Consider the following 144,179-nt stretch of genomic DNA (forward strand, 5'->3'; position numbering starts at 1 on the left):
GCCCAATATAGAAACTCAAATTTACTTAGAACATTATGAAACATTTTGAGTTTGCCTTGGAGTTCAATTGCATGAACTGCATATGTACCATGTCACCATGTCTGGGGTGAGGCTGTCTAAACTAAACACAGGGGTGGTTCTCATCATATTTTTTTGAGGGTTTGGCTATCAAACAACCTAATTATATGTGTGTGTTTCTTTTAGACTGTGGAAATAGAGCTACAGAGACAGAGGGAACCCAGTGTTATACTTTAACTAGTGTGTAAAGAAGACTCTTATGCAATCAGTTATCTGGGACGTTCTCCCTTGGAGAGTCTTGTTGCTCAGCAAGCCACTGTTGGGATGAAGCTTTATGGCCTTGGAGTCCTGGTAGCCATCCTTCTCTGTGAGCAGCATGGCCTGGCCTTTCAGAGGTAACACCGGGTCCTAGACGAGACTGGCTCCTCCTTGCTTGTTTATATCTCACAGATCAGAAGCGGTGTCCTGGGCTGGAGAGCAAAGGGTATTTGTGTGAAGGCCAGGGCTTTCAGAGACTTAACATGATTTCGGATGATAGGGTATCACTAGTTTTTTTTTTTCTCATTTTTTGCTCTCATTTTTTTTACCAGTATGATAAGTCTATTCAGTGGCTATGAAGATTAAATAAATAAATGAGATCTGGATGGATTGAGGGTATCTTCACATATCTAATGATTTATATTCTTCCTGTCTTAACAAATAGATACATCAACTAAAAAGATGTGTTATTGACTTTCATCTTGTCCATAGAGCACAGGAGAGAAAGGAGGGTAGAGATAGGAAACAGATCTGGATTGAGCACAGGCATGGAGCATAGAAGTTGAGTTAAGATGGACACACAGAGGATCTTAACTATTTCCTCATTTGCTTAGTAGACTGGTTTCCTGAGGACATTTGGCTATAAACTGCTTGGAACACAAATAAATGCATGTTAGAGCATACATAATACATGCAGTAACAGTTGGAGCATACATGTTGTCTTATAATTGACCAGTTAATTCTAAGCTTTAAAATTCATATGTATTTTTGGAATTGTCTTACTTTTTCTTCATTTTGCTTCTAGAGCCCTTTTCTAGTAGTCTTTGAGATAGATCCTTGTCTCCCGTTACTGCATCACAGTGAGAAAGGACACTTGAACATAGTACAGGTGGGGAGCAGTCCACCCATAGAACCCTTTTCTGCGTCATAAAGCCCATAGACTAATGCATCATTGGGGTAATAGTGCATGTCTGAAGCTGTGTTTATAGTAGCCGGTTGATTCTGTTTTGTGCAGGGTGACTGTCAAGTACCAAGCAGCGAATTTCACTGTGAAGGAACAGTTACTAATGAACTGATATAAGGATCAGAATTGCCAGAACAGTTAGTTGGTGGCTCACATGTCTATATTTTATTAATCCTTAAATAAGCATACTTTTAAGATCTTTGTTGGTTCTAATATTCCATACCTTGGTGATTGTCTGTTGTTCAAAGAAAGGCGGGTTGAAGGAGCAAATCGGATAACACATCTCCAAGTTGCTTATTGTGGAGGTAACATCATTGACTATGAGGGAAGAGGGAGGAAATCCATTGTTACTTAGGAGCTTCTTTGACTCATATACCAGGCAGTTTAGCCAAATAAGACTACAGGGAAAATGTTTAGCACCTGCACGTACCTGGGGACCCACATGTGAGAGAGGAAAAGGAACAGCCACACGGGAGACGGAAGAGTTTCTGAGTTCTGAACTCTAATCCTTGCCCTAGAAATAACATGAGCTTCCTCCCCACAAAGTTCTGAGCTCTGTTATTTTTTCAGGAATAACCTATCACTACATCTGAAAGAGGAATCTAATTTCACCCAGAGAGGCAGCCTTTGATCAGTCCTTATTTCTGGGGGTTAGAATTTAGACCTTTCTGGAAAGCAGCAACTAGCCGGAATTTCCCCGAAGCCATTCTTTGTTACTGTTTTCTTGCCGTGATCATTTTCCTAATAACGTTTGTGTTGGAGCAATCTCCTCGGGGTTGATTTGTAGGCAGATTTTGATAACTCTCGTCAGTGAAATGCCTTGGAACCGTGACAACAAAACAGCTTTCTTAAAGGCATAACTACCATATGCCGAAGAGGAAGACAGCTGAGGTCCACATTTCCATATTCAGTTGATTTTATGAGGCCAGATACTAGAAATAGTAGAAAATAAAACACTAGCAAGAATCCTGTAAAGGAAATCATTAATTGTATTGCACGATGATTATCTAGCTGCAGCCAGTCAGCCCAGGCCACTGGAAAAAGAGAAATGAGAAGCATGGATGGACAAGAAGAGAAGGGTTTAGAGAGGGAGGTGTGGAGGGCATCGTAGACCACAGCACGTATGCTTTTTGTTGTTCATTTCTATCTGGGTACCCGATCCCAGTTACTCTTTCAGTTTAGTCCCACTGAGGCATCATTTTCATCTCAAGATACAGAACACCAGTGGCTTTTAAACACGGCAAAAACATACAACAACCTCAGATCCTGGGACTATTTATGCATCTATTTATCTATCCATCTCCCCATCTATCATTTCCCTACCATCTACCTCTATCAGCTATCAGTCACTCTATCTATGTATCCCTAATCTCTCTATCATTTATCTTTATCAGCTATCTATCCATCCATCCATTTATCTGTCATCTCTCTATTAACTATCTCCATGCTACCAATGTGTCTATGTACCTAGGTATTTTTCGCTTGTCTATTAACAATCTCCATCTGCTATCAATGTGTCTATCCACCTATGTACCTTGGTATCTATCGCCTGTTTATTTATCCTCTGTGCTTATACTTTTTATCCTATTTTTAGTGTAATTTATTTTCCCAACTATTTCCTGTACAAAAGCTGTAATTACCACTATAGAGACTCAACGAAAGTACACATTTCTTCTTCATCTTTCATTACCCCTGGAAATTCTTCATAGTAGGATTGTTTTTCCTCACTGAGGTACAGGTCAGAAAAATCTCATGGCTTTTTAGCCCACTCTGAAGTAACAGACAGACCTTGAGTTATATTAAAATACAAAGTGTCTCCATCCAAAACTTAGACTACCATCTCCAATGAAGGCACGGTTCAAATTTTTCAGTCTTTCTTTTTAAAAAACAAAACAAAAAGACTTCAGGTTCATTCAATCAATCTGTTAACTGGAGTGAAGAGAGCACCTAGCAAATCCCCCAGCTCTGGAAACGTGTTCAGAGGACCCCATCCTGTTAGGTATAGAAAATGGACACGCAGGAACGGAAGAGCAATGGTTCATTGACCCTCTGCGTGCTATTTCAGTTGGTCTAACCAGGAAGCAGCCTGTGACCGGCACAACCTCAGTTGCTGTTTGAAGCTGGCTCAGCCTCAGCTGCTGAAAACGCAGAACCAAAACCAAACAAGAAAACTCCTACAACTATTCATAGAATAATATGTGTTAAGATAACTATACTCTTATACTCTGTTTCTGAAAGTATAATAAGAGACAAAGAGAGAGGCTTTACAGCCCTGGGGTCCATGGTGCCTTCTTTAGTCAAGGAAGAATTTAATGTTTTTGTTTGTTTTTTTTTTCCTAGTTAAATAAAATGATAAGCTTTCTTTATTATTTTTATTTTTTAATAGTCTTTTTGTTTGTTGGTCTGCATGCTCAGCCAATTTGCATTCTTTTCGTCAGCTCTCTCATAAGACTCCATGAGCCTTCTTTGTGATTTCTCTCACATAGTAGAATTGTATCTGTTTCTGGCCCAATTCCCCAGGAAGTAGACTCTGAGATGGAGACTGACACGCAGGCAGGTTCCTGGGAAGAGATGTCATCCAGGTCTGTGGAGGAATGAGGGTTTGGGGGTGAGGCAGGTGTTAACTGCAATGCTGTCACCACAGATGGTGCTGCTAAGATCGGCCACGCCCACTCCTCCCTGTCCCCTGCTACACTGGTACATTTTTAAATCTCCCCATCAGGGCTGGTGAGAAGGAAGTTTCAGATCCTTCCCCTGGTACACACATTATAGTAACCTTTACCTTAAGAGAAAGGAACTGTGTGAGGGCTATATCAGCTCCCAATGGGATCATTGGAATTATGCATTTGGGTACTGGTCTAGATTTCTGGTTCCAGCACACCCAGTTTGATTTGAACTTAGTCTGGGACCCTGGATGCCCGGAATGGGATGTCGGCGCAGACCCTACGGCCAACAGTCCTCAGGATGTTTGCGCATCTACTTTGTGCAGTGTTCAGAGTAGCTTGAGTTAACCTCTGCAGACCTCTTGCAGAAAAGAATCGGGATCCTTTTAGACAAGTGGTTCTAAACCTTCCTAATGTCGTGACCCTTTAATACAGGTCCTCATGTTGTGAATACCGCCACCACAAAATTATTTCATTGCTACTTCATAACTGCAATTTTGTTACTGCTATGAATCGTAATGTAAAGATCTAACATGTGACCCTAAGGGAGTCACGACCAACAGGTTGAGAACTGCTGCTTTTAGACACGTCTTAGAGTGCCGGCGCTCTTTTGGGAGTATCTGAATCCTTCTTCTGACAAGAAAGTCTAGGTGTAAGTACGGATTTCAGCCTGGAACCTGGACAATGGACTGTGACTTTTGATTGCGGTAGCTTGTCTTCAGTCTTTCTCATTGCTCATCTCTGACTTATTTTGATTGTAGAGATTGAGAAATAATTTCATTGGCTGTCAGTCAGTCCTGGTCCTGGGAATGTTGTGTTCTCTTCACTCCAGAGTTCACGGAAGGTCATGTCTTTCTGGCGACTGCCCAGCTTTACTGCTCATCAGAGCAATTGTGCCTAGCTCGCTCCTGGTATGCGAGCCGTGTCACTGGGAACCAACAGTAGAGGGGTCATCAACTCTGTTGCTGTGGGGTTGCTCCACTCTGTGGCAGAATATTCAGCTCTGGCTCTCTGAATCTACTCCACTTCCTTGCCTGGCTTCCAGGACAGTTGCAAGGGTTAAAGTCACAGATTAACCCGACAGAGCAAATGCTGGGCATGACAGAGAGGGAAATTGACCGTTCCCTGAAGGGCTCTTGGCCAAGCTAATGGATTTGATATTCTAGGCAGGTCCTTGGAGAGGGTCCTCACGGCTGCTAGGATGGTGTTAGGCCCTTGGAGAAAATAATGGCTTTCACTAACTAAATTAAAAAAGAGCAGAATTAAAGCAGTCAAGGAAGGGTTTAATATTTTGATTTGTTTTTTTTCTGATTAAATAAAATAATATTTCTTTTTATTTTTTTTAAAAAGAAGTTTTAAAAAAATACTGAAATTATGCCACCAGGAGAAAAATCTCCTTAGCGTGCCAGTAGCCATTCTTTCAGGCATTTCTTATTCACTTATCTCTCTCTCTCTCTCTCTCTCTCTTTCTCTCTCTCTGTATAATTCTACATTGGTTTTGGATAACGTAATTATTTTTTAAACTTTTAAAACCTACTTTTCTTCCTTCCTTTCTTCTTTTCTTTCTTTGTTGTTGTTGTTTGTTTTGTTTTGCTTTTGAGACAGGGTCTCTCTAAGTAGTGCTAAGTGGCCGGGAACTCAAAGGGATAAGCCTCCCTCTGCCTCTTTTTTTTTTTTTTTTTTTTTTTTTTTTTTTTTTTTTTTTTTTTTGGTTTTTCGAAACAGGGTTTCTCTGTGGTTTTTTGGAGCCTGTCCTGGAACTAGCTCTTGTAGACCAGGCTGGTCTCGAACTCACAGAGATCCGCCTGCCTCTGCCTCCCGAGTGCTGGGATTAAAGGCGTGCGCCACCACCGCCCGGCATTCCCTCTGCCTCTTAAGTGCTGGGATTAAAAGCTTGGGCCATCACACCCAGATGGACCTTTCTTCTTAAAACAACTGTAATTAGCTAGACATAGTGGTCAATACCTTAAATCCTAGCATTTGGGAGGCAGAGGCAGGCAGATCTTTGTGAGTTTGAGGTTAGTCTGGTCTGCATAGTGAGTTCCATAACAGCTAAAGCTACAATGTGAGACAAACAAAAACAAATAAATAAGATTTGATGGCTGCAATGAAAAACAAATCATATTCACCCTCTCTTCTTCTCAGATAGCCATCCAAACTAGAGTTCAAAATATGTTCCTTGCTTATTCATAACTTTCTCCTGCTTTTAATACCTAGTAGTTTTCATATCCTTTTCTAAATTATTTTTTCAAAAATAGGAACCATATTTCAGTTTGCAATATCTTGTTTTACCACATCATAACATATCATAAAAATCATCCCCCAAGTTAACTGTTATAAATCAAAGTCATTCTTTACTACTGGAAAATGCCCCAGGATATCTGCAAACATGTTCCTAATCATTGACACTTTGAATAATGATTCAGTACATAGCTTTAAACATATGCCATTAAGCAGCGGTTTGAATAGATTATGCTAAACTTCTACCAGGGATTGATATCAAATTCCCCAGACTATTGTTCCATGAGCCACCTTTTCCTCTTCTCAGTGATGTCCAGAATCATTTCATCAGTTCTCCAAACAAAAGCATCCTCCATCCCATTGTCAATCATATTTCTCTCTTTACTCCTAGTTACTATGAGATGAAGACCCAATTTACCAGTCTGCTTTCAAAATCTTCTCTATGGAAGGTCTTCCTGAGATTTTTCTAGCCTCAATGCCTTTTACCTGAGGAATTTTTATGTGACCCTGCGTCTGTAGGTCTATAAAATAGGTATACAAAGTAAGAATCTATCAAAAAATGACACATCAAGAAATTCATTTTAAAACAATTCTTCAGTATATTTAGAATCTTATTCTTTGATAAAGACGATAAACTGCAAACCAATGAGATGGAGGTGTTTGATTACTTTCACACGGAGGAGTAAATGCTGCTGGAACATTTGATACTATGGGATACTGATCGTTTTCAACTTTCTCTACCTTAATCAGTATTTAAATTTTATGCAGTCAATGCTGAGAATGCTGCTTCACATAAATAATTCCTATAAAATGGGAAGAGTATGTTAGAATCATTTCAGAAATTGTCGGGAATTCTGTCCTAACCGCAAGCCAAAATTCATTTAATGACTTTTTGTGAAAGTCAAGTTCATGCACTCGGAAACCTTTTTCTGTTGCCAACGATTTCAGAACTCTGCGCTCAGTTACACATTCTCAGATTCAATGGTCTAAGAGGTAGGGATGCAGGAGAAGAATAAAATAATGTCTTAAACTTGTTTCTGTTTAGTTACCATTCTTCTCCTTCCCTGAACACCCATGTATTAAACTTGGAAGAATGAGTAGGTTGCCATTTCCCCAGCAGAGACCCATGATCTCCTGTGTTCAGCCTCAGACAGCCTGTCCTAGTCCGTTATCCCTTCTGTCTTAGTTAGGGTTATTATAGATGTGATGAAACACCACGACTAAAAATAATCAACAGAGGAAAAGGTTTATTTGGCTTATATGTCCCAAATCACAGTTCAATGAGGGAAGCCGAGGCAGGACCTCAAACTGGGATGAAACCTGATGCAGAGGCTCTGGAGGGGTGCTGCTTACTGCCTTGCTTCTCCTGGCTTGCTCAGCTTGCTTTCTTACAGAACCCAGGACAGCCAGCCCAGCGTAACTCCGACCCACAATGGGTTAAGCCCTCCCCCATCAATCACTAATTAAGAAAACACCTGATGTGCATGGCTACACCCCCATCTTAGGGAGGCATTTTCTCAATTGAGTGTCTCTCCTCTCAGATGGCTATAGATTGTTTCAAGGTGACATAAAACTCTCCAGCACAGCTTCTGTGGAGCCTCTGCTGATAATATCCCCTCCCCAAAGCTATAATCATCTCCTCTGTACTTAACACAGTTACTAGTACAGTTCGTTAATAAAATCTTTAATTCAATGCATTTTTAAGGAGTTGAAGAATGGTTCAGAGTTTAAGAACACCTGCTGCTCTTGCAGAGGACTAGAGTTCGGTTCTCAGTACCCATAGCAGGCAGCTCACAGCCCCCTCCAACTCCAGCTAAAGGGACTCCAGGGCACTCTTCTGGCCTCTGTAGGTCAACTTTCATACACATGTATGTGTGTGTATGCACACAAACTGGCATGTTTGTGCACACAACCCGTGCAAACACTCACACAGAGAAAGACACAGAAAATAAATCTTAAAAAATGAGTACCGATAGGAAATTTGCAAAGGAAATGCAGTGGAGTTCTTGCCACCCCTGATCCTCCTGGTGCCATCATCTTACATCATCCCTCCATATTTGTCAAAACCAAGAAGCTAGCTCTGGTTGGCCGTTGTTCACTAAACTCCAGGGTTTTAAGAAACAATTATGAGTTTTTCTGTCAACATCTTCCTTTGTGCTCCAGGCTCCAGTTCAGGTTACTGCACTGCCTTTCGTCACATTGCTGATGCCCAGTGTCTTCAGCATCATTGCTTCATCCATTTTGCCCAGGTTTTGAGTTACTTCATGCAGAGGGTTTGTCTGATGCTTATTTCTCCATCGCAACTGGAAGCAAAATCTAAGTTTTTTTAAAGTTATTTCATCATTGTTAGTGTTATTTTGAGACAATGTTTTTGCTGTTACCTCAGACTGGCCTTGAACTCGTACAGACCAGGCTTGCTGAGAACTTGCAATCCTACTGTCTCAAACTCCTGAACGCGAGATTGCTGACTTGTACCACCACACCCAACTCTAGAGATTAATTTTAAATAAAGCAAGAAGGAAAATATTTTTCTGATTTAAAAAAGCATGTATTTTTATATTTTAGTGATAATATTTGTCCAAATATAAAAGAAAACACCTCTCTTCTGGAAAATGCCCTGACATAGATTTATTTTAATTTAAACACCACAGTTCCTACAATGTTACCTAGAGGATACTGTGAATCTGATAACCCTAATCTAGGTAACATAGTCTTCCATACGTACCTACAACTCTCCAACCCCTGGCTTTCTTTTTCTCTTTGTATAATTGTCTCCCACAGCAAAATTGGATGGTGAGCTGCAGAAATAAATCTGCTAAGAAATTTTCTCTCTCTGAGAAAATGGTTTGCAAACATAAAGTAATTTGATACTGAGTCACACTAGCGCGCCCCTCAGACTGGACCAGCATCACTGGGAGCTCTGCAGTCCTAGCAAGTGTTACACTGCACAAAGAAGCACAGAGTGTTTTCACACAAAACGAACATGAGAAAACAGGTTCCAGGGCATAAGTACTGAAACCAATCCACTTGCCAGATAAAGGAAGTAAAACAGAAAACCCACATGCTCAACCCATAAGAACACATCAAAGCCCACAACCAGCTGTGAAGACAAAAGGCACCGAAGATAAGGATTCTAATGGTGACACCTTAAGAACTGTAAACCACTGTTCATCTCCACTCCTACTCAGGGTTTTAGAGAGCACCAGGCAACAGGGCAATGTAGGAGACCCTTCCTCCACCAAAGGCTCCGTGAGCAGTCACATGAAAGCCGCGTGGCAGTGTGTGCTCTTCTGTGTTTGCACTGTTTGCAGAGAGAAAAGTCTCCGGATAACTACATTAAAATGACCACATGAGTTCTCTTTCTAGTCACTGTGACAGAACACAAGGACAGAGGCAGTCTGGGGAGGAAGAGTTTACGGTCATTCCCAATTCCGGACTGCTGTCGGTCGTGGTGGGGAGGTCAAGGCAATAGAGTGTGAACCAGCTAGTCACATCCACCGTGAAGAGCAGAGAGAGTGGAGGCAAAGCCGCACTTGGTGCTTTCTCCTCTCTGGACAGGGGATGCTGGTGCTCGCGGTGGACTGGGTCTTCCAATGACAATTAATGTCATCAAAACAACCCCTCCACATGCCAGCTTGACTACACAATTCCACTGAGACTCTGTTCCGAGGTGATTTCCGATTGTGTGAAGCTGACAGACACTTAAACACCACACAAAGAGAGGAGTAAGAAACTCGACATCCCCAAATCAGCCTTATTTGTATATCTTGGCAACAAATATTCAATTACGGTTTATAGAAGAAAAGTAATGCTATTAGAACAAGCATGGTTTTAAAATATGCAGTAGATTAATGGATAAAACCTTATAAAAAGTTTTATTTTCTAGACATGCTTTTTAAAAAGTTTATTTACTTTTATGTGCATTGGTGCTTTGCCATGGGTGTTGGGTCCCCCGGCACTGGAGTTAGAGACAGTTGTGAGCTGCGATGTGGGTGCTGGGAATTGAACCCTGGTCCCCTGGAAGAACAGCTAGGGCTCTTAATCACTGAGTCATCTCTCCAGCCCAGATAAAACATTTTTTAAAAAGACATGATGGAAGGCCAGACTGGGAAATCTGTGGCTCTTGAACTCAGTGAGCACATCCGTCCTCCCCAAATTATGAACCTATAAAATTCGATTCAATAAACTCACAGGTGTTGATTTTTAAATTTTATAACAGAAAGCAGATCACCCCGAGAGGCTTTTCAAGAAGCAGAGGGTTAGGGAGGCAGAGGCAGCTGAGCTCATTTTGTGAGATACTGAGAATTAGTTTGAAGGGTGGAGAAGATAGTTCAAGCGGTAACCTGCATTTGATCCCGTGAACCAATGTGAAAAGCCTGACGTGGTGCTGTGGGCTTTTAGCCTCACCACTGGGGAGCAAAGACTGACAAAGAGCTAAGCCCCATTAAAGCTCAGCAGCCCAGAAAGAGAAGCACTATGTTGGTGCTGAGCCCCCCAGATTATACTACAACAGCTAATAAATCCTGAAATAGCCTTGCCTGATACATTAAATCCTCAATTAGTAATCCATTTGTCTGTTGTGACAACAGCAGAATACTTTCAGCTAAGGGCTTATACAACAGAAACATCTCATTGTGCTAGGAGCAGGAAGGAGAGCAGACTTCCCCAGAAGCAATGTCTTTCCCCTCTGTGGACACGGGGTGGGAGGGAATGAGTGGCGTCACTCCCAGGCTTCTGTTAAAGGGACACTAATCCTATTCAAGAGGACTCTGATTTTGACCTCTACTTCCCGAATTCCTCATTTCTTAATTCCAACACCTTGGGGATTCGGAATGCAACACATAGATTCGAGAGGGACACTAGCCTCCACACCATGGCGTTTCCCATGTCACCTATCAATAGGAAGCACAGGCTCTCCATGGTACGTTCTATCCTGGGGCGTCTAAGCGGTTTGTTATACAACTTGATGTCTTGGCATTCTTGGCTCCAGCCTCGGGAGGAGAGATTTTGCACACCCCGTGCATCCCCACAGGCTGAAACCCAGGACTGCAGCATAGCCATGTGAAACCCTGGGGATGCAATTTTTCTGCAGCCCAGGAAGAAGACATGGTTTGAGACACATTTTCTCTGTCAACTGGTATGGAAACTTAACCCATATCAATGCTGACAATAGACATCTATGGAAGGCACTGGGGACTCTTAAATGATAAAATGATGTCTGTTACGGCGTCAAAAACCAGGCACAAACACTAAAACGCTGCAAAGTAGAAATGTGTTTTACGGCCAGGCCAAAGTAGAAGATCAAAATGGCCCTGACTGAAAAGCAAGGGAGCCCTTTCATAGTCAAGCTCAAACCTGAGGTACACAGGAAATGACGACAAAAGTCTGTGGTTAGTAATGTAGTTAGTTAGCCAGTTTTTGAAACATACCATGAAGCATTTTATGGTCAGCCAACTCTTGAAACATGCCGTGAAACAATAGAAGCAATTTATTATGTGTAAATCACAAGATTATAGAGGAAGAATAAGTTAAACAAATTGACCATCAACTTGGGACATGACTAAAGAAAAAGAACCATAGGGAACAATATAGAAATAAATCAGATTCTAACATCATGCTTAACTAGAAAAAGGAGGAAAAATGGAGTCGTTGGCCCTTAACAATGTGAAGAGGAAAAGGAAACGAGAGAGAGAGAGAGAGAGAGAGAGAGAGAGAGAGAGAGAAGAATTCCTTCGCTACACTTCCTACTAATAACTCCCAGTGGCTTAAAAGATGCAACAGAAAAGACAAACAAATGGGTTTGGGGACTGGACAGGTGGTTTAAGGGAACTGGTTCCTCTTCCAGAGAACCTGGATTCAGTTACCAGCACCCGTGTGTCAGCTCACAATTGCCTGTGACTCCAGTTCTCAGGATCTGACACTCTCTTCAGGCCTCTATGGTCACCGCACACAGATGTAGGCAAGACACCCATGGAGGTAAAATAAAAATCAAGAAGAAAGACAAAAGAGATAGATGTGACTGTTATTGTGTCCCAAGGTTTGGAGAGAGCCTTACACATGGAAACCTGTAAGAAATGATGGACAGAAATCTATCTGCAGGAGAAGCCAGGCGTGTAGCTCAGCAGCAGAACACTTGCCTGACGTGCACGAGTCCCTGGGTTCAACCCCAATACTAGAAAGAACAAAAGAAAATTAAGTGGGGGGCACAAATTGAAAACCGATAGAAGACGTTTGCCTGTGAGTATCTGATAAGGATGCCTACCCAGAAAGGAAGTAAATGATGCTAGTCAATTTGCACAAAGATACAAAGGAATGAACAGGGAAAAAAATGAGCAAATGACCTGGATAAAAATAACACAGGCCGGGCGGTGGTGGCGCACGCCTTTAATCCCAGCACTCGGGAGGCAGAGGCAGGCGGATCTCTGTGAGTTCGAGACCAGCCTGGTCTACAAGAGCTAGTTCCAGGACAGGCTCCAAAACCACAGAGAAACCCTGTCTCGAAAAAAAAAAAACCAAAAATAAAAAATAACACATAAGTAAATATTGGAATGCTAAGTAATTGGAACATAAAAATAATTGGTAGACCGGAAATTCAAAGTGAAGTCAGAAAATTGAGATGTAGGATCTCTGTGCCATGCTGACTGAAGAAGTTAAAGGTAGATGTCGTCAAGGGTTGACGGGAGGAAGCCAAAGGAAATCGTTCCCACTGGAAATAGAGATGAATGAAAACAGCAAAGGACTGATTTGACATGACCCTGTAAGGTGAGGATGAAGCGTGAACCAGCAAGCCCACTCGCAAGGAAAATCTTGTAGCATGGGAACTATCGCAATAAGCTCGAGCAAATGACAGTAAGGAGAACAACATTCAGGCGAGTGCTTATAATAAGCCCTGTAAAATCCATCAAAATCTGGGGTACGTGCAAGGCAGGCACTCTGAGCTACACCCCCCACTCTTATTTTTTGTAAAATAAAAGCCAAACAAATCTAAACAATTCCTCAAGAACCCACCAGACCATAATGCAGAGCTATGAGTCAGAAACACTATCATAAAGAAAAACAGGAGGTGAAAAATGAAGGTGAAAAGTGAAGGCATTGGATAGCTATGGGATGCGGGAATGTGAGCGAGGAAGAGAAGCATGCAGGGACCTCCAAGGATGTCAGCCAAGTCTCCCTGTATCTTCCTCTTCCTGTGTGTGGGTGCGGATGGAGTTGTGGTGGTGCTTGAGACAGGGTCTCACTCTGTAACTCAGACTGGCTTGGCACTCGCTCTGTAGCCCAGGCTGGTCTCAACACCGTTTCCCTTCAGCCTTGAGAGTGCTTTATATTAACCACCTTGAGAGGGGGATTATAATGTGGATATTACGGGCTCCTCTGTGCCTGGCTTCCTTCACTTAATGTAATTTCTGTTATCATATACGACGGGATCTCATTCTTTTAGAAATTGTGTTTTTTTTTAGGTTTTTTATTTATGTGTATTAACATTTTGCCTGTATGTATGTATGTGTACAATGTGGATAACTGTGATTAAGGAGGTCAGAATGGGCATTTTATCTTTCAGAATTGGAGCTGGTTGTGAGACCTGAGGGTGTTGGGAACTGAACTTGGTCTTCTGCAAGAGCAAAGGTGCTCTTAACCACTGTTCCATCTCTCCAGCCCTTGGATTTCCTTTTTAAAAACTTTTATTTTATGTGTATGACTGTTTTGCCTATCCTGTATGCATGTGTGCCTTCTTCCTGCCTGGTGTCTGAAGAGGTCAGAAGATGTCAGATCCCTTGGAATTAGAGTGTCAAGGTTTTGGGCTGTCCCATGTGTGTGCTGTGAATTGAACCCAGGTCCTCAGCAAGAGCAACAAATGCTCTTAACCGCTGAGCCATCTCTCCAGCCTCAAGGATCTAATTCATTTTAATGATTGGATATTACACCATTGTGTGTGTTTGTGTGTATTTATCGTATTTTCTTTGTCCAGTGATGGACACTCAGACTGACTCCACAGTTGTGAGGAATATTGCAACAAAAATAAGAATGCACACGTCTCTCTGACACGCTAATTTAATTTCTGTATGCCCGGCAGCAGGATTGTCAGAGCCTATTCTAGCTCTAGCTTTAACTTCCTGAGCAAACTCTGTGCTACTTTCCATAACGGCTCCACTAATTCACACGCCCAGTGACAGCAACCTAGAGTTCCGCCTTCCCATGTGCAAAAATAAAAGCAAATTTATTTGTCATCTCTTTCTCTCACGCAAGTGCTTGAGTAGAAGGGAGAGGAGAGAGGCCGGTGCCCTCCGAACCCGAGAGCTGTGGCTTTGTGGTTGTTTGGGAGTACAGAGTGTGAGAGAGGCTGGTGACCTCCCTCCATCCTAATACTCTTCAACCGTTTCTGTCTTAGAAGGACCTAGAAGCTCCTTCAGTAAAATGTGCCATTTTCACGTTGTTATTTAATCCTGTTTTCCTCCGCAGCGGCCAGGTTTTATCTGCTCTTCCCAGAACCTCCAGGCAAGTTCAAGTTCTTCAGAATCTTACAGCAACCTATGAGGTAATGTCCTCTAGCTTACATTTCTGTTTTGTCTGGGTGCAATGTAAATTGTGTTCCCCCCTCCAGTCCCTCTGTACGTATCTAGCCAAAACCACAAGACCTTTTATTTCCAGAGCCAAACCTTTATCTGTGTGCTTAGCTTTTCAGCCACTTTGAGGGTATTTCGTCAAAGCTGTAAGCACTTTAGCACAAAGCTGTTACGGTATCAGAAGTTTGACAGTGTTTTCCTCAGAGAGCACTGGTTCTTAGCCAAGGAGGAGGCACACAAGCCACAGGCGAACTTTTATTAAACTGCCCGTGCTAGGCCCAAATCCACAAAGTCCCTGCAAAAGCAAACATGGAGGGTGGGTCCCGTATGTAAAAAAAACAAAGAACTTTTATTTTAATCAAGTTTGCACACTCGGTCTCTCTGCATGCCCAACGTGTTGGAACAACCGGAGAGCTCTGAGATCAGTTAGAATTGGGTTTTTATGGTAGTAAAGGTGGGGGTGAGGGGTTTCTGACATTTGTCTAGGGATGTCCTGGTGAGCGTGTTCTGGCAGGTGGTCCTATCTACAGCGGTTGGGATGCCAGGCATTTCCTTAATCTCAGTTTGTGGTTCTTCCTGCAGCCAGGTATTGCTTCAGGGTAAACTCCTGAGACTCAGGCCTCTATTTAAACTTATTGATGGCTGAGTTCTACTCTGGCAGGTGATAATGGTTGGAAGTAAAGAACTTCCTTTGGGTGACCTGCCCATACTTAGCTTATCATGGCTGGTTCCCACATTTGTGTTTTAAGCGACAGAGGTCAGAGCAGTTTGGAGGTGCAAACGGTAAAGGAGTACTTTCTGGAAGTGGGGAGGTGCCTTCACTGGGGTGGGGTGGAGTGGGGGATGATTCTACAGGAGGGAGGTTCATAGTGGCGGTACTCAGACTGCAAAGCAGTTCCCAAGTCAGGAAGAGGTAGCTGTGTGGACTTTGCTTTCACAAAATCCTTAGATACAAGAATCCTCTGGGAGGATCGGCTCTGCATGAACACACTCACCCGCTCACCGTGTGCAGGTGGCATGAGGTGTGTCACGTGGGTGGCCACTAGGAGTCCCCCGTGCCTCTGGCAGACGCAGAACAGAACTGGGTGAGATGTGTTCATAACCCTTTCACAAGATAAAAATGAGATATCTCCAGAGAAAGGGTCAGAAAACAATCTCTGTTTTCTGTTCATTGATCCGCTAATTTCATTGTTCAGTTAGCTTACAAAAAAACTGAGTTTCACTGTGATATTTTCCACACATACGTCACAATACTGTGTTCTCACTGAAACCTCAGAATCTTATTGCTTATTCTGACACTGGGTATATGATTTTCAACAAATGATCCTTAATTGGCTCATCTTTACAAAGAAACTAATAACATCTACTTGGTTGCTACCAAAGTGGTATTCTAGTGACTGAAGGAAATGAGTCTGATGACACTTTGGAGAAGTGCTGTAAAAAGGAGAAAAATGTAAATATTCAGAGGTATTAGATGAAAGAAAGATACACTAGTGTGATAATAATATCAAAGACTTGGAATCTCTGCTAAGCAAAATCAATGTGTAATCAAACTCCCTTCCTAGAGAGAATTTCATTTTTCTTTTAAGCACCTGAAATATACAACCACCTCCACAGCAGGGTTCTAAATGTATTCATCTTCTCATCAAATATTAAGCATCCGGGGTGTTCCGGGGCCTATTTGGCAAGGAGAAGGACAGTGGATAAAAAGGGCTTCCTGGTAGATGAGTGTCTATATTACTGTGTGTGGGGTGGAGGCCGTGGCTGGGCGGCGTCCTCGTCACAGCCCTTTTAGACACCTGGCTCTTGTGGGTCTCGCTACAGGTGCAAATGACGTATACGACTCAGCTTTCAATTTCCCAATCTCCTCCTGGAAACTGTAGGTCGTTCTCTGGCAGCCAGTGACAGCTGAATTCATCGAAAAGAAAAAGGACGTCCATTTTTTTGTGAATGCATCTGACGTCAACAGCGTTAAAGCCCATTTGAATGTGAGCAGGATTCCATTTAGGTGGGTATCCTAGGCTACGTCCATCCAGTCCACTCAACAGCTACAATAAACACCTACTGTGTGCTTAGCCAAGAAATGGCATAATTGCTTTGTGGGAAAATCGAGCGCGTTGAAAATGGAGGCATGGCGGTCTCTGAGAGACTGGGGATAAGACTTAAGGCCCAACTCAGCGACAAGTCATCTGACCTCTTAGCACTTCGGTCCTTTATCTGAATTGAGACTCAGTGGTCTTCAGAGTCTCTCATTCACCCTCTTTCTGTGATTACTCTATTCCTAGACCTAATGGGCAAACCCCATTCACTGTGGGTACTAGTTATCTGTGTCCTTGTTTTAGTAAAAAATCTGACACAAGAAACCTGGGGGGAAAAGGAAGGTGTACTAGTCAGGGTTCTAGTGGGGCAGAACTGATAGAATGAATATACATATATACATACAAACACACACGTACATACATACAAACACACACGTACATACAAACACACACGTACATACAAACACACACATACATACAAACAAATACGTACATACAAACACACACATACATACAAACACACACGTACATACAAACACACACATACATACAAACACACACGTACATACAAACACACACACATACATACAAGCACACACATACATACAAACACACACGTACATACAAACACACACATACATACAAGCACACACACATACATACAAACACACACGTACATACAAACACACACGTACATACAAACACACACGTACATACAAACATACACGTACATACAAACACACACGTACATACAAACATACACACATACATACATAATGGTGGGCAGACTTGAAAGAATTTTATTTACTTTTATGTGCATAGGTGTTTTTCTTGAGTGCATACCTGTGCACCATCTGTGACCCTGGTGTAGCTCCCTCACCTTGTTCCTTTGTCCTCATAGAAGTGTGCAATGTAGATACTTTCCCAGTAGAGATGGGAAAGCGTTTAAAGATTATTTTATTTTACGGGTATGGGTATGGGTATTTTGCCTGCATGCAGTGCCTGCAGAGGCTAGAAGAGGGCACCCAAGCCCATGGACTGGAGTTAGAGATGACTGTGAGCTGCCATGTGGGTGCTGGGAACTGAAATTCAGTCCTGGGCACAAACTTGTCCCCAAACCATCTCTGGTGGAGGCTGTTCGTTCTTTAGTGGAGGCTCGCTCTTCCCAGGTGTGTCACGTTGACAGTCAAGGTCAGACATCACAGTTCTCTTAGGAAACACACTGAAGAATCACAGTCAAGATATACAGATTTAGACAGAGGAGGTAAGATTGGGGCAGTCCTGAAGCTGTACCTCACGGCCTCTCCCCAGTGTTCACAGGGATCTGTTAAAGAGATTCGTGGAAGCCGGGCGGTGGTGGCACACGCCTTTAATCCCAGCACTCGGGAGGCAGAGGCAGGTGGATCTCTGTGAGTTCGAGTCCAGCCTGGTCTACAAGAGCTAGTTCCAGGACAGGAACCAAAAGCTACGGAGAAACCCTGTCTCGAAAAATCAAAAAAAAAAAAAAAAAAGAGAGAGAGATTCGTGGAGTCGTCCCATCTCCATCCAGGGCTGTGTTGTGCTCATGAGACCCGCTGGCAACTCTTCCAAGCTCACACACATGGTGGGCCACGTGGGAAGGCCAGCATTGTGCTTGCAAATTGCTCATCTTCTCTTTCATCCTCAGCGTCCTGATGAAAGATGTGGAGGATCTAATCCGGCAGCAGATTTCCAACGACACAGTCAGCCCCCGGGCCTCCTCATCTTACTACGAACAGTATCACTCGCTGGGTGAGGTAAGTCACCGCACCGCTCCTCATGCCGTTTCAACCACGAGGAACTATCGAATAATCATAACCAACGGAGGATGGTACTTTGTTTTTTCTTTTTTTTTTTTTTTTAATCATGCTTAGGAACCAAAAAGCTACGGAGAAACCCTGTCTCGAAAATCCAAAAAAAAAAAAAAAAAAAGAAAGAAAAAGAAAAGAAAGAAATCATGCTTAGGTTGATTAAATGGTGGCAATTCATCCTTTGTTGATGTCTCCCCCTGGGAAGGTTTCCCCCATATTTGATAAACTGGTCCTACAACAGCATCTGTGTCTAGAGGCTAAGAGTCTCTCTCACTTCTAGGGCTAACACTGAAGAAAACATTGAATTCTAAGAAAATAAAGAACAGGACCGCTACACTGGAACTGCCACAAACATTGCAATTGCTCGAGTCTCTTTGGGCCAGTACCCGAAATTTATTCTTAATGAATAATCACCAGATTACCTCACAGAATTAGAGTGATACGTTCACTTACATCGAATAGGCTACAAATGAATAGATTTTATCCTTCTGAGTAGAAACTTTTAAACCAGCATGTCTTTGACTGGGTGCCTAAAAAAAAAAAAAAAAATGTCAGGATCCACATCTAAGACGCAGGCAATTTCGTATTTCATCTTTGAAATCATCTGCTTCTCCAGGTGCTTAATCCAGAACTCAATCTGCTTCCAGATCCTATGTGCCCGGCTGATGGATGCAAAGGTTACAGTTTTACATATTATTTCTCTTTAGATCTTACACCTATCTGCTCTACTTAGGCCACTCCCCTCGAACGTCTCTCGCCAACAATATGCGAGAACCGTGTTGCAGAGAGGTAGGAGTGGCCCGAAAAGTAGAGGTTGGATGTGACAATGGGACACCACTGACTCAGCTAGTCTGGCTGGCCAGCAACCTCCCCGACATTTTCCCCCTTCCCCAGTGTTAGGGTTACACGTGCATGCTGTGGTGCCCACATTTTACACAGGTGCTGGGGAACTGAACCAGGTCCTCAAACTTGCTCAGCAACCACCATAGCAACAGCGATCTCCCCAGCCCTGAATTTCTTTTTTTAAGCCTCATAATGCTAGCTCCAGGATGCCTGGTAGGAGGACCCCATGCACACAGACAGAGTCTCAATGTGATAAGCCTCTAAAAGGAACTCTGGAATGGGACCTGGTGGCTCAAAACCACAATCTCAGTACTCAGAAGGCTGAGGTGGGGAGATCATAAGTTTGAGGCCAGCCTGGCTTACATGGTGAGATCCTGCCACAAAAGACAAAACAACAAAAAGCCCAAGGCATATAATTCAGTGGTAGAGTTCTTGTCTATCGTGTGCAAGGCCCTGCATTTGATCACCTGCACTAGGAAATGAATGAACAGTAATGTTTGGGCTGCAGAGATGGCTCAGCAGTTACGAGCACTGGCTGCTCTTCCGTGGAACCTGGCTTCAATTCCAGCCCCCACATAGTGGCTCACAACTGTCTGTAACTCCAGTTTCAGAGGATCCATTGCCCTCTTCTGGCCTCCACCAGCCCCCAAGCGGTGCACAGACATATATTCATAGACATAATATCAAATTAGATAAAAACCAATAATTTCCAAGGCCACATTTTGGAGATTAACTCCTTGTCCTATGCTTCTTAGAACTGTTTCACTTTCCCCCTAATACTTAGAACTCAGCCAAACTCTGGTTTATTTCTTTTCAGCAGAGCAAACACTCCTTCCCGAGTGTTTTCAGTTCTTCAGTTCTCCTATCTGCAGAGAGTGGAGTGGAATCTCCTGTCCATAAGGAAGCTGCCTACTTCCTGTGATCAGGGGTGTCCTGTGAGCTTGTCCTGTGACTAACCTGTGGTTTCTGTTTTCATAGATCTATTCCTGGATAGACGTTATAACTGAACGGTATCCTGACATGCTCCAGAAAATCTACATTGGCTCATCATATGAAAAGCACCCACTTTATGTTTTAAAGGTACGTGAGGAGAGTCACTTGGAGTGTGAGATTGACTATGCAATGGTGTTTGTTATAGCTTAGTTCTACGTAGCATGAATAATAAAAATCCAGAGGCAGATATTGGGGTTCAACCTGATGATCAGAAAATCAAAGCAGCCAGCTGCTGGCTCTTACGTCTACCTCAGACTGAAAATGGTGAAACTGCCTCCACGAATCCTCATATTGAGACCGAGAGTGAGCTCTGTCTCCTCCCATCTTATATTCCTCTCTAGCGCTGGGATTAAAGGCGTGTACCACCACTGCCTGGCCTCTATGGCTAACTAGTGTGGCTGCTTCGCACTGATCTTCAGACAAGCTTTATATATTAAAACACAAATAATACACCACTATAGTTCTACTTTCCTTTGAGTTCTGGAAATATTTTTATTTCAAGTGTATCTTAACTTTAATATCCAGCTGCTTAGGAATAAGTTACTCCCCTTTTTGAGTAATGAGTTTGAGTGAAAAACCTCTCTAGACTCAAACTCACCTTTGTTCATGTTACATTAGACAACTAGATAAGCCACTTTCTGGGGGGGTCCAGTGGCCACATTCATAAAATGATGCGGGTAGTCTGGGCTACTCCTCAAGTTCTATCTAAATCACCACCTCCTCAGATTGGTGGGAGAGACTGTGTATCTTGAGTTGTTCTTGGACAAACAGTAGCCTAGCTTTTGAAAACCCGAAGTAGAGTTGAGCCACCATCCAGGTGAACCCAGAGAGCAGGGCAATGCTGCAGTGACGGCCTCAGTCACCACCCGTGTGGCTATGTGCTTCCAGTTGCAAAATCTTGTGGAAGAGCATTTGATTTTTAAAAGATAGTTGCAAACATAATTTCAGGATATGTAAATAAGGGTGAAGGGTTATAAAAAAATTAGCGAATATTTAGAGTAACCAAAACAAGAAGAAAAGAGGGTTAAATATTGCCATTTATACCATTCTAGGAGGGCTTCTTCCCAACCCTGTGCTCAACAATATCCGTATATAGGAGAGAGTAATATGGGCCCGGGTGAAGTCTCTTCTTTGAAAGAACTATGCCTAGGGAAGATCAGTGAGTGTGAATGCTAGAAAAATCACAGGCATCGTGAACATGATAAAATTTGATGGTCACACCTTCCATTCTGTAGTTCTGATTGGTCCAACCTTCTATTCTGTAGTTTTGATTGGTCACAACTTCCATTCTGTAGTTCTGATTGGTCACACCTTCCATTCTGTAGTTCTGATTGGTCACACCTTCCATTCTGTAGTTCTGATTGGTTACACCTTCCATTCTGTAGTTCTGATTGGTCACACCTTCCATTCTGTAGTTCTGATTAATCACACCTTCCATTCTGTAGTTCTGATTTCACCCACACTCTTGCAGCTCTCTACAGAGATGTAATTAATAGAAAAAAACATTTGCTTTAGTGGCACAGAATTGGCACATCCTCACTTGTAATAGAAGATGTTTGTAGCTGCTCAAAGACAACTTTGAATCAAAATATCTCAGGTTCAACCTGTCCTTCCCAAGAACTTTCCAGGACAGACTCAAGGCAGAGATGAGGCATATGGCTTCCTTTAGTGATTCAGTTAGTTAATAGGTTAATTCCATGGGAACCATCATGGCATTCCTACCCATGACACTTCCTTGTTTTTGCCATGGCATGCCCACCAATGACACTTTCTTGTTTATCATGGCATGCCCACCCTTGACACTTTATTGTTTTGTGTGCATCTTGCAACTGGATTCTGGAAGCTGAATGCATACATGGGGAAAATCATCCATCCTGGTTGGTTGCATCAAGTTTTACTCTTACTTAACTGAGGATGTACACACAATAACAGTTTCTGCAGACCCACAATGCTGTCAGTGTTGAGCCAACAGGCAATTTATCCCTAAAACTACATATACATAAATATGAATGAATGAATGAGTGAATGGCCAAGTGAGGCAACTAACCTGGACAAGTGAGGACTTTGACACTAACTAGGTGGGATTATCCAAATCTGTTTGATTAGATGGTTTGACTATTAGTAGCCATTTTTTCTTTCCCTTATTTAAATATTGCTAGCTGCACATTAGGCAAGGCAACTTAGGTAGGGTTTCTATTGCTGTGATAAAACACCAGGACCAAAAAGCAAGGTAGGGAGGAAAGAGTTTATTTGGCTTACACTTCCATATTGCCGTTAATCTTCAAAGGAAGTGCGGACAGGGATTCAAACAGGACAGGAACCTGGAGGCAGGAGCTGATGGCCATGGAGAGGTGCTACTTACTGGCTTGTTCCCTATGCCTTGCTCAACCTGTTTATAGAGACCAGAACCACCAACCCAGGGATGCCACCACCCACAATGGCCTGGGACCTCCCCCATCAATCACTAATTAAGAAAATGCTTTGCATCTAGTCTTATAGAGACATTTTCTCAGTTGAGGTTCTCTACTTTCAGATAACTTTAGTGTGTGTGTCAAGTTGACATAAGACTAGCCAGCACAGAAGCCTTCCCAGGATGGTGTAAATGACCAAAATTCACTCACTTTTCTTCTTGTTTTTGTTATTCTACATATTTGTTAGAATTTATAATTTTTCTTTTACTCCATATTCTGAATTTATTTTTGTATCTAATTTTAAATAATCAAATTTATGGGAAGCTGTAGAGTTGGCTCAGTGATAAAGAGCACTCTGCCCCCTCAGAGGACCCAGATTCGATTCCCAGCACCTACACAGTGCCTCACAGTTGTCTGTAGCCCCAGTCCCAGGGGATTCAGCATCTCTTTTGGCCTCTGAGGGTACTAGGCACACATGTGGTACAGACATACATGCGGGGAAAACCCATATACATAAAATAGAAATAAGGAGCAACATTTTAGATTAAATTATGATTGATTTTGGAAAAGTTCTTGAGAATTCTTTTTCACTGATAATCTCATGCATGTATATCACATGTTATGGCATTAAAAAACATCCATCCATCCCTCCCTCTCATTCAATTCCTCCTCTGTTTCTCTCCCTTTCCCTCCCAGTTTCATGTGTTCTCTCTCTGTTCCTCCCTCCTACTCCTTCCTTCTCTCTCTCTCTCTCTCTCTCTCTCTCTCTCCTCTCTCTCTCTCCCCCCTCTCTCTCTCTCCCCTCTCTCTGTCACTTAGTGCTGCCTATAGGTACATGTCTATAGGACCATATGCTGGACCATGGTAGACTTTCAGGGGCCTCATCCCTGGGTGAAACTTACTCTCCCTCCTTCAAAACCATCAGTTGCCTCCATCCCTGCAGGGATTTTGACTGGCTTGATCTTGAGAATCTGTCTAAAGAGGTCAAAGGTTGTCACTTTGTGAAAACTGATTCTTTTTGCTCCACAGAGTTGACACCATGTACTAGCTTTCTACCCTGTACGTCAGATCAAAATCCCTGTCCCCAATCTAATGGGACCAGTTTTATGAATCAACTGGTGATACATTCATCCTTTGGGGGGGGTGAAGTGAAGAAATAGTATTCCATAAAAAGTGTACCCCATGGAGAAATTTTGAGGGAGTTCATGTTCCCTAAGTCTCTATTCTTCCTGGGACAACTGCCCACCAGCAAATGGCACTGACCTCTCAGGAGTAAAGACATACTTAAAACAACATTTTTTTTTCTTCTCTTTCTGTCTGCACGTCTAGGTAGTGCAGGGGCGGGAATACCGGCTTCAGTTTCATTCCCAGGTCGCACACACATCAGACCTAAATAACTGCCCCTTCCATCTCACTAGCTTTTGAATTTGCTCTGAGAAGTTTTTAAGTAACACAGAGAACAGTGTACATGCAGTAAGGCCATTGGAAGGATGGAGGGAAAAAAAACCAAAATGGGGATATATTGGTTGTGTTCTATCTTTCTTATTTATTTGTTTATTTATTTATGTGTGTGCGCGCAGGTTTCAGGAAGGATGCCAAGAGCAAAAAATGCCATATGGATTGACTGTGGAATCCATGCGAGAGAGTGGATCTCACCTGCTTTCTGCCTGTGGTTCATAGGCTATGTAAGTACTCCCCATAGACCAGTGTTCCAACTGTATTGTGACTAAGCTGCATTTTCCCAATTCACATCCTGGAATTCTTAGTTCATGCAAAGAGACATATACTAGAAAATTCAAAATGCCTATTTTTTGGATAACACTATTTCACAATGACTGTACCACAAAATATATCAGTCAGAACCTTAAGACATCACTGTTTAAATCTCTCTTAACAAAGGGAATGCATCAGATGTAAAGCTATTTCTGCCTGTAGTAGGTCCTAACAAATGCGACACTCTTAACCACTGCCACCTTCTTTACAACCCCTCTTCTCCAAGAAATCTGAGTTTGTTAGGAGTCTCAGGGGAGACTGCTCCTGGGGAGATGTGAATCAGTGTCTACTCAACCCAGAATTAGAAGCAAACCCAGACCAATGTAAGGATACCGCTCAGGAACCAGTGGGTTTAATGGGGTTACTAACAGCGCTGTGGGTAAAGGGTTGCTTCCAGAAGCAGGGATGCATCAAAGCAGCTGTCATCACTGAAAGCCCGCCCAGCACAACTGATAACCACGAACGCTGGAACCCTCGTGCGCACTGCACAACTTTCAGGCAGTTCTCTCTCTCTCTCTCTCTCTCTCTCTCTCTCTCTCTCTCTCACACACACACACACACACACACACACACACATGCATGTGCACGCATATATCTGTAAATACAACCTGTTGAATTTTCATTCAGTGTTACTCAGATATGTATATATGTTTAGGAATGACCACTTGGAGCTGGATAACTTATCCAGGTCCTCATAAGACTGCCTTTTCCTTTCTCTGAAGCCATTAAAAGCGGGTAGCTTTGTGTGTGTGTGCATGTGTGTGTGTGCATATGTGTGGGCATTCACATGTGTGCAGGTGCCCATGGAAGTCAGAAACCTCAGATCCTCTGGGGGCTAGAGTTTCAGTAGCTGTGAGCCTCCTGATGTGTGTGGGTGCCGGCATCAGATGCTGGTATATGATCTGAGGTGCTGAGCCATCCCTTTAAAAGCCATCCTTTTAAAGTAGGATTTAAAAGAAACTTGTAAAAGTTAATAATGAGAAAAACCCGTTTCTTATCAAGATCTTTTGACTTGTGTTTAAGACATCAAACAATTCGAAACTAATACCCAAACCAAGAATATATCAATGTTGCTGCAGCATGACAATTTTAGACCAAAGCTTTCTAGGTGAGGTGATCTAACCAGGTAGGGAACATTCTCTGAAGTTCTCCTGCCTGTCTGTGTTTTTCATCATTTTGGAGTGAACTCTGTGGATGTCCTTGGACCATGCTGTACCTCTAAGCTGGGTGTGAGCCTACAGAAGGAGTGAGGGCCTGATGATGAGGGTCAGCACCTCAGAGCAAGAACCCACAGAGACTGCCAGTGATGTTAAAGCATGTGACAAAACATGAGGGAAAGAAACTGGAGATGAATTCTATGACCAGGAATAAGGACTATTAGATAATTGTCCAATTAAGTTTGGGTCTAAAACAGTGCTTCTCAATCTTCATAATGATTCAACCCTTTAATACTGTTTCTCATGTTGTGGTGACCCCAACCACAAAATTATTTTCATTGCTACTTCATAGCTATAATTTTGCTACTGTTATGAGTCATAATGTAAATACTGTGTTTTCTGATGGTCTTAGGCAACCCTTGTAAAAGGGTTGTTCAATCCCCCAAAGTGGATGAGACCCATGGGTTGAGAATCACTGGTTTAAAACAAGATTAGAAGTTCTGGTTACTAGGGATTTTTGAAAAGGAGCTGAACTATATTAGGGTTTGGTTTTGTTTTTTAATCTTTGTTGTAAGCTTCCTGGCTTTAAAGGGCATCCTTCCTTGGTGTTTGAAGGAGAATTTAGAAATAGGTGGTTCTTTTTTTCTGCTATCGTTAAATAGGCAGGTCTCTGATGACCCATATGGTGCCAGAGTACCTTAAGTTCAGTCACTTAAGGAATTGGTATTCACAACGGATACTTGGAGATTTGTGATCACCATACAGACCTGTTACGGGAGGGCAGATGAAGGCAGGCAGCAGAGTAACTCTGTGAACAAGGATACTGTGTCCAGGGGAATGTGTGAGCGAGGCTGGGAGGTATCACCTGCAATTCACAAGCACAGGGAAGAAAAAGAGCAGAAAAGCAAAGGGAAGGGGTGTGAAGAGAAGATCCTCAAAATCTGCTGTATGTCAACAGAAGCACAGCTGTAGTTAAATAGACACTATTAAATCCCAATGAACAGTTTCAAGTCCTTTGAAAACAATAAAAGAGTGGGGGACTTAAGACACAAAAATTACCAAGTGTTAGAGTGGTCAATTTGTGTTACAGTCAATTGTTGTGTTTGTTCACAGTTTCATTAGTCTTTGAAAATGAATTTACCTAGGATATAATTTTTTTTGGTTTTTTTGAGAGAGGGTTTCTCTGTGTAATTGCCCTAACTGTCCTGGGACTAGCTCTTGTAGACCACGCTGGCCTCAAACTCACCGAGATCCACTCGCTTCTGCCTCCTGAGTGCTGAGATTAAACGCATGAGCCACATAATTTTTTAAGAAGAGAAAGAAACCGTTACTCTTCTTGCAAAATAAATCTACACATCAAAAGCTATCAAACCACTTCTTAGGAAGAGAGGAAAACTCTTTTAAAACTGCGGCCAGGCTTAGAAGGACCTGAAATGAGACACTAAACACACCTGGTTTAACATGCAGGTAACCCAGTTCTACGGGAAGGAAAAGCTGTATACCAGTATTCTGAGGCACGTGGATTTCTACATTATGCCAGTGATGAACGTGGACGGCTATGACTACACATGGAAAACGGTGGGTGAAGGCAAAGGAAGCAAAATAGAGCTGTTAGGGGCCTACAGAGAAGCAGCGTGAATTATTCATGGGATCCTACACCTTGGTGATATGAAAAAAAGAATTCAACTATGGGAAATGTCAACCATCCATAAAAACAGATGTAATTGTATACCAACTGTACACTAACCCCCTAGACCTCCGTCTACAGCCTCAGTGATGGTGGCCGACTTTCTGTTGCCACGAAATGCCTGGGAGTAAAAGCTTAGAAGGAAGAAAAGTTGATTTTGATTCAGAGCTTCAGAAACTTCAGTCAATGAGGCTTGTAACAGGAAGTCATGGCAGGGAGCACATGGCGAGACAAAACTGCTCCTGTGATGATGACTGGGAAGCCAACAGAGAGACTGGGGGAAGTCAATGTCCTCTGCAAGGGCACACCCTGCAGTGAGCTCAGTCTCTCCTGCTAGTATCTACTTCCAGTCCCTCTTAATAATGCTGAAACCTGGCAGCCAAGCCTGTGAGACATGGGCTTCTGGGAATGTTACAGATCCCAACCACCCCACAGCTCAAGGCCCATGGTGTTTCAGGTATCCTGCCTTGTAGTTTACTCATACTATTTTAAAGAAAATCCAAGACATTGTATCATTATTTTATTAATAAACACTTCATTGTGCATCTCAAAAAGAAAGAAACTCCTAAAGAACAAAAACTCATTGTTGCAGTGGTGACTCGTGTCTGTAATCCCAGCAGTTGAGAAGCTGAGGCAGGAGGATCGCTGGGAGTCTGAAGTCAGCTTCAACCAAATCATGTTCCATAGGCTAGCTTGGGTTGCATTGTAAGACCCTATCTCAACCAACCAAGCAACCAACCAGCCAACACATCCCAACCTGAAAAGGCATGGTGCAGAGAGAGCAGAGAGATCACTAACATACACAGTTCATAGTTTTGAGCTGAGATATAGGCTATTTTGCTTTTCTTTGAAGAAGTTCAAGATAAGCTTGCACATGAATTAATTTAAAGGAAGCAGGGCTAAATAAGGCCAGTGAGCAGCTTAGTGGAAACAAATGAGTTTTCATACCTGTATAGGTCAAAAATCCGTGAGATAGCATCATTTTTATTTGGCTCAAGCTAATAATTTGAATGATGAGTGTGACTAGGACCTGGATGGAGACGGGGCTGTGTGAGAGGACAGCGGCAGAGACAGGAAGGTCCAGCTTGATAACCTGTCCCCATCTGGTTCCTTTAGAACCGAATGTGGAGAAAGAACCGTTCTGTCCACAAGAACAACCAATGTGTGGGCACAGACCTGAACAGGAACTTCGCTTCCAAACACTGGTGTGGTAAGCGTTGTTTCATGGTGAGAGATGCCCATGAATTAATTCACAGTGATTGCAGGGAGGTGTGTCTGTATGACAGACACCGGAAGTGAATGCAGTGTTGTGACTGTTGACCGGAGCCAGCAAACCTTGCTTTAACGGCTCCCTCCCGCTGCTGGCCCCTCCTAAATAAGGAGATTGGACTAGTTGGTTTTTTATTTATTCTTGCATAATCTTACACATATAGGCAATGTGTCTTGATTATATCCACCTTCAACACCCCTTCTCACTCTCCCCGAACTGCCCTTCCCCTTCTTTTCTTTCTCCCCCTCTTAATTTACTGAGTCCAATTAGTACAGCCTACATGAGGATAGGGAACCTACCAATGACCACACCCTCAAAGGAAAATGGCAACCTTCTCCCAGCAACTATCAACTGCAAATGTCCCCTCAGCAAGAGCCTGGTGACCTCTGGCCATATGCATGCTGGAATTTTTTGCTGGTTTGATCTTGAACAAGTGTGTCCAGCTAACCACACACTAACATGTAGCTAACATGTCTACAAGACCGTGTTTCAGAGCTCTCCTTAGCATCCTCTGGCTCTTACATTCTTTCTCCTGCCTCTCCTGCATCTTCTTTCCTGTTCCTTGCAGGGATTGATATAGATGGTCCACTTAAGGCTGAGGACTCAACAAGAACAGGTTTTTAAAAGTCTCTTCTAGTTTAAATTTTAAAAATACTTCTAAATTCTTCTAAATTAAAAAAGTACCATCTCAGACTAACAAGGAAGTTATCAGATACCTTGCTTTAACATGTCATGTTCCTCATCAGGACATCAAAGTCTAGGGCAGGGGACACCCTCTCATTTTCAACTGTATAGGTAAATGCTTGTTTTTGTAGCGTTTTAAAACATTTTCTTTTGTGTCAACTGTTACCTTTCTTAAGAAATTAATCTTTTCACGAGTAACATAAAATGCTAAGAAATGATAAAAATATAAAAAAAAATAAGACAGTCCCAGTGGGAATTTGTCATCCTTTGTTTTGAATGAACTGAGATGCTCAGTGAACATGGACTTGGATCATGGAAACAGTCTGCTCTCGGGGAGGCAGATGTAAGATCACCCTTTCTTTCCACTGCACCTAACATTATAGTTTATAATGTGACAGTTAAGAATGGCTGTGGGCCAGGAATAATGGGGTACCCCTGTAATTCCACCACTCCTGGGACGAGGCAGGCAGAAGACAGGGTTCAAGGTTAGACTGGGCCACACAGCATGACCCTGTGGGGAACTACAAACAAGCCCCTAAATTATACAGTGAGCTTCAATCCTCTGCCACATTGAAAATATTGACACATGGCTTGGTAAAATATGGCTCTCTGAGGCTCCACTCCTGTGAATTAGAGGCGTAAGGAGAAATTAGGGATTTCTAGAGGAACACAACTGATAGAATGGGGGAAAAGTGTGTGTGTGTGTGTGTGTGTGTAATAATATGTATATTTATGTATATATGTATATGCCCATATGTATACACTCCACTTCAAAGAATTGTGTAGAAAAATCCCTCACAGGTGTACCCAGCCCCCTGCCTGGGTTTTAGTTAATTCTAGATGTAGTCAAGTTGACAACCAAGAATAGCCATCAGAGCAGACTACCATACAAAGGGACACATATTATGACCTTGTAAATGAATTAATAAAGCTTACTCTGGTACCAAATATCATGGTCACAGTATAAGTCAAACCAATGTGTCTAACTGAAAAACAGATCTAAAAACTTATTTCCACCATCTCACTCTGGTTGAGGGTTCTTCTTCTTCTTCTTCTTTTTTTTTTAATGAATCATGCTGATTTTTAAGCTGTTCCGATCAGAAAAATTCATCTATGGTGACTAAGGAAATTGGTTTATTTTTCATCGTTTAATCAAAAGTTTGGAAACAAATAACAGCTGAGACCTTCCTGGTTGTGCTTCCAGAATCCAAGATGGCTGCTCCCAGGCAGTAAGGGAGACCCACCTAGGATGGTCTTAGCAAGCTGCTGTAAATACTTGACTTCAAAAGAAACACAGATGACATTTACTGGACATCAGAAATGCGTTCTTTTTAGAGCCTGCCCTTGTCCATTTCTCCGCACTTGCTGCACTAGAGATTTAAGGTGAAGCACAAAGCACAGAACGCACAACTTCTAATAAGGTCTCATTAACCATTTTGCTGCAGAGGAAGGAGCCTCAAGCTTCTCCTGCTCGGAAACCTACTGCGGACTTCATCCCGAGTCGGAGCCGGAGGTGAAGGCGGTAGCTGACTTCCTGAGAAGGAATATCAACCACATCAAAGCTTACATCAGCATGCACTCTTACTCCCAACAAATACTGTTTCCCTACTCCTATAACAGAAGCAGAAGCAGGGACCATGAGGAGCTGGTAAGCAGTACTCTTTTATTATAAGCATTTTAGAGACAAAACAATATTCTGTCCAAGAATCACAAAGGTAGGAAAACTTTGTTTCCATTAGGGAATAATCGGCAGGTGTGTTCCTCTACTAACTGCCAGGAGTCAGCTTGGGTCGTTAAGAGAATTCTAGGAATTGCCATTAAGATGAGGACAGGCACTTCATTCCCAGGGAATGGCCTCCCTGTGCCAGATAATCTATGGAGAGGCCAGGAGGGAGCTTTCCACTCGCCTTATGTGGTGGTCACTAATTTCCTAGGACAGCTTGCCTTTGGTTAACTCCTAGCCCCTCACTCTTTTGGGTGCGAGCAGTGAGAACTAATTGTGTACTGCCCTTTTCAACTCCCAGTGGTTGGTGCTGTTCAAAACATACCAGTGTCTACACTGAGACACTGTTTGGAATGTAGTGGACAATACGAGCCATTCAGTGAAGACCCACCTGGTCTACTGTCTTCTTCCAACGTTTTGGTTTTGATCCTGGATGCTCTGTAGAGATAGACAGTAAAGGATGCAGGACTCTCAAGGGGTTATACCCAGACTTAGGCATGCCCTTGTCCCAGGTACTTTCCAGACAGTGGAGGTGCCCTGGCATGGGCAAAAGCTGATCCGTGTTCAGTAGATCATGCTTATTGCTCTTTGTTCCCTGGCTCTCTTAACAGATAAAGAGCACTGGGTAGGCTATGTCTATCTCCCTGGGTAGGCTATGTCTATCTTCCTGGGTAGGCTATGTCTATCTCCCTGGGTAGGCTATGTCTTTCTCCCTGAGTAGGCTATGTCTATCTCCCTGGATAGGCTATGTCTATCGACCTGGGTAGGTAGTATTTATGACAAACACTTTTTTTTTTGCATTTTTTAAAAGTAGCTTGTTTGAAAGAAAAGCTTACTTGATATTTATGGTTTTTTTATTCTCAAAGGAAACATTTTAAAGAAATGTTCATCATTTATTTTTCTTAGTTTATTTATTAGCAGTGTGCATAGAGAAATAAAAGGATATTTACCATGCTTAAGATGTAGAATGGGTCTGTTTGCCTGACTTGGTTGCTATTGGCACAACTCCTTATTAAGGGCAGAACTCTGTATTCTGTCAACATTCAAAGAAGCATTAGGTAGGCCCTGCAATTAAGGATCATTTCGTATGATTAGAGAACTGGTGCATAGCGTCACAGACAGCTGCTCTCGTAGATGACACATCCTCATTACTACGAGCACGACAATGACAGAAGTCACTGCTGCCTGAAATGCCAAGACAGTGAGAGGGTACAATGAGCCCCATTCTTGATGGATGTATGTTCACTACGGGTTAAGAAGCAAGAATAAGAATGATATCAAGGGGCAGATGCCATTGCAACCAGGCACTGAGAGATTTCTATGGGCAAGGGAAGACCTCCTGTGCAGAGGAGATGGTGCTCCCCATGGAACATCCTCAGGGGACTACGGGAGTGGGGGCACAGTGAGTAGATGAAGTTAGCTTGTGAAGGTGTTTAAATGGCAGTCTACAATTTATTATGTAGATAACGAAGTACCACTGGATAGTTTTCATTTTATTTTATGTGTATGGGTATTTTGCCTGCATGTATGTCTGTGCACTAGATGCATGCAGTGCTTGAAGAGGCCAGAAAATGGCACTGAAGCCTCTAGGGCTGGAGTTGCAGTTGTGAGCTGCCTGTGGGTGCTGGGAACTGAACCTAGGTCTTCTGTAAGAAAACCAGTTGCTTTAAACTGCCAACCCATCTCTTTAGCCCCCCTAATTTATTTTTATCTTTTTCTTACATTTATTCATTTAGTGTATGTGTGTGCTTGTGGGTGTGCCCACACACATAAAAGTATACATGCCACAGCACATGTGTGGAGTTCAGAGGACAACTTGCAGGGGTTGGTTCTCTTCTTTTACTATCTGGGTCTAGAGATTAAACTCGGGTTGTCAGGCTTGGTGGCAACAGCCTTTTCTCACTCATAGAGCCATCCCATTGGCTCCTACAACCACTGTTTTGCATAAAAAAACTGGCATAACGAAACAGCCATGGATATTCCTCCGGGTCCTCAAGCAACTGATAGTATCATGATGCTAGCTCCAGTTTTAGAAAAGTGTTACGTGAGAACTTTCAGAAACCATTTCTAGGGGTTGGGATCACATATAGTGGCGCCTGCTTCATATCAGGGGCATAGCCCTTCATTTGACAAATACACAACCATTTGTGAAAGGCAAATTATGCATGCACTTTAGAGAAGCGAAATTTAAAGTCTGGTGAAAATTTTAACTAGGAATGGGATAGCTCCCAGTATTATAAATATCTAGTTCATTTAACATAATAAATTAATTCCTGAAAAGCTATGTCAGGTTTTTAAAATGTAAATTAAAGAAAACATTTGATGTATTGGCAGAGGTTTTTTCCCCCCTTTAAATCACTCAGTTGTGATTGCCATAGAGGGAAAAGCATTTTTTAAGTTAATGTATTCTTTTTAATTTAATTTTTGGATAAATCCTCTGTGTCTCTGTCTCTCCCTCTCCCACACACACACACTTGGATTCAATTAGTGTGATTATGATTATGTTTGTTTAGAAAGTTCAATCCCTTCTGTTTCAAAGCTGCAGATTGATCACCATCTCTATCCTATTGCTTCTAGTCTCTAGTAGCCAGCGAAGCAGCTCACGCCATTGAAAGTATTAATAGAAACACCAGGTATACGTACGGCAGTGGCTCAGAAAGTCTATGTAAGTATTCCTCCTCTCTCCTCTCACCCCTTCTTTCCTTCCTTCTCCTCCTGTTCCTCCTATTCCATGTCTGCATTCTATTTGCTGTGTTGGGGATGACGCCCATGGCCTTAGGTACCCTGGACAGCCACATCGGTGTTGAGGGTCATCCTCAGTGTGGCATTTCTTCTAGAGAGCTCAGACCAGGAAGCACAGCCGAGACATCAATTCAGTTTTCTTGTGTAGGTTTAGACAACAAAAGAAGCCAAGTGGTACTTAAGATGTGAAACTTATCACAATAGAGTGGGGGTTACGGAACTAGTAATCAAACCAATTACTACACGAAGAAGAAAAGTCCATACAGGGCCAGAGGAACGTGTAAGAGCCAACAGCTATTGTGAGATATATAACTCCAGAAGATGCCATTTACTGTGCACGCTTTTTAGTGACAGCCTGTTTCTGACTCACAGAGAGAGCCTGATTGTGGCAAACTCAACAAGTGTTTTTGACCCATTTCTGTTGTAAGATATTTATTGAGAAACTCCTGCATAGGTGATCAATAATTGGTTCTGTTTTTCTGAAACTGAGGGATAGATGGGTATCATGTGACATAATTCCTGGGGAGATGGGAACAAATGTCTGCTCATTCCCGATAGGGGATCTAACAACAAACCAAAGGAGAGATAACACCTTTGTCCGGTCTGGTGAGCCAAACAGTTTGGGAGTGCTTACAGAAATATGGGTGAGGGGTTACTTACAGGAGCATCAATGACTCAAAGGCAACAAAATCACCAGAACCCACCCCAGCATGGGTGATGGCTTAGGGAAACAGGAATCCTAGAGCACGCTGCTGGAACATTGTATCTAGGAGAAGATTGATACACAAAAGGATAGATTAAGAGTATAAAACAAACATGTAAACCAATGTCATCAAACTATAACTCAGTGACCAAGCCTAGGTCACTACACGTTTTCATAGCCTTTGAACTAAGAATGTTTTTTCCATTTTTTTTAAATGTTTGAAAAACCATGAAAATAGTTAAATTTTGACACATCAAAATTATATGAAATTCAGATTTATTTCCATGAATAGTTCTATTGGAACACAGCAGGGCTCATTAATTTGCATATTATCTATGGCAGCTTTCATGACAGCCAAGATAATTGCAACAGAGACCAGATGGCTCACAAAACATAAACTATTTCCTATCCTTTTTCAGAAAAAAAGTCTTGCCAACTCCTGATGCAAACAAATGGTAAAATAGCATACAATTTCCCTTAGTGATTTCAAGAAAATAAAATGGACTTTAGATTTGAGGATTATTGCAGCTGAGAGAAGCTGCTTGGCTAATGTGGCCTGGCAAGGCAGTCCTTGGGGAATTATTAAGTAGCTGTTAATACACAGATGATAGTGTAATGTGTTGTATAAAGGCATGGTAAAGCTTTGGAGGCAGTAGAGTGAAAGCTCATGGTCTTACTTAATAAGTATGTTTGACACAAGGCTATAACAACAGTGGCATCCAAATTCTTTTCAATACCCCTTTAAGTATCAAAATTTTTGTTAGCAGGAAGTCCAAGCTCTCTTCTTTGTCTTCAATCATCCCTGGGGCTGTCTATCAGATTGGGCCACATACTTCTGTCCTTCGGTGTCATTGGCCCATTGGATGCCTTTGTTGACCTAGACCATCTTCAACACTCATTCACCCGAGATGCATCTCCCTTCCCTCCCTCCTTCTCTCCCTCCCTCCCTCCCTCCCTCCCTCTCCTCTCCTCTCCTCTCATCTCCCTCTCCCTCCCTCCCTCCCTCCCTCTCCCCCTGCCCTCTTTGTGCAAGCACAGGATAAACCTGGAACCATAAATGATAGGCATTTGTTGATAGTAATTATCAGAATACTTATGGATGGCTGAATGCATCCACTGTTTATGGATATTTAAAAATATTAGAAAGTGTGCATAAACCATCTATAATACCAGCAGTCAGGAGATGAAGCAGGAGGACCAAGAGTTCTGAGACATTCTGGGTTATATTGAGAGTTTGAGGTCAGCCTGGGCTACATGAGATTCTGTCTCAAAAAAAAAGTGTAAGTAATGCTTCAGTTCACAAACCTTACAAGCAATCCTAGCACATGCAGAAAGAGACACATTATATAATTGCTTAATTGGAAAACTTTAGGAAATCAACCAAAGGTATTAGTAGCATAGTTGTAAAGCAGTTGATGAGGCACTAAATATATGCAGATATACATTTCATATACGTAGAAGTAACCAGGCAGGAAAGAAAAGTAAGGCATGGTGGCACACCGCTGTGATCGCTACACTTTGGAGTGCTAAGTCTGGAAGATCACTAGCTTGAGCTAAACTTGAGCTATAGAGTGAGTTGTAGTCCAGCCTGGGCTAGGTAGTCAGATCTGTCGCAAAAACTCACCCCCCCCCACACACAGAGTAGATCCGACTGCCTGCTACAGCGTGCATGAATATATATGTGTGCAAGCATACGCATACATACATATGGGTTGTTAAATACATGGATGTGTATACATAAACACAATAAATCTGTGGCACTTACAAAAATCTAAAACTTTCACTGAAAGATAAATAACAGGAGAATTCTTTATGTTTTGGGCAACAGGAAAATATTATTAAAATTTTCCTAAATTGATTTGTATTGGTGCAATTCCATGCACACTCAAATGATTTTGAAGGAAGTCTAAAAGCTTTCCGATGTGGAAGGAATATTGAAATTTTCCGAAATTGATGTGTGTATTTAGTACAATTTCATGAGTACTGACATGACTGTGAAGTTCATTTGGAAGGATACATTTGAGAGATGAATTTGTAAAATGCTGAAAGTAAAAAGCCAATAAGGAACAATTTGCCCCACTGATGTACTGAAGCGTGTTATAAGCACAGGATATTAGTATAGTGTGGAACTGAGCCTGGAAGAGACAGATCATTAAAAGGAAATAATGGGCACAGAAAGATATTCAAGTCTATCAGGAGACATTCAAGTCCTAAAGGAGACATTCAAGTCAGTTGAATCGTTTAATTATTAGCCCTAGAAACACTGCCAAATAACTAAGAAGAAAAACTGAATTACGCCAGGTGGTAGTGGTACAACTTTAATCCTAGCACTCAAGAAGCAGAGGCAGGTGGATGGATCTCTATGAGTTTGAGGCCAGCCTGGTCTAAAAAGAGAGTTCCAGGAGAGCCAAAGCTGTTACACAGAGGAAACCCTATCTTGAAAAAAAATCACAAAGCAAAACAGAACAAACAAACAAGAACCCATCAACCAAACAAACAGAAAACTAAATGGAATTATTAATATATCTTTCACTGAAATAAACGTCAAATCGATCAGATATTAAAGTACAAAAGACCCGCCATAAGCTAAAAACTTGAGTAAGAAAAACTTTACAAGTTGCACGGATCTAATAACATTAACACTGTTCTTATAAACAATATGTGTAAGCAAGGAAATTGATAGAAAACTGTAAGATGAACAATAAATTTATAAAGCATGCAATTCACTGATAAAAGAAATCTAAATCAAAGACAATAGTTTTTTTTTCTCAGAAAATTGTCAAGATGCACGGTTCTCACCAATGGTGCAGGAGCCGGCAGTGAGGGTACTCACACGCTGTTAGGAGGAATAGGTTTTGAATAATGCTTGGTAACCAGTGTGGTAACTGTTAAAAGGCACACAACCTTAGACAAGTAGTTCTACCTCTAGAAAATATTCTGAACTAATAAACATTGATTTATCAACAACGGTGCTCACTCTAAAGAAACTAAGTTATTTACCAACAAAATTATTTAAAACAATCACATGTAGCTTTTCAATGCAATTCTATAAAACCAGTAAAAATGATGTAGATGCAAACTCAGTAATGATACATTTGGAAACGTTGCAACAATTACCTCTAGAAATTTTACAAAATAGCAGGCAGGCATCATGTGACTTTATATAATAAAAATTAAGACAGAAAATTCATGCTCTGTAAAATGCACTAAACTGTTTTTTAAAAATTTATTTAACTTTATTTTATGTGCATTGGTACAAAGGTGTCAGAGCCCCTGGAGCTGGAGTTACAGACAGTTGTGAGCTGTCATGTGGATGCTGGGAATTGAACCTGAGTCCTCTGGAAGAGCGGCCAGAGCTTTTAACCTCTAAGAAGTCTCTCCAGCCCCTGCACTAAACTGTTATTGGCACTTACTGATCCTTGGTCAGATTTATGTGGAGTTCTGGGGCAACATTTGTTTTCTTTCTTATGTTTTCTTTTCAATGTCCACAACTTTCAGATAAGAAATTTAGGTAGCTTAATCAGAAGAAAGCAAAGTTATTTTCAGTTCTACAAAAAGAAATTGTTGTTAATTGAGTTGAAACAAATAAAATTAAAAAATATTCTCTTTTGTCTTCTTTTAGACCTAGCTCCTGGAGGTTCTGATGATTGGATCTATGATTTGGGCATCAAATACTCATTTACTATTGAACTTCGAGATAAAGGCAGATATGGATTCTTGCTGCCTGAGAGATACATCAAACCCACTTGTGCAGAAGCTCTGGCAGCAGTCTCCAAAATAGCTTGGCATGTCATCAGGAACGTTTAATGTCCTTGCCTCTGCTCTGCGTGGTTTTATTTTATATCAAATTATTGAACTAGCTTCTCAGTTTAAACAGGTTCCTTTGTTTTGTCAAAGAATAAAAATACATAGCACTTTGATCTTAAGGATGACAATGGTTCATGTGTATTTTAATCTTCTTATTGTAAGGGGCTAGGAATTGATTCCCAACTCCCTCACCCCCTGATTTACAATGACCAGCTATTTTAAGCAGTTTTAAGACTTATTATTGTGTGTGTGTGTGTGTGTGTGCGTGTGTGTGCCCTTGAGCAAGTTTAAGCACCTAGTTCGCGCTGGACCCCAGAGAAAGCGCTGTGTCCACTGTTGTTGAAGTTACAGAAGGTTATTAGCAGCCATATGGGTACTGGAAACCAAACGCAGTCTCTGTAAGAGCAGCAACGGCTCTTAACGGTTGAAGCCATTTTCTCCAGCCCCTCTTAAGCAAATTGAATACTAATTTTATGCAGATCATTGGATCCAAGCAGCAAAAGCAAAGGCACTCTGAAGCATCTTAAAGATTTCCACTTCAGAATTTCAATCAATCTCTGCTCGTGTTCTTGAAAACACAATCCCTGTCCAGCTTTGGCTCCAGCGACAGGCCCAGGAGGGGTGGGGGCGGATGTCAAATTCTGCAGCTCCGAAGCACGCCAGGCTGCGGTTACTGCCAGTAACAAAGTGGCACTCACGCACTGGAAGACCGTTAGATCGAGAACCTCTGCAATTAATTGGGAATCTCAGCTCTCCCTAGCTAGCTCTCAGTTTCCTTCTCCAGATCTCAGTACACAGGCGGCGCCAACACGCCTCACTACCATGGAGACGCCAGGGGGCGTGGTCCGGGAGGGGCGGGACTTACTCGCTGACGACTAATCTGAAGGCCGGAAGTCGCCTGGCCTGTGGCGAAACGGGGCGAACTAGCGACTTCCGGTGGCGTTTAGATGCCGCCTGTCTAGCGGCCTGGCCTAGTTGCGGCCACTGCTCGTTGCCCTGCTGCGGCCTCTGTGCGTCTCCTCCAGCGTCCCGAGCTCTCTGGAAGCCTGGCGAGGATCCGGGCGGGCCCTGCTGCTTCCTGTTCCCGGCGTCCGTCAGCCTGCGGAGGACCGGTTCCTGGGAGCCGCGCATGCACCTCCTCCTCGTCGTCCTCCCGGGGCCGGGCGCGGGGACAGTCGGCTCCCCAGCTCCTCGGAGCGGAGGCGGCGGGAACGCCTGAGAACTGCGCCTGCTAAGGGTGCTCGGAGAGGAGGTAGGCGCCCTGGGAACTGATGGGGAGGTGGGAGGGTGGCGCTGTGCCCTCCGTCCTCTCTGGGCTTATGCTGCTCGCTCTTCTGAACTCGGCTTGAGCATCCCACTCTGCCCTCTGCAGTAGCTCCAGGACATAGACGTGTCTGTTGCTGTGGTTGTGGTTCTGGAGTCTGTCAGGGGACAGGCGGACTGGGATACCCTGGCGCGGGGCTCTCATTTGAATGTGGTCAAAGTGCAGCGGTGCGGTCTTGGATTTAGAGTTACCTTCTTCCCGTCTTCTACACCTGTCGGAGAGGGGAGAGCCTAACTGTTGATTGTTTTTGGTCTTGCTTACTTCCAGGCTGTAATAAATACCATTGGGAGTGTAGGAGCGCTGCTTTTATCTTTCCACTCGCTAGTCACTTTTGACAACTGGTTACCAGAAGCGGTGGGGAAGGGGCGGGGGTAGAATGAAAAGAAAATGTATATCTGACAGTACCATTTTCTAAGTAGGTTAGCATTTATGTGGTTGGAAAAGTATTCGGAGTTGAGAAGACTTCGATGATATTGGTAGGATCTTGTTTGTACAGGGCAGTATCTTAAGTTAATCAGTTTTATTACGAGTCTTCAGATAGTTTGAACTTTGACAATTATTGACAGGTGGAATCTCTTCTGGTTTGGAACTTTAAGTCTGACATTTAAGGTTTTAAAAGTCTGTGATATTGGGCGGTGGTGGCGCATGCCTTTTAGTCCCAGCTTTCGAGAGGCAGAGACAGGCAGATCTCTGTAAGTTCGAGGCCAGCCTGGTGTACATAGCGAGTTCCGGGACAACCAGCGCTACACAGAGAAGCTCTGTCTTGAAAAAGAAAAGAAAACAACAAACAACAGCTACAAGAAAACCAAAACAACAACAACAACAACAAAAGCCACCCAAAAACTCTTTATAAAAGTTGCTTAGTTAAGTCCAAATGACTATGTGGTTCTGCCTTCGTGTTCAGTTTTGCTATGTAATTTTGACATACTAACTCCAGTATCCAAGCAACAGTACTTTGCAACACAATATATAGGTTTCCAAAAACTTGCAGCTTCGTAATGGCTTGATTGTATCAGATGAAAGTTTCAACTGTGGACTTAACAAGGTGCTACAGGCGTGGAGCAGTTTCTGTGGAAACGGTTGTGCACTGAAACCTGAGTTTCAGTGTGAGCCTCGGGTAGGATGCAGTTGCACAAAACACACAGTGGACATCCACCCATGGCAGGTGGCTCTGATACCCAATGTGCAGACACTCAAATCCCTTCTAGAAAGTTATGTAATCTTTGAACATGTCCCCATCTCGTGTGCTTTCAATCATCTCTATATTTCTAATACATAATATGTAAATATTATATAAGTAGTTTTATACTGGATTGTTGAGGAATAATGTAAATAGTTTGTACACTTTTGTGTAGTTTTTTTCCCCTGAATATTTTCCATCCAGAGATACGGGTTTTTTATTTGTGTTCTGTTTATTGGTGATTCAGAGTGAACATTAACTGCTTATTTTGATATATACACACTCTGTCCACAACCATACTGCCCTGAGTGCACATGGTCTCAAGCTAAGCAGGGTCAGGCCTTGTTAATGCTTGAATTGGAGATGTACACACAGACCTCAGTTTATTGTCTATAATATAAATTTAAAATACTAAAGTGCAGTGTAATATATATCAGTACATTTTATTCAGTTATTACTGTTACTTAAGTATGAATTTTGAATTTAAGCTTAGGTCACATTCTCGAGATATTTAACTTTTCAAAATTTGAATCCAAAATATACCTAGTCTCAAACATTTAGGATAAGGGGATTCTCAGTTAGCATATGTTTTACTACAGATTTTAGCAGTCCTTGGAAGTGATTATTCAAGAAGAGCCACCTCTGTAGTGCTTCTTCAGGGAACAGTTCTCATCTTTGAGATAATTTTCTGTCTTAATAGGCTTAGCATTAGTGCCCCAGAATTTGATTTTTTTTTAATTGAAAGGAGTTATGAAATCTTCAAATATTTATTAAATTCTAAAGGAGAATAGATACAGGCAAATAACTGCATAGTTGTTTGGCTTTGGTAATGCTTTTATTTGAGAAAGCCATGATGAAATAGGTGATGACAGCTTAAACCAAAGAATAATCTGAATACCAAATAAAGGAGCATCTTCAGACAAGAGTCAGTTTACCAAGAAGTTATTGGTTTGTAGTCTCAGTGGTTGGGAAGACATTGGCATCTGCAAGTCTAATATTCCTCCTCCACTTTGAAGCACTCACATCTATCTCATTAATGGCTTTTGTCCGTCAATCAAATCTACACTCTACTCTTTTGTGGGATTCATCTTTCTTTGAACCCAGCATTTAGGATTGAAGTTTTTGATTTTTCACATCAGTTGATTACATGGTTTAATATATGAAAGTAAATGTTTTTTCTAGTGTGTTGCTGATTATGTATTTATTTTTATGACACATGAGCTTTTAAGTTGTATTATTTTCTGTGCAAACAGGTGTTTATTCATGCAGACTCATAGCTGTGGCTGCTAATGTTGAGGACAGCGTTGTATTGCAGACGGCTAGTAGGAGTTTTATGGTGGGCAGTGTATTAATCAACTGTGTTACTGTAATGAGATTTCTGAGACGGGCTACTTAGGAAAAAAAGAAAGCCAATTTGACTTACCACTTTAGAGATTTATGTCCAGGGTTGCATATATTGCTTTGGGCCTCTTGGGTGAGTGGCACAAACCGAGAAGTGGAGTTGGAAGGAGAGATGAACAGACAGGTTCCATAGTTCACTTGAATTGCATCGCTTTGCCTCATGGTGCAAGGATTTCCTTTTAAAAGGTCCACAGGCCCCTGCTACTACTGCCCTGAGGACCAAGCCTTTCCTGACAGTCTTTTGTTGGGGGTAGGGGGGATGGGGGACACTCATCCAAACCTTAGCGAATGATCAGAGGTGGACCACTATAGTAGCATATGCCAGTAATTCCAGAACCTGAGAAGCTGAAGCAGGAAGATTTATTCCAGATGGATGTCTTTAATTCTTATTTTTTACCTTTTGTGCCTCATGTTTTAGTCCTCTCTATAATCTAGATCTGTTACCAAAATACAGTGTAATTCTAGGACAAAATCGGGCACTGTAGGATTCTGAGAAAAAGAAGAATACATCTTTTACTTTGTTGTATTTCCCCTTCATTTGGAAGACTAAGTAGTTGTTAGGGATAAAACTTACTGGGAAATTATCTTATAGGTGATTTTTTTAAAAAATTGTTTATTTTTGTTTTGTGTATTTGAGTGTTTTGTCCAGATGTATGTATATGCACTACCTGTGTGCCTGGTGCCTTAGGAGGCCAGGAGAGGGTGTTGGATTCCCTGGAACTGGAGTTATGGATGGTTGTGAGCTACCAGGGGTGCGCTGGGAATTTGGACCATAGACCTCTGCAAGAGCAACATGTTCTTTTAACTGACGAGCCCCTACAGGTGAATCTTGAGTGCTTCATGCTCTCTGTAAAAGCAATCAATTCTATTTGTATGGTGAACAGCATTTTACTGGTAAGAGTAAAAGACTGGGGTGTGGCTTATAAGTTGGGGTCTGTAGTTTTTACTTCATTCGGTGTGATGTTCCAGTGGGATGTGGACATCTAGTGTGAAGAGCAGCTGTGAAGCCGTGCATTCCAGCAGTAGACTGGGGGAAGAGCACTGATGGTCTAAATGCGGGGGGGGGGGGGGCAGCATGGAGAGAAGTGGTGGGACAGGGAGTCCTGGGCTCCTTTAGGAAACCAAGAAAGGAAATGGCAGATGATATAGTAATAAGTAGTGTGTTAATCAGAGTTCTCTAGAGCAGTGGTTCTCAGCCTTCCTAAATGTAATAACCCTTTACTACAGTTCTTCATGTTGTGGTGACCCCAACCATAAAATTACTTTATTGCTATTTCATAACTATAATTTGCTACTATTATGAATCACAATGTAATTATCTGGTATGCGACCCCATGGGGGTTGTGACCCACAGCTTGTGAACCTCTGGTCTAGAGGAACAACTGATAGAAAAAAATATATTATATGTACAGGTGATACACACACACACACACACATATGATTTATTAGAGTGGTTCACAGGCTGTCGTCCAGCTTGTCCAACAATGGCTCTGTCCCAGTAGAAAGTCCAAGAATCTAATGGTTATTCAGAGCACAGGGCCGGTGTTTCAGCTGGTCTTCAGTGTACATGGGAATCCTGAAGAAGTGGTTCTGTTACCAGAGAAGCCAGAGTGAGAGCAGACACTTTCTGTAGCTACCACAGATGGTGTGGTCCAGATTGAAGGTGGACCTTCCTGCCTCACAACATCTGGATTTAGGATGGTCTTCAAACTTCTTATAATTCAATCAAGAAAATTCCTTCACAGCTGGACCCAGCCCCTTGGGTTTTAGTTAATTCCAGATGTAGTCAAGTTGATAACCAAGAATAACAATCACAAATAGCTTCTTGCATTGGTGGAATGTTGTTTTTGGTATGAAGGGGTGTCAGAAGTAGAGTTACATTAGGGTAGACATGCTGGGGACAGAGCTAAGCTATGCTCACTGATAAAGATGGTAGAGGGAAATGTAAAGGTCAGAAGTGAGCTTTCTGGAGGTGTTGTAGGGTGAGACTATCTACTTAGGAGGAAAAAGATCTGCATCCTTTAGGTTCTGAATAGTGGAATAGCCTGTAGCAAGTTCATCAGGGAACTTAGAGTCGGTTCAGTTTTATTCAGTGGTTGAGGATCATGTTGTGCATTCATGTATTGATTGATAATAATATAATGGTACTTTAAGATGCATTTTTGCCTTCAGACTTTTTTCTGCTCCATGCCTCCCCTGCCCCCAGGTTTTCTCTGTGTAGCTCTGGCTGTTTTAGAACTCACTCTATAGACCAGGCTGGGCTCAGATACACCTACTCTGTCTCCCAAGTGCTAGGGTTAAAGGTGTGAGCCACCACACATGGCTGACATACATTTGCTTCTGTTGCCTTCTACATAGATAGAAATTTTATATTTCTAGGTGTTTTCTCAGTCAATCAAAGCTCTTGTTTTCTCGGTCTTTTCCACACCACTTCTCTAAGTTTTCTGTTCTTTTATGTTCCTTCCCAAAATCAACCGGGTATATGATATGGCTTTGCAGCATCTTCCCTACACATTTATGTTTGGGCTGAGAATGAGTCCAAGAAAAATTAAAGATACACATTATGTTGATGCTAATGCATTGGCTAATTTGTTCTTTTTGTTGGAGAATGACTGATATAACTGATTTTGCTCACCTATGTGGCACACTACACTATACATCTTATTATTTCAGAGTTATTTCCCAACTTGTGTTGTATTAAAAGAATGGTTACATTTTATGATAAAGAGTTAGTACTATAAACTTAATTAACTACCAATTAAATAATTCTACCTTGATGTATCGTTTTATGGGGTTTTTTTTTATTTGCCATCTTTTCTCACCTATCAAACTTTGTTGTTACTTTTTGAATCTATCAGACTGTGACCTGAATGACCTTCCTAAATGGAATGTTTTGATAATCACTATTTTTTTTTTTTGGCCTTGACCTCACAGCAATGCTCCTGCCTTAGCTTTCTGGGTGCTAGAATTACATGTGTGCTGAGGTGATTTCATGTCCAGCAATATATCTTTATTTGAAACCACATTAAAGAGCACCTGTAATCTTTATAAAACTAGTTCTGTTGCTGGGAATGTAGGGAAGCCCTGTGTTTAATCCCCAGCATACAAACTAGGCATGGAATTACATTCTTAAAATTGCAAAACTGGGGATAGAGGCAGGAGGATCATAAGTTAAAAGATTATCCTCTGCTGTATGTTGAATTTGAGGCTAACCTAGGCTACAGGAAATCTCACAAATACATACACACACATACATACACGACTAGTTGTATACACTTTTTTTCTTTTTTCTTTTTTTTTTTTGCTGCCATGGCTCTTTCTGATAACTTGACAATTAAGATTTCTGCCCATGCTTAGGTGATATAAAGTGTTGTGAAGTTTAGCTCTTTTGGTTTTGCTCATGAGACAGTTTCTTTTTTTAGTAGATCAGTATGAGTTGTTTCCTGATCTGGAATTTGTTTCCTAGCATGTGCTGTCATCTGAATTTTTACTTTCTATCAAGTGATTGGTTTAGTTTTCTGAGTATAGATTTTTAAATGCTTTGTTTAGCTTTTTATATACTTTTGCAATTTTTGTGTCTTATTGCTAATGACAACCCATTTCTTACTTTTAGCACCTTTGACTTTCTTGGCATTGTGTGTTGGATTATAGAAACGCCTTGGAGAATTTTGGTTTTGGTATTACTGAAAAATTAACCTTCTTGATCAAATTGCCTTTCCATGAACTCTGCAGAATACTTAAATGGCACCCACTTGTCATCCATACTATTGTTTGTTTGTTTTACTTTTGATTTTCTTCCAGACATGGTCATGCTGTAAGCTGGTGATCCTCCTGCCTCAGCTTCCTGAGGATGGGTATTACTGCAGCACCACACCCAGACATTTCCATACTCATTTGAAGCAGTACTTCTGTAGCCGTTTACACAGTATAAAGAGCTGTTTGTACTTTCAGTTAAGATTTTGCCTGGTTTTAGTTCCCATGTTCTTTGACTTACGTATCTTTTTTAGTTAGCTGGTTGTTAGGCTAGCAATCTTCCCCTAAAGGATAGAGCTACCAGATTTTACAAAGGTTTTTATAAGTAGCACATAAGGTAACAATTGTAGTTGGATGTCCAGGACAGAGGGGTCCAGGTCCAGCCCACAGATTCCAGACTTAGAAAGCATGCGTCAGCAGGCAGCGTGCTTACTGGTGTCCTCTTCTGCATCCTCTGTTCATGCTCCAAGAAGACACTTGTGATTCTAGAGTGTTACCCATAGCACTGTCTAGTTTTAAGTTTTAGGCTCATGTGTAAAATGTGTAAAAGATTTTACTGTTTTAACTCTCTCTTTTTTGGTTAAAGTAGTTCAAAATGTCAAAAATTAGGAGGAAGGTCACAGTGGAAAACACCAAGACCATATCTGAGAGTACATCCAGAAGACCTAGTGTATTTGAGAGACTTGGACCCAGCACTGGCAGCACAACAGAGGTGAGTTGTTACACTGTGGACACACGGAGCTTATTGGAAGGGATTAGGAATGTCACTCAGTGGCAGAGCCCTTACTTAGTCTATACAAAGAGACCTCACCCTCGATCCTGTGTACTGGGGGAACATTTAAAATACTATTATTGAAGTTCTGATTCCTTTTATAAAGGAAAATGAGTTGTTTTGTGATGGGATTAGTTTAGCAAATTTTACTTTAGAAAAGAAATGAAAGGGGTTAAGGTTTGTAAATTTCTCATTGTGATAAAATGTTTTTGTTTTATATATACAATGAATTTTGATATGAAAGAGAGGCTAAGGTTTGTCAACTTCTCATTGTGATATAATGTTTTTGTTTGTCTTACAAATACAGTGAACTTTGATCCTATCCATGCCCCATTCCAGTAACACCCTACCCCCCCCCCCCCACACACACACACACCTTCTTGTGGTTTATCATTTCTTTATTATTGAGCAGCACGTGCTTAGCTGGCATTTGAGTCACTCTGATTTGATGTTTCCTTCAGACACTCACACAGAAATACCTGTTTCCTAGACACAGTGCCGGAACTGGCTGAAGACTGGCAGCTGCCTCTATGGAAATACTTGTAGGTTCATACATGGCCCTTCACCTCGTGGGAAAGGTTACAGCAGCAATTACAGAAGGTAAACTGAGAATTCACACATTTTCTATAGTATTAACAAGCAAATTTTGCAATTTAGTTTAAAAATCTGAAATTGAACCATACATTTAGTCAGATTTTCTGTCTTGGGGTAGTCTTAACAGTTGGATTGACAAGATCTTTTAAGATTAATAAAGCATTAGCTTTAAAGTGTATATATTTGCATGCCTTTCAAATAGTGCACACCTGTGAGGAGACTGAGGCTGGGGATGAACAACTCCTAAAATGCCCCTGCCTCCTACTGCCCCAATTTTGTATTAAATCTCTGCTTAAGCAGAACTTGGAGGTGTGAGAATTTACTTTTCTTAAAGTTAAAACTCTTCCTTCATAAGGCAGTGAAGTTTAAATAAGGTTTAATTGTAATTTTCTCAAGGCCTTTTAAATTTGAATCTTCTACAAGCTTTGTTGTAAAATCTACTTGCCACACCTCTTAGGATACTGTGTTAATATACATATGTTTAGGGGCTGGAGGGATAGGTCAGTGGTTAAGGGCCCTGACTGCTCTTCTGGAAGACCTGGGTTATTTCCCATCTTCCTTCCGCATGGTGACTCACAACCATCTGTGGCTCCGGTCTCAGGGGATCCAATATCCTTTCTGGCCTCAGACACCCAGTATGCACATGATGCATAGTGATCCACGCAGGCACCACACGCGTGCACATAAAGCAAACAAAATAATTTTCAGAGTGTTTATATATGGATAAACATTTTCTATGCAGAACATATTTGACTAAACCGAATTTGCATAGTGAAGATCTTTTTAGTATTCCTTTTGTCCCCTTATGATTTTGTAGTATCTTTAAAGGTAACAGATACAATGTTTCTTACAGAAATAATTTAGTCAGTAAACAGAATTTACCTAGTCCTGAAATTATATGTGCTGATTGCTAAGCCTACAGCATTAGTAGGACAACTGAAACTTAGTCACTGGGGATTTTTTTTTGAGTTTGTGTGTGTGTGTTCATGTGAGTATACCACATTTGAATGTGAAGGTCAGAGGACAGCTTTTGGGAGTGTTCTCTCTTTCAGGCCTGAGTGACAATCACTTGTACCCACTGAGCCATTTTGATGGGTGCTGGCTTTCATTTTTAAGGCGGATGAAATATTTTCCTAGTTAGTAGTCTATCCAACTACATACATATATGGATGGGAATGCTATTACCTTTTGTTATCCTTTATCTACAACATGACTGCTCTGTTTATGTGGTGAACAGGGAGTAACTTAAGCGGCCTTTTGCGTATTCATTTTCTTCAGTTCCTTGTTTCTTACTCATATTCTCAGTACTTACCACCCCATGGAAGCCAACCTGCATTTTGATTGGCACTGGGAGAAAACTTCTGAATATTGTTCATATTTTTATATCTTATTATTTAAGCTGAAACATTTTTTAGAAATTTTGGCACCAGATACTTAAAATTGCATCAGTATTAATTTATATTATTCTTTTAAAACATCATATAAATACAGAATTTTGTTGTTTTGTTTGTGTCAAAGGTCACCGGAAAGACCTACAGGTGACCTCAGGGAAAGAATGAAGAATAAGCGTCAGGATGTGGACACTGAGACCCAGAAACGGAGCACAGAGGAATCATCCTCACCTGTTAGGGTAGGTGTAGCATTTACAAACCCCCTTAAATTTCAGTAATTTATTCTGTAATTTCCATTTTAAATATTAAGTGGTATGCTCAATCTGTGGTAAATCTGTTATTAGACATTGCAGTGTCCTGTGTGAATAAATGGAAATTTGTTTTGTTTTGTTTTTTCAAGACAGGATTTCTCTGCGTAGCTCTCGCTGTTGTGGAACTTGCTCTGTAAACCAGGCTGGCCTCTGAATAGAAGTAATTTATGGGGCAGGGATAACTGTCCATTCTTCTGTGTATTTAAAATGAAAAGGATGGAGCAGCAGAGTTTGTGCGCTCCTGGAACTCATGAGTACCTAAATGTAGTCCACAGTTTCAGAGTAGAAGGATATTTGCAGTGTGTGCTGCCCTGTGGTTGGTTTTCATCCCTCTGTGAGGAAACCCCTCATCTTCTAGCAGTCACTCCGCGGACCCTGAGCTGAGGCCGTCATGGAAGCCCTCCTTGTTTTGTGACTTGTTCACCCTGGCACTTTATATTATGTGTCATCTTTTGCGACTAATACAGTACTAATACTGTATTAGTATTTCACATTTTTTCATTCACTTAGCATTGATCAATATTTGGGCTCTTTCTACTCCTGCCCCATAATGTGAATGAGAACACTGATGTACAGGTTTTTGGTCAGCATATGAGTTAGTTTTCCTTGGTGTAATCCCGGGGGACAGAATTGCCGAATACAAGACCTATTAGTTACTTTCCTGTAACAGAAACAGCTTCGGAAGGGTTTCTTTTGGCTCAGCATTTGAGGGTGCAGGGTGCACTGTGGCAGCGGAGCATGGAGGCAGGAGCATCCACAGCCAGCAAGCAGAGGGCAGTGAGCGCTCTGCTTAGCCCCCTTTCTTGTCATCCAGTTCAGGATCCTAGTCCGCAGGCTGGAACTCCCCATTTCACCAAACCGGAGTCACATCTCCAGGTGATTCTAGGCCCTGTCACATGGCGAGTCAGTATTAGCACCCAGTGCGACGGCCACTCTCACTTCTAGCAGCTGCTAACACAGTGCTTTCGGCCTTCATGGTGCTGTGGTCCTTTAGTACAGCTCTTCGTGCTGTGCTGACCCCGACCATAAAATGACTTTTGTTGCTACTTCGTAGCTGTGATTTTGCTACTGTTATGAGTTGTGATATCAATATCTGATCAACCCACACACTGAGAACTGCTCTGCTCTACTGTCATTTAGAGGTCGCATCGTTTTTACTTCTAGACAGTAGGATATGAAAGTTCCCATTTCCCCATATTTTTTTCCAGCTCCGAATCTAATTTGGTTTTACTTTGTGACTTCCTAATAGCTAAGGATGCCAAGCAAAGGGTACATGCTCACTGACTGTTGATGCATATCTGCAGATACTTTGCCTAGTTTTTAAAATTGAGCTATCTTTATTGAGTTGTAAGAGTTCTTTATATTTTGAGTACAGGTAAAATATATTTTTTGGAGATTTCAAGTTTTCATTTTTTTAATAATGTGAAATAATTGTATATTTAAATATCATCAAATTTCTAGGATGAATTATTTTGCTTTACCAGTGTTTAATGTAAATTTGGGTAATTTTTTTAAAGTTAAAAACAGCAAAAAATAAGATGACTTCTAAATTTTTTTCCATTCCTTTTTTTTATTCTGAAATAAGTTAAAATTTAAGAAAACATCGGAATGAGCATATAATTCCTATATTTGCTTTCATTTTTAAGATGCCTAAAACAAATTTTCTACCATTCTGTGCATTGTCCGTTACTTTCTTTTTCGAAATTGGGTCAGTATCTTATCATATCACCTGCACTGTGCATAACACAAGGTTCCTGGGCTCAGGTGATAATTTTGCCTCAGCCTCTCCTGTAGCTGGTACTACATAGGCTGTCAGCCTCAGACACAGCTGTCATTAGTGCGTGTGTGTGTGCATATGCGCATGTACGTGCATATGTGTGTATGTGTGTGCACATGTACATCTGATTCCTGAAAACTGAAGTCAGCTCTTAAGAGTTCATACTACATGCATTGAAGATAAACTCTAATTAGTGTAAGAGACAGGTACAAGGATTTACAGTGTGAATACAGTACCTCTAGGTATTGATAACTAAATTCTGCTGTTTTCTCGTCTATAAATTATGAGCTGACTTTGTTGTTATGTTATGATGAAGGGGTAGGATTGGCCATTTATGCTGACTTTTAATAATATAATGGTTAAAATGGGTTTTTTTGGATGTGAGCATTAATTTAGGTTGTTAACACATCTAAACATATATATGTATATGTTCTAAAGACTTACATGTTTAGATCACATTAGTAGATAGCAAAGTTGGCTATTAAGAAACTTAAAGTCTGGAGCTGGCGAGGTGGCTCAGCAATTAAGATCACTGGCTACTCTCCTCAAGGACCTGAGTATAATCCCCAGCTCCCACATGATGCTCACTACTATTTATAACTCCAGTCTCAAGAGATTGGATGCCCTCCTCTGGCCAGTGAGAGCCCCAGGCACTTACATGAAACGAGCAAACCTTAAAGAAAAACAAGTGAAGCTCGATTCTTGCTTTCACCTCTGATGTGTTCAGCAGCGTGTGATGCTGCTCTTCATATAGTGGCTTCCTGTCGGAGATCAGGTTGATTTCTAAGGAAGGACTGCATTGTACGGATAACACAGGCAGAGCTGATTGAGCATATGAGTTTTCAGGGATTAGCAGATAACTCCTTCTTTGTCAGTGATACTTACTCTAGGATGTCTAAATTTTAAGGGTGCTGGATTACCCTTGATTTTGTGGGGAGGCAACTTCATAAACGAATTATAATTCCATAGTATATGATAGGATGTCAGAGATGCAAGCAGAGTGCACAGTGGACAAAGTAATCAACTCCCTGCAGAACCAGAGAACACAGCACACGGAAGGATAGGTTTGTGGGTGAGAAGACAAAGCGGGGGGGGGGGGGGGTGATCCAGTTAGCTGTGGAGAGTTTTAGAGGACTGCCAGTGAGCTTGAGGAGCTGTGGTCTGTGTGCTGTGTCGTGCTCTAGCATCGGAGCGTAAGGTGAGGGCTGAGTAGGTACTGGTCAGTTCACTTAAATAGAAGTGGTTCTCATGCACAGACTCAGTGGGAAACCTTGGTGGCCTTGTCTCAATTGAAATGTGCTGAGTTTCAGATACTTGGTATGAAAGTAAATAAATCCCAGTTTCTACTGGGTTACATATTGAAATGATAGAATTAAATGCACTGAGTTAAATGAAATATATTAACATTTTAATTTTACCTGTTTTATTCTTCTTTCTGATGTGGCAGTGAAGAACTGTAAGATCGCTGGTGCTCTTGCATGTGTCTGTTAGATAGGGCAGTCTTCTTTATCTGACCTGAATGCAGTTAAATCTACAGAACCTTTCAAATACACTAATTAAATTGTATTCTCTTCTCTAACAGAGGTTTGTTATTTTACAGAATTTGAACATAGCAAATAAGTTTTCATTGAGAGCAGAATTGGCTCCGAATAGTCAGTAAGAATAGTCAAGGGTTTGTTAATGATAAAAACATAAGTGCGTCCTGGGAGCTGTCCCTAAAGAGAAGCTATGCAGCCACATTTCAGAGTAGGTTAAATAATCTATCATAATAACAAAGTGTTAGAATTTAGACACCCTCTCAGAGTGTTCCCTTTGTTTATGTAGACTCTGTCCTCAGGACAGATGGACAAGAGCAATGTTCATTTCAAGATGGTTGGCCAACATCTATTGCTTTCACACATTGATTTGTTTTTTTTTTGTTTTTGTTTTTTTTTGTTTTGTTTTTTTGTTTTAAAATAAATACAAGAGTTGTCATTTGAGCCTTGTTTTGGTTTTTATTTTGTGGGGTTTCTTGGTTGCTTTTGTTTTGAGACAGGGTCTGATACTGCAAATCAAAGTGGCCTCAAACTTACTCCTGCTTTAACCTCAATTCCCCAAATGCCACCATGCCCAGCTTCAGTGTTAAATTTAAATGTTAATTAATTCAGCTACTTTAATCTGTCATTTGTATAGCCATTTCTAGTTCCAGTTCTTTCCATTCTCCAAAATTGTCAGTTGCTTTAATTTTCTGCTCTCCACCTGATGGTTAATATCTTGAGATAGAGAATCTGTTTTAGACTTGTTATTTTTCATGCGTTAATTTAATTTGGTTATTATTAAAATTACTTTTACAGATTTAACTGTGTAGGTAGAGCTCAAGATGATTGGCCAACATCTAGTCTATTCTAGGTGTATTATTTTGACATCACACACATACTACACTAGATCTTGTCCTACTCTTAGTTGCCACGTTCTGACCTATTATGAACCAAAACTATGTTTCTAGTATGGAATGCATGTGTCCGGGAGGGCTTTCTTCAAGAAGGCACTCTTCACTACTAGTTTTGTATTACAGTCCCTCCTTAACTGTCTTCCTCCCCCCTCCTCCCCCAGCCGTGTACTTCGTCTTTGTATTTCTGAGTAGCTGGGGTTGGAATGACCCTGGCTCAAGAAGGGGATGGCTCCATAGCTGCTGCAGTAAGGGGGACTCTTGCAGTGGAAAGTTTTAAGGTAGAAGGTTAACAGTTACTGACTGTATCCAGAGTAAGCCTTGTGATCTTATTTTAAATCTGTATTATTATGGTGCCTTTTTCCATTTGCCACAAGTTATGGTAAAGACCAAGTGGGGAAGTACAAGCAAGAAGTCTTTAGAAAGAGTGAAACAATGTACTTGCAAAACAGAAAGAGTAGAAAGGAACTAAGCTAACAGTAGGAAGCTGATTGCTGTGGGGGTAAGTTGGTCAAATGTTTACTGAAAATGATACACTATAGAAGAGGAGGCTAAGAGCAAGAGTGTAAACATTTCTACTTGGAAGAAATTTCATAGCAAACAGTACAGGGATAGTTATGACATTATTTTCATCATACATAAAAACCCCACATGGTTGCACAGTGCTGAGCATTTGCTGTACTAGTGAATCCTGTCCAGATTCAGAAAGGACAAGAATGGACATCTTGTCTTCTTGACATATGAACTTGAGCAAAGGACTGAAACAGTGTGGATTGGAATCATTTGAAGGCTTGTCTAGTCACATGTCTGTGTTGATAGTAGTCATTTGGAAGCCTCAGTTCTTCTCCATGTGGACCTATTGATGGGGATAACTTGGGCTCCCTCTCACCTGAAGGCTGGATACCAGGTGTTAATCAATCTCTCTCTCTCTCTCTCTCTCTCTCTCTCTCTCTCTCTCTCTCTCTCTCTCTCTCTGACACACACACACCCTGCATATCAAGGAAGCAAGGAAGAGTAAGTGTGCATATGGCTTGCTTCCTGTTACTATAAAATGGTATCAGAAACCAAAATCTGGGTGGTGTTAAGATGTCTCAGCCAAGAGGCTACAGAAATATGTGTCCTTGCTGATGTCTTCAACTTCTAAGTTCAGGTCATGTGTTCTACACCTTAGCTTGTGAGTCTTTATATTGGACACAGAAGTCATTTTTAAAAGCTAACTTTGTTGAGATACAACTTGTAAACATATTGTACTCATTCTAAATATATAGTCTGAATTTTGACACATGTATATATTACTCTTAACAGGGTGTTACACTACAATCAAGATGCAAAAATATTTCTGTCAGCTCAAAATGTCTCCATTCCCCATCCTAAACTCAGTCTTGAAGTGTTCAAATCTGTCATTTGATTGGAATCCTGTAGTATATATCTCCTTGTCTCAATTCTTTCAGTGTTATTAATTAATACTTTCAAAATTCAACCACATTGTTGTGTTCATACTTTGTTTCTCTTCTTGCTTAGTAGTCTGTGAATCAGCAGAGTTTGTTCGTGTAACAGTTGATGGGCATTGGGGTTTCTAGGTTTCAGTTATTTAAGAATGAGGGTCTAAGTCGGGTCTAAGTCTTCACATAGGCATGCTTTCTTCGACCTAGTTGTAGAGTTGCTGGGCCATCTGCACAGTGTAGCTTCATAGAACCTGCTGAACAGCTTTTCAGAGTGGTTGTTCTATTTTCCATCTCCCAAGAAGTAGGCAAGTTTATTTTTCTGTTCTTGCCACCATATGGCATTGTGGATTTTTTTTTTCTCATTTTAGCTCTGCAGGCAGGCATGTAGTGCTTATATTTGTTGAGGGTTAATGATGTTGTACAACTTTTAATTTTGTTGAAGGGCTATTTGTTTCTTACCCCCCCCCCCCCACACACACACCCACACCCTTGTTGGTTATCTTGCGATGTTTTGGCACCTCCCTCCTCAGTAGTCTAAAGTAATGTGTCCAGCACTTTGCATACATGTGCTTGGAGGCTTACCACTGTTAGATCACTCCTGGTTTATAAGGCCTTTCACTAAATGTGATCAGGAAGCATGGTTGTATTTTCTCTTAGACAAGTTCTAATCATTCAGATTTAGGATTTTAGGGCTTTTACAATTGTATTGGTTTCTTGTGCAAAAAATTCTAGTCTCTCTTTACATTATCACACATTTTATATTATATTTAGACGATATAGAGTTTGCATGTAAAATGTCTCGTACAGGCTCATGTGTTTGAAAACTTGGTCTTCAGTTGGGGCATCTTTGGATTGTATGGTGTTTATCCATTTGACATTTTAGCTCGTTTTAACATTTATCAAGTTCATTCCAGAACCAGGCAATTGAATTACAGAAACAAACAACAAATAAAAATCCTTTTACAACGTTTTAATTATGTTTATGATGGGGGAGGGGGCAGCGCAGGGGACACATGCGCCCGAGGCCTGTTCTTGTGTATGCCAGGCTATCTTTTTGTTTGTTTTTTGGTTTTGTTTTTGTTTTTTGTTTTTTCGAGACAAGGTTTCTCTGTAGCTTTGAAACCTGTCCTGGAACTAGCTCTTGTAGACCAGGTTGGCCTCGAACTCACGGATATCCATCCGCCTGCCTCTGCCTCCCGAGTGCTGGTACTAAAGTCGTGTGCCACCACCGCCCGGCTAGGCCAGGCTGTCTTGAGCTCTTGCTCAATCTGCCTCTTATGCAGGCTGCAATTATGAGCATGCGTCTCTACTCTTGGATGTGTTTGCTATGATTTTGCATTGTACCTGTATCCGGCAAGTTGGACATGCCTCGGATAGGAAGCTGGGCAGTAGAGCTTCACGGGAGGAAGTGGGTCTCTGAGGATGGACCTAGTGGGTTCTAGCCCATCCCTGTTTCCTGTCTGGTCTCTGCTTCTGGTCTTTGGTCGGGTCTCTGTTCCTTCCTTGCCATGGTGAGCTGTACCCTCGAACTGTGAGCCAGAATAAACTTCTTCAGTGTTCAGTTTTTTTTTCTAGTCTTTGACATAGAAAGAGAGAGTAACTAATGTATGGGGTTATTGAGAAGTTAAATTTCTTTGTAGTTCTTAGGATATACCTTATTTTGGGATATATCTTGTTTGGGGTATATCTGTTAAATCAAGTCGATAGGGATTTAGCTAGTTACTGTATTTAAACCACCAAATTAATATGTGCATGAATTAATCTTTGTCATTCTAAATTTAAGTGTTGGGATTTATTTTTAATTTTGTAAATATACAAAATGTGATTTCAAAACGCTTTACATTTAAAAAGTTTGACTTCCACATTTTGATTGCTCTGCCTTTTTCTTCATAGACCACATTTATTTTTTGGTTCTGCTTTTATCTGTATATATGTGCACTTATATATTTACATACATTAAATGCATTTGTTGATAGATATATGCACATAAATTTGTGTGTAATTTTTTCATACGTAAAATATGACCTTCTATTTCACATGACTTTTTAAACGTTTCTCTTACAGGTGATGATCATTCCATAGCAATATATTGAGAGATTTCTTAGGCTTTTTCCTAGTTACATGGTGTTTCATTGTTTGACTAGACCGTGTCTTCTGTGCATGGGGATTTAGGTTATTTCAGTGTTGCTCCTGCTGTCCAGCTGTGGTGAATGACTGTGTACTTGTTATAATTTTTAGCATGTCTTAGAGCGGGGTCGACAAGACTAGGCAGACTCATGTTGTTGCTGTGTGTCGGGGGGGGGGCTATTTGTTTTCCTTTTCTCCTTTGCTGTATTGCCATAATGGCTTCTCCAGCAAGATAGGGGACTGATGTGTGTTGGTTTAGTTTTAGTCTATATTTCTCTTGTGAAGTTTAGTCATCCTTCTGTATCTTAAATGTTTGGAACAAAACTTTAAATATGTTTTATCTGAAATGCTGGAAACCAGAAGTGTTTCAAATTTTAGATCTCTTCACTCCCCCCCCGCCCCGATTTTAGGATATTTGCATATATATAATGAGTTATCTTGGGAGAGGCAACCCTATCTCAATATGAGATTTATTTGTATTTCATGTAATATGTACATGAAGCTTGAAGGTGATTTTGCTGGGTTTTGTATACCTGTGTTTTTAATGGAACCTTTGCGTGAGGACAGCTGTAGGTTTCCACATGACCTGTGCTAGTGCTCCCAGTTCAGATCTGGGGCAGTTCAGATTTTGAAGTTTAGAATTAGGGATGCCAGCCCGCAATGGCATTTCTTTTTTATGATATCAAGTATAATAATTTTCATTTCTCTTTTCAAAACTTAATGTTTTTTAGAGCAGTTTAGGTTCACAGCAAAACTGAATGGGACGTACAGAGACTACCTGTGTGCTTTGTCTCACTTCAGATGTGTGGCCTTTACTGTCAGTATCCCACCAGAGTGGCTACTGTGTTTCTGTGAACTGTCATCATTGATGTCTGTAGTATATTTAACCATTTTCCTGATGGACGTGTATTGATTGTCTCCCAGTTTTAGCAAATATAAATAGTCCTCTGCAGACTGATTTGTGTGTGTGTGTGTGTGTGTGTGTGTGTGTGTACAAGCAGCTTTGGTTAAATACTAGGGAATGTTGATGCCGGATTGTGTAGAAAGAGAATTAAAGGAAAAGAGAGAGAGGAAGGTGATAGTAGCAGAAGAAACTGGTTTAGCCCAGCCTGACAATACAGGCTTTTAACACCAACTTCTTGGGGATGCTAAGGCAGGAGGATGGCAAGTTCAGGCAAGTGCCTGACTAGGTAATTTAGTGAGACCCTGTTTAAGAAAACCAAAGAAAAGACTAGGCGTGGGTATCTCTGGCATAGCACTTGCCTGGCCTAGCCTGCCTGCTACTACAGATTCAGTCCTCAATAAAACACAGAGAGAGAGAAAGAACAGAGAGTGGGGATGGGTGGGGAGAAAATAGACACCTCGCCTGCTGCTACCAAACAGTTCCCAGATTTTCATCATGCATGCCCACTGATAGTGAACAAATCCTGCTGCCCAGAGCTTACCGGCGTCTAGTGGTATCCTTATATGGAATTTTGTCTTCTCAGAAATGTGTGCCTAACATGAACTTTTTTATTCACTGCAGTTTTCATTTGCCATGAACAAGTCACTTGCCATGTTGAACATCTTTGCATGTACTGTCTGTCATCTGGATGTCTTCATTTTGCTGAAACACTCTTCTTTTGATCAGGTTTTTATGTTGTTGAGTTCTAAGTGTTCTTTGTGTTTAGGTAATGTACTTTGTATGTTTGCAGATGAAAGAGTTTTCAAACTCTTTCCTCGTTTTTAATTGTTTTCTCATTCTTTTGACAGTAAATTTCCTAGTGTGAAACTTTTCTATTTTAATGAAGGCCACTTAATGAATTATTTCTTTGATGGATTGTATACATACATGGTCATTAAAATCACTTACTTGAGATTATTTAGATATTTTCCCGCAGATTTGCCCTTTATATTTATGTCTGTGATCCATTGGAGTTAAGTTTTGTGAGAACGGTACAGTCTGTGTCCAGCATCACTGGACACCTAGCTGTTGTGCACCACCCAGTGCAAGACGCCTTTTTTTCATGAGTATTCTTTGCTTCCCGGCACACATCACTTGATCTGTCTGTGAGGGTCTTTCTCAGTGTTCTGTGGTGGTCTCTACTGATGTAGTCTGCTGTTAGTTTGTCTGATACCATAATATTTTGATGACTGTAGCTTCCTTTATAGTAACTATTGAGATCTGCTGCTTCAACTCTCCAGATTTGATCTTCTCTTTTCATACCTTTGTTTATTTCTTATAACATCAATTTAAACTTTAGCATCGATGTATCAGTGCAAACTTTAGCATCAGTTTGTCTGACTAATAGCAACCTGCTGGGGTTTTGATGGTAACTGTATTCGATCTGAGGTCAGTTCTATTGAAATAGTGTCACGTGTCATAATAAGCATTAATTGTTAATTTGACACACCGAAAAGAGGGAAGTAGCCTCAGTTGAAGAATTGTTTCCTTCAAATTGGCTTATGGGTATATCTGTGGGGCGTTTTCTTAGTTGCTAATTTATGTAAGGTGGCCCTGCCCATTGTGAGCAGTGCTGTCTCTAGGGAGGTGGGCTGGGCAGTATAAAAAAGATAGCTGGGCTGGAGAGATGGCTCAGTGGTTAAGGACATTGGTTGCTCTTACAGAGACCTGGATTCAATTCCCAGCACCCACATGGTAGCTCAGGTAGCTCACAACTGTCCATAACTCCAGTTCTGGGTTCTAGGAGATCCAGCACCCTCACACAGAATATATACAGGCAAAACACCAGTGTACATTGAAAAAATAAATACTCTTTTAAAAGGTTTGAGAGAGAGAGAGAGAGAGAGAGAGAGAGAGAGGGAGAGAGAGAGAGAGAGAGAGAGAGAGAGAGAGAGAGATTTAAAAAATACCTGGCAGTGGTGGGCACACCTTTAATTCCAGCACTCTGAGAGGCAGAAGCAGGTGGATCACTGTGAGTCTGAGGCCAGCCTGGTCTACAGAGTGAGTTCCAGGACAGGCTCTAAAGCTACACAGAGAAACCCTGTCTCGAAAAACCAAAAAAAGGGAAGGTAGCTGAGCAAGCCAGGGGAAGTAAGCCTCCATGCTCTCTGCTTTAGTTCCTGTCTTGGGCTTTTGCCTTGGCTTCCCTCTATGGAATAATCCCTTTCCTTCTTCAATTTGATTTTGGTCAGTGTTTTGTCATAGCAGAAAGCTAACTAGAACAGCATATTATTATAGAAAAGATTGGTAGATTAATGAAAGTGTAAGAATCATGAAATAAAAATCTGTGATAAACGTGAGATGCATTTGGCTCTTGGTCCGATAGAAAAGTATTGAAGGGATTTAGTAGTGATGTCCAAACATTTAAAGAGTCAGCTTGTAGAAGAAGTACTAGATCTGTTTTGCATAATTTCAAAGATTAGAATTAGTTCTAATCAATAGAATCTAGAGAGATAAAGATTAAGAAAGAATAATTGGAGCCCTCTAGAAATGGGCGTAGGGGAATATACAGTAGAGAGCTGTCACTGGAAACCTTGGGAGCTAGTTATTTTTCCCTGTTAAATTTTCTAATAACTTATATAGTGTTATTAAACATTTTCTTCTGTAAGGTTGGAATTGGATTATATATTCCTTTCAAAAATATAACATTTTATTTGGCTACCAACACACTTATAATGTATTTTTTCAATGGTTAGTCTCAATACTTTTTATTTCAGATTCTTGTAATGTCTCCTTACTATGTAAGATAAGACTTGTAATGAGCATAATCTGCTCCACAAGTAAACATTTAAGAAAAGTGAATATACCTGAAAGTAATTTAAAACCCCTCGAGCATTGGATCTCTGAAATGGAAGAAACCTTAAGCACTTTCCCAAGTTAGGCACAGACTTACTAGTTATCACAGCTTGGTCTTCATTAAAATAGCCCAGTTGTAAATCTTAACTCAGTTCATGAATTCTTAGGTTCTACTATAAAAGTATTAATGTGTTTGATCATAGACTGCATTGCTACTTATTATGCTTTGAAATACTATTTGAGAATAATGTTATTTAATGATGTTATGAGAACTTAATATAATATGTTTGATCATGTTTATCCCCATCCTTCAACTCCTCTCAGACCCACCAAACTTTGTGTGTTCTTGTTCTCAACACTCCACCCCACCCCCGCTTCTGTTTAAACCCATCGGGCTTGTGTTGGGTGTGGGGCTTGCCCCGGAGTGTTACTGGTTCATCAGGGTTACACCATTAGAGAAAATGGGCTTGCTCTCCCCCAGCAGCAACCAAATAAGTTTCTTAGCGAGGAGTAGGCTTCATGCTCACCTTCCCTACTCCACTCTGAGATTTTGTCTGGCTTGGGTTTGCGTAAGTCTTGTGCATGTGAGTTCATATGTGCACTGTCCTGTTGTGTCCAGAACACACTGTCTCATTGAAGCCATCCGCCACCTCTTACAGTCTTTTACTACTCCTGCTGCTGAGAAAGTTCCTGACCCTTGAGGGAAGAGGTGTGATATAGGGAAGAGCACTTTGGAGTCTCTTGTTTTCTGCACTTAAACCAATTCTGGGTCTCTGTTAGTTGGCATATACTGCAAGAAGAAGCTTCTCTGCCGGGGGTTTAGAAAGGTACAGATCTGTGGGTATAGCAATAAGTCATTAGAAGTCTTTTTTCTGCTGTATCCATTTAAGCAGAATAATAGCAGATCCTCTCCTAGGCCCGGCCTATCTAGCTCCAGGTTCTTGGCCTCATTGAGTGCCAGGCGTAGGTTCCGTCACATGGAGTGGGCATTAAGTCCAATCAGAAAAGTGCTTGCTTACTCCCATAGCATTTTTGTCAGTATTGCGCAAGTAGGTCTATCTTACTAGACAGGCCATTACTGTGGCCCCCTGGGTTCACAGCTGGGTAAGACTGATGATGACTTTTCTCCTCTAGTAGTGCGCACAGTATCTGCCAGCACTGTGAAAACTAGCCATTAGGGAGGAAACTTTCAGTTTAGTACCAGCTAGATTTCTTCATGTTCTGTGGGTGTGTGATGTCTTTAGCAAAAGAAACTTATCAGGTTCTGATCAGGGTAACCAATAACAATGGCAATAGCTTTTACATTTTTAAATATTATTATATCTAATAATATAGAATTATTAAGAATACTAATACAATATATTATAATATAATAACAAAATAATATTACTATTCTGAATAATCTATTCTGAAGTATTTGGCCTAAAATATTGTGGTCGCTTAATAGTATTCCAATATGAATACTAACTTTAGAATATATAATAAAGTATAAGAAGGTTATGCTTCTAACTAGTATGTTCAAGATTCAAAGAAGCTATCAAGCTACTCTACTGAGGAAATTCAGGAAACTGAAAGAAGACCATGCTACATATGTGATAAAGGAATGATATGCCTAGCGAGTTAGAGGCTGCTGAGTAGAGAGAATGGAGGAATGGGTTCCTGTTGTCCTGTCACTGTTAGTCCTGCTGTGATGCAGCAGCAGACCTAGAGCAGTTTGGGAGGCCAGGGTTTATTTGGCTTTCATATCCCAAGTCACGGTCCATTAAGGGAAGCCAAGGCAGGGGCAGATGCAGAGACCACGGAGAAAGTTCTGCTTGGTGGTATCCTTGTCACTGCTTGCTCAGCCTGCTTCCTTATAGAACACAGGACAGCCAGCCCAGGGGTGGCCCCAACCACAATAGGCTGGGCCCTCCTCCATCAATCAGTAGTTAAGAGAATGCCCTGTAGGCCTACCTAGAACTGAATCTTAAGGAGTTGTTCTCTAATTGAGGCTCCCTTCTCCCAGAGAATTATAGCTTGTGTCAAGTTTACATAAAGTTAACCAACACCAGCACACTGGTATATGAGCTAAAGCCTCATGTGTTGGCAAGATAATTTCCTGTATTACGGTTTTAAGTGGGATGGTTACTGTATATTAGAAAAAGATATAATCTTCTAATTTGAAATTCTACTACATGTTGAAGCCTGAGTACAGACTGTATATCATATAATAGAAGTTCTATGTGATCTCTGGACAGAGTTGAGTTGCACTGAAAAACATGGGCAACTTAAGATTAGACAGTCCTAAACCTATAAATATGAACTATTGTATAACTGGTGAAATGTAGTCATTATTGTATTTCTGGTTCATAATGTGATCCAAATAGCATGCTGCATACAGGTTTACAGATCATCTTGTGTGGTTTGCTGTGCCAGCGCTGCTGCTCTGTAACCCTTGTTATATCTACGTGAGAGCTGGGTTTTGTATGGTTCCTTAGAAAGCCGGTTGTTGTATGCAGGATTGCCATCCAGAAGCTGTCTTAGACATGGGGCAGTTCTTCCCTGGTGCTGCACAGCCTGTGCTTTCTGGTGCAGCCAGTCATCCGCCTCTTCTTTTCACTGTCCTGCAAACACCGTTTCTTTATTTCTTGGTCTTTTGTAAGTTTTCCATGGCAGACTTCATTCTTTTTTTTTTTTTTTGCCGCTGGTACTACATTCTATTTTTAATGGAAGTCATGTATTAACATCCATGGGATGAAATTAATAATTTTTTACTCAGTCATGTTTCCATTTGACAGCTTTGTGTAGACTTCATTCTTATACAGGCTTTTGTCAGCCTGTGATACCTAGCAAGCGATTTTGGAATTAATGTTTAGAAATTGTACCTAAATGTTAAAGTTTAGAAGGAGTCTCGAAAGAACACTTTAAAGAAAAATTAATTTGTGTTTCAGGCAACCAAGTTTTATGACTGGAAGTATTCAGAAATTTAAACACTTAATCTGACAATCATAGTTAGTGTTTAGATTATTCCATAAAAGTGGTAAGTGCCCTGTGAGGAGCTTCAATTATTTCTTGCTACTTAATAAAATCTGGTTTGGGATCTTAAAGAACAGGGTATTCAGTCTAATTACTGAATTACTTTATAAATTGAATTATCACTGTTTTCCAATTTGGAGTGTAAGCCACTAAGCTTGGGATATCTAAACCCTAATATTTTCTAGTATTTTAGCTACAGTATTAAGGTTTAGTGCGTTAATTGTGTTAAATATCATTTGCTTTAACTAAAATAGTTTTTAAAAATTTTTAAAAAGGTTTTATAAAATTACTAAAATGAATTTTAATGCATCCTTTGATTATAGGCAAGTAGCTGTTATTTAGGGCATACGTTTTAGATGGTTATTTTAAGAGTCTGCTCAATGGGTCAGCCTTTTTAAAGTTGGATTTTATATGTGGTCACTTAGCTAATCTTTCCATTGTACTTTATCTGTTTGAAACTTTTTTACTGAGTGGATTTTCACATAGAAGCTTAATATGGAGTAGAACGTCAGAGTATTAGGGTTTCTTTGCACTTTTAAAAATGTCTGAGCTACTTCTTACATTTATCATATTGCTCTTCTTTAGTAAAATATTTTCTTCATATGGCTGCACTAGAATTTGCAGGTAATGAATGACTTACAAATCCTCCTCCCCCAGAAGCAAGGCTGAGTGAGATGGAAGTGCTGTGTACTCAACAATGGCCTCACACTGTCTTAACCATCTGGTAACCTGAGTTTGTGTATGTGTCCTTTGTAGAAAGAATCTTCAAGAGGGAGACACAGAGACAAGGAAGACATAAAAATTGTTAAGGAGAGAACTCCAGAAAGCGAAGAAGAACATGTGGAATGGGAGACTAACAGAGATGGTGAGTTCGGAAGTTTTTGCTTGGCTCAGAATCTGACTGTTCACTGGCCTGCTGTGGGTTTTGAGATACCTTTCAACTGTGATCCTCACATTGCTTCAGAATCATCCTATTGATGAGAACTGCATTGTCAGGCAGAAACAGATAGATAGTAGCAGTTCAGGTACAGCAAAGGAGGTTTGCACTATCTGTTTCAACTTGCTCTTTCTTTCTCCCCCACTCAGAACTTTATTGTGTCCTTTGGGATTTTCTTCCATTTGTAAACCTTAAAATTCCACAATACTAAGTTTTAAAAATTTAATCTAAATTTTTTACATAAAATAAATGAGACTATTAAAATTAATTTCAAGAAATTGTTGGCTTTAGTTTTCAGAAGAAAGTGAAGTTACATAATAATTGAATACTGATATTTATGAAAATTAGAAAAACCATCTTTGACTCATTGTCTTGCCAAGTAAACACCATAAAAGTCGGTCTTCTCCACATCTTTGATGTTCTGGTGAGTGAGCACTCTTAACCAAGGAATCAACATTTGTTGAATACATTGTAATACGACTTATATCTTCACCTGAGAGTGTTGGCTTTAAGAACCTATACCTTTTTAGTGTAAGCTGAAGACAGACCAATGCTAGACACTACAGTGTGTAGACTGTTGCCTGTAGCTGCAGGTAAGCTTGCATCAGAGCACAGCCCCTGCCTGTTTGGTCACATACTGCTTTTGAGCTACAGTGTCCTGTGACAGGGACCAAGAACTTACAAGACTAAAGCACTTGTGACTATTATTTCAGATGCTGTCTGAGGATGCCACTAGACTAAGATGGGAAAGCACTCTAGTCACTTTCCATGACTGGAAAATCAGTACTTATTGAGGAAACCACCAGTGCTGTCTATGAAAAAGTTGTTTCTACGAACATATAGAAATTTTGCTTATGATTAATTCATTGAAATTTTATAATACCTCTTCTATAAAATAACAGGAAAGGTATAATACCCTGTTGTGGTTAATGAATTATGTAATATATTGAAGGATTTGATACTCTTTCATTCTGTGTAAGATATCTTTCTATTTCTATATAAAGTCAATATCTTCCATTGCATTTGAAAGCCAATTTCTTCCTTTCTCATCAACTTAGTATATTTATTCTATGCTCTCTTCTATACCTTTGGTTTTCTTATGTGTACATGGGTGTGAGGGAGTATGGAGGGGGCTGTTGAATGAGAATGACCCATAGGCTCATATATTTAAATGCTTGGTCCCCAGCTGGTGGAACTATTTGGAAAGGATTAAGAGGTGTGGCCTTGTTGGAGGAGGTGTGTCCCTTGGGGTGGGCCTTGAGATTTCAAAAGCCAAAGCCATTCTCAATTAGCTTTCTCTACCTCCAACTTGTGGATAAGGATGTAAGCTCTCAGCTACTGCTCCAGCGCCATGCCTACCTGCTGCCATGTTCCCTCTCCTATGATGGTATGATGGTTGTGGTTTTTCCTTCTTGCTTCCTAATTCTTCCCTTATTTGTTCATCATGTAGAACAACCTAAAAAAAATATCATCGCAGGAGAAGAAAAATACATGAAATGAAAGTACTTTGGTAATCTTGGAAGCAGATTCATTATCCTAAAATAAACTATAAAATCTCAAAGCCACAGAAGACTTGAATGTGTAAAAATTAAAAATGGTTTTATAACTAAATAAAGAAATTAAAAGTAGATGTTATACCGAAGAAAATACTTGACGACATATGTAAGCATTAATGAAGATAATGCTTCATATTACATATAATGAACTGTCATAGATACTAAAGAAGATAGTCCCATTTTAAAAAACTCATGAAATTTTAAATGGATAATGCCTAAGAACTAGAAATGGCTAATAAGTTTCCAGCTTTGCTGCAGGGAAAGACTTATAAAAACAAAGACAGAATTGTCTACCCATCAGTTTCCCAGAAATAAAAATACTGTTTTTAAAAGTGGTAATTTCCATTGGCAAAGTTGTGTGTGAGTTCAATTTTGCCGCAGTAAAAACAGAAACTGTATGTTGATTCTAGCAAACCTAGTTTGAGAAACTTCATAGAAAAATCCTTGCACTCCTAAATCAAGGCAGTTACTATAGCAGCCCTGTGTATAGCAGCAAGACATTGGCATCCCTTCAATGGAAGAATGGATGAAGAAAGTATGGAATACATACATATTAGAGTATTACTCAGCAGTAAAAAACAAGGACTTCTTGAATTTTGCATACAAATGGATGGAAATAGAAAACACTATCCTGAGTGAGGTAAGCCAGACCCAAAAAGAGGAACATGGGATGTACTCACTCATATTTGGTTTCTAGCCATAAATAAAGGACATTGAGCTTATAATTTGCGATCCTAGAGAAGCTAAATAAGAAGGTGAATCCAAAGACAAACATATAGGCATCCTCCTGAATATTAACCTTCATCAGGTGATGAAAGGAGACAGAGACAGAGACCCACATTGGAGCACCAGACAGAAATCTCAAGGTCCAAATCAGGAGCAGAAGGAGAGGGAGCACGAGCAAGGAACTCAGGACCGCGTGAGGGGTGCACCCACACACTGAGACAATGGGGATGTTCTATCGGGAATTCACCAAGGCCAGCTGGCCTGGGTCTGAAAAAGCATGGGATAAAACCGGACTTGCTGAACAGAGCGGACAATGAGGACTACTGAGAACTCAAGAACAATGGCAATGGGTTTTTGATCCTACTGCACGTACTGGCTTTGTGGGAGCCTAGGCAGTTTGGATGCTCACCTTACTAGACCTGGATGGAGGTGGGTGGTCCTTGGACTTCCCACAGGTCAGGGAACCCAGATTGCTCTTCGAGCTGATGAGGGAGAGGGACTTGATCGGGGGAGGGGGAGGGAAATGGGAGGCAGTGGCGGGGAGGAGGCAGAAATCTTTAATAAATAAATAAATTTATATAAAAAAAAGACATTGGTATCCCTCAGGAGGAGACTGACTGCGTAAGCCATGGTATATTAGCTTATCAAATTCTTGCCAGATACTAAAGTAAAGATAATTGAGGTGTGTGTGTGTGAGAGTGATATGGAGGGACCTTGTTTATGTGACAATGTTTGTAGTTTTGTGGGTGGGTGGAGGGGTGGTTATTCTTTTCTTGTTTTGATACAGGATCTCTTTTAGTGGTTCACCCTAGCCTCAGATGCATTCTTCTGCTTCATCCTTCCCAGTGCTGGAATGACAGATGTGAGCCAGTATGCCTTGCAGTTCCGTTGCTGTACTGAGAATTTTATGTATGCAGCACTAATCTGCCATTTAGTGTTGACACTATGAGGATGACCATTGGGGTCTAAAGGGAATTTTCTGTTTATTTCTGTACTCAGATTTGTTTAAGACTTTAAGTGAAAGTGTGTCAGAAAAGCAAGGAAATCTCAAATATTTAGTCTTTAATCCTTTTTGTAGTTCTTAAGACCTATTTTTAGATAATAGAAACAATTTTGATATTAAAGAGTGTGAATATTCTTAAGACTTTTACACCCAAAAAAAGACTTGTACCCATATTAGTAAATCATTTTATAGGCTAGATGTACTAACTTCCATTCTACCACTATACCCTTACTGTGCCTCACCAAACAATGCTTTAATGAAAATGCTCTGCAAAACATTTAGAAGATTTATTTATATGTCATTTACATCTTTTTGTGTGAATTACTTTGTCCATGTACTCAATCATCTTTTCCATTAATTAATAAGAATCTATTTAAATAACGTCAACCTTTCTTTGTTGTGTTGGCATCTTTTTGTTCCATATTTCTGCTGTGTTAAATATACTATTGTCACCATATATAATATTTTCCCAATGACTTAGAGTCATACTCTATACGTTACTGGTGAATCAGTCACTCAGGCCGTGGACATAGAGTTAGCAGCCCCACAGCAGGCAAGGATGCAGAGTGGTGTCGCAATGCATTTGAACTATGCGCAGCAATTAAATCTATTTTCTTGTGTTTAAAGTAATTAAGTGAACGGTGTTTAGTGATTTTATTTTTTAATTTCTCATTTTATTTACCTTTGGGTGGCAATTGTTGTAAAGTGCTAAGGGTGTACAGGAAGCACATTGGCTTGTGACCAAGCCATGTATGGTCAAGGATTAGTCTGGAAGTCAATGGATCCCTTCCTCCAGGTTTCTTGGGTGAGGGGTTGAGTGCCACTAACTACTGAGAACAACTGTAATTGCAATAGAAGATCTTTTTAACCTACACCCCCTTCCCTTTACTCTTTAAAAACAAAAGACAAACAAGCAAAAACAGTCCTTATCCTTTGCATCAGAAAAGACTGGGCATGAAAGGTGACACTAGATCCATTGAATGAATGGTTGGATCTGATATAAAAAGATAATCTAGGTCAATTGAAACAAAAATGCTAGAACTCCTTAAATTAGCAACAGGGACCGGGCCAGGCATGGAGACGCACACCTTTTACCCTAGCACTTCGGAGGCAGAGACAGGCAGATCTCTGAAATTCAGCCTGGTCTACAGAGTGAGTCCAGGACAACCAGGGCTCTTACACAGAGAAACCCTGTTTCAAAGAACAAAGAAACAAAATTAGCACACATTAGTGTTAAATTAGTTACCTTTCCTTTTAGACACAAATCAGTCCTCTCTCTCCCAATCAAAAGGGCAGAATTAGAGAACTAAAGTCCCAAACTCCTGGCCTAACCTCCCCTTAGTAAAGAGGCTGAAGCAGGGACACAGGTCCTCTTATCCTGTGTGAAGAATTGAAGGCCTTGGCGCCCTCAGTGCATAGTTTAGTACTTGAATTGTGATTTCTGTTTTGCTTTCATCCAGTTTTTTCTGTGCTGGGGCTCAGAGCCATGGCCATAAGCAGATAAATACTCCATCACTGCTACATCCCAGCTTGAATTCTAGCTGTTAAAAATCTCTTGTAATAAAAACCCACACATCTGATAGCCATAAGACACTTTCAGAAAATATAGAAACTGTAATATTAGATTTTCAGAAGGAATTTCTTCATAGAAATATTATTTTAATGAAAGAATACACTTTTAAAAGTTCTATAAAAATTTGCTGAAAAGTCTAATTCTCTACACATAATTATAATAGTGTCTAACAAATAGTGGAATTTGTATTTTAAAGATTCTGACAATGGAGATATTAATTATGATTATGTGCATGAGTTGTCATTGGAAATGAAGCGTCAGAAAATACAGAGAGAATTAATGAAATTGGAACAAGAAAACATGGATAAAAGAGAAGAAATTATCATTCAAAAGGAGGTATGTATATTGAAGTGAATGTATTACTAACATAGCTGTGGATATTGAGCACAGAAGTCAACTCCAAGCTGTAGCTTAATTCATACTAACACAGTGATAAACTATTCAGCTCCCCACGTATCAGCGCCACCATAAAAGATTAATTATTCAATCTTTGCATGATGTTTTAAGTGGAAAATGTTTTTGCTGTTGAACCAAACGGACACTCCATTGCCTGTACCCATCAGCCTGATACAAAATGAGTTCTACACACATCAGGCCCCTGATGTTTCTAGATTGTCCTGTTTACTTTTCTCATGTGTGGAAATAGAATTTATTTGGAAGTAATTTCTGATTTTCCTGAGGAAATTTTTCAAAATTTTAACTTTAAAGTACTTTTTTGATATCTGTATTTGCTAGAACTGCTTAGGTAACACATAAGTTCAAAGCATGGGTTCTGGAGTTGGTCTCATGTCAGTGGATGGGACTGCTCTGGTTTTTATCTTTCCCCCACAACTATTTTTACTTATTTATTTATTTATGTTCCGTGAGTTTCTGAATTGCCTTAATAACTAATTTTACAGGTTTCCCCAGAAGTGGTTAGATCGAAATTGTCTCCATCGCCTTCTCTGAGAAAATCCAGTAAATCGCCAAAGCGAAAGTCAAGCCCCAAGGCATCTTCAGCTGGCAAGAAAGAGCGGAAGGCTGCTGTGGTGGCTTCTCCACTGTTGGACCAGCAGAGGTCAGTAGGTGATTTCAGTGTCAGAGAGCAGGATGTTTCTAGTGTTGCGAACAGAACTGCTTACTCGGTTATAGAGAGTGACTCTGCCGTGCTAGTCTAGCCCTTTCTTAGGGACATAAAGACAAGGAAACAAATACCCACATCACATACACACACTGGAGCTTTCCAACTCTGAGATAGTGTGTGTGGTATGGATATGTTTTTATACTTTAAACAATATCTATCACTTTTCAAAGTAAGTACTATTTTTTAATTGTTTTTATTGAGCTATATATTTTTCTTTGCTCCCCCCTTCCTCTCCCCTCCCTTCCTACCCTTTCCCATCGTCCCCATGGTCCCAATTTACTCAGGAGAATTGTCTAAGTGCTATTTTTATATATCGAATTGGAACACAAATACATCCTGCAACTTTCTTTGTTCAAGTTGCTTTTTTTTAACATATTTTAGCTTTTAGTATTTACTACATATTTGTCTTTCTGTTGTCCCGTGTCTTTGTTTACAGTTTGTAAGCATTGTATGTACAGGGAGTGTTCTGCTTATTTCTCTGTTTACATGTCACGAGAGGAGCATGCACTCAGCAGTATGTTCATAGATTAGATATACTGTGTATGTGATAAAGCAGTCAGCTAAAGAAATCAAAATAGGAATAATGAATATAACTACATTAAGAACTAAGAACAAGACAGGAGACAATTCCTCTATTATGTAAGTTTGAATTAAGGTACATATACTACTTTTTATTTTTTTTTTAACTAAAAACATGCCTTAATACTATTTGGCAAATCTTGTTTAGCTGACCCAACAGTGAAGCTCATGTTATCTCCTGCTTTCAGACCGTAACTCGGGCTTCAGTTCCTTTATCTGTCTGCCTACGTAAGATGGTGCCTACCTCTGAACAAGGCAGACAGATTTTCACTCAAATACCTCAGACCAATTTAGATACTGTAAGAGAAATCTTAAAAGAACAATTCCAGTTAAATTTTATGCTGTTGAAAAGCTCTTTTTCTCACCTCAAAGTGAAACTCAAACTTCTTAAGAATGACATTTATGCTTTGACCTTTTCTATCTTGTCAATATTTTTATTTCATTCTGCCCTGTCTGCTTAGTTCCTAAAACTCAGTCCTGTAGGCTTTAATTTAAATTCCAAATTTTCTGTTAGGTTTCCTCATTTTTTCTTACTCTACATAGTTTCTTTCCCCATCAGAATTGGTGTAGATTCCTGTTTATCCTGATTGCTGTTTCCATCATATTTCAGCTTTGGCCTGTGCGTTTTACAACCTTTATTAAATTTAAACCTCTTGAAAATTGGCTCTTGGTGGTTCATTGTTCTCTCTCTGCACAGCTCCTCATTTACTGAGAACGTTTGCTTTGTAACAAGCACTCTTAGGAGCCTCTCTTTGTTCCTGGGATTGAGCCCTGTGAGGGGTCTGAAAGAGGGCGACCTGTAGATTGATGTGAGCCATGCTGACTTGCTCTTCTTCCTCTCAGTTCATCCGTTTGTCCAATAGATTATATCGCCCAAGCTGCCTTTATTTTCTTACCTTTCTGTTTATGCATTCCTTGAAGCTTATTCTCCTCATAGAAATTTTAATAACTATTTAGATATAAAGGATTGATTTTTATCCTGTTTTTCATATAATCTTTTACTATTAGCTCATCCTTTGATTTATTGATTTGAATTTTATCACATTTGTTTAAGTGCTATATTTCCTATATTCCAGTATGTTGCTGTTCTTAAGATGTACCTTTAAAATATAGAGCAGAAGGTACTGTAAAACAGTACATTATAAAAATACAGGTAAAACACTAAATTAAGTATAGCTTTTTGTGTTTTTAATTGAGACAGTCTTATGTAGCTCAGGCTTATCTTTGAAGCTTCCTTGAACTGGTATTATCTATCCTCCCAAGTGCTGGGATCACATGGATGTGTACCAACATACCCCGCACAATTATAATGTTTAATTTTAATATTTATTCTTACTGTGTATAGGAGAGTGAGCATGCTCACACCGCCGCATGCAAAGCATATGGTGGTTAGAGGACAGCTTTCGACTTCTGGTGGTCATTTGTCTCCTGGGATCAAACTCAGGTCTACCGGCTTATGCAGCAAGGACTTTTACCTGCTGAGTTACCTTGTCAGCTTTTGTGCAGTATTACATTGCCTTTGGTCTGTCGTGTGTGTATGTGTGTGTGTGTGTTTCTAACAATTAATGGAGGGCCTTGGATTGCTACATAATTAATCATTGTATCACTGAGCTACATCTGTAATCTGCAGGTAGCTTACTTTAATTTCATTGTCGAGTCATACTATAAACTGTTGGAAGACATACTAAACTCAAGGACGGGACTCTCTGTTAAAACTGAGTAGGATATTTCAACCAATGCTAGTAAATCAACTGAATGACAGACTCATTGATCTTTTTAGGTTAGCTTAATAGATAGATGTAATTACTGGCAAATTAAGTCATACTTTTCTCTGAAAGCTGGTGCTTTCTTTGATGCTCATTCTAAGATGCAGTATGATAGTATCTGGAGATACACATTACAGTGTGATTTTTTTTTTTTTATGGTTTGATATTCTGTTTAATACTCATACGTGCATATGTGTTTCCATCAAAATCACCCCTCATTCCAGTTACTTCCATGCTCCCCTGACCCCCACCTTCCTCTCCCAACTTCATTGTTCTTTTTTTTTTTTTTTATAATTTTTTTATTAAGAAAAGAAAAAAAACATAAACAAAAAACAAGTTTCCACCTCCTCCCAGCCTCCCATCTCCCTCCCCCTCCTCCCACCCTTCTCCCCCTCCTCCCACCCTTCTACCCCTCCCCCCACTCCTCTCCCCCTCCCTCTCCAGTCCACAGAGCAGTCCAGGTTCCCTGCCCTGTGGCAAGTCCTAGGTCCTCCCCCCTCCGTCCATATCTAGGAGGGTGAACATCCAAACTGGCTAGGCTTCCACAAAGCCAGCACATTAAGTAGGATCAAAACCCCGTGCCATTGTCCTTGGCGTCTCATCAGCCCTCATTGTTCGCCATGTTCAGAGAGTCTGGCTTTATCCCATGCTTTTTCAGTCACAGTCCAGCTGGCCTTGGTGAGCTCCCAGTAGATCAGCTCCACTGTCTCAGTGGGTGGGTGCACGCCTCGTGGTCCCGACTTCTTTGCTCATGTTCTCCCTCCTTCTGCTCCTCATTGGGACCTTGGGAGCTCAGTCCAGTGCTCCAGTGTGGGTCTCTGTCTCTGTCTCCATCCATCACCAGATGAAGGTTCTATGATGATATGCAAGATATTCGTCAGTATTGCTCTCGGATAGGGTCATTTCAGGTTCCCAATCCTCAGCTACCCAAGGAACTAACTGGGAACCTCATGTTGGGCACTTGGGAGCCCCTCTAGGGTAAATCTCTTGCTCACCCTAAAGTGGTTCCCTTAACTAAGAATTGTGGTTCCGTGCTCCCCTATCCACCTTTCCTTTATCCCAATTCTCCTGTTTCCCCAAGTCCCCCCTCCTTCCCTTCTACCTTTTCTCTCCCCATCTCCCCTTACCCCCATCCCACCCCACCCCCAAGATCCTAATTTTCTCCCCGGCAATTGGGTCTACTTCCCTTAGCCAAGAGGATAACTATATGTTTTTCCTTGGGTTCACCTTCTTACTTAGCTTCTTTAGGTTCACCTATTGTAGACTCCGTGGCCCTAATTTATGGCTAGAAACCAATTATGAGCGAGTACATCCCATGTTCATCTTTTTGGGTCTGGGACACCTCACTCAGGATAGTGTTTTCTATTTCCATCCATTTGCCTGCAAAATTCGAGAAGTCATTGTTTTTTACCGCAGCGTAGTACTCTAGCGTGTATATATTCCATACTTTCTTCATCCATTCTTCCATTGAAGGGCATCTAGGTTGTTTCCAGGTTCTGGCTATTACAAATAATACTGCTATGAACATAGTTGAACAAATGCTTTTGTCATATGATAGAGCATCTCTTGGGTATATTCCCAGGAGTGGTATTGCTGGGTCCAGGGGTAAGTTGATCCCGAATTTCCTGAGAAACCGAAACACTGACTTCCACAGTGGTTGCACAAGATGGCATTCCCACCAGCAATGGATGAGGGTACCCGTTCCTCCACAGCCTCTCCAGCAAAGGTTATCCTTGGTGTTTTTGACTTTAGCCATTCTGACAGGTGTAAGATGATATCTCAAAGTTGTTTTGATTTGCATTTCCCTGATTGCTAAGGAAGTTGAGCACGACTTTAAGTGTCTTTTGGCCATTTGAACTTCCTCTGCTGAGAATTCTCTGTTCAGTTCAGTGCCCCATTTTTTAATTGGGTTAATTAGCATTTTAAAGTCTAGTTTCTTGAGTTCTCTATATATTTTGGAGATCAGACCTTTGTCTGTTGTGGGGTTGGTGAAGATCTTCTCCCAATCAGTAGGTTGCCTTTGTGTCTTATTGACTATGTCCTTTGCTTTACAGAAGCTTCTCAGTTTAAGTAGGTCCCATTTATTCAATGTTGCCCTTAATGTCTGTGCTTCTGGGGTTATACATAGGAAGCGATCTCCTGTGCCCAGCTCCTGTAGGGTACTTCCCACTTTCTCTTCTATCAGGTTCAGTGTGTTCGGGCTGATATTGAGGTCTTTAATCCATTTGGACTTGAGTTTTGTGCACGGTGATAGATAAGGGTCTATTTTCATTCTTCTACAAGATGACATCCAGTTGTGCCAGCACCATTTGTTGAAGATGCTTTCTTTCTTCCATTTTATACTTTTCGCTCCTTTATCGAAAATCAGGTGTTCATAGGTTTGTGGGATAAAATTCGGGTCTTCTATACGATTCCATTGGTCGACTTCTCTGTTTTTATGCCAGTACCACACTGTTTTCATTACTGTAGCTCTGTAATAGAGTTTGAAGTCAGGGATGGTAATGCCTCCAGAAGATCCTTTATTGTATAGGATTGTTTTGGCTATCCTGGGTTTTTTGTTTTTCCATATAAAGTTGATTATTGTCCTCTCCAGATCTGTGAAGAATTTTGATGGGATCTTGATGGGGATTGCATTGAATCTATAAATAGCCTTTGGTAGAATTGCCATTTTTACTATGTTGATCCTCCCAATCCAAGAGCAAGGGAGGTCCATCCATTTTTTGGTATCCTCTTCAATTTCTTTCTTCAATGCCTTAAAGTTCTTGTCAAATAGATCTTTCACTTCCTTGGTTAGATGTACCCCAAGATATTTTATGCTGTTTTTGGCTATTGTGAATGGTGAAGCTTCTCTGATTTCCCTCTCTGCTTCCATATCCTTTGTGTATAAGAGGGCGACTGATTTTTTGGAGTTGATCTTGTATCCTGCCACATTACTAAAGCTGTTTATCAGCTGTAGGAGTTCTTTGGTGGAGTTTTTGGGGTCGCTTATGTACACTATCATATCATCTGCAAATAACGAAAGTTTAACTTCTTCCTTTCCAATTCGAATCCCCTTGATTCCATTATGTTGTCTTATTGCTATTGCTAGAACTTCAAGCACTATATTGAAGAGGTATGGGGAGAGTGGACAGCCTTGTCGTGTTCCTGAGTTAAGTGGGATGGCTTTGAGTTTCTCTCCGTTTAATTTGATGTTAGCTGTCGGCTTGCTGTATATAGCTTTTATTATATTTAGGTATGACCCTTGTATCCCTAATCTCTCCAAGACTTTTAACATAAATGGATGTTGAATTTTGTCAAATGCTTTTTCAGCATCTAATGAAATGATCATATGGTTTTTTTCTTTCAGTTTATTTATATGCTGGATTACATTGATAGATTTTCGTATGTTGAACCAGCCCTGCATCTCAGGAATGAAGCCTACTTGATCATAATGGATAATTTTTCGGATGTGTTCTTGGATTCGATTTGCCAGTATTTTGTTGAGGATTTTTGCGTCGATATTCATGAGTGAGATTGGCCTGTAGTTCTCTTTCCTGGTTGAGTCTTTGAGTGGTTTTGGTATCAGAGTAATTGTGGCTTCATAAAAGGAGTTTGGTAATGACCCTTCTGTTTCTATCTTGTGGAATACATTAAGGAGTATAGGTATTAGATCTTCTTGGAAGATCTGGTAGAATTCCGCATTGAAACCATCTGGTCCTGGGCTTTTTTTGGTAGGGAGGTTTTTGATAACCTCTTCTAATTCTTCACGACTAACAGGTCTATTTAGATTGTTCACCAGGTCCTGATTTAACTTTGGTATATGATATTTATCTAAAAAAGTATCCATTTCCTTTACATTTTCCAATTTTGTGGCATATAGGCTTTTGTAGTAAGATCTAATGATTCTCTGAATTTCCTCTGTGTCTGTGGTTATGTCCCCCTTTTCATTTCTGATCTTATTAATTTGCAAATTCTCTCTCTGCCGTTTGATTAGCTTGGATAGTGGTTTGTCAATCTTGTTGATTTTCTCCAGGAACCAGCTTTTTGTTTCATTGATTTTTTGTATTGTTTTCTGTGTTTCTATTTTGTTGATTTCAGCCCTCATTTTGATTATTTCCAGTCTTCTACTCCTCCTAGGTGAGTCTGCTTCTTTTTTTTCTAGAGCTTTCAGGTGGGCTGTTAAGTCTCCAATGTGAGCTTTCTCTGTTTTCTTTAAGTGGGCACTTAGTGCTATGAACTTTCCTCTTAGGACTGCTTTCATAGTGTCCCATAAGTTTGAGTATGTTGTTTCTTTATTTTCATTGAATTCCAGGAAGACTTTAATTTCTTTCTTTATTTCTTCCTTAATCCAGCTATGGTTCAATAGTTGACTGTTCAGTTTCCATGACTTTGTATGCTTTCTGGGGGTAGCATTATTGTTGAATTCTAACTTTAATCCATGGTGATCTGATAAGACACAGGTGGTTACTAATATTTTTTTGTAACTGTGGATGTTTGCTTTGTTACCGACTATGTGGTCGATTTTCGAGAAGGTTCCATGAGCTGCAGAGAAGAAGGTATATTCTTTCCTATTTGGATGGAATGTTCTATAGATGTCTGTTAAGTCCATTTGATTCATTACCTCCACTAATTCTCTTATTTCTCTGTTAGTTTCCTGTCTGATTGACCTGTCCATTGGTGAGAGAGGAGTGTTGAAGTCTCCTACTATTAGTGTGTGCGGTTTGATGGCTGCCTTGAATTTTAGCAATGTTTCTTTTATGTACGTGGGTGCTTTTATATTAGGGGCATAGATGTTCAGGATTGAGACTTCATCCTGATGAACTGTTCCTGTTATGAGTATAAAATGCCCCTCTCCATCTCTTCTGATTGATTTAAGTTTAAAGTCAACTTTGTTAGAGATTAGTATGGCCACACCTGCCTGTTTCTTAGGACCATTTGCTTGATAGGCCTTTTCCCAGCCCTTTACTCTGAGTAGGTGCCTGTCTTTGTGGTTGAGGTGTGTTTCTTGTAAACAGCAGAATGTTGGATCCTGTTTTCTTATCCAATCTCTTAGCCTGTGCCTTTTTATAGGTGAGTTGAGTCCATTGACATTAAGTGATATTAATGACCAGTGGTTGTTAACTCCGGTCATTTTTTTTTTTAGTCGTAGAGTTTGTGAGTTTCCCTTCTTTGTTTTGTGTTGGTGAAGGGTCTCTAGATGTCTGAGGTATTGTGGTCATTGTTGGACTCCTTGGTTAGTGATTTTCCTTCAATTACTTTCTGTAAGGCTGGATTTGTGGCTGCGTATTGTTTAAATTTGTTTTTATCCTGGAAAATTTTATTTTCTCCATTTATAGTGAATGAAAGCTTGGCTGGGTATAGTAATCTGGGCTTGCACCCATGGACTCTCAGTTTCTGCAGTACATCTAACCAGGACCTTCTGGCTTTCATGGTTTCCATGGAGAAGTCAGGTGTAAGTCTGATAGGTTTACCTTTATAAGTAATTTGGCCTTTTTCCTTTGCAGCTCTTAATATTCTTTCCTTATTTTGTATGCTTTGTGTTTTGATAATTATATGGCGAGGGGATGTTTTTTTTTGATCCAGCCTATTCGGTGTTCTGTATGCTTCTTGCACCTTCATAGGAAAATCTTTCCTTAGGTTGGGAAAGTTTTCTTCTATAATTTTATTAAATATATTTTCTGGACCATTGAGCTGCCCTTCTTCTCCTTCTTCTACTCCTATTATTCTTAGGTTTGGTCTTTTTATTGTGTCCCATATTTCCTGAATGTTTTGTGATGAGAGTTTGTTGGACTTGCTGTTTTCTTTGATCAGTGTGTTTATTTTCTCTATGGTATCTTCAGAATCCGAGAGTCTTTCTTCTATCTCTTGTATTCTGCTGGTTATGCTTGTTTCTGTAGTCTCTATTCGTTTACCTAGATTTTCCATGTCCAGACGGCCCTCTGTTTGTGTTTTCTTCTTTGCCTCCATTTCAGTTTTCAGGTCTTGAACTGTTTCCATTATCTGTTTGATTGTTTTTCCTTGGTTTTCTAGGGTATCATTCACTGATTTATTCAATTCTTCAAACTTTCTGTTATATTTCTCATCCATTTCTATAAGGGCGTTTTTTACATGCTGTTTAAGGGTGTCAATCACTTTCATGAAGTCAATCTTTTCTCCTTCCTCTTGATTAAGGGGTTCTTGTCCTCCCGTTGTGAGGTCGCTTGTTTCTGGTAGCTTCATGTTGCTTTTCAGCTTGTTGGGCGAATTCTTGCCTTGACGTCGGCCCATCTCTTCTTCCAAATGCTCCCTATGGATCTTCTTTTACCGGATTAGGTCTCCTTGCCTACCAAACGCTGTCTCTCCCCAATGTTGGCTCTCCCAATGCTGGGTCTCCCCAATGCTGGGTCTCCTGGCGCCGAAAGATCAGGCCTCCGTGCTGGTTGGGCAGCTCGCAGACAAAGCGCCTACCCCGCTTGGTGCAGGCAGGCCACCGAAACAAAGGAACTGCTGCCCCCCGGGAGCCCCGGCTACTCGGACTCAGCGCCCAGATAGGCTGGGCTGGGCGATGCCACGCGCCAAAAGAGGGCAGTGGGGGCGAAGTGGGGAGGGCTCTGGACGGAAGCTGGGTGGGCCAGGAAGAAAGAGGCAGCACCCGGGGAGTAGAGGCCCTGCAGAGAGCCCAAGCAGGACAGGGGGCCAAGAAACCCCCGAGCTCCCCGTCCCAGGCTGGCGCCGTGGGCCAGAAACTCACCCCAATGCTGGGTCTCCTGGCGCTGAAAGATCAGGCCTCCGTGCTGGTTGGGCAGCTTGCAGACAAAGCGCCTACCCCGCTCTTGCAGGCAGGCCACAGAAACAAAGGAACTGCTGCCCGCCCGGGAGCCCCGGCTACTCGGACTCAGCGCCCAGATAGGCTGGGCTGGGCGATGCCACGCGCCAAAAGAGGGCAGTGGGGGCGAAGTGGGGAGGGCTCTGGACGGAAGCTGGGTGGGCCAGGAAGAAAGAGGCAGCACCCGGGGAGTAGAGGCCCTGCAGAGAGCCCAAGCAGGACAGGGGGCCAAGAAACCCCCGAGCTCCCCGTCCCAGGCTGGCGCCGTGGGCCAGAAACTCACCCCAATGCTGGGTCTCCTGGCGCCGAAAGATCAGGCCTCCGTGCTGGTTGGGCAGCCCGCAGACAAAGCGCCTACCCCGCTTGGTGCAGGCAGGCCACAGAAACAAAGGAACTGCTGCCCGCCCGGGAGCCCCGGGTACTCGGACCCAGCGCCCAGATAGGCTGCGCTGGGCGATGCTACGCGCCAAAAGAGGGCAGTGGGGGCGAAGTGGGGAGGGGCCTGGACGGAAGCTGGGTGGGCCAGGAAGAAAGAGGCAGCAGAGAGCCCAAGCAGGACAGGGGGCCAAGAAACCCCCGAGCTCCCCGTCCCAGGCTGGCGCCGTGGGCCAGAAACTCACCCCAATGCTGGGTCTCCTGGCGCCGAAAGATCAGGCCTCCGTGCTGGTTGGGCAGCCCGCAGACAAAGCGCCTACCCCGCTTGGTGCAGGCAGGCCACAGAAACAAAGGAACTGCTGCCCGCCCGGGAGCCCCGGGTACTCGGACCCAGCGCCCAGATACAGTGTGATTTTTGAATCAAATGCATTCTCTGTTTTGACCATTTGCTTTTTTAACTTGGGTGAAGTTTTCTGTCTAGATACTTTTATAAAGAAAAATATGAACTCTGTTTAAAATTGCTCAGAATAGTTACAAAGTGATATAAAGATGATAAAGGTAGACAGTGGACTCCATGCCCTGAGTAGGAAGTATAGTGTATTATGTTGCGAAAAGAATACCCAGCAGACTTTAAAATGGTAAAAAATCTTGCTGAGCTCAGTTCCTTATTTGGAAAGCAATGCAGTATAATAGAATTTTGCTTTCCACCCCTGTGTTTTTAAAGGTGATATGAAGAAATTCCAATTTTATTACTTTTTAAGTTTGAGAATTTCATACATGTGTTTACTGTGTTTGTGCCATTTCTTCTTGTCCCCTCTCTAACTTCTCCTATGTCCTTCCACCCTCTCTCAAACTCTTCTATAGTTATTTTATACACACCCACACCCACACGCATGCACATTGGTGTTGCCCTTATTAAGTTCTTTAAGGCGTTTCTGGTTATGGTAGCAACTGAATCCTAAGATGTTGGTGTTAACACAGCAGCAGTTTCTCAGGCATGTGGATTCAAACCGGGTGTTTCTGGACTGGAGAAGATGGTCAGTCACTGAAGTGCTGACCTGCAAGCATGGAGCCTGAGCGTACTCTCCAGAGCCCACATAGATAGATGGGCATAGTGGTGTGCGTTTGTAGTTCCTGTCTGTGGAGACAGAGTAGGAAGGAAGCTGGCCAGCCAGTCCAGCCGCATCAATGAGCTACAGGCGAATGAGGGACCCTGCCTCAACGGAGGTGGGCAACCTCGCAGGGTGACATGTAAGCTTGAGCTCTAGCCTCCACACATGTAGGAAACGTGTACCCATGGACCATGTTGAAATTTTCTTGACCTTTCAAAGAAATTAAGAGAATAGAATGAATATATAAGGGAAATAAATGGATGTTGTATTTATTTAGCTCTGTGGCATACAGTAGCCTGGCATATGGAAATCCTTGAAGAGTCATTTCAGAGAACTGTACTGTAGAGAGTTTAGTGCTGGGCCAGGAGGAAGACCAGTGAACATGCAGCTTGTCTCTATTATGTATGTGGAGTAATGTGGAAATACACTTTTATGAAGGATTCCACCATATATTCATCTCTAAAATCTTAGAATGAATGACAAATATTGTCTGGTTTCTCTTTAAAGAGGGCAAAAGTTTAGAAATAGAGGCATATATTATGATGTTGTGCATAAAAGGTTTCTATAATCTCATGAAGTATTGAGGTTTGCAGCTATCACTGTTGTTGGTAGAAGACAACGATACAGGGATTTGGTCATCAGATTTTAAGAATCTCTTACTGATAAAACTGGCTGTTCCTGTCTACATTAATAATAGAGGGATATGGACCAAGAGAGCTTAATTTTCTGAAGAGTAACCATGAGTCAAGTGCTTTTATGCTTTTAATCTTTTTAACATCTTACCAGCAGTTCTGAGGACTGTGCTGTCCATTATAATAATATATTCAGTGAACCTTGGGACTGCAGAAAACTCAAGGTCATGTGAAATGAGCTCCACTGAAACCTACTCTAAGTGTGAAGTCAAGGGGCTCCTTAAAATCCTAAGAAAACGTTGGACCACTGAGCAGATGGTGCATTCAGAATTGTCCACACAGAAACAGGAATAAATTTAGACAGTTAGATTCATAAATTTAGCACATTCATGAGAATATTGCATTGCTGGGTTTAGTTTATTTTGTTGTTGTTGTTTTGAAATTGAAAAAAGTCTGTGTAAAGACATTTTTGGGAGGAAAGATTTTCATGTACATTGAAATGATTAAATATGGAATTAGTAGAATGGTTGTGACTTAAAAATACCCAACTTGAAGACAAAGTTGAGATTCTGGAAGAAGCAACTGGATGTTGTTTGCTGTAGTCGCACCTGTTGCTTTTCTGCAACACAGGTGTTGTGGCCAAGAAACCATTGCCAAGTGAAGTGTTTATCCTTCATGTTTTCTTCAAGAATTTTAAATTTGGGGTTGTATGTTTCGGTCTTTGATACAGTTTGAATTAATTTTTGTATGTGATCCAAGATAAAATTTTAGCTTCATTTTTTTGGTACATGGCTAACTAGTTTTAAATGACTAGATATTAAAAGGAAGAGACAGAGAGGTATTGAAGTGTGTTAAAGGTCTTTATAATGTTATGTTGGTATGGTATTTTTCCTTTTGTATTTCTTGCTTTGTGGTTATAACTGACCTAGAATTCTGTGAAGCATGGGGTGGCCTTGAATTCACAGCAGTCTCTCCTCAGTCACCCCAGTGCTGGTATGCATCACCATGGCCACCCAGGTGCTGGAGTTACAGGCATGCATCACCATGGCCACCCAGGTGCTGGAGTTACAGGCATGCATCACCATGGCCACCCAGGTGCTAGAGTTACAGGCATGCATCACCATGGCCACCCAGGTGCTAGAGTTACAGGCATGCATCACCATGGCCACCCAGGTGCTAGAGTTACAGGCATGCATCACCATGGCCACCCAGGTGCTGGAGTTACAGGTATGCATCACCATGGCCACCCAGGTGCTAGAGTTACAGGCATGCATCACCTTGACACCCAGGTGCTGGGGTTGTAGGCATGCATCGTTGCACCTCATGATGCTCATTTTTTTCGTCTATGTTTCTATATGGGCTAAAAACATGCAGCTTTAGCCGTTGTTTTTTATAATGTTATATCTTTTCCTGAAACTCTTCCATTGTTACTAACTTCTCTTAGAAACTACCCTTTGGAATGACATCATCTACAAGCATTGTTTAGAAAAAAACAGTAAATAAGTTCTTTGTTCCTTCTCACTTTCCCCCTGCGTATTGGCTGTTAGTATATAGCGTAGTAAAAGGACAAGTAATTGAAAAGAGGGTTGCTGCTTTTTAAGAAGCACTTTAAAATATCCAGGTGGAGTTCCAGAAATATTGAGACTTCTAACTGTAGTTTTGTATACCTTCAGGACTTCAAAGAGCAACCAAAGTAAAAAGAAAGGGCCACGTACTCCTAGTCCACCTCCTCCTATACTGGAAGATATCATTCTAGGGAAAAAATACAAAGAAAAGTATAAAGTGAAAGACAGGATAGAAGAAAAACCAAGAGATGGAAAGGACAGAGGACGGGATTTTGAAAGGCAAAGAGAAAAAAGAGACAAGCCAAGGTAAGTAGAATTGTTTAGTCAATATTTATGTAAAACCAATACTCCTGACCGTGCAGAAGCTGTGGGGCATAGGTGAATGGCTTTTTACAATTATTTTTGTTTCAACTGTATATATTGTTTAATAGTTTCTACAGTGAGTCGTGAGATATGTTATTTAACATCAAATTATTTTAGTATATTTACTTTAAGTGGAAGTGGGAAATGATAGCCATATTAGATGTGTAAAGTTGCATGTATGAATAGCAGTGTGAGACACATCCTCAGAATGTCATTCTGTACATTTGAAACTGCATTCATCACACGGTACTCTCCCACACACCATTCTGGTGTCTCTGTGAATTTAATGGCTTTGACTCCTCATAGGTAGAATCATGCAGTATTTGACTAGAATATTCCCTTTAGTATAATGTCTGGAGAGCTCATCCATATTGTAGCATGTGACATATTTTTCTTCTTCATAAGGCTGAGTAATATTTTATATGATGCAAATCATACTTTGTTTATTCGTTCCTTCATGGAGAATGTTTCACCTTTGGGTTACTTTTAAATAGGACTGTTTTAACATGGGCCTATAAATATCTCTTCAGGAAATACTGCCAAGTCCAGTACATAAAGTTTTCTGCTGCTTTCTTTTGAAGCTTATATTGTTTTGATGTGTGCATTTGAAAGGTCATGTGGAGATTGAGTTTGCCATCACATTTGTTGAAATGACTATTCCTCTTTAATTAATTCTGACCTCTTTGTGGAAGGTCATTTGAGCATGTGTTTGAGTGTTTGCTTATGAGCACTTACTCATTCTACTACATGGTTTTGTATGTGTTCCACGCACAAATGTATGTGTATGAGATAACACTCAAATCCACTAGGATGGTCAGTATAAATACGATTTTGTGCTTTTTGAATATATATCTGTACTATGTTTTGAATTCTGAAAGTGAAACCTCCAACTTCAATCTTTTTAAAAATTGCTTTGGCTATTTATTGAGTTCCCCTAAGTTTTCATAACTTTTAGGATACAAATTTTCTCTTGTAAAAATAAAAAAGCTGTTGGAATTTTGAAAGGCATTGGTTGTAGATTGCTTTTATAGTGTGGGTAGCTTAATAAATCTTTTGTTTTTTATTTTGTTCTTTTTAACAGCCTTTTACTACCGTCTTTTAATATTCCTAAATATATTATTTTGGATGTGCTATAAGTATATTTTCTTAATTTCCTTTTTAGTTTGTTTATTGTAGTGTATAGAAGCATAATTGATGTTTTGTATCATTTCGCTTATAACTTTATTGAACTCATTTATTCTAAAAGGATTTTGTTTTGTTTTTGGAGAATCTAGGTTTCCTATGTGCAGGATATTGTCATCTTCAAATATTTTTACTTTCCTTCCCTTTTAGAGGATGTTTATTTACTTTTCTGGCTAATATATTGCAAACTATGTTGAATAGAAAGAGCATCCTTGCTGTCATCCTTATCTATAGGAAAAGCCTCTATCTTTCTCTGTTAAGTGGTATGTTAACTATGGGCTTTTCATAAATGGCTTATTGATTATTATCATCATTATTTCAAACAGGGCCTCACTATGTAGCTCTAACTGTCCTGGAGCTTGCTATGTAGACTAGGGTGGCCTGGAACTGGCAGAGGCCTTAAACTCTGCCTCCTGAGTGCTGCTGGGATTAAAGGTGTGTGCTACCATGCTCAGCTCTACTGAGTACTGGTAAATGCTGTTGAATTTTGTCAGATATTTTTGTGAATTAGTATGTATGAGTGATTGTTTCCTTCTTTTAGTTAATGTGATATATTTTATTACTCATTTTTCAAAATGTTACACCACCCTTGCATTCAAGGAATAAACTCATGTGGTCATGCTATGTGCACTTTTATCATGCTGTTCAAATTACTTTGCTAGTGCTTTATTGAAGTGTTTCGTATGTTCATTTTCTTCCTTGTTTTAAGATTTGTAAAATACAACTTTGATGAGAGCCAGATTCATTCTTGATTGTTTTTCAGATTAATTCTTCTGTAAATTTAATGCTTCCCTTGAAAAAGCATATTTCTTTTCGGGGATCTCAGTCTCTTTCTGTCTTCTCTCTTTCTCAAACAGAATTTATAAAGATTTTAAGAAGTAGGGAGATGGCGTGGTGGTCTGCAAGCAAGAGTACCTGAGTTCAATTCTCAAGTGCAGATAAAAAGCCAAACATGGCTACACATATCTGTAGTCCACCACTGCTGGGTAGAGACAGATGGGTCCTGACAGCTAGCTGGTCAGTTAGCCTTAACCTAGTTCAGTGAGAGACCCGTGTCCAGGCAGTAAGGCAGGGATTGATAGAGGAAGTTACTCGGTCCTGCTCTGGTCATCTCATGAATCCCTCCCCTGCAAAGGAGGATTTAGTACAGGAACTAAAGGAGAGAATGGCACAGGAAAAGGATACAACACTCTTCTGTGAAAGGTGTGGGCTTCTCAAGAGAGTGGCCAGTCTTCTTGAGTTTTCATGTAATCAAAATTTTGAAGTTACGTGATCAGGACAAACATTTTACAATCAAGTAAATTGCTTTGATACAAAATCCTAAGCAAATTATTTGGTCTTTGACATTTATTCAGCTGCAAAATAACCATAATACACTTCATTGGGTTCAAGTCAGGACTAAATGAAAAAATACTTCTTAAAACTAAGCAAAAATTATGAATGCTGTTTTTCTACCAAAATGGCAGAAACTTGGGATTAGGCTCTAGAATTGGCTAGATTCATACCTCCTATTTTCAGTGGAAATGCTTATATAGTTCTATTATATTTTAGAGCAAGCCAGTTTCGTTACTTAGCTCAAACCTTTTATATAAACAGTGCAAGTGGAGATTTGGGTCCATTCAGGCTCTCAACCATAGCTGCCACTTCCTGTCTTGATTGCAATTTTTTTTCTCTCTTCTTGGTCATTGGCTTTTGTGGGGGGGGGGGGGTGAGCAAAAAAGAGCATCTCTCTATTATATAGTTCTGTCCTGGAGCTCACTCTGTATCCTGGGCTGGTCTTGAACTCACAGAGATCCACCTGTCTCTGCCTCCTGACTGCTGAGGTTAAAGGTGTGGGCTATCATGCCTGGCTGGTCTTTGACTTTTAAAGTAATAGAGGAGAAGAAAATGGAAGACTCTTTAAATCAGCATTTTCTGAAACTTAAAAGAATGTATGAGAAGCAAATATGGTTAAGATGATAAAGTCATTATTTGACAGTAGATTAGTATTTTAGCTTTAATGTACTGTTGATTATTTTAAGCTTAAACTGTAGTTTTCCTTTTAGGCACCAAGATCTAATAGAAATGTACTACATGGTATTTTTAAAAGATACTGTGGATTAACTGGGACTTTTATGTGTGTGTTCTTTGAGCTAATCATCAAAGAATATTATAGATACTCTTAAATCCATTTTTTAAATGTAATTTAAACAGTTTATTGCAGAATAGGCCTATCTCAAATGGTAGCATTTCTTGTTGGTCTTTCAGTTCCTTCAGCATTTTGATGGCAGACTTGATTGTGTCCCTCCAGCCACTGTTCTCATGCTGAACCACAGTGCCAGATGCCAGCAACTTCTCTCTGCATCTTGGTCTTGCCACAGAAGGAGCAAGTGCCTTGGCATGCTAGCTGATTTCAATTTTCTTCACCATATTCCGTAGGAAGGTACCATAGCAGGTCCCCATATTTCCTAACGCTCCCTACCTTCTTGGTACGTTTAGCCATGTTGCCAGAACCGAGGCCCCAGCCTTGAGAGGACCTCTTGAGTCAGTTCTAAGTGTAACCTAGAAAGAAATTGAGAACTGAAGTTCAGCGGCAGTCATTCTTCATTTTTTATTTTTAAGTATTTATTTTGTTTTTGTTTTAGGAATCATAATATAATTAAATCATCTCTCCCTACCCTTTTTTGTCTCCAAACCCTCCCATGTACTTTTCCTTGTTTTCTTTCAAATTTATGCATGTTCCTAACTACATAAACACAACCTTTTTAGTCTGTATAGTGTTATTGCCTGTATATTTCCAGGGCTGACCATTTGGTATTGGATGACCAATTGATATGCTCTTAGGGAAGGCTGTTTCTCCTGCTCTGAGTATTTGTTAGTGCCGGTAATTCTTTGTCTAGGTTTGAGGCCTCATGAGCTTACCCCATCCACGTTAGCATGTCTCTTGGTGTCGTCCTTGTTCAGCTCGTGTTTAGACAGTCATGTTGGTGAGACTTCATGGGTTTAGCTTCTGACATTTCCAAGAGATCCAGTCTCACAGCAAACTTCCAGATCCTCTGGCTTTTTCCACTGTTTCCTGAGCCTTAGGTGCAGGAGTTGTATTGTGAATATATCTATTGGGACCAGGCTCCACAGTTCTGCATTTTGATTGGTTGTGGTTTCCTCTGATGGTCTCTGTCTGTTGCCCTTGTGGGTATAAAGACACAGAACGCAGTTGGGGGTTATTCTGGCTTAGTAAAGTGACAGTTGTAGGTTCATCTCCAAGATTTCTTCTAGAGCTTTTGTTTGCACTTGACTCATAAATCACTTACATCTTTAAAAGACAGTGCCCTTGTAATTTTATAGCATTGTGAATTAAAGTTTATTCTGGGTTATTGCCTGTACTTCCAGCTTTCATTTTATATCTCATCTTAAGGACTTTCCATGGCTGGAATTGAAAACTCTTAAACAAGTTTCTTGTGTTACTCACAGGTCCTCCTCCCCAGGACAGCACCATTCTCCTCTGTCTTCTAGACATCACTCCTCCTCCTCGCAGTCAGGATCGTCTATTCAGAGACATTCACCTTCTCCTCGTCGGAAAAGGACTCCCTCCCCATCCTACCAGCGGACTTTAACTCCTTCTTTACGGCGTTCCGCCTCTCCTTACCCAACACATTGTCTGTCTTCTCCTCAGAGGAAGCAGAGTCCCCCAAGACATCGCTCTCCAATGAGAGAGAAAGGGAGGCATGATCATGAGCGCACTTCACAGTCACATGATCGGCGTCATGAGAGGAGGGAAGGTATGCTCTGTGTTTGAGCTTTTGTTTCTCAGAGTTCTTGTACTTTATTTTAAAATTGCATATCCATATTTATCATTACATGAGGAATAGAAGAGTGTTGTATTGTATTGAGTCTTCTGTGACATCTCGACTGGGTCATGTAAAGTATTAAGTATGCACCAGTAGGCACTTCGAAGTATGTAAGTTGGTACCTTTTAAACTCTTTTAATGAGTACTTTTGGCTGTTTGAGTGTTCATGTATTGCTTTCTATGTAACTTAAAAAAAAAGAGAGAGAGAGAAAAATGAGTTGGGGACTTGGCTCAGTGGCAGAGCACTCGTTTAGTATTTGCCTGACCGCGAAGATTAGTCCCCAGCACAGGACAGACAGACAGACAGACAGACAGACAACCCAAGGAAGGTGAAAGTAAGGAATGCAGCAGATGATTTACCCAAGTTTATAAGAGCTGAAAGTGTGATAAAGGGCAAGGCCAGGGGAAGCTCTCAGGTCGGCGGCCAACTCCTGCAGTTTCTAGGTATGGGTCACCAGTTCAGGCTAGATGCTTTATAGAGTAATAACTCTCATCTCTTTGTGTGCTTTGTGTATTGTACTGTCTGCATGCATACATGTTTACCTGTGTGTGCACATATGTGTGCAGTTGGGAGTACAGAGTGTGCGTCTGTTGGTGTCGTCCTTATTGCTGTCCACCTTATTGTTGAGACCCTCTCTCGCTGAACCTCAGCTCACTGATTGTCCAGCAGCCCCAGGCATTTGCCATCATATCTGGTTTAATTTTGTCATTTAATTTTTCTAACATGAATCTCTTTTTGTAATAAATCTTAAATGCTATGTGTGACATGTATCATCTAGTTCCCTGAAATGGTGAACAGGATTAGAGTTGTTTCCTAAACTGTGTTACAGAAACTCGAGGCAAAAGGGATAGAGAAAAGGAAACCAGAGAAGACCGAGAGTCAGAACATGACCATAGGGATGACAGAGAACCTCGAGACAGCCGGGACCGGAGAGATACTAGAGACCGCCGGGAACTGAGAGACTCCAGAGACATCCGGGACTCCAGAGAGATGAGGGACTATGGCAGAGATACCAAGGAGAGCCGTGATCCCAGAGATTCACGGTCAGCTCGGGATGTACATGACTACAGAGACCGTGAAGCTCGGGATACTCGGGAAATTCGAGATGTTCGGGATGCACGGGAAGTTCGGGATGTTCGGGATGCTCGTGATGCTCGTGATGCCCGTGATGCTCGCGATGTGCGGGATGTTCGAGATGCTCGGGATGTTCGAGATGCTCGGGATGTTCGAGATGCTCGGGATGTTCGGGAAATCCGGGATGTTCGGGAAACCCGGGATGCACGAGATGTTCGAGATGCACGCGATGGTCACCGGAAGGAGGATGTGTACCAGGAAGAAGCCCGCAGTTATGGCAGAAACCACCTGAGAGAAGAGAGTTCTCGAGTTGAGCTAAGGAATGACTCTAGAAATGAGTCTCGAAGTGAAATTAGAAATGACAGGATGGGCAGAAGTAGGGGGAGAGGTCCAGAATTGCCTGAAAAGGGTAAGGTTTTTGGCATGTTAATGAACTGTATCTTGAATATTCATATAGAAAACATTAACTTTCTTTAGGTTTCTTTTCCAAATGTCTTACTATGTACATCTATCATTAGCGTTTTGTGAGAGTAATTTGCAGTCAGTTGAATTCCACATTGTAATTACCAACTTGAATGAAAAAACTAATTACTAACAAGTAGTGTTTGGATAGTCATCCCACTGTACTGAGTAATGTAGAACACTATGAAAATTGATACAAATACAACAGAATCACAAGAAGATAATTTCTAATTAACTAGTGTATATGTGATCAAATGCTCATTCAAGTAGAGTTAAAATGACATATTTTCAAAATTGATGCCAAAGTAATTGATTTATGTATTCAGTATTTATTACTTGCTTCAAACCATCATGTATCATTTTCTTAATCTAAAGAACTGTGAAATATTTGTGACTGTCTCCCAACTACTGAGATTTAATCATTTAATCCTTCCTGATCTGTTCCTCTAACCTCTTCCCAAGCATCACAGACTCCTGTCTCTCTGTGCATCTCTCTGGCTTGATGCTGTAGTCCTTTTGGGGAAACACATTTAAGTTTGAAGGTCTTTTGGCTTCTTTATAATTGTCTTGGCTGTTGTTTCAGGGAATTTTCTGTTTGTTTATTTGTTTTGATCTTGTCATATGACCTAGATTGGTCTTGAACTTGAGATCTTCCTTGCCCTTCTTTCTCTAGTATTGGAAATATAGACATGTACCATTAAGCCTATTTTCTAGACTTTTCTTCGTCCTTTACTTTTTCATGTAAATATTAGAAAATTTTGCAACATCGTGAAAAGCTGTTGAATTTTTCTTTAAAATATATTTGGCATATTATTTTAATACATTTTCCCATTAAAATTTTATGCATATTTAAATTTTAAAAATCACAGCTGGGTGGTGATAGCATACACCTTTAATCCCAGCACTTGGGAGGCAGAGGCAGGTGGATCTCTGTGAGGTTGAGGTCAGCTTGGTCTACAAAGTGAGTTCTAGGACAGCTAGAACTACACAGAGAGACCCTATCTTGAAAAACCTGAATAAATAAATATTAAAAATATATTTGGAAGGAATCAAAAATTCATAGGCTATTACAAAGAAATGAAAGGGAAGCTTCTGTGCACTGGCCTTGCCATTGTTAACATCCTAGCACATCATCAAAAGAAGAAAGTATCGTGGCCACAAAGCCTGTGTACATGTGCAAGTGTGCACATAACTATTACATGAAAAGTCATACTGCCTTCTAATCAGGTTAATCATTACACTGCTGAAAGATTCCCGTGTGTTGTTCCTTTGTAGCTACACCCATTCCTCCCGCATCCTGGACTCCTATAACCTCTGACAGATTTTTTGTTTCATGAGTGTTTTATAAATGAAGTCATGCTGTATGCATTTTGTTGACACTGGCTGTTTTCACTTAGCACAATCTTCCTGGGGTACCTCCAATCTGTTGACAGTTTTTCCTTTTTTCTGGCCAAGTGTATTGGTAGATTAACATAGTTTGTTTAACTCTTCACTGCTGAGAGTTCAGGTACCTTCCAGTGTGTTGACTGTTACGAATTACAATACTTAGAAAAATGAACATTTTTTTTCACATCTTTCTTTGTTGAGTTTTTGTTTTGTTTTGAGACTTAAGTCTCACAGTAGCCTGGCTTTGCTCTCCTGTTCCTCCTGTCTCATTCTCTCAGGAGCTGGGATTGTAGAATTGTTCAACCATGCCGACTTTCCACATCTTTTATTAAATTTTGGTTACCATTTCATTTCATCAAATTTCCTTGGTTCTATATTGGAATATTTTCATAATAAACATACAATTAAAATAATATATATATATAGATATATAGATACCCATTTTCTCCAACTTTTCATGATGTATCTATTAAATATGAAGAAGTAGGTTTTTCGAATGTTTTTCCTTACTGTTTTGGGAGTTAGTTTAAGTCAGTCTTACAGCTTTTTGTTCCCATCAGATGGCTTCCTTATAGATAGGACAAACTATGGCATTACTCACTATGCTGTAGTCAGTCTTTAGACAACTTGGGTTCTCTGACCCACATAGTGTATAACATTTTAGAATTTAAAAAAATTTAAAACTTTATACTGCTTTGAATAAAGATTGTGACTGATAAACTTGTTGCATAAAATGTATCTGTTAAATATTTTTGAACATCCTTTGTGTAGGAAGTCGAGGCACAAGAAGTTCCCAAATGGATAGCCACAGTAGCAGCAGCAACTACCATGACAGCTGGGAAACTCGGAGCAGCTATCCCGAGAGAGACAGGTACCCTGAGAGAGACACTCGCGATCAAGCCAGGGATGCTTCCTTTGAGAGAAGGCATGGAGAAAGAGACCGTCGGGACAACCGGGAGCGAGGTTGGTCAGACAGCCGTGTGCCCTTTAGTACTCAACAGCTGGGGGATTGTTCCTCAAATCTGTTCCAAGTCACTGCTAACATATATGATTTAAACTCTGTACTTGGTTCCATAGTTGAAGCTATTCATATAATCTTTGTGTGGTGCAAGAGAGATTATGTAAATAGCTACCAGTGCCTAATAAACAGATCTGAGGAGCTGGGGTTCCCCTACTGCATGTGCGTTATTGTATGTCCTGGCTAATCAATAATTAACTGTTGTTGGTAATTTTACAAAGAGTGTCAGAGATCAGCTGTGTGGGAGGCGGTGGAAGGAAGGGAGAGCGAGGGAATTGAGAAAGGGTTCGGGGAGTATGGTGCTACTTGGGCTGGGGATCACCCAGAAAGACATGATGTTCCTATTCTGTCCTGAGAATCCATACTCGCTACATAATTTCTTTTGTACATCTTAAATAGAAGTTTCCTGATAATCTATTGGACGATCTTTAAATCAGTTTTGAAGCAGGATTACTAGGAAATACATCAGGGTTAGATGCAGAACAGAGTGTCTGCTTTAGAGTGTTTATTAGACATCAAGGAAAGACGTTTACGTAGAGGTGTAAAGGGGCAAGGGAAGCACCTAGCTTTGCAAAGTGAAAACCTATTCTATTGAGAATAAAGTGTAGGTACAAATCCCTGAGATGGGAAGTAACTACTCTGTCATGTCCCAGAGTACAAGAGAAGACTGGTGTGGCTAGTATGCTGACGTATGCCCAGACGGATTTTGTTCTCAGTTTCCTAGTCTGAGTACAATATATACAGACTGCTGAGATGGAAAGTTCTGTTAGGTAAAGTAACAACTCTGTGGAATGCTGAGAAAGCTCTCGTAAGTAAAGAGGTGTTGTCTTTATTAGCCCAGAAATTGTGTAAGCTCGCTGGAAGGAACAGTGGGAAAGTGTAGAATTGGTATTGATGAAGTAAGTAGTCATACAGGCCAAAAGAGACTTGTCTGTTCCCAAGATGCAAACATTAAGTAATGTGCAGTGTGGGCTTCTTTACTAGGTAGCAGAACAGCTGGAGGAAAAGACTACAAGGACTCTACACAGCTATAAAAACCTCTAGGCCAGACTGGAATGGTCAGATTCCAGTGCTTCTTACTGGCTACAGACAACTGGTTTTAAGCACATGGGTCTGTCTGGGTTTTTGTGAGAAACGTGCACCATCCAGTTGGGGAACTGATGGCTGACACTGACCCATTGGACTGTTGATGATGTCATCACCTGACAAGAGCTGAACAAGTTCTGCAGGAATGAAGCAGCTGTAGAGATGGGGCCGAGAAAGAAAGTGTTAGGATGAAATCAGTGTGCTGTATAGAATGGGACTGGGAAGCAATGAAGAAACGCATCTTTGAAAAGGACATTTTAGGGGCGAGAATAGGATGCCAGTTTGGCGTGGTGCTGTGGCACTTGTAGAACCTTTCTTTGCATTTTCCTTTAAGATGGGAAATGTTGGCTGGGGTCATAAAGGTTTTATCTGCTAAGAAAGTGACTGGACTCTCGAGCTTCTGGTGCTGCTGTGTCAGGTCACAGACAGGAACTACTGGGAAATTGTCATATTGGGTGCGGTGTTGTTGCCTTTCAGGTTACTTCATAATGGTGATTTTGGTTATAATCACCAAACTAGAAATTTCCCCCAAATGTGGGTCTGCTGGAAAAAAAAGTTGTGATGCAGTAGATTTATTTAAAGTTGTAATGAATCTCAGCCAAAGGAGAAAGGAGTGAGGAAAGCAGACTTTTGGGTCTAGTGTTTCTGATTAACTCTGGCAAAGTTACCAGAATCACTTCTACACCAAAGCTGCTAAGTTTTTATAGAAAGGATAGTAAAGACTGAGTAGGATTTCACTGTGTTTGAGCTTGAAAAATCTATGAACTTTTAAAGGGACCTAGAAACTCATAAGGAGTAAATGTAGACAAATGTTACTTTTTAGCTTTTTTTCTTTTTCTTTTTTTTTTTTTTAATGCGGCCAGGGATAAGGCAAGCTCAAGTTACTAAATTAAACCTAGAAATATTCTAAAATGATTAGACATTCTAGTTGCCAACCCATTGAACATGCTGTAGCATGATTTACTGATTAATCAGCAAGTAGACATTATGAAGTATGAACGTAATCTCCGCGATTACAGTGTCAGTAGACATTATTATAGAGAAGGTAGCCTTCTGGGTTGCAGTGTCTAGGTCATGTCGCCATGTTTGCTGTTGAAAGGGGCTGTGTCTTCAGAGAAGGCCTGTGCTGCACCCCCGTGCACATTTTTGATCCCAGACTGGTTTCCTGTTCGTCCAGGCTTTTGAGCTGTATGTATTCGGTTTCTTTGTTTGTGGGTTTTTTGTGAAGACTGGGGAGAGAGAAATACGTGAGAGGCAATGAGTCAGTTGTTTTGTAAATTTGATTATTTTAAGGTTTGGGGGCATCAATACCTCTAACTCCAGCTTACTAGAAATTAATATTGCAGCCACAAGTTTTAAACTTCTGTTTGTTCCTTATTTTCTCACACCTGTACTTTGGTCTGTATATATTTGGGACTGAAACTGAAGGTGTAACTTAGAGGGAGTTCCTTTTCCTTTAGCTCCTGTGTTCTACACCTCCTGCTCCTGTCCTTTACCACCATGTTCTCAGGTCCTGCTGGGGGACAGACATGACAGAAAGTGGGGTTGAAGTAGTGGGCTGCAGACGGGGTAGGAGCATGCAGAGTGAAATCAAAGATACATCAGTGCAGGGTAGGGATTGGTGGGAAGCAGAAAGCAGGGTCGCTAGAGGGCAAGTGAACATCATCGTTAAGAAAATAGTGTTTAAAGGTTAGACGATGAAGTTAAAAGTAAGTTCAGTACCTGATCTATAATTTGTTCCTACAGCCTGACACTCTATTCAGATAAAATGTGAGAGTGCCTACAGGTTATCTGACAAATCAGTCACTGACAAACTTGATTTTTATTGTAGATCAAAGACCAAGCTCACCTATTCGACATCAGGGAAGGAGTGAGGAGCTTGAGCGTGATGACAGAAGAGAGGAGCGGAGAGTAGACAGAGTGGATGAGAGAAGAGATGAGCGGGTTCGAGACAGAGACAGGGACCGAGAGCGAGAAAGGGAGCGCGAGAGAGAGCGGGAACGAGATCGGGAGCGAGAAAAAGAAAGAGAAAGAGAACTAGAAAGAGAGCGAGCTAGAGAGCGGGAGAGAGAGAGAGAGAAAGAGAGGGAGAGGGAGCGAGAACGAGAGCGAGATCAGAGAGATCGTGACCATGATCGAGAGCGAGAAAGAGAGAGGGAACGGGAGAGGGAAAAAGAACGGGAGCGAGAAAGAGAAGAGAGAGAGAGGGAAAGAGAACGGGAACGGGAGCGTGAGAGAGAACGAGAACGAGAGAGGGAGCGAGAAAGGGCAAGAGAAAGAGAAAAAGAGCGAGAACGGCAAAGAGAATGGGAAGACAAAGACAGGGGACGCGATGACCGCCGGGAGAAGCGCGAGGACGTCCGGGAGGACCGGAGCCTCAGAGAAGGCCACGAGGAGAGAAAAGCCAAGTAAGGAGGGGGGGACTGAGTGTCAGTAGAGCCCAGTGTCCTTCCTGCTCCTCTCCACTTCTATAACGCAGTCACTTCATGTGTGTTCATGCCTATTCATGTACATATATTTATTTGGTGTTTAAAATGTTTGTAGTTGTCTAGAAATGTAGTTCTGAGTTCTATGTATGGATTCCAGGGCTATATTTTTCCATATTTGTCTATTTCTGTTCTGTCTCCCTCTCTCTGCATTAAGAATAATGAATGCAAAATTCAGACATTGTAGGCAAATGTACATTTCTTTTTAGTTCTGTCTCCTAAGATTAAAATTTTTAAGTTTTTCTTGTGGTTTTGTGCTTTGGTTAATATTTTTTTCATGTGTCTACTGTCACAATAGCAATGTTTTTGATTCTTGTTTTATATATAACCAACCCAAAAACTGAAAAGAAAAAGTTAGGGATGCTGCTATCTGTAACCAGAAATAGTTAAATGAGACTAATAACTTTGTCTTCTCACTGCTTTCTCATCTCGGTTCTCTGAACTGACCTACAACTTTAAAAAAAAAAAAATGGGGAAACATTGTTTTGTATAGAATTGCTGAATTACCATAGTGTTTGTTTTATTATTCTAATTTCAGGTTTTCTTAAAAGTAATTTAAATGGTTTTTCTCAAGTTTTAAGTTCTGCTCTATCCTAGTCCATCAGCTACCCCTTGCTGTGTTTAACAGTTTGCCCAGGAGTGAGCAGTTTCTTTCAGTGGGCTCAGCAGAGGGTGTCTCCTGCTGGGGCCACTCAGCACTGTTGGTGCATCTGCAGTTGACTTAAATGCTCACCAAGGCCTGGAGGGCCCAGCGTGCCTTCATCACAGGTCTAGCAATCCCAGTGTCTTATTTCTCCTCCACATGACCCTTAGGCGGGCATGAGTCCAGACGCTGAAACCCCAAAGCCCTTGAGTCCTCCATGTTCATACAGTGTGACTTATAGTCCATTTTCTTGTGTATAACAAGTCCGAGCCGACCTAAATTTAAACAGTATGGAGACAGGCCAGCTCTAGGTAGAGTTGGGTCCTGTGAATCGTCACGCTATTCCTGGGGCTGTCCCCACTCCTGTGTTCACTCATCTGTGTAAGGAACTATTCTACTTTCTCAGCTTTTGGCCCTGGTATCTAGAAACAGTGTTAACTCTTAGAAATTTAGATTTCGGTGACTAAAAGGTCAGACTTGATGAGCATGTGAGAAAGCACTAGGATAATCTGCCCCAGGTGTGTAAGCTCCTGCTCAGCTAAAGGTTAGTTACAATAACAGATAGAGCAAGTACCTGGGTTATCTCTTGATTTGCCATTAAGCAAGTGATTTAGTTCTATGATGATAAAGGGAATTTTTATAGTGTTTCCACTGTGTGCCCACATGGTTCTGAACTAATTTAACTCACTTTAGTCTGAAGAGAAGGGCTTTTGCTTTTTTCCCCCAGTTTCAGATGGCAGAACTAAGATTTGGGGACCTCACGGAACTTACTTAGGTTACATGAAAGTAATGTGGCTATAAGTCAGACTCACAGCTTTTTAACTCCTAAAATGATTCGAGATTTTTCTTACCCCTCTTTTCTGCATGAAACATATAAAATTGACAAGTTGTATTACAGAGTACATTATTTTATTGATTTTTCTACAGGATGTTATCAGCTTGTGTTTAGATCTGGCAGGTTTCCCTTGAGTGTCTCATGTGTGTGATGAGGGAACAGCCCCTGTGGGTTTTAACTCAGTTTTACATTGTAGCAAACTGCCTTTTGTGAGCACAGCTCTGGGTGCTTCTTTTCTGTGATTGTACTTCTTCTACTTAGAGTCAAGAAAAGCAGGTGAAGAGCAGAGTACAGAGGACTCTTTTCCCCTGTGCAACTTTATAACTTGTATTTGTCCAAATTTAGGAAACGTTACAGAAACGAAGGGAGTCCCAGCCCCCGGCAGTCCCCCAAGCGCAGGCGGGAGCATTCTCCCGACAGTGATACCTACCACAGTGGGGATGACAAAAGTGAGTATCTTTTCTGCTGTGCATGCTCATTGAAGCATGAACCCATCTTTGACACTGACTGTAACTGATGTGTCAGACTTCTGAAAATGCACCTTTTCCATGCTGCTAAATGTGTGCTTGTGTGAGTAAAGTGTGTCAGGATCCCATTTTATGAAAGCCACTATCTTTTCCTCATTTTGGTAGTTAGAGATGTATTTTTATTTTTATTGCCATTTTGAAAATTTTGAACTGGAAAGTGAGTTTGTAGTTTAAATATGATGTTCTGTTTACTGACCTAATGAAGATGTAACTACTTTTATTTTTTGTATAGATGAAAAACATAGACTCTTGAGCCAGGTCGTACGACCACAAGATTCTCGTTCTCTCAGCCCATCCCACCTCCCAGAAGACAGGCAGGGTAGATGGAAAGAGGAGGATCGTAAATCAGAAAGGAGGGAGAGTTCAAGGCGCTATGAGGAGCAAGAACTCAGAGAGAAGGTTTCTTCTGGTGATAGGCAGAGGGAGCCAGCAGAGAGCGTGGACAGCTCAAGAGCTCGTGCACAAGACCTCAGTAGCCACCGCCAGCCTGAAGACCGCGACCGCGATGGATCTGATCGAGCCCACGATGAAAAGAAAAAAGCAAAAGCTCCAAAGAAACCTATTAAGAAGAAAAAGGAGGATGATGCCGGACTAGAGAGGAGCAACCTTGAGACATCTGAAGATGCGCAAGTATTTTCACCCAAAAAAGGACAGAAGAAGAAAAACGTTGAGAAAAAGCGTAAAAGATCCAAAGGTGATTCTGATGTCTCTGATGAAGAGGCAGCCCCACAGAACAAGAAGAAGAGAGGCCCGCGCACGCCCCCTCTGGCCATCAAGGAGGAACTGCTTGAGATTTCCACCGACAAGGATGGTCTGCTCGAGGACTCGCTGAAGAAAGAAGATACAGCCTTTAGTGACTGGTCGGATGAGGATGTGCCTGACCGTGCAGAGGGCATGGAACCTGAACACACTGCAGCCACTGCTACTCCTGGCAGTACCCCTTCCCCACTCTCGTCTCTTCTCCCTCCCCCACCTCCCGTGACTGCTGCCAGTACTGCAGCCACTGCTCTTGCCTCCTCGGCTGTTGTTGCTACCTCCTCTGCCATTATTTCCAGCTCTGCCTCCACCTCCAGTGCCAATGCCAGTGAAGACTCACATAGAAAGTGCCATAGGACACGAGTGGAGAAAGTGGAAGCATCTCATGTGACCCTAGAAGATACACCACATCGCAAGCTGGTGGATCAGAAGAGGAGCAGCAGCCTTGGGAGCAACCGAAGTCACCGTAGCCACACCTCTGGTCGCCTGCGCTCCCCATCTAATGATTCTGCCCATCGAAGTGGGGATGACCAGGGCAGTCGGAAAAGAGTGCTGCACAGTGGCTCCAGAGACAGAGAAAAAACAAAAAGCCTGGAAATCCCGGGAGAAAGAAAATCTAGGATTGATCAGTTAAAGCGTGGAGAACCCAGCCGAAGTACTTCTTCAGGTAATAAAGTTGAATTGTGATCCAGTTAGTGTCTTCTGTGGTAGTGTATTGTATACAATTATAACTCTTAAGGCAGTGCCAAACTGGTTTTTCTACATGCTGCCTGAAGTTGCATGCAAGTTCAAAACAAAACAAAAGCTTAACCATTTCATTAAAATCATGTCTGTTGCTGCTTTATACCAACACCGTGAAGAAGCCTGTGCAGTGGAGTGTTACCCCACCAGGATCACAGTGGCATGCTTTACTGATCGAGCTAATGTATTTTAGCTCTTTCTCTCTTCTGCAGCCAGAGCTACCCTTTGACCATAGAAAATAAGAGAGGGAAGAGATCAAAGACTAGAGTAATTAGCTGTATTAGTGCCTGGTCTTCTGTGTTCATGTTTTGGTGCTTTGGTCTATAGTGAAAATAGACAAGGATGCTCATGGAACTTAATTGGCACTTTATTGAGAGTTTGGATATATAGGATTACAGAATCTAGAAATACAGAGTATATAAACAGAACATTAAAAAATAAAATAGAGAAGTTATAAAGTATAAAGGACTGTAAAACAAAGTGTTCTGTTTGTTTCTTTATTAACTTTCATATGCACACTCACTTTAGATCGCCAGGATTCCAGAAGCCACAGCTCAAGAAGAAGCTCCCCTGAGTCAGATCGCCAGGTTCATTCAAGGTCTGGGTCATTTGACAGCCGAGACAGGCTTCAAGAGCGAGAGAGGTATGAGCATGACCGAGAACGGGAGAGGGACCGGAGAGACCCGAGGCAGAGGGAATGGGACCGGGAAGCTGATAAAGAGTGGCCACGAACCCGAGACCGAGATCGACTGCGGGAACGAGAAAGAGAGCGAGACAAAAGGAGAGATTTGGACAGAGAAAGAGAGAGACTGACCACTGACCCTGTGGACAGGGACAGAGACCGAGATAGAACTTTTGAGACTTCTCAGTCAGAATCTGTTAAGCGCAGTGAAGCCAAACTGGAGAGCGAGCACGAAAGAGACCTTGACGGCAGTTCCCGGGACTCAGCAACCATGGATAAAGAAAGGATGGATAGAGACCTGGGGTCTGTGCAGGGGTTTGAAGACTTGAGTAAAGCTGAGCGGACAGAGAGTCTGGAAGGTGAGAGCACCGCTCTTCTCTCTTGGGTTGCCCCATTCCTTTTCCAGTTCCCTGCAGGACCATGCTTCCTTTTGAAGTCATCCGTGAGTAAACATGAACTGACTCCATTCTACTGCAGTGGAAGTAGATGGATAAGGAAAGCCTGTAAGAGTAAAAGTGTGACCATTTCTAAAAACTGGGATATAATATTTCATCAAAGACCTGAATGAAATGAAGAAGTCATGGTTGAAGTAAAGGGAGGGAACAGAGCATTAAAAGAAACAGTCACTTCTATTGCCACCTAAAAATTAAAGTGATAGCTCACTTGGTGCATTACCTATAGCTTTTAATAACCATCACATCCTTTTCTTACATGATAAAAAATTATCAGCTGGGCATAATAGCTCACACCTATAGTTCTAACTCCAGGAAAGCTGAGGCCGAGAGTCAGATTCAGGATCAGCCTGGCTTACATAGCAAAACCTGTCTCAATTGTGACAGAAATTGAAGTGAGCAATTAAGTAGCTGTTGGCAGTCCCTGTCTGCTAGGGCAGTTGAAAATGAGCATGCTGTAATACCACCCCCAAAACTATTTGATGGCAGATTGACTGGAGAAGCCTGGTGGCTCTCCCTGTATGGCCCTTTGGCCCAGGCAGAGCCTGTCTTGAGTGCATGGGACCTCAGTCCCCACCCCTTTCCTCTTCACCTGTCATTCCACAGTGCCAGACAAAATGACTCATTTTAGGGAGTAGGGATGATGACTTCAGTAAAAAGAAAAGTTCAGTTTGTTACAGTTCAACTAAATCCAATTTGGTTATGCAGAAAGTCTAAATCTCCTTTAAAACCATGACTTACGCTTTCGTTTTATTTATACTCAAAATTGAGGTGAAATGTATTAGGAAGAAAGCTAAGGTAGAAATGCCTTTGAAGTTAAATGGTTGTGTGTGTGTGTGTGTGTGTGTGTGTGTGTGTGTGTGTGTGTTTTAAGCAGGTGTTGAACAATCTAAGCAGATATCCAAGAGATGTAAACAATCACTTTTTAAATCAGTAGATTTTACTATAGGCAAAATGCTGTCATGCAGCAATTCACAAACAATAAATTGTTATTCTTTATGTCCTCATCCCCAGGCCATAGACAAACTGACACAGGCGTTTCCAGTCTCTCACCTATCTTCATCCTTCCTTTTTCCTTTTACCGTATTGAGTGTATTACTTGAATGTGTTACTTCCTTTCTGGAGCTGCTCTTTGAGCTGTGTCCATTGTGTGTATGAGCATACCTTCCCAGGTCTTCATCCCCACATCCTCCTTCTTATGCATCATTGCCTTCCTCCTGATTCGGTTAATATGACCATATCAGGACATACCGTGTTACCCATACTCTGTGTGTGTGCGTTCTCCACATAGCATTCCTGGTTGGATAATATACATCCAGGTTAACAGGCTGGCTTCTCTGAGAATTCTCTGGAAATTCTGCCTTCCTGGGACTCACCAGTCTTACAGTCAGAATTTACATCATTGTTCTGACATAACCTTTTCTTTTCAAATCTCTGGATTATTTTTGTTTTATGTGGGATTTTTTTGTTTGTTTGTCTTGCTGTATAATAGCATTGGTCTGTATGGTGATATCGCGGTGTTTAGAAAAGCGGGCTATCTCCCAGTTGCCTGTTTTCTCTTTTAACGAAAGCTTCTATCAGCTTCTTCACATTACATTTTCATCTCAATGGGTATAAGAAGCATCGGGTCACAAGTTACAATTCTAATGGAAGTACAACTTTGGGATGTAACTGAATACAATTGGACTAATCATTATAATAGGTCCATTAGAACTGGAGTCACTGTCTTCATCCTGAATGTATCATTTCTTTATTGTGACTGTAGATAATATGGTATAAATATTTAGAAGTGAATCATTTGCTGTATCGTGTAAATATTTTCTTATTAGTAAGAGCTTACAGCCAAAGAAGACGTATCCTCATTGTATACAAGCCCACTGTGATGGCAGGCAGTGATTTCACAAGCCAGCAATGCAGTGTTATTACTGAGAATAATAGAGTAGTTGGGGATTTTCCTCTGGAAAGTAGAAAAACTATTAGAATGGTGAGAAATATTTCATAGCCTCATACTTTTTATGCTTCAGATGCATACCCATGAGCCTGTGGTTACAGATCTATAAAATATGTAGCTTAGAAATAATTAAACTTACTTATACTTTGGGAACTAGGTTTACAACTAACTCAGGAAATAAAAGCTTAGTCTAGGTCTAGTTGAGGAGAAAAGTCAATAAAATAACAAAATAAAATTTATACTACTGAGCCAACAGAAGCACTTACTTTCTAGTGTAGTATTACAGCATTCTTCCAAAAATTTCATTCAGTAAGGAAGTGAAAACATTGAGACAGAGAAGCAGAATTGAGAGGTAGGGGAAATTAGCAACACTTTCACAGTAGTACCTCACTGTTAGAAAGTTCATATTATGAGCTAAACATCGTAGACTAAGATTTGAGCTTAAAATGCAGTTTGGAATTGGTTTGCAAGTTTTTAAAATGTGTTTGTTTGGGTAAAACATTACTGTAGCTCTTTGAAGTTAAACTATCCAAAATGTTCAAGTGTTGTTGAAAATTAACACAAAAAGAAGACATGAAATAGGAGAACTAATTGAAGACAGGCTACAGCAGGAAGGGAAATAGGGGTGAAAATTGCAAAAATTTAGTATATGCATGTATGAAACTGTCAGTTAATACAGTGTACATACTTAACATTACTTCTGAAATTTTAATTCTGACCTAACAGTGTGTTTGGATATTGCTACTATATTTTTAATATAAAAAATATAGCTAGTTCAGTTTTATTTTTAAAATTAAAATTATCAAGTTATTATCAAATTATCAATTGGCAAAGAAACGTGGTTTTCTGGTTTAAAAAAAATACTTTCTCGCGTCCTTTATTGTGCCCACTAGTCACCGCCTTTCAGTTTCACTATTGCTCCCTTTTATTACTTACCTTTTTGACATGAACTTGGTTTGTCTGTTTAGCAGGAGATGACGAGTCCAAGTTAGATGATGCACATTCGTTAGGCTCTGGTGCTGGGGAAGGATATGAACCCATCAGTGATGATGAACTAGATGAAATTCTCGCCGGGGATGCAGAAAAGAGAGAGGACCAACAGGAAGAGGAGAAGATGCCAGGTAATGAATGCATTGCAGAGCTCACAGAGGAACCGGAGTATGGGGGGATGTGCCCTTTGTTCTCCTCCATAGTAAGTAAGGGCACTTAGGCTCTTGCCTCTAGGTCTTAATTAAGGGAAGCCCATTAGAAAGAATATTATAATACAAGCATCTATATTCTTTAATTGACACTGCCCTTGAAAGAGTCCTAGGTCCTAGGGAAAAGCAGAATTGTAAGATTTCTTTTCTAGAGTTTAAGATTTCTTATTAACTCACCCAGAACCTCACCAAATCCCAGCTGCTTGCCAATGTCTGACATGGTGGGTATGTGGTACAGGACTTCATAATTGTGGTGGCCTGAGCCAACTTTTTAAACACCTTTCAAAAAGAGAGATAGTTGAGGTTTGTTTGAACACAGTTGATGAAGTTCCTTTTCTGCGTGTGTCCATTCCGTGTCCTTCCTGTGGTCTGTGCTCTGCCCGGCCCACTGGAGGAAGAAGTGTGAAGCAGCATCTTGACACTCAAGGAGCCATCTGCCTCCGTCAGGGCCTCAGCATGCAACTTTTTAATTTATTTGATTTTTTTTTCTTTTTTTAGTTTTTGAGACAGAATCTCATGTAGCACAGCTGACTTCAAACGCCCTGTGCAGCTGAGGGTGATCTTGAACTTCTGATTCTCCTGCCTGTACCTCCCAAGCCCTGGGGTTATAGGCATTGGCTGCCACATGTGTGTGTTTTATTTTGTTGTTGTTTTAGCACAGGGAGTTATTTTGATTGGCCTGGGTGTATTAAATGTACTTACTTCATTTGTCCTTCTATTTCCTAACTTAGAGATGCAGCTCGTCACCTCATTTTCCTGAGATTATTTGCTATGTGATAATAGTCACTGTATTGCTCTTTTATGTTCACTTATTTATTTTCTGGGGATGTGTGGCGCATGCCGCAGGACAGGTGTGGAGCGCAGAAGGACAGCTCTTGGGACTCGGTCAGTTCTCCTTCCACTATGTGGGGTCCAGGAATCAGACCGAGGTTGACAGCTTTGACTTGAGGCACGTTTACATGCTGAGCCATCTGTCCAGCCTCAGACTGCAGTTTCCCGGTGTAAAATAAAGTCCTCTCTGTAATTCTTTACCTTGTTTACAGATCCTTTAGATGTGATAGACGTGGATTGGTCTGGACTTATGCCAAAGCATCCCAAAGAACCGAGAGAGCCGGGGGCTGCGCTCTTACAGTTCACACCTGGAGCTGCTCTGCTGCGAGTTGGGATCTCTAAGAAGTTGGCAGGTTCTGAGCTATTTACTAAAGTTAAGGAAACATGTCAACGACTTCTAGAAAAACCAAAAGGTAACTTGGCTTTGCTTTAGCTGTGTAACATGCCGTAACTATTAGTGTGCTCTTGGGAGCATTCCATTGGTTGTCTTGTAGAACCTGAGCTCTAGGAACTGTTTTAGGAGTTATATTATTTCTTAAATTCAAGAAAGGCTTAATTCTGGCAGGGGGGAAAAAAACCTTGGAAAAGAAAATGAACTTTCTGTATCAAAAATATTCTGAGGGCTAAGGTTTAGCTCTCTGCAGAGCATAAGCACAGGGCACGGGGCTTAGGTCCAGCACCGTAGAAAAGAGAAAACACTTTCTAACAAGTAAGTTCATGTGTCAGAATGCACAGGGTTTGTTCAGGGCTAAATAAAACAGTTCCATGTTTTTCCCTAAGCTGTGTTTGGGTGACTTGACAACCCTTTCCCCCGGTGGCAAGCAGGTGCTCCCAAATGTGAATGTCTAGGCTGAGAATGGTTTAATGTGTTGGGGAGGGTCCTAATCGATTCCAGAGAATTCCCTTCTTCTCACCTAATCGCCGTCTGTTGGTGTCAGCTGTAGTTGGAACAGTTACATCACCACTGTCTCTTGTCTGCAGTAAGAAGCAGACTGGTTACTGCAGAACGACAGAGCAGTGCCTGGACTGGAGGCGCATTATGTTTAGACTGTTAGTATTTAGTCAGAAAATATTTTATCTGAATTAATTTTCACCTTATAACTGTCAGCAAATCTGAACCTTTTAATTTATGGATTCTGGTGGGTTTTTTTGGTTTTTTGTTTTTGTTTTTGTTTTGTTTGTTTGTTTGTTTGTTCTGTTGTTCTATAGCTTACTAACAATCCTGTCAGTGAGATTGGGAGAAAACTGTTTTTAAAGTTTTATGAGCCATGTCCTTTTGCCTATTCCCATAATCAGTAAAGTTCTCAATTTTAATACTACTAATAAATTGTAACTATGAACATTTTTGTGATCTGAAAAGTGACCTAAGGGTTCTTGCCACACTCTTTTTACTTTGGTTAAAGTCTTTGGCCTCAGGAAAAAAAAACTCCTTTTAACCCCAGTTGTTTTTTACTTTATCCCAGCCTAATTATTTAATCGAAATTTTCTTTTTGCTGTCTTTCTTATTTTCTTGTCAACTTAAGTGTTTTCTCTTTCTCTTGCATGGTATGATTTAAAACTAATCTATTGTGTCTTAACACATTGTCTGTAACATACTGTCATATAACACATTGTGTTTATGTGACTTAGACATTTGGCTAACCCCTAACTGCCCTTAGCTAAGGTTATAGAGGTCACTGTCTCTGCCATGACTACATTTATATCTTGCTACAGAAGAGTCCTGAAATGTCAGACTGTACATGATATTTAATGCTAGGCCAGGTACTGAATCTGATTTAAATGTTCTCACTTGGCCATTCTTTCAAGTCTATATAATCAGGGGCCTCATTCCCCCTCTAAAGTCTGCTTTCAATACACCTTAAATTTAAGATAGCATCACACTGTTGTTTTCATGGAAGACTAGCCATGTGACTACCTCATGAGGGACCATTGCTCGCCTTCGTGAGCCATTCACCAAGGTCACTAATGTCAGTAAGTCAGAGGTTGCTGGAGACCTCACTTGAGTCAGTGCTGACACTTGCTCTCACAGGGAGACTTAACACATGCTTGTTTTGATTGAAAGATGCAGACGGCCTTTTCGAGCATGAACTAGGGGCTCTCAACATGGCTGCCTTACTGCGAAAAGAAGAGCGAGCGAGTCTCCTTAGTGACCTGGGACCGTGCTGTAAAGCATTATGTTTCAGACGGGATTCTGCGATCCGGAAGCAGCTTGTGAAGAACGAAAAGGTACCGACCGCGCAGTGGGTGGTAGGAATAGTGTATTTTCCATCTTAACTGTTTTTGTGAATTTGCTTTCCTAATCTGCCAGATACTTAAGGGAAGAATCCACATTTCGTCCTCAGCAGTGTTGATGGTGGCCGTTGTGAGTGATAGTTGTTCCCTCTAGACTCCATGCATGAGCGTTTACTCATGTGTGAGATGTTCTACATGCTTCTTGGAATAAGCAGACACATCAGAGTGTATGCAAGCAAGCGTTTGCTGGAGACAATAAAGGTGACTCGAGGAATGAGAGTTACTGGAGATTTGAGAAGGAGCTGATAGAGACTGAAAGAGCCTTGGGCTTTTTTTTTTTTTTTTTTTTTTTTTGGTCTTTTCAAGTTTGTGAAAGGGGTCACAACCCACAGATTGAAAACTCTGGTTTAGATCCTTTTAAAAATGAAATTTCTATTCCTGGACAGTCAAACTTGAAAACGTGCTAAATAGCTTTCAAAAACATTAAATAACAACAAAACAAACCCTGATTCTACACAGTATTTCCAGAAGCAGGAGCTTAGGTCACAGCTCCAGCATTGCATGCACATGCTGCTCATCCTCTCTCATGAAGATGGCCATAGATCTCAAAAGTGCTGGGAAACCAAGGCCAGCAATATGGGGAGTGGATCCTGTTCCACAATCCAGTATTGGTTACCTTGGGAATGAAAGACAAGGCAGTGTTTTAAAGTCATTCAGTGTGATCTACATATCAGACTAAAAAGAAAAACCACATGATTATATCAAGTGATAGTTAAGATTATTGTTCTCCCCAAGACTGGTCTGCAGAGTTAACAAAATTTTAATAAAAATTCAAGATCTCTTTGTAGAGGCGAACAAGCTGATTCTTGAATTTATGTAGAGTCTGGTCATATCACTTGTACACAAAATAAAACCACTAAAAATAAATGGGAGAATTTACATATTCATTTCAAAACTTACTATGACGCATATATTTAAAATAATGTGGTGTTGGTAAAAGAATATAATTTCAATTAAATGGAAGCGAGCAAATTCAAGTAGATGGACACATATGTTACCAGTTAAGAAGGACAGGGGAAAATAGTTTTGATTTTTAAAGTATTTGTATTATGAACTAATCATTCATCATAAATTAAGAGACTGATAGGAAAATGAAAAGAAAAATAGTTAGGAGATAGTACTTACAGTATACACTCTTAAATGTTTCAAATATATGAAGATAGCCTCAAGAATTAATGCAATAAGAGCACAACTCAGTTTTTCAAAATGGTGAAATATTTAAACAGATATTATGCCAGTGTGGTTAGCATTAAGCACATGAATAGATGTTTGTCAACACTAGCTATTAGGGAATGAAAATTAAGACTGCAGTGAAATCCTATTAAAAACCTATATCAGCTGCCAAAAAGAGCTAACCTGTTAAAACATGATCACACTCCCTCCAAACTGAAACCACCTCCAGTGTTCATCGGCCAGTAGGTGAGCTGTAACAACCCATATAGTAGAGAGTCACTGTCCACAAAACATAACCAGACTGTTGGCACCTTGAGCAACATACACAAATCTCAAAGGCGTTATGCTGAAAAGAGGAGCTAACATCAGTAAGTCAGGCCTGGCCTGTGTTTCTGTGACATCTGGGAAAGAGAACAGTGGAAGCCATCAGTGATTGTCAGCTAAGATTGAGAAGGTGATGTGAGTGCTTCAATAAGCAAAGACCCCGTCTACCCTGATTGCTGCCATGTCTGCATGAGTCTGTAGCAAACCTCATAGAAACACACACAGAAAGTTACTGTTGCTCCGCCATAGCTTAGGAAAGAAATACTTTTTAAAAATGCAAATTGGTACAGAAACCTTCCCAGTTATTTGTATTTGGGATGCAGGAAAATAAGAGCAATAGCGTGGTGCTTGTGCCCATATCATTCCATGTAGTTAGGGACGGGGACGAACTGACCTGATTGTCCCATCCAGTGTAGCTTTAGGCACAGGTTTCTGTATGAGGCACAGTGACGACTGACCATCTTCTAGGAAAGAGTTCCGTGTACGGCCCAAGTGCTGAGACCAATAAAGAATGAAGGATGTTGGCTTGTGGAGGAAGGAGTCATGGTTCTTTCAGAACTCTCTCCTTGCCAGGCAAAAGCAAGATTGAATACAAGTGTTGCTCACTAGGGCTCAGGAGGGGAGACTCAGCGCACACTGCCTCTGCTCCACTCCAGTGTTTGTTTTCTCGTTAGAAATGGTGGAGGAAATGTAATTAATTGCTTGCTGGGAACAGTGAGGAGCCCCGCCTTAGTAAGACCTAGACAGGGTTGGTTACCCTCTGGAGCTTGCTTGCTTGGTATTGAACAGAGTCCTAATTTTGCTTTAATATGGGCCGAGTTCAGAGTCAATCAATGCTCAGCTAATGCTGAGGTTGGGGTGGAGCTACCCTGCGTGTCTTTCCCACTGTGGCCCAGCAATGTACAGTGTGTTGCTTTGTTGTTTCCAAATAGGGAACTGTGAAGCAGGCGTACACAAACACTCCGCTGGTAGACAACGAGCTGCTTCGGCTGAGTCTTCGGTTATTTAAGAGGAAGACCACTTGTCAAACCCCTGGACAAGACAAGATGGAAGACAGTAAATTAGCACCGTCCAGTGTCCAGCAGGAGCTGTGCGTGTCCTAGACAAAACTTTGGGCAGCCCCTTAGCTCTGTCTGCAGCAGTGCGGAATCTTTCCCTTGCTATCACAGAGACAGAAGTCTATCAGCTACACCAGGAGTGAAGAACTGATCTCCAGAGACAGCAGTTCTGGTTCATTTAAGATTTTACATTAATTTTTATACAGTACTTGACATTCAGCCGAAATAATGTGAAAGCATCTAGATTTAGTAGTTTCCTCTGTGTCTTCATTAAAATTGAAGATTTGAGGGGGCCAGGTCATCCCTCTTTCAGCCTGTGAATACTCCCTGTGACATCAGTGCACTGACTTCATTCTCATCATCATACAGACACTGACCGAAAGGCATGCGCTGCAGTGCCATGTCCAGCACCAGGGAGGGCAGGTCTCCCCCAAAGGAAGCCCAAGTGCAGTTTTTCATTTTTTTCTTTTGAAAATTCTAAAGAAAAAAAAATTGACTCACTGAGACTTTTTACACATGTACATAGTTACATTATATATTGGAAGTCTTTGGACTCTTGAGTGGGATTTATTGTTCCTTGTCAGAGACTGTCTTGTTTTATTTTTAATAAATGTCTGTTTCCTTGTTGTAGATTTCCCTTGTTTTTATTAATCAGACTCCAGACACCTAGAAACATGTATCGTCAGCATTATGGGTCCATTCTTATGGGTCCATTCTCTGCTCAGCATCGTGCGGCTGTGTATTCGTGAGCATGTTGGAGGCTGTGCTTCCATCCAGCTCTCATCTGAGGGTGAAGATCTGACCACCACCTCGCAATGCCGAGCTGCCTCCAAAATTTACTTTTTTAAATTCTAGACTACTTTGTTCTCTGTACATCTCTAACTCATGAAGTAGACTCTTGGGAGAACTTGGAATGAACTGCAGGCTAAAGAATTTGAGCAGACAGTGATCGTGAGGTGATAGTGAAAGAAATGTTGTGATTTGCTCGTGTCGTTTCATGGGTTTTCGTTAAAATCATGAGCCTGTGTTGACTGTCTCTGCTTTCCTGTTCTCTTCTCTGAAGATTGCATAATGACATTGGGGCAGCGTGTCTGTTAATCCAGGAGTAATGAGCTGCCAAGTGAGAAGTCACTCTGCTCACTTGGAAGAGCTCTTTGCTAAAGCTGAAGCCCAAATAAGAGTCAGCCTCAAACAGAAGACTTTGCGAGCCTGTATTTCCTAGGCTTATGCATTTTATACACACAGTCATCCTTAAATCTCCTTCATGTCCTGGCCCCAGGTTACACTCGGAACAAATTAAGCAGAGACAGGAGCCTGTGAGTCTAGCCACTGGGGCAGATGGGAGGTTTACACAGCAAAGAGATTTCCAGAATTAAGTACGCAAGTGTTGTCCTTTTGAATAGTTGTTACCTAAGGCCATCTTGCCCATCTGGCAGAATTATAATTTTCTCAGGAAGAGAACTGGACAGGCCAGGACTTACCATTCATTGTGACCCCACACTGCCTTTTTGGACTCCTGTTAGAAGCATGTTCTTCGGGGAAGGGCCTGATGGCTGGACCATCCTGATGACAAACATTTGCATCCTAACATCCTAAATTTTGCTTGTCTCTAACAGGCAGACTAGCATACTGCTTATTTTGAGGTATTTTGGAGGCAGCTCTCCCTTAGCTAAGTTCTACTTTGTGTGACTTCATGTCTCCTGAGCAGATGTACTTCATAATACCAATTCTATTACTTTTCAGTTTCTTCTACATCCATCTCAAGAAACATTTGTCATGTAGAATATCTACCAAGCACAGGAAATAATCCTATTTTCAAGGAGCTTTGAAAACGTTTCTAAGAAAAATCACCAGAAAAGCAAGGGGAAAGTAAGCATATTTCCTGGTGCCCTCTTTCTAAATGCTCTAAATTATAAAAAGAAACCAAACAAGCACACAAAATCAGAAAGTTATGAGCTCAGTGAGTGAGCACCAGCAGGAAGCCACGTCCTGATTGCAGTGTGTAACTTTGTCCTCTAAGCATCAAGATTTAAAGTTAAAAGGAAAGAAGCATTTCAAGTCCTAGAACTAAGCTACCAGGATTGTAGAACGTGACAAAGATTATAGCTCCCTCATTTGTTCACTAATGCTGAGAATATCTGAAGTTATTTATGTTAGGTGTGATGGGGCATGCCTTTAAGCGCATTGCTTAGGAGGTAGAGGCAGATGGGTGGGTTTTTGTGAGGTCAAGGCTAGCCTGGTCTACCTAGCAAGTTTCAGGACAGCCAGGGTTACAAAGACACCCCCCCCTCTTTAACACATGAGTGTGCATGCACACACAGAGAAAGAGAAATTATATGCGCACACACACAAAAAGAGAGAAATTATATGGCTAAATCTGCCTGTCTTAGGCTGCAGAGGAAAGCTTTAGAACAATCCACTTTTCATGAGATAACCGTCTCCATCCATAACTTCACATTCCCAGATAGAGAACACCATTCAGTCTTGTTTCCAAACTTGTATTTCACAGAAAAAATGCTACCTGAGCATTGCTGGGTCTATTATAAAAGCTCTGGACCTAAAGTCCTGAAAAACACCTCCCAGTATGTAAGTATGGGCTGCTGTACCTACAGCTCTCACAGGCTTGTTCGTTTGCTGCCGTGGTACCTCCCATCTAGCTGCTAGTTAGAAAGGACAGAAGTGTATCTCCAGTGCAAGGTACACGAGAGCTGTGTGGTCAAATACTGAACCCACTACGTGGGACACCTGTCCTCACTGTTGAGGAGAAGGTGACACTAGCTGGCACAGCTTTTTATTTGACAAAATTTTGTAAGTATGCCTAAGTAACGTGCTAAAAGGCCTGGCCACTGAACACAGAAGACCCCCATCCTGACACTGGCCACAGAAGACCCCATCCTGACACTGGCCACAGGAGACCCCATCCTGACACTGAACACAGGAGACCCCATCCTGACACTGGCCACAGAAGACCCCATCCTGACACTGGCCACAGGAGACCCCATCCTGACACTGAACACAGGAGACCCCATCCTGACACTGAACACAGAAGACCCCATCCTGACACTGAACACAGGAGACCCCATCCTGACACTGAACACAGGAGACCCCATCCTGACACTGAACACAGGAGACCCCATCCTGACACTGAACACAGGAGACCCCATCCTGACACTGAACACAGGAGACCCCATCCTGACACTGAACACAGGAGACCCCATCCTGACACTGAACACAGGAGACCCCATCCTGACACTGAACACAGGAGACCCCATCCTGACACTGAACACAGGAGACCCCATCCTGACACTGAACACAGAAGACCCCATCCTGACACTGGCCACAGAAGACCCCCATCCTGACACTGACCACAGGAGACTCCCATCCTAACACTGAACACAGAAGACCCCATCCTGACACTGGCCACAGAAGACCCCATCCTGACACTGAACACAGAAGACCCCCATCCTGACACTGGCCATAGAAGGTCTTCATCCTGGCACTGAGCTCAGATGTTTCCCTCCTACCTCACAGCCACATTAGGAACTTTTTAAATTTTTATTTATTTATTTACTTACTTATTGGTTTTTTTCCTAGACAGGGTTTCTCTGTAGCTCTGGAGCCTGCCCTAGAACTAGCTCTTGTAGACCAGGCAGGCTTCAAACTCACAGAGAGCAGCCTGCCTCTGCCTCTTGCGTGCTGGGATTAAAGGCGTGCACCTCCACCGCCCGGCTCTCATTAGGAATTTTTGACTTGTCCTTACCTGTGGAACATTAAGTCTGCAGAACATCCTTCTTTGTTCCTTACTGTCCAGTCGAGTGAAGCAGCCGGGATACATTGAACACTGGTGATGCTTTAGAACCTCAGGAACGAGCTGCCCGCGGAACCTGTGCTGCTTATTTTAAGGGTTGATGGGGTTGGAGAGATGACTCGGCCGTTAATAAATAGCACTTGCTGTTTTTCCCAGCACCCATGGGGCTCACAGCTACCTAGATCTCCAGCTTCAGGGGATGCACACAGACACATGAAAACATAATAAACCTTCAAAAGGTCTGTGGTGCTAGGAATATAGCCCATAGGTCAAACACTTGCCTAGTGGCTTGGCATAGATTCCCCAGCTCAGGAGAAAGAAGTCAATTTCTCCTTTAAAAGTTTAGGTAATTAGTTTCCTTTATTTGCTGGTCTTTCAGCATGTTTCATGTGAGTATTTGGTGTAGTAATATACTCCATTCTGAAGGTGACATAGTTTTGTTAAGTGACTTTCTAGGTGAAACTAGACACAATTTCCCAACTGTAAAGTTACTTCATCAGGTTAAGATTCTCTGTCGGATTGTCTTGGTGTGCACTTTTGTGGATTTGTTGGTTTGAGTGGCTTAGGCACAGTGGGAAGTGAGCAGACTTCTAAGTCATAGTGCTCATGCAATGACGGAGCAGGGAAATGAAAGAACAGAGACTGGGTATGGTGGGTGTTGCCTTAGGTTGTTGGGCAAGGTCTTGTGAATGGAATAAGATGAGACCTAAAAACTGCAGGACCAGCAGGGCAAAGACGGGAAGGAGCAGTTGGGCTGAGGGACTAGAGAGACTGGGGTGTGTCGAACTATAACAGCTTCCTTAGGTGTATGACTGAGATACTAACTGTTATTACTCAGCACCAGGATGGGGAGTGATACTTAGTATATTTGGAACAGTGCTGTTCTGGAATTTTCTATCATGTGGTATGTGTGCTGCCTGATGCAGTAGCCTCATGTGAAGGTGATCAACACTTGAATCATAACCTGCCACGGGAATTTTTGCCTTCTTGTTTGACAGAAAATAGTTAACAGATAGCAGGCTCTGTGCTGCTATCTGGAACAGAATGTGGAGTTTTCTCCAAAGTCCTTGCTGTAACCTTATTACTGGTTTGGTGATTGTCCATTACGGCAAGTGATACTGCGAATTTACTGCAGCAAGGCTTTTAGAGTAAGTGGTGCTAAATTTAGACCCAGTGTTACTGAAATAGGACAGAGCCCCACTGTATAGATAACTGGTCTTACCGTGTGCAGACTGTGAAGCTGGGAAGCATAGCGTGGGATAATGGAGTGATAAGAGATACCCGGGCAGGTTCTAAAAGACAAGCAGAAGAGAGATAGGAACATGGCCAGGTAGGATCAATCTATGGTTTGGGCACCTGGGCATGGCGGTGTCCGTCTTCACTCCCAGCCCTCAGGAAGCAGATTAATTTCTATGAGTTCTGGACCAGCCTGGTTTACACAGCAAGTTCCCAGACAGCGAAGCATCCTTCAATTTATCCAGGATGCCTTCTTGGCACTGACAGGCAGTTGGTGAGAGCTACACCTTCTTCTGAGGGCTAAAGTGTGATACAGGTCAAGAGAATTGTGTGAAAATGCATGATTCTGACTGTATTAAAAATTCATTCAGACTAGTTCAAAAATTAGTTAATCAAGATCCCAGCTCTCATTTCCTTTTGTTCTGTTGAGATGAGCTCTCACTGTGCAGCTCAGGCTGGCCTGGAACTCAGTCATCCTTCTGCCTCTTGCCTCTCGAGTACCGGGAGTAGAGGCACGAGCGGTCACAACCTGTGCCTGATGTCATTTCCTCTGGACCACGTAGCCATGGGCAGCTACATACCTGAGTACATCTCAGTCATATCTTCCTGTTTTCAATATTGTCACCAGAATGCTGCAAACTGTGCCTCTGAGCATCACTTAATCTACAAAGAAAGGAACTGTATGTAGCTGTAGCATGTTTTAGGCTCCCAGGACTTTCCCTTCTAGTTTAAAAAAAAAAAAATCTGTGGATTCTTTATATTTTCCATGGGACACTGTCCAATGTCACAGTCCTGCCCTGGTCCCAGATAGGCCTTCTCACTGCATTCCCTCCCCATCATGCCCTCATTCTCCTTGCACTATCTATGTCTTCCTGACTCAGGGTCTGACCGTCTGTGAAATTCAGAGCTTTCCTGTTCGCCCTCAGCATCGTCAGTATTACACAGTAGCCACAAAGGTGCAGTGACGGCCTCGCAGCGGGCTCTGAATGAATGCCGAGTGCTGCTTCCTCCACCTTGAACACTGCCTCCTGCTCACAATGCCCCCAAAGCCTCCTTTCCCTGTTTGCACTTCTTCTTCAGCTCCATCAAATGCCAATTCTGCAAAATGGCTGTGTTCATCCTATTCTGTCTCTCCACATCAGTTTTTCTATTATAGCGCATCTTTAAAAAGACATTATATCCCTGCCACCTGCTATAACGTGTTTCTATATTTAGACAGTAGGTGCTTTATTTTCCAAACTATTGTTAAGATACCGACTTTGCTTGGTTTGCTTGTTTTTAGAAACAGGGTCTCCTGTATCCCAGGCTGACCTCAGAGACGTAGTTAAGGATGGCCTCACACTCCTGCCTCTTTCCCAAGTGTTGAGATTGAAGGTATGTGCCACCATGCTTGGTTGTGTGTGGTGCTGGGGGAATTGAGCCCAGAGCTTCCACAAAATGAGCTATACCCCTGGCCTCAAGATTTCAATTTTCAAAGCACTGTTTTGGTCAATCAACAAGTCATGAATTGAGCAATTCCAGTGGGAGATGACTGCGACCTCCACCATGAGAGGTGGTTGAGGGAAAGTCTTTCAAGGCAAGCTCAAAAGCACAGCAAAGAAAGATTTTGCTGGTTCAAGTTGGAGGCGGTGCTTTGTTTGGCCTGCCCCTGCAGCAGCTCAGTTGCGTGGGGGCGGGGGAGGGGGCTATTTGTGAATGAGTGAGCTGAAGTCTTGTTTCCTTTTAGGTTCTGAGTTCCATTTTGGTTTGTGTTGATAAGAACTATGATTAAAGAGAAAGGAAAATGTGATGAGTGGGCTCGTGGGAAGGAGCAGACAACTCATTACCCTTCTGAATTAGCCTCATTAGGAGAAGGGGCTCAGGCCTGTGAGCAGATTGGACCTTCAGATGGGAAAGGAGCAGGGCAATGCAATACATTAGCTTGCCAGGACTTTAAGAACAGAGGCTTTCCCTGAAGCCTGGAGAGGAGCAGCTTGAAGAGATGGCTTAACTTCAGTAGTGATGGAAGACCTGTCAGGAACAGGATGATGGGAAGGGGCTCTCAACCTGTGGGTCATGCCCCCTCCCCACCAAAGACCATTGGAAAACACGGATATTTACATTATGATTTACAACAACAGGAGCAAAATTATAGTTAAGAATTTTATGGCTAGGGATCACCACAACATGAGGAACTGTAGGGTAGCATTAGGAAGGTTGAGAACTACTGTTCTAAAACAAAGGGAAAATGGCTGGCTTTTCTATCCTTTCCGTGGGGAATGGGAGTTTTACGCCACGTGAGTTGTCTGGGCCAGTTTATGTGACAGAGAACGGAGGAGATACAGGACAGATACTGCTGCCTCATGAAGAATTTCCGCTGTCACAAGTCATCAAGAGCCATTTGAAGCAGTGATCAGCTTTGTCAACATCATTGCTGCCGTCAGACAACTGTTTAGAACCTTCCCCATCACAGATAGAGCTTAAGTTTAAGGATGTAGCTTAAGATAAGACGCCTGTTCTCCACCCCTGGGCAGCTGGTAAAAAGATTATTACCTGATTAATCTTCATATTGTGGCTAATAGCAATGCTAAACGGGCTCAACCTTGAATCTGATTGTTCCCCAAAGGACAGATGCAGCCAGGTTTCCTCTTAAACTTACCCACCTGACCAAGGAGCCTTTTTGTTATTTTGAAGTGTAACAGGTTAAGGAGTAATTGTGAAATGGCATGAAGGCATTCCCAGTGCCACATGAGCTGTTACTACAGAGCTCTTCCCAAGCTTTGGCTGGCTTCTTTGGAACAGAACCTTACATTACAACTTCTGAATAGATACTGGCTTTTACCTTCTGTCAGGAGTCCTCAGGTGCAGTGTAAATGAAAACATTCATCTCCGAGAAGCAGACAGTGGCGAGGGAGGAGAGAGAGGGGAAGGGGGCATTCAATTTGTCCTGCATCGGCTTTCATGGGCTTTGTTGAGAGATGATAGATAACCCAGACCTCAGCTGGTCAAGTATTTATTTCATGGATACTGAGAACTAACGTCAGTGCAAACCACTGTTGCCATAGCTCGCTATGACAGCAACAACAGGAATGCAATTGTTGTCTTCCCACAATGTCAGAACAGTCAGGGCTTCTGACTTTTGCACTGGCTTGTGTAATGCTGAGGTTCTACAGGGAAAATATGATGCTTGGTGGTTTTATAGACATAGAACCAAAGGAAATTATAAGACAAGGCACTAAGTACATTGATGGGAATATCAGGTAGGCAGGTAACACTAAGGCGGGGTCTCAGATGATATTGTTAGCTTTAGGGTGGGTAGAAGACAATGACTGCTTTGCTAATACCTTCCGAAGGTTTTGCGTGATGGCTGAAGATGTTCCCAGGGAAGGCAGGGTCATTTTTGCCAGTTAGTTTGAAAGACAAGAGACTTTAAAAATGGACTCACTCAAAAGGAGACTCAAGGACAGTTTTGTTAAGGTTTGAGAATAAAATAGCAGCACAGGCAAGGTGGGGACTCCCGCGTTGCCAGAAGGAGGGAGATGGAGAAGAGGAGGAAAGTCACGCTCTCTGAGTTTGTGCTCAGGAAAGCAGGCAGGCTTGGCTGCCTATGAACAGCTGCCTTAGATCAGGGGCCAGTCTACGGGGACTGTGGAAATGCCCAGAGTGTCAGGACAAGCAGATTTAAGATGTTGATCAGTATCCAAAAGGTGAGACAGATGAGGAAAACAAAAAAGTTATCCTTTTCTGGTTGACTGCAGAAAGGGGATAGACTTAGTCATGAGGGTCTATAAGTGGCCACATCAAAGGAGGGGCTCCCAGGGCATATAAGTGCATGTATCAGTAAGGGGATAATTATTCCTCCCACCTAGTTAGCATGTTTTCATTTGTATCGTGTTTCTTGACATTTCCAAACCAGATGGCATTTCTCAAGGGTGGTTTCCTGCCTACGTCATTGACAGGTCCATTTTAATTAACTCTTGAAGGGACAATATTATGTTTGTAGTCTTACAATCTTCTGAGCAATTGAGAATGTCATGTTGCTACTCAGGGTAGGGGTATGACTCAGATCGACTCAGATCTCATTCTTCTCACCAAAAACCATGTAATAGAAAAGACAAAAAAAAAAAAAAAGGTGAGTCTGTTGGACTCTAGCGTCCAAACACTGAGAGGGAGTCGCCCCCAGAGACCATCTCATACACCACAGCCAATGCAAAAGCATGAGGATTTTATTAATTCTGTCATGACAGGGTCCCCCAGCATTCGGGAAGCCGAGGGACCTCGAATAGCTGGTACAGTCTACTTTTAAAGGGGCCACAGAAGCAAGGGGGGTTGTTCTTTGACTATTTTGATTGGCTTATTCGAAAGGGCTATTACCAATAATTGACTGGAGAGCTGTTGCCAGATCAGGTAAGGTAAGAGGTCATTTTGACCCCGTTTCCCAGGCGACCGAATCAAAACATATGTATATGGGTAATTGTTCAGGAACTGAGTACGTGCATGTGTAGCTCTTAGGTCCTTGGTTCCCAGGGGAGGAGGGGAAGCACTATAGTACGGAGGCTGAGAGGATTCAGAGTTGTCAGAAATGGCTTCAGAATTGTCTTAAAGTCTTACAGGTCAAAAAATAAAATTAATTAATATGTGAAAAAATAACCTTATTGTGGAGGCCGGAAAATTTGAGCCTGTTTCCACATTGAGGAAAGGTCAGAGAATTGGAACTTCCCTTTAGTCTTTCAAGGTTATTGTGCTTCTACCTCAAGCACAGATCCCACCTAGATTTAGAACAGAGTTCTGCTCTCTCAAGGTTATTGTCAACAGGTGTGGTAATACCCAGCCCTCGTATTTCAAGTCTAGAGAAGCAGATATGCTTCTACCTCAAACAAAAGTCTCTGATTCCACTAAATTTCAGATCCCTTATAGAGATAACTTTGGGTTCCACCCAGGGAGTGGTTTGCCTACAGAATGTTTTGGTCTAGGGTGTGAACACGACTTGTTCTATTCAAGCAATAGAGTGTTTAACTATGGACGTAGCCTGTGACCTTCAATTGGTGTGTTCATTTCCTTGTATCATGATAATGCAGTTTTTTGTCTTACTCCTCCCTCTAGGGGTCAGGAGTATTTAAAGCAGTTGGAAATTAAATGCGGGTAAATTTCAGTACTCACTGGAACTCCCTCTGATACTATTATATGTTTCTCCATTTTATTATTTTCATTTGCATCTTTGTATTTTTTTTTTACTATATTTCTAAATCCCCACGCCTGTACCCTGGCAAGAGGTATTTTTGTCGAACCTAGTCCTCGACTCTTTACCAAGAGGAAGTGATCTCTTAAGTGGGCCACACCAAAGCCCTGCCTTACTCCATTTTGTTTGGCACTTTAAATTTTAGGGCTAGTCACTTATGATGTCTTCCCTCCTTTCATATGGTATTTCAAGGAGGGCATTTGTGGGACTTCTTTAAAATGAATGTGTTACCAGGGACATGAGAGGTATGGTCCCAGGCTGATTGGGGGTCAGGAGGAGAAGTGTCCACACTCAATGATTTCTAGGCCTGCTCATGTCTAACTAGCCACCTAATAAAAGTCTGTTAGGTCAGACAGAGAAAGTGGGTGTGGAACACTACTAATGGGGCTAAAGGATCTAGATATTCCTAGGTTCTAAAGGATCTAGATAGTCCTAGGTTCTAAAGGATCTAGATAGTCCTAGGTTCTAAAGGATCTAGATAGTCCTAGGTTCTAAAGGATCTAGATAGTCCTAGGTTTTAAAGGATCTAGATAGTCCTAGGTTCTAAAGGATCTAGATAGTCCTAGGTTCTATAATTCAGTTTTCCCATCCAGGTCCTAACCAGTTCCGACTCTACATCACTTCCAAGGTCAGACCAGATGCATTTGGTGTGGGATAGTGTTGCAGGAAGTCCTTCTGTATATGTATTGCTTTTATTGGTTAATGAATAAAGCTGTTTCGGCCAATGGCTTAGTCATTCTCCAAAGAGAAATATAGAAAGAAAGTAAGCAGAGTCAGGGAGACACCATGTAGCTGCCAAAGGAGAAGGTCCTGGAACCTTTCCGGTAAGCCACAGCCTTGTGGCAATACACAGATTAATGGAAATGGGTTAATTTGGGATGTAGGAACTAGCTGGAAATATGCCTGGGTCATTGATGGAACAGTGTTGTAATGAATACAGTTTCTGTGTGATTTCTTTTGAGTCTGGACAGCCAGAAAGGTAATGAGCAGTCTCCTATAACAGGACGGCCTTAGAGGACAGTCCTGACACTTGCCAGCCAGCCTAGTAGAATCCTTAGTACAGGTATTGTTTCTTCTAGAAACTTAAGTTTACACGATTTATACAGTGTGTTCCAGAACTATTTTGCTGTTTCCTTTCCCTTGTGAATTTTAATGGAACGAATGTGTACAGGTTTCTAATGACTTATCTGGGCCGTACATGGCAGAGATGTCAGTGTGCTGCTTGAAGATGAAGAGTGGATTTTCAACTCTTTGATAAACAGTCTCCACTGCCGTGGGCAGGCAGGACAGAGGTTCCTGTCTGACGGAGACTGATCATTGCCAGCCATTAACACCACTTCCCTTTCTTTCAGACTCTCACTCCAAACCCCGTCGGTGTGGAGGCTCGGTTTCTTTCCTCTTTGTCTTTCTACGTGGGAAAGAAAATGTTTGTTTATGATATGAAGCCAGGGTTGGAGGCATTTCCTTGATCCTGAATATGTTTTAAAAACACAAACTGAAAATCACTTCAATTATGAAAATGTTTTTCCCCGTTGTTGGTGTATAATGTTAAATAAGCCTTTTGGTGTTTTCACTGTGGGAACAGCTTAAATACTGAGACTCTAAATAAACCTGCTGAGTGTAAGTCATAATTGATTTTAAAGACTAACAACAAGCTCCTAAAATACCTCACAGTAACTGGGAAGCATATGATTAGTTAAAGTGGGACATCCCTAGGTTAGTGAGTGGCTTCCGACTGGTCAAGCTTGACTTCTGTTCCATTATATGGACTGAGTTATCTAAGCTTGTGTGCAAGCCCAAGGGGATGGAGCAGCCTCAGCCCTGAAGACTCCCAATTAGTGGTTTTCACAGCCCCCACTAAACTAAACATCCATTGATTTAACTTGACTAAATTTCAGACTTCTCCCACAGTCCTAGATCATTACTCACCCGTGAACATGAGCAACTTAGAGCATCCTTTCTGGAACAATCCCTCCTGAGCACTGCCAGGCTGCAGGGTAAATTCTCTGATCAACTACCCCATCCCATCGCTTGCTGTCTCAGTCCCTACACTGATCCTTTCCATTCTATAAAAGAAAAACTTTCTTCTAGGTACATACAAATCTAAGGTTCCTACTGCAGTCTCTCTTCTTATTTGATGGAGGAAGGTCATTGGTTAAATAAAAAGAAACTGCTTGGCTCTCATTGGTTAGAAGATAGGTGGGAGGAGTAAACAGAACAGAACGCTGGGAGGAAGAGGAAGTGAGCTCAGACTCCACAGCTCTCCTCTCTGGAGCAGATGCCTCAGAGAGATGCCATGCTCCTGGCTCCTGGGCAGACGCACACTATGAAGCTCCGACCCAGGATGGACATAGGCTAGAATCTTCCCGGTAAGCGCTCCTAGGGGCGCAACACAGATGATTAGAAATGGGCTAAATTAATATGTGAGAATTAGCCTAGAAGAGGCTAGATAGAAATAGGCCAAGCAGTGATTAAATGAATACAGTTTGTGTGTTGTTATTTTGGGCATAAGCTAGCCAGGCAGCCGGGGTGCTGGGGACGCAGCCCCACCGCCCATATTACTACACTTATTGCAATTCTTTTTTGAGCGACATCTCTCTTTACAACCTGTTTTCAACTGTTTATGGTTTAAAACCATAAACACAGTTTTTAGTATCTTATTTATTAACCGTCCATGCATATGTTATGGTGAGTGTACCATGGCATGTGTAGGTTATCCTCTTTTTAGTTGTCTGCATTTTAAACCATGGCAGTTGCAATTCCCCTGCTACCACCAGCAATGGGCTAGGCCACAAAGCCACAGCCTGAAGAAATTCTGCTCCCTCTGGCACCAACTCTTTCAAAACTACTAAGAGAACTAAACTAAATCTCTGTCCTGCTAAAGAATTCAAGATTCAAAGGTTGAGGTAAAATCTTGCTTTCCAGAGAGGCTGAATAGCAAGCAGCTCACCTAGCTTGCTTCCTCATGTCCCCTAAGAAGTCTTCATGCTTTTCCTTGCCCCCTCTTTATAACCCCTTCTCCACCTGGCTCCTCCCTACTACTTCCTGTCAGCTAGTTACTGACTCAGCCTCTGGACCACGGGTGAATTTTATTTAATCAAACACATCTTTGCACATCATTAAACAAATGTTCCAGAGCATAAACAAAAGTAACACACCTTAAAGCACATTCTACAACATTTCCCCCTTTTTGTCTAAACAGAAAGGTTTTAATTTTAACATAATGAGACTACAAAATAAGAACAATTATCAAGTAAAGATTACATTAATAATGTAATGAGTTCCAGTTCATTTATGTCTGGCAAATTAAAAGATAATACCCCATTATCTATCCTATTATCTAAAGTTTTATGCCTAATTTACTCTATCATAACTAAGAAAAACTGCAGTCTTCAACTATATCAAAGACCCCAGAAGGATAATATTATTTGAGTAAACAAAAAGTACATTGAAAATTACTTCTAAAAACTCTAGAAATGACAGACATCTGACTGCCTGGACAGTCACCCAAAGTTCCCTTGCATTGTTGGGGCACCTATCTCCAGCCTACAGGCACATAGTATCTGGCAGACTTTTCAATGAAGCAGGAAATTTGAAAGGTTGTCCCACCTATATTGGCAGTTTGTCAGTCACTTTCCTTTGTGTCCTGCAAAATTTCTGGAATTTTCTTCTGTGAAGCAGGAACCCTGAGGAGCCATCCTGCCTTTTTCAGTCTGGTAAAGTTCACTGATCCCTCTCCTGTGGGTTCTGAATGTCCAGTTTATACAACATACTATCAAGCAGTCCAAAAAAAGCAGCTTCTTGCCCAATTGCTAATCTTTCCACAATGACAGCAAACTCCATAAAAAGTTTCTTCAATGCCCATCATTTCCCACGTAAATTTGTGCTGCCAGGAGCACATGTATCTCATTGCCTTGAAAAACCCTAAATAAAAAAAAAAACATGTATGATGGAGGAAGGTCATTGGTTAAATAAAAAGAAACTGCTTGGCCCTCATTGGTTAGAAGATAGGTGGGAGGAGTAAACAGAACAGAACTCTGGGAGGAAGAGGAAGTGAGCTCAGACTCCACAGCTCTCCTCTCGGGAGCAGACGCCTCAGAGAGACGCCATGCTCCCCGCTCCCGGGAAGATGCACGCGATGAAGCTCCGACCCAGGATGGACATAGGCTAGAATCTTCCCGGTAAGCGCATCTAGGGGCGCTACACAGATGATTAGAAATGGGCTAAATTAATATGTGAGAATTAGCCTAGAAGAGGCTAGATAGAAATGGGCCAAGCAGTGATTAAATGAATACAGTTTGTGTGTTGTTATTTCGGGCATAAGCTAGCCAGGCAGCCGGGGTGCTGGGGACACAGCCCCGCCGCCCTTATTACTACACATGTAAAATATCATATTCTGTAGGTCTTTGAAAGGTTTGAAGATCATCTTTCTATCTAAAATACATCTCTATATCATCTGGAAAGCATATCTAGCATATCCCTAAATTTTATTGTTATAGATGACTAACTACTTACCTGTGTTTCTTGATTATCCTAAATAGTTTATAATAAAATTTTTCAATAACTAGAATTTTACCTTACATTCTTAAATGAACTGCATAGGTATAATAACTTAAACAAGAGCAAAACACATATAAAATATGTTGTAACAAAAATAACCTTAAATTGGTATCAATATACAAAATTCTTTAAACAAGAGTAGAAGCATATATACAGTGTCTTGTAACAAAAATTACCTTAAATTTGTATCAATATACAAAAGTCCATTAAACATGAGTAAAAACATATATACCGTGTAACAAAATTGACTTTGAATTTGTAACCATAAACCAAAATCCTTGCAAATAAAAAATATCTGAGATTAATAGTTGTCTTTTTGTCCTATGTTCCTATATTCCTCTAAATATAAAAAAAATCCATGACCCACAACATAACCAAAGATCACCTATACCCCTTTTTCCCATGGGAATGTGGATGATGTTGTATTCTCTAGAATGCTTCCTGATGAATGTATTTTTAGGGAAAAGTATTTTTAGGATCCCAAAAAGAAAATCTGAGATAATGACCAAGTTGTGGGAAGACCAGTTATCACCTTATTGATAGATATCACCTGTCAAGTTTCAGGAGGTCTCCCCTGATCAAACCTGATCCAAATCAACCTGGAACAAATCCATATCCTCTTGTTTCCTGTGGAAACAAAAACAAAACCCCTTCTCCAAAGTGTTTTTGATTTCCATTTGACAAATGCCTTTTTTTGACTTTTTAAAAATTAATTATTCTTAAAATATCTAGTTTGGTTGATTTCAACAGGTCCCTCACTGGACTATGACTTGGGATATATAAGTCAGATAAACCCTTTCCTCCACATACTGATTTGTGTCACAGTGCTTCATCTTCAGCAATATTAACCATAACTAAGACAACCTGTGTACACATCATTGACTACATAAAATCATACTGTATTATGATTTATGACATGTGGGTGACCCTAGCAGGTCCACTGCGGGTGGAAGAGGTCACAGATGGTGGGAGACAGACAGATTTGCCACAGGGAGGGAGCTTAGGTATATAGAGCTTATTAAGTGGGTATTGGGAGGATATAAAGGTAGGGGGGTTATGGAGGGGAGAGAGACAGAGACAGAGAGACAGAGAAAGAGGAAAGGGGGAGGAGGAGAAGGCAGAGCCTGTCTCTTCAGAAGAAAAAGGGATAGAGAGAGAAGAGAAGAGGAGGCAGGAGACCAACTTGCCTTGGGAGGAAAGGGGAGATTGAGAGTGGGCGGAGCTTGTCCCTTAAAGGGACAGGGTACCCAGGTGACACGGCAGGCCAGCATAGTTGTAGCACTGTCTCCCAGATTTCCACCACTTCATTTCCTTAAGTAAACATATACTGTCCCAGAGTCCTCGTTCCCATTTCCCACTGATCATTTCAAATGGTTAAAACCTATTCTCAAACCAGTTCCTTAGGACAGGTTCATAGGAACAATGTTCTTAAATTGTAACCTACCCATAACAAAGGGGACTCTGTTCTTTAAGGTCATTTAGTGTGGGGAGATAGTCCTGGCCACATTTGCAATTTCATTCTCTGCTCCTTGCCTTTGGCAATGAACCATGGCTACACAAAGTCTGATGGTGGTCTTGGGTTCTTTCCTTTGAACTGTGGTCAGTGTGTAACTTGGCCCATGGTGCTGCTTTGGCAAGTTTGAGAGCTGAGGGTCCAGCACATTCCTCTGGATCAGGGCTGTGATGGGGAGGGCATGTAACCTCTCCAGGCCTCTGCTGTGGAAGGGGGTCAAATACCCCACAGGATTCCTGGGTGAACACAAGTATCAGAGGTGTTTGGGGGAACTTATTCTATAGAGGGAGAGAAAAAGCTTTGGAATTTTAGGGGCCATGAGGGCTGGGGAATGACTTGCTTTTAAACAACTGGTGACTGATATTTTCATAACTTTATCAACTGCTTTGGGGATTGGAAATAACGCCAACGGGCATCTGGTTCAGCAGGGAGAGGAGATGGCAAACCCCATTGTTGGTTTTTACAGCGTATTTCACTACACTTTTTGCCCTTACTGCTTCCAATTCTCATCCTTCTCCACACCCAGAAAAGATACCATAATTAACCCGGTCCGTGAATTCTTTAAATAATGCTGATCAAATGATCAATACCTAACCAGCCTTATCAATTCTTTTGACAGACCGATTAACTAGTGAAGAGGTCCTGCTGGCCTGTAGAGTGGCCAGCTAGCCACAAGAAGCGTGTTTACTAGATTCTCCCTTCCTCCTGGGATTTCTTCCCAGTTAGCTAAGCTTCCAGTCAAAGTGCTCAGATCACTTTCCCTGAGGACAAAGAATAAGAATAATCACAAAAGTGGACTCTCCATTCACCTTGCCTGCGGAGGGGGTGGGGGTGAGGGCACCTACGTCTGGGAACTGACAGCAGCCACTACCGCTTCAGCCTGACTTCCAGACTGTTGAAGCAACTGAGAGTGATCTTTCCTGAGGCCGGTACTTCAGGAAGAAGAGGAGAGGAAATGTTTAAACCGTCCTGAGTGGGGCTGCAGGGATTAATCTTATGACAAGAGTACCCGCTGCTCAATGTGTAGGCTCCAGGGAGACTGACTGTTGCTTGTGGCCTCTTCATACACTCAGTCTCGTGGTCCTGCTAACGTCATTGCACTCTCTCCTACTTAGTTGTTCTGTGTTGAAGCAAAACATTGTGGTGGCAGAATTGTCGGCGAGGAGGCTGCTTACATAGGCAGCAGCTGGAAATCAGAGAGTCACAGGATGGAACCAGGGACAAGGCCCTGGTGAACGTCACTCCCCCAGAGGCCTGTTTCCTCCAACCATGTTCTACCTCTCAGCATCTACCAATAATGACATCACGTTAAGAATTCACCAATGAATCAATCCACTGAGTAGGTCCGAGCCTGGATGACCCCATCACCTGTCCATGGTTGAATCCAACATGAGGCGAAGAAGCCTTCAGGGTAGTAGAGTAATTTCCATTTTCCGTTCTTCAGTTTCCCCGTAAAGAAGCCCTGGGCTCTCCTGGGTCTCCTCAGTTCTTCTTCACTCTGTGTTATAGGGACATGGAAAAGTTACAGAGTCTGACGGGGTTCCGTTTGTCCACTGGCACTTCTGACAGTGAGGACCACAGGGATGATCATGTCATCACAGATGGGATGGAACAGGGCACCCTTCAGTTTTGCTCTTTTCCCTGGGATACAGATCATCTCTTTCACTTCCTGAGCAACTATGATTTGGGCAGTTCCCTTCTCCTTCAGCTTCTGTCTAGTTTATGGAATTCATTGTCATTCTCTCTCTCTCTCTCTCTCTCTCTCTCTCTCTCTCTCTCTCTCTCTCGCTCTCGGCTGCCTCAGGCTTCAGGAATTCCCCAACACTGCCAGTGAAGGCAAAATGAACCCTGCTCATGAGCAGGCAGTCGGGGTCAGCAGTTTGGGCGGCAGAGCTGAGACAGCTCGTCTCCACATGACCAGGCCAGCCCATCTCCTGGCTCTCTTCACCCAGGCAGCATGTCAGAATCAGGACTGCAAATCTTTGCATCTCTCATCCCCAAAGGCGTGGGGGTTGGAGGTAAATAGGAATGAATGGGAGCAGGGCTCAGAAGGCAAGGAAGCAGCCTGCCTCCCACGGTGTATACACCAAGGCCACGTGAGGATGCGAACCAAACCAAGCACTGCCCTCCCCAGACCCTGGCAATGCCAACATTTTGGTCCTGGACTTCCAGCTTCTAGAATCCTGAGAGACAGATGTCTATTGCTTAAGCTGTCCAAACTGCAGCATTTCGTCATCCTAGCCTGAGCTGGCTGGATAAGAGAGGCAGCCTCCAATCTTCATTGTGTTTGTTTCCTATGTCACATATCTCTGTGTGGAAACCTGTGTTGGACTCCTGACCTTTTCAAGTGGAAACTGAAGGAATAAAGCGGAGTGGACAAAATAGTGGGGAGCCAGGGGGGAAAACTGGCCAACCCCCTTTTAGGCTGAAAATCAGGAAAACCCACAGCCTAAGATATCCCTCTGCAGCCTCTGGATATCAGCACCCTCTGGTTCGAAGGAGAGCCATTGGCATTGGCGACTCCCCAAACGCTGGTGAAGGCAGGACCCAGGGTCCCTCTGAGGAATCCCATTTTGTCGCTAGCCCAGGAAGTACAAATCCTGTTCCAGGGCATTGCAGCCTTGTGGCCTGAGGGCTTCTCGGAGTCTGAGGGGTTTCTACTGGGAGTCAAGTGAGAGGAATACTCCTAAGGGCCTCGGCAGCAGCTGTACACATGATATATATGGGGTTTGTTTATTACAGTGGCTGGCAGGCTGTGGTCCAGCTAATCCAACAATGGCTGTCTCCCGAGGGGAACTACAAAAATCCAATTGCTGTGTCTTCCACAAGGCTGGATGTCTCAGCTGATCTCCAGTCTATGCCAGAATTTGGAAGTAGTAGGCTCTCATACCAGTGAAGGTATGGACTTGCTAAAGAGAGAGCGGGCAAAGAGGCAAAGAGCAGATGCCCCTTCCTTCCTCGTCCTTTATGTAAGCTGTCACCAGAAGGGGTAGCCCAGATTGAAACTGGGCCTCCCCAACTCAAATAACCCAGTTAACTGAAAATCCCCCAAAGGTATACTCAGTATCTTGGGTTTTTAGTTCATTCCAGATATAGTCAAGTTGGCAACTAAGAATAGCCATCACATCAGGCAGTCATACCCAGGAGTTAGAGACAGGTGGATCCTGGGAGTTCGCTGGCCAGCAAGCCTAGCCAATATGGCAAGCTTCCAGTTCAGTGAGAGACCCTGTCTCAAGGGAGTAAGATGAGAAAACCTGGGTGAGAAGGAGGTGGGAAGACATCAGCATCTGCCAGGCACCAATTCTGCTTTCCAAAAGTCTCTGGTTCTTCCCGGTCCCTGGTTCATGTGCAGTTCTTCTCATACACTTTGGGTTATAGCGTTTTCTCCTCTCCAGTACTTCTCCTTGTGGTCCATGAGGTCCCATGCTCTGGTCTCCCCTGCTTCTTTTTCCTAGACAGACTCCCCCCCCCCCCCCGCAGCCGGCCCTCCCATGTTCCAAGATGCTTTCATTTCCTCTCTGTTTTCCCACACACCACCCTTACTTGGCAGCCCTTCCCTGTTAATCCTTATTCTTCAAGCTGGGTGGCAGCCAAGACACCTTCTGGGATCACTACCCCTGCCTACTTAGATTATGCCAGTTTTCTGTCCTGTTAGCGCATTTGTGACATTTTTGACGAGTTTCATTTACGTGTGTGAGAATGAGCAACCAGTGAAGTACAGGGGTCTGTGAGTGAGTTTTCTGCTGTGTCGGTGGGTTTCTATTTCTCCTCCCCCTTGGTGTGTGTGTGTGTGTGTGTGTGTGTGTGTGTGTGTGTGTACTGGGGAGGAATGCCTGCACATGACACTTGTTTCGTGGTCAAAGAAGAACTTTGTGGAGTCAGTTCTTTCCTTTACCTTTACATGGGTTCTTGAAAATGGAGACTTTTTCATTTTCTGACTACCTGGACCTGAATAATCACACAAAAACTGTATTATATTACAATTACAACACTCTTTGGCCAATGGCTTAGGCATATATTTAGAAATTAACCCATTTCTACTAATCTGTGTATCACCACGAGGCTGTGACTTACCAGAAAGGTTCTGGTATCCTGCTTTGGCAGCTACACGGTGTCTGCCTGACTCCGCTTTCTTTCTCCCTGCATTCAGTTTAGCTCAGCTGGTCACTCAAATAAAGATGCATCAGAAACTGGGATGGTAAAGAGGCAGCAGCATGGCTATGATGGTGGATCAGGTGGCAGAGCCACAGAAGCCCTCGTATGGCTGCTTGCCAGCTGAGGGTGAGCAGAACTAAGCAATTGCAGGCTGAACTGCGAATGCAGTCAAGTGACCAGCAGCATGGACAGCTATGAAAGAGGCAGAGCCACCAGACTGGAGGCCAGCAGCAGCACAAACAGCAGGAGGAGCTGCAGTGAAAAGATGCCCCAGACAGCTTCCTTGAAGCAACTTCATTAGTGGCCATCACAGGAGGCATCAGAACAGGGAGAACAAGGAGGATGGCAAACTGAGGATGAAAAGTCTCAGGCACGTTATGTCCACAAGTTATATTATTGGCTACCGTCAAAGTGTGGGGAATCCTAATACCTAGGGTTGCCTGCAAGTGGCAATGCCAAGCTGCTGCTGAGGTCTATGGGGTCTCAACTTCCTGGGCCTCCGTGAGAGCTGTAGCATGTGTAGAGATAACTGCCCACTACCCAAGACTTGCAGAACAGCTGGAATGCCAGACGGTGTCGCCTATCACTGACATCACTTCCTACTCTCCAATGCTGAGGGATAAAAGCTGTCAAACACCAACAGGTGGAAAACCTCTGACCCATAATTTCTAGCCAGGAAGAGCAGAGCAGCCCGAGTCAGCTGGAGAGTAACATGTGGTACATCATAGCCTCAATGGCTCCCATATTGTTTTGAGTACAATACAACCGCTGTGTGCCCCGGGGTGGTTGAGTGGGAGTAGGCAGTGCAGGAGGGGCTCAAGTTCACTCTGGGAGACTGAAGGAGAGGAGCTAAGCCATCCAGGATCTTTGTGTTGCTCCAGGTGGATTTGCAAGCAGTGAAGCAGTGGCCCTACTTTTCTAGCCTGGAAAGTTCATCGCAGCTGGGTCCAGGAACTTGCAGTGACCAGAGCTACTGGGTAGTAATAGCTTTATATCAGAAAGTTGCTGCGTGACACTGAAGTTCACTGAGAAGCTGGGATTGAAAGTGGGGCTTCCCTGGACTTTCCTGATTCAGGCATGTTGTCCCAAAGTGTCCTCAAGGCCCCTTGTCATTGGACAAATCTGTGAGGAGGGGGATAAAAGAACAAAACAGCTCAGGAGTAAAAATTCTGCACCCTTGAGAATGGCTATAGAAGGTAACTATTTCCAACAGACGTTACTGTTGCTTCTCCATAAAAACCTGTGTGGGAACAGGAAACCGGAAGTTCAGCTTCCAGAAAAGCATCTGTGCTGTGCAACAATCTTTGTATGCTGTAAATATGTATTGCTCTCATTGGTTAATAAAAAGCTGGGCAGGAAGAGACTAGGCAGGAGAGTCAGGCTAGAAGGACACTGGGAAGAAGATGGTTATAGATGTTTGTTAACATTTAAGGGAGGGTTGTTGCAAGTTATTATTGGTCATAGTTAGAAAAAAGGATAAAAGAGTTAAATTCAAGATCTCTTTCTAAAGGGGAAAAAAGGATATGATATAGAAATGATAGAAAAAAAGGCAGATTATTGAATCTACTCTAATCCAAAAAACAACTATTGATCTCAAAATGCTTTTACATTGGTGTGGATTTTGGTTTATTGATACAAAGTTTAAGTTAATTTTGTTATGCTGTATGTATATTTCTAGTCTTGTCCAGGGTATTGTGCTTATTCAACTCATTTTAAAATGCAATGTATAACTTAAAAATGTAGGTTAGTAGTCATCTATAATAATCAAACTTGCAGTTTTATTAGGTATGTTTTCAAGGTTAAACAGATATATTTGGATAGATAGATGGTCTTCAAACACTTCAGAGGCCTACAGAATATGGCATTTAATGTGTTTAATAGCCTAAGACTTTTCATGATAGTGAGACATGTCTTTTCCTGAAAGCACCAATTTGCTTAAAAAGAGGATGATGGGCATCATAGAAATTTTGTATGGACTTTACTTTCTTTATGGCAAAAGCTAGCCGTGTGAACAAAGAAACTGCCCTTGCCTCAATTGCTGACCAAATACTGCCCAAACTGGGCCAGCAAGATGGAAAAAAAAGGTGACTGCCAAACCTTGCCAAGACAAGGTAAGACATTTATTCAAAAATCCCTGCTTCTCAAAAATTTCTGTCAGTTATATTAGGCCTATAGACCACAGATGGATCTCCCAAAACCACAGAAAAACTTTGGGTGACTGTCCAGGCAGCCAGATGTCCCTGTCATTAGGTAATATTATATTCATGGGGTCTTTGATAGAGTTAAAGACTAAATAACTAGATTTAAAGTTTTCCTTAGTTATGAGAAAAGGTAAATTAGGTATAAAACTATATCTTTGTGAGCTAAGATAAATAATAATATAGTATTTTCTCTAATTTTGCCAAATACAAATGAACTGGATATTATAACTGTAACCTTTATTTGGTAACTGTTTTTGTTGTTTATAATTTTGCTATCTTAAAGTTAAAATCTTCCTTTTAATTAGACAAAAGGGGGAATGCTGTGGAACAATCTTTGTACACTTTAAATATGTATTACTCTCATTGGTTAATACAGAGCTGTGGGCTATAGCCGATCAGGAAGAGATTGGACAGGAGAGCCAGACTAGAAGGATGCTGGGAAGAAAGGTGAAGTCTCAGGAGTCGTGTGCAAGATGCAGAGGAAGCAGATATCACATGCCATACTAAGATAAGGTACTGAGCCACAGATAAGAGTATGGATTAATTAAGTTATAAGAGCTAATTAAAAATGTGCCTAAGTTATTGGCCAAGCTTTCATAATTAATAAGAAGTTTCTAGGAGCTGGCTGGCAGGACAGAAAAGCCCACCTATACATCTGTAGAAGGACAACTCAATTGGGAATTCTAGCTGGTTGCCTCAACTTCCCCAGTCATTTCTGCTGGGTGTTGTGAACCCCTGATCAAATGCCATCTCTATTATTTGTTCTCTTTCTTGAAAATCTCCTTATGTGGCACTCAGCTCTGCATTGGGACTCTATTGGGAACTATAGCTGGATGTCTTAAAAGGACTTCCTCTTTTGGTTTCTCCTTACTGTTTTGAGTACCTGAAATGACGATGTGTTGTTATATGCTTGCCTGTCTATCTATCTATCTATCTATCTATCTATCTATCTATCATCTACCTATCTCTTGCTAATTTTTGTTTTTGCTTTTGCTTGCTATATACTTAATAAACTCATTCAAAACTCAAAACCTGTCTGTCATAGATCACTCTCCAGGCCATCCAGAACACCCAGCAGTGCCCTCCCGTGTACTTGTCTCTGTATCCCTTGCGGACTCTAACTCAGATGGAGAAGAGTCTTCAGGGTTCCAGCACACCTTACCCACTCCAGTGAAAACCAAGCATCCTTCCCCAGAAGGCCCCACATCTCATGTAAAGAAACATGGGACTTACTATTTGGTACCTGAGTGACATGGATTGTTTTCTACACATCCTAGGAGATGCTGGCTTCACTGCCCCTTTCTGGACTAGGCGTGGCTATAAAATGAGCCCACATATCAAAAGCAAGGCCCTAGTCTTGGCGATCCTTGCTAGTCTTTTGGCTCCAGTTTGGTAAAATGACCTCATCAATATGAGAAAGGCGACCCAAGGCTCACGTGGTGAAGGCAGCTTCCCACTTCATAAGCAGCATCCCCACCCCACTGGGGAGCAGCTCCCAGGCAGAGTGAAGCTACACTGGGTCTCCTGGGGGTCTTCTCCTCTCCTTTTTTGTCCTTCACAGCGAGTAGTCCAGGAGAGAAGGGCCAGAGTGACAACAGGAGGGGACATTCTCCGAAGCTTTGTCTGAGCCCCTGAAGGTTGCCAAGGGCATTTTGTTTCCTCCTTAAAGAAGGAAAGTTAAAAGCCCAGGAGAGCTCTCTTTTGTGAAGGAAACTGAATTTTCTCTTAAGTACTGACAGTGTAAATTAGAGTTTTGCATGAAAATGGTTGAAACCTCAGTTCTCAGCCAGGGTTTTAGTGAACCACGGTTTCAATGGGAAGGGGTGAATTGCCCTTGGGTGTCAGAGGCAACCTGTGGTGGCGTGCACACCTCTCCCCTAGGATCCAGCCAGCACGGGCTACTTCTGTTGCTGCTGCTGTCCTCTGCAGCCACACTAGGGTGACAACTGAGAATCTGTGGAGTCACCTTTGTATTTGCCGATCCCCTTCCCTTGGTTGCTCCTATTAGTCAATCAATGACAATGAATCAGGGACATACTAGGAGCTGGGCTGTCTTCAGCCGTGGTGCTTTTCTGGAGTCTACTCTGTGTAGAAAGTCACCTTGATTCTTCCCCCCTGGCGACTGCAGTCACCGTTTCCCAGATAGTGCTGGGAGGTCTCTGACGTCACCAGCCACATTAAATTCCCTCTACCCTGTCTGTGGGAATCGGCCATACGTGGGAAGAGAATTGGGGTTTCTGAAGTCCCCACAGTCTGCCCAGCACTGTGCGGAGAGGTTAAACCTGCTTGCCTGTGTGGAGTCTATGTGGTATGCCCTCTGGTGACGAGTACGCGATGGCCAGTGTTGTTAGGCCATAAGACATGCAGAGCGAGTCATGTTCCTGGAAATCCCACTGTCTCTCCTCCTCGGCTCTTACTCCGTCCTCATGATTCTTACTTTGTCTGTGCCCCAGGCTGAGGCTTTCTCGGGCCTCAACCACAGCCACAGCAAGAGGTAAAGGTAGCCTCTCCCTGGGCCCCAAGGTGTCCCGTCACCCTGCTCTCTTGTCCCCCTTCCTTTCCTCTCAGTGCCCTGACTTCCCATGGCCTTCAGATTTGATATATTGAGTATCCCCAAAGGATCTTTGCGCTGACATTGAATATGCTGCTATGTGGAGCTCAGCAATAAAAAGGGGGACATTAACAGGCATTTATATTCTGAAATTAACGAGGAGAGGTCACCATCTTCAGAACATCTGTTTCCATCATTTCCAAGGGGGCCTTCGGTTTGCAGCCCGTTCTCAGCCATGTGTGGTTAGTGGCAGTTAATGGTGGCTCTTGGTTCTCCGTGAATGCTGTATGCTGTGACAGAGTCCAGCTCTCACCCTTTGCAGTGCCTCTGAAGAGTGCAAGCCCTGCATTGGAGGACCCACATGCCTGTCTAGAAACCTTACTTAATGTTTTCTAAGTTCAAAAAAATTCTAGGACAAAGAGTTCAAAAAGATGCCTTGATGCCAAAGAAGGGAGCTGGGACTCCGGAGAACCACCCTATCCAAGACGAAAGTCTGTAGGCAGCCGCCTGTGGCAGATAGCACATCGGGTGTGGCTCCCCTGAGCCGAAATGCACAGACAGGCGCATCACCGTGGATTTCCAAGACTTACTGGATGAGAAGTATCAAAATTTCCAACAATTTGATATGGATTATGGTGGTGAAATGGTAATATCTTTAGAGAACTGGGTTATAGAAGAGGTATTATTAAAGTCATTTTTGATTGCTTCATTTTACTTCTTCAGGGTCTGGAGAATTTTAATTTGCATTGTGCCTCTCAGACTTTTCTTTTTTTTTTTTCTTTTTCAAGATTTATTTATTGCCGCAGTCAGTGCAACCTGGATGCCAAGACTGGTGGAGGGTGCCGGGATTGAGACACGGAAGCTTCTTTTCAGGTGGAAGAACAGCAACCTTTTTTTTTTGGGGGGGGGGGCTCTACTGCATCCGTGGAAAACCACCGGCCAGAAAGAACACAAGTAAGTTTAGCTGTCGGTCAGGGGGACTGAGGGCAGCTAGATCACAACTCTTCCCCACCCCGTTGTATTTATTATGTACAGTATTCTGCCTGCATGTATGCCTGCAGGCCAGAAGAGGGCGCCAGATCTCATTACAGATGGTTGTGAGCCACCATGTGGTTGCTGGGAACTGAACTCAGGACCTTTGGAAGAGTAGGCAGTGCTCTTAACCACTGAGCCATCTCTCCAGTCTCTAATTCTTGTACTTTATACCATGCCTCTTAAGTTTCAACCTATCAGTCATTTCTAGGGGGTCTAGCCCAAACACTCACACTTAAGCCTAAGTAAGATTCTCTTGCCTTGTTTCCTCATTCAAAGAAAACATTTGAATTATCCTATGAAACATTATGAATTGGTTTCTCTGTGTTTGAAGGTGAAGGAAAACACCACTGGGACAGCTCAATGCCCAAGGCAAGTGACATTCCCTCTGACTCCCAGGCAGGGTTAGTGTTCTATTTAGGCCTTCAACTGATAACACAAAGCCCACCCGCTCAGGAGCTTGCCCTCTGGTCCACTCAGTGTATCAATTTAAATGCTAAACTCATAGAAAACTACCTACAGAGAAACACCCAGAGTGGTTAAATGTTTGGTCCCCTGCCCCATATCCCAGCCAAATAGGCACATAAAATTAACCACCTTGGGTGGACAGGAATATGTGCCCACTGAATGTTGGCTCTTCCCGAGTCCCAGAGTGAAATAAACTAATTCGGAATGCTGGCTGGAGAGTGAACTGTGGTGCTGGACTTGTTGGAAGATACACTGTGTAGTGATTCCCCAAATCTTAGGGGCTCAGAATCCCCTAGAGGGCTTAGGGAAACATGGATGTGTTCTCAGAGTTTTCAGACTGTAGAGGTATGGTTTGGGACCAGGGGATAGCATTTCCTCCAAAGCCCCAAGCCATGCTGACTCAGTGGGTGAGTCCAGGCCACACTGTGAAACTATCAAAACTGCTGGAACAGAAAGCTGACAAGGCTGGCCTTTGCTCCAGACTGCAGCTGTGACTCCCCATCCTCTCCTGACTCCCGCGACCTGGAATGTGACAGCTGTGTTAGTCAGCGGTCTGCGCGTTCCTGCAATGTGGGGTGTCTAATGTGAAAATAATGATAATAACTGCATCTGCCCAGAGGGACTTGATGTGAGCTGGCCAGCTTTTCTAGGAAGCACCAGACATTGCATTTTCTAGGCTCTCGGGGCCTGAACGGGCTCCTTAGCAGCCACTCTACGGCGCCGCCTTAGGAAAGCAGCCACGGTCCTTGGAAGTGCAGGGCTGGCCGTGCTCCAGAGGCAAAAATAGACACCGAGCAGGATTCAGATCTTGGCCGAGGGTTGCCAGCTCCTGATTTAGCAGAAACAAGAAATGGTTGTGAGAGTCAGCTTGCTGCTAAGAGCTGTCTGAAGAGCAGAGCGGCTACTGCCTAGGCTGTGTGATGTCAACCCCAAAACCCAACTCTCACCTCAAAGGTAGAGAGATTTTTAGTCTAGAGCCAAATATGAGTGACCATGGCCCAAGAACACAACTTCAGGTTCCCTCAAACCCCATGTTCCAACGTGGTGGCAGCTCCGTGAAGTTTTTATTGTTATTGAACAAAGTTATAAATCAAGGCACTTTTCAAACACATTGGTGGAGACATCAGGGGGGCGGGGCAGGTTAATAAAGAGGACGTGTACAGGCCTGGGGAAGTCAGTGTGTGTGGGGGGGAGAGAGAGACAGAGACAGAAAGAGACACACAGAGAGAGAACAAAGCTGGAGATAGTGCCTCCAGCTTTTAAGGGCTGCCTAGCGCATGTGCTCAAGGGGATGGCATGGTTACGTCATACGCAGATGATGACAGAGCTCATGCATGTGCACAAGGACTCACACAGCTGTGTTGTACATAGATGATGCAACCATGCTGCATGTGGGTCACGCCTGAGAGCTTGTCCACACATGCGTGGCCCTGGAACCCAGGAGCGTCAGCCTTATTGTGGCTGAAATCATAACAATAGGCCTTAGATGCTGTCTCATGACAGCTTTAGCCTTTGGGTTGGTAGAAATGGGGGGGGAGGGGGTCTGTTCGTACATTCTAAAAGGGCTCCATGAGACTGAGTGGGCTCACACTGCAGCGTGAACACTTTGGGGTCAGGAAATAGGTGAGTGCCTGGATGAAGGAAGAAGTGGACATTGCTGGGGAGGTGGCATCCTCTGGCCTGTGTCTCATTCCCTTAGAATCTTAAGCTTCATTACTTTAAGTGAGACTGGGGGTGCATCAGGGGTGTGTGCGTGCGTGTGTGTGTGTGTGTGTGTGTGTGTGTGTAGTATTCTTAGTGGTTCAGAACACCCAAACACAGGACAGAGTGCTGTGGTAGATGCTTTTCCTCTCAGGGAGAGAGGGGTAGCCATGGGAGGCATGTTCTCTGAAAGTGCTTTGGGGGCTCAATGACCCTGTCTTGAAGAACTCAATGAGGAGAAGTAAGTCTCTGTCCCTTAGAACTGGCTAGCAGCGTGCCCTATGTCCATGAATGGGACTCTTGACTGAGCACGGGCTGTAGAGTTCGGGGGGCGGCTGTAGAGTTTGGGGTACTGAGTGAAAGCTGAGTTTTCTTCACGGTGCACATTTTGATCTCATTCCAAAAGCAATCAGAATGCTCATAAGCTGTACACGTGCAAAGAAACAGAGATGGAGAAGGTACCATGAGCAGGAACCCTTCTGCTAGGGAGACACAGTGTTTAGGGTGTGACTTAGCCCATCAGTTTGCCTCCTTCCCCCTACCAACTCAGCCCCTCACCGGGCTCACAGCAGGGGCAGTCAGTCAAGGTCATTGTGCCCCCTCTATCCCCTACCTCAAATCAGAGATGCCTCTACCAGGCTATTCTCAGATTCATTCTGTTTAAGTAAAGACACAAGGCTTTGGCTTCTGATGAGAACCCACTTACTGGCTATGCTGGGCTTCACCCAGAAAGCTCTCCCTTCCCTCACTCCCTCAGGGGAGTTTAGGACAGTTAAGATTAGGACAGCTCACAGGGGACTCTGCTCCTGATCTTGAAAACCCAGTGTCCTTGGATCTCCAAGCAGGAAAGTATAGGATTGTGTAGCCTGCGAGGTTCTTGGAGAAGGGAAACAGGAAGAGGCAGCCCTTTGACCTAGGCAAAATATGAAGTACAAAATATGAAGGTGTGAATGCGTGAGCGAGTAAATGAATGAATGAATGACATGGATGAAAAGACGCCAGTTAGGAAGACAGGGAGGCTGCCAACAGGAGTCAGGTCCTGAGAGGCAGGAACACCAACAGCATCAGGGTCACAGCATCACACAACTCCAGGAACCAGGAAAGGCTGTATCTGTGAATGTTCCTCCTGAGCTGTGCAGGGCACAGCCTGTGCTGGCTCTCAGAGCGGCTCCGAGAAGTACTAGTGTAGCTTATAAAGTTCCAGAAACAGATTAGAAAAAAATGATAAGGCTAATTCAAGTATGAGACGTATGTGTATGTGTGTGCATGCGTGCGTGTATTTGTGTGTTTGTGTGTGTGTGTGTGTGTGTGTGTGTGTGTCAATGACAGAAGCAGGATAATAGTAAGATGAGCACCCAGGCATTTTGTGCAGGCCTGCATTATTAATGGCTGAGGCCCTGCCTTGGAGCCGGCAATCTAATAGAGGCTTTAAGAAAGCATTTTGCATAAGCAGGTCAAAGGCAAGGGGCAGGGAAGATGCCAGTTTGAGACCAGGGTTTCTCCCTGGCGTCTGTGGTTCTTTGCTTTAACTGGAAGGAGGAACCAGGAGGCCCCTGTGTTCCCATCCAGCCCCTGTGTCACCTCCACATCAATAGTCTCCATCAATTTCCTTCCAATACCCTCCAAAACAAGATGCTATCGGCTGCAGTCAATTTCATGTAGACGTGGAAGGAAATGAGAGCCTGGGTTTACTGGCAATGATGCAGGTCGTGTTTCCCTAACTTCGGTGGACTCAGAATCCCCAGAGGACTTGAGAACACACTGGTAGGCCCAAACCCCAGAGGCTGAGGGGTAAACCACAGGAGTTTTGTTTTGTTTGTTCGTTTGTTTTCCAAGATAGGGTTTCTCTGTCACAGAACTTGCTTTGTAGACCAAACTTGCCTGGATCTTGAAGAGATCCACCTGCCTTTGCCTCCCAAGTGCTGGGATTAAAGGCATTTTGTTGTTGTTGTTGCTTTGTCCTTTTGTTTTGAGCCCAGGCCTACCTTGAATTTGCTAAACTGGAGGGTGGCCTTGAATCCTGATCTCCCTGCCTCTACTCCCAGTGGTACACCACCAGGTAGGGTGTAGGAGTTTCTGTGTCTAACAAACTCCTGGGTCACGCTGGTGATCTGACTCCAGGGTCACAGGTGAGAACTATTACACCATAGAACAAGCTTAAGAGAGTTCACTTTGGATCCGGATCTATGTGTGGGTTCTCTTCTTACCCCCAACCTTCTGTGACCTGGAGCAAGTTACATGTACAAGTTGACTAGCATTGGTGTAGTGAAATGCTTGAGGCAATTACTTTGCAAGGAAGAAAGCTTGTGTCTCTTGTAGCTTTGGAAGTTCAAAGGCATGGTAGCTACAAGGGCGGTGGAGAGAAAAAGAGAGAAGAAAAGAGGGAGAGGAGGAGGGGAGGAGAAAGGAAAGGGAAGGGAGTAGAAAGAAGGAAAAGGCAAGGGGAGAGAGGGAAGAAAAGAGAGAGAGACTGGGGCAAGGGCAAGGGGAACATGAGTGGGAGACCATGGTTCCCTTCGAAGCCATGTCCCCAGTGGCCAGAAGACCTCCTACTCAGCCCCATGTTGTTGAGGTTCAACCACTTCCCAACAGCACCACCCTAGGAACCAAGGCTTCAGCGCATGGCTCTTGGGGAGCACTCAGCATTCAAACCACATTACCCAAACTCTGTACCTGTCAGCACCCAGAACACCAGGGAGTGCTGAGATTAAATCAATTAAAAAAAAAAAAACCAATCCACTTACAGTTCAAGCCATGGAACCCAGTGAACATGCCTTTGCTTTTCCCACTTGACATTTGAAGAGGATCCAGGATCCAGGTGGCATAACACAGGGATGGGAGGCAGAGCAAGGCAGGCAAGACTCCTGTCTCTGCCGGCTGTTGGCTGTGGCTGTAATCCTCTAGTCTGTTCACAACCGCTCACTTTCTGCTATGTTGCTGTAGTCCCATCAGTCAACGCCATGAACACCATCGGTCCCTGCATCAACTGTATCCTGGCACTTTCTGGCAGGATGCTGGCTGGCACCTTCCCCAGGCCCTGACTTTCTTTTTTTCTAGAAGTTTCTGTTCTCTTTCTGGAAACAGAGGCTAGAGACGCTTCCCACCTCAGAGATCTTGGGTTTTGTCCACATTCAGATTTGGGTGTTTTACCCACGTTGAAACAACCCCTGCCACGCAGGCGACAGGTACAGAGTGGGGTAGGGGCTTGGCCTGGAGTGTCAGGTCTCAGCTCCCACAGAGCTCTGGGACAGGGTGAGACCTTGAGCACACTCACGATCCCGGCAGCCACGCTGAGACTCGTGTCTGGTGTTTGGAAAAAGTGGGGGGAGGGAGGTCAACAAGAGTGACAGCTGTGGTGTCCAGGAGAGGAGACACCATGACAGCCTATCCTGTTAAGGGGTGAGGCTATAAGGTGGCCATTCTTCTCTCCACTGTCTCCTCCCTCCAGGTCTTGCCTTGCTTAGATGGATGCTCACCTGACATTTAGCCTCTCCTATGCGTGCACTAGTTAACCTGGTCACTCGGGGCTAGAGGTCGGACAGGCTTGACCACTCTGCTCTGGAGGGAGAAGAGGGTCAGAAAACAGTCCTGCGACAGTCTCCACTTCGGCAGCGACTTCTGGCCTTTCGTGCTCCATCCGTTGGCCTTTCTGTTCCTCCCGGAGAAGAGACCGTCTTTGTTATTGTTTTCTTTCCAATCAGTTTTCACGCCAATGACATCATCAGTGGGCCTAGAGATGCCCACAGCCACAAAGGTTGTCATCGTGAACATCTCTGCCCCAGTCAACCCAAAGCAGGATGCCAGGGAACTCTGTAAATTGCAGCCGGGTGACAGATGCAACACAAGCATGTCACAAACCTCGTAAGCTCAGTGATGAGCGGGAGCAGGCTGAAAATTAATATGTCATGCGCACGTCCCTGGCTTGTCTGCTTTTCTGATTTAACCACATTTAGACATTTATCGGCACTAGATAATCTTCAGCCACTAAATAGGCCTTTGGGAATCGTAAAAGTCTTTTGATGGAGCGTTCCATAGCAAGCCCCCACATGTAAAAGAGAGGTTTGAAGGCTCTTTGCAATGTGGAAGATGGTGAAAGGTCGTCCCTGTCCCAAATCTTACTCTTTGACCCCAGGCTTGAAAGTTCACAAATGAAGGAATTAGTTGGAATATGACCTTGAGTTCAAAAAACATTACAAAACAGTTAGATAACCCAAAGGTGGTTGACCAGATTTTCTTCACCCCTTTTCCATTTTTTCCTTCTTTACTATTTCTGGAGTGACCACCATTTTTGAGCCCCGGAGCTCTGATTTGCTAACCCCAGGCCCAGGTTCCAGTGGCTCCATGACACGGGATGCCAGCTCAGTGGTCTGTGAGACCAGTCCTCTAGAAGGGCACCCTTGGCTTCCACTGTAGACTCCCCAAAAGAACAATCTTGCTGCATTCTCTAGTCTAGTTGTATTGGTTTTAGCAGATCCTTTGGGTCCAAGTCCAGGAAAAGAGAGACACTGGTCAGCCACCCTGGAAGGAGCTTATGTCGGTGTGAGTTCACGGACAAGTGGTCAGGACATTTTGCAGCACGCCACACCCCTAGAACGACTGAGAGGTATTCCAGGATATTTAGGTCTTGAGAGGCCAGCTTAATCAATGAATCGATCCTCTGATGCTTTCCTAATAATGGCAGCATAATAAGAAGGTAAGAAAAGGCAGGAGGTAGGACCTATTTGTAGGCTTCTGGTGACAAGTCCTTGGAAGCCATCTTGTGGGGTTTCTTCCTATAGCACATTTTTTAAAAAGACTTATTTATTATGCATACAGCGTTCTGCCTGCATGCCAGAAGAGGACATCAGGTCTCATTATGGATGGTTGTAGATGCTGGGAGCTGAACTCAGGACCTCTGGAAGTGCAGCCAGTGCTCTTAACCTCTCTCCAGCCCCTGTAGCACCTTTTCACCACTTCCTGTTCACCAGGTTGTTAGGAACAGCCCCTGCCACACACTCCTGTCACCATGCTGTTTTGCCCAAGCACAGGGGGACCAAGTCACCATGGACTGAAACCTCCGACAGCATGAACCAAAATGAACCTCGCCTCCTCTGAGTTGCTTTTCTCAGGGATTTGGTCACAAGAACTATCTTGGTTTCCTCCTGCTGTGAAGAAATGCCCTAAGGAAAGCAACGAGAGTAAACAAGGATTTATTATGGGTCTGGGTTTCAAGGTGTAGTCCATCCTGATGGAGAAACATGGCGGCAAGAGCTTGAGGCCGCTGGTCATACTGCACCCACAGTCAAGAAACAGAGAGTGATGAGGGTTTGAGCTTAGCTCATATTTTCATCTTTATTTTATCTAGACCTCAGACCGTGGACTAGTGAAGCCCCGCCTCAATAATCCTAATCAAGATAATGCCTCACAGGTTAGGCCAAAGGTTAACCCTCATCTAAAAAGTCCCTTACAGGTGTGCCTTGCTTGTGATTCTGAGTCAGAGAAGCACAGGGAACAGCTCAGCTTCCTGGGACTCTGCTTGGCTTGGACAATGTACACACTCCTCTTCTAATAATGCTCTTGGCAGCCTCAGACCTTTACCTACACATCCTATGCGCACAACCCCATGCCAAACAGTGCACTTAGCAAGCAACGTGTTAGCAACCTGGGACCCCCATGAGCAGCAAGCTCCATGAACATGCATCTCTGAACAATGAACTAAGTCTCTCTTCCCTTGAATGACCATCAAATAGATTCTAGTATATCTCTTGGGGATGGGGTGGGGGTGGGACCAAGCCTAGACTGGTTTTGGGTGGTGGACAAATAAGACAAACTCTGTCCTCTAAGTGAAACTTTAGAGAGATCTCCTGTTACCGCCACATGCCTGTGCATATTTGGGCAAGCATATGCCTAAAAAACCAGATGCACCATGGGACAAGACATATGCAGTAGGAAAGAGGTTGATCTGTCAATCAACAAAAACCTACTCATGCCCCCCTCTCTTGAATCCCACAAAAGAAAACCACACACAATAACCAGGAGCCCTTGATTCTCTTC

The 144,179-nt window shown here is 42.1% G+C and overlaps 2 protein-coding genes across 5 annotated transcripts; both read left to right on the forward strand.

Annotated features, from left to right (window-relative positions):
- The first annotated feature begins 278 nt into the window (after positions 1 to 278).
- Positions 279 to 38,485, forward strand: Cpb2 (carboxypeptidase B2). The gene is made up of 11 exons (XM_041671912.1): positions 279 to 413; positions 14,602 to 14,677; positions 16,589 to 16,713; positions 18,411 to 18,519; positions 20,395 to 20,496; positions 24,401 to 24,505; positions 27,218 to 27,328; positions 28,554 to 28,647; positions 30,837 to 31,039; positions 33,692 to 33,779; positions 38,182 to 38,485. The coding sequence occupies exons 1-11, from the start codon at positions 343 to 345 to the stop codon at positions 38,364 to 38,366; spliced, it is 1,269 nt and encodes a 422-aa protein (XP_041527846.1). The 5' UTR covers positions 279 to 342; the 3' UTR covers positions 38,367 to 38,485.
- Positions 38,486 to 39,287: 802 nt separating this feature from the next.
- Positions 39,288 to 110,327, forward strand: Zc3h13 (zinc finger CCCH-type containing 13). 4 transcript variants are annotated; one of them, XM_041668978.1, is made up of 19 exons: positions 39,288 to 39,618; positions 46,611 to 46,736; positions 47,287 to 47,396; positions 48,909 to 49,020; positions 64,380 to 64,488; positions 69,615 to 69,754; positions 70,318 to 70,475; positions 83,463 to 83,660; positions 88,350 to 88,657; positions 89,557 to 90,210; positions 92,421 to 92,612; positions 95,585 to 96,161; positions 98,063 to 98,166; positions 98,477 to 99,667; positions 100,270 to 100,782; positions 103,795 to 103,947; positions 105,069 to 105,269; positions 106,919 to 107,082; positions 109,578 to 110,327. In XM_041668978.1, exons 2-19 carry the CDS (start codon positions 46,620 to 46,622, stop codon positions 109,746 to 109,748), a joined length of 5,172 nt encoding a protein of 1,723 aa, XP_041524912.1. In that variant the 5' UTR covers positions 39,288 to 39,618; positions 46,611 to 46,619; the 3' UTR covers positions 109,749 to 110,327. The 4 variants fall into 4 exon arrangements, with proteins under 4 accessions (XP_041524912.1, XP_041524932.1, XP_041524940.1 ...); XM_041668998.1 differs by having other exon boundaries at positions 103,798 to 103,947; XM_041669006.1 differs by having other exon boundaries at positions 88,392 to 88,657.
- The last annotated feature ends 33,852 nt before the right edge of the window (positions 110,328 to 144,179 follow it).

Source organism: Microtus oregoni, unplaced genomic scaffold, assembly GCF_018167655.1.
Source record: "Microtus oregoni isolate MIOR12 unplaced genomic scaffold, Mior012 000001F_ref0000356, whole genome shotgun sequence".
NCBI classification, from domain to species: domain Eukaryota; kingdom Metazoa; phylum Chordata; class Mammalia; order Rodentia; family Cricetidae; genus Microtus; species Microtus oregoni.

Bases quoted from the DNA above. Each gene is read 5' to 3' on its own strand.
- Zc3h13 (XM_041668978.1), top strand. From the start codon at position 46,620: ATGTCAAAAATTAGGAGGAAGGTCACAGTGGAAAACACCAAGACCATA. The intron at 98,167-98,476 runs GTGAGTATCTTT...TTTTTTGTATAG, and splicing joins CCACAGTGGGGATGACAAAA to ATGAAAAACATAGACTCTTG. The intron at 103,948-105,068 runs GTAATGAATGCA...CCTTGTTTACAG, and splicing joins GGAAGAGGAGAAGATGCCAG to ATCCTTTAGATGTGATAGAC.
- Cpb2 (XM_041671912.1), top strand. From the start codon at position 343: ATGAAGCTTTATGGCCTTGGAGTCCTGGTAGCCATCCTTCTCTGTGAG. The intron at 14,678-16,588 runs GTAATGTCCTCT...TGGAAACTGTAG, and splicing joins ATCTTACAGCAACCTATGAG to GTCGTTCTCTGGCAGCCAGT. The intron at 33,780-38,181 runs GTAAGTATTCCT...GTCTTCTTTTAG, and splicing joins CAGTGGCTCAGAAAGTCTAT to ACCTAGCTCCTGGAGGTTCT.